Below are 144179 nucleotides of genomic sequence, written 5' to 3' on the forward strand. Positions count from 1 at the left end.
TTCAGTCTCTCAGTAGGAAAGAACAGGGTTCTAATAATAAGGGATAGTAATAAAATACAATGCCAGGCGGTGGTGGCACACGCCTTTAATCCCAGCACTCAGGAGGCAGAGGCAGGCGGATCTCTGTGAGTTCAAGGCCAGCTACAGAGTGAGTTTCAGGAAAGGCACCAAAACTACACAGAGAAACCCTGTCTTGAAAAACCAAAAATAAAATAAAGTAAAATATGATAAAATAAAATGTAAATAAGATAAAACAAAAACTGTCATATCTGAGTTGAACAAGACAAACAGAAGGAAAAGAGCCCAAGAGAAGGCACAAGGATCAGAGACCCACTCATTCACACTCAGGAATCGCATAAAAACACTAACCTGGAAGACATAATATGTATGCGGAGGACCTGTGCAGAGCTGTGCATGCTGCCTTGGGTTCTGTAAATCCATATGTGCATCAATCCTGCTGATTTACAGCACCCCATTTCCTTGGTGTCCCCCATCTCCTCTGGCTCTTACACTCTTTCTGCCACCTCTTCCACAAGGTTCCCTGAAGCCCTGGGGGAGGGATTCAATGAAGACATCAAATTTAGGGTTAAGTTCCAATGTCTTTATTCTCTGCACATTGCCTGGCTCTGGGTCTCTGTGTTTGTTCCTATCTGCTACAGGAGGAAACCTCTCTGATGGCTGAGCAAGGAATGATCTAAGAATATAATAGGTCATTAGGAGTGATTTTGTCAGTATTTTTTTTTTTTTTTACATCAACAGTATTTGGTTTTACCCTCGGTCCCTGGGCTATCTAGTCTCTGGTTCTGTCACCCAAGCAGTGTCAGGTATGGGTTCTGTCTTGTGGAGTGGGCTTAAGTCACGTCAGACAATTGGTTGGTGACTCCCATGAGCTTTGTGCCACCATTGCCCTAGCATATCTTGGAGGCAGGTCACCATTGCAGATAAAGGGTTTGTGATTGGTTTGGTGTTCATGTTTCTCCTTTGATAGCATGCAGAGTACCTTCCTGTACCAACGACTCTAGAACATGAACATGGGTGTGAAGGCTCTGTGGAGACACCAGCTCAACTTCTCCATGTTCAATGAGTTGTGTGGGTGTTGTCTTCAGCAAAGGGGCCTTGATGTTGGTTTGTGGGGAGCAACCTATTGTCTTGACAATGGCCTGGTGGGTTGTTTAGGGATTCCCACGAGACCCCTCTGGCCAACAACTTTATTAGGTGTAACCCACTACTGGTACTGGAAGTTTGATTTGGTGAGAAGAGACGGCCAGTTGGGATCTCTCCCCCCCACTGTGTGGCGGTTACATTTAGATCACCTTCATGTATGTATGTATTTTAGGAAGCTTCTAATCATTATGTATTAGGTTTCCACTACCCCTCAAATGGCCCTTAATTTTAGATGTCTGTTCTCCCTGGTATTCCCTCCCCTATTCTTCTGTCTCCTTCCCCGACTTGATCTTCCTGTTCCAGCCCCCACAATCCATCCACAACTATTTGTTAGAACAAATAGTCCTAACAATATATATCTGTTCTCCCTAGCATCTTCCTCTATACCTACCCTGTGGTTCTATGGATTGTAACATGGTTCTCATTGATTTAACAGCTAATATTCACATAGAAGGGAATACATACCATATTTGTCTTTCTGGGTCTGGGATACCACTCAGGACGATTTTTTTCTAGTTCTATCCATTTACCTGAAAACTTCATGGTGTCATTTTTTTTTTTTTAAATGGCTGAGTGATATTTCATTGTGTAAATGTGCCACATTTCTTTATCCAGTCTTCTGTTGAGGGACATCTAGGTTGTTTCCATTTTCTGAATATTATCATAGAGCAGTAATGAGTATGGATGAGCAAGTGTCCCTGTGGTAGGATGAAGCATCCTTCGGGTACATGCCCAAGAGTGGTATAGCTGGGTCTTGAGGTAGATCAATCCCCATCTTCCTGAAGAATAGCCACAGTGATTTCCAAGTGGCTGTACAAGTTTGCACTCCCACCAGGAATGGATGAATGTGGAGAGAAATAATCTTAAGGTGCATGCTATTTCACTTACCTATTTGTTTGTGTGTGCACTGTGTGAGTGTATGTACACACATATATGGGTGAGTGTGTATGTGGAGGCCAGAAGTTGACTTCCAGTGTGTTCGGCTTCTCTCCAGGTGAGCCTGGATCTTGATGATGCTGCCAGACTGCCTGGCCAACAAGTTCTTGGGACTGTCCTGTCTCTGCCTCCCTGACATCGGGATTATGGTTGAGCTGCTGTGCTGTTTTTTTTTCCCCTCCTGGGAGCTGGGGATCTGAACTCAGGTCCCCATGCTTGTGTGGCAAACACTTTACCAACTGAGCCATCTCCCCAGACCTTATGGTTTATATGTTTGTATGCTGTTACTTGCTTAGAGAGCTACAGTTTCCTATTTTTTGGTTTCAGTCTTTATAAGTATTTTTAAAGTTAATTTTTAGCTAGTAATATTCCTGTATCTACTTAATGTATAGTAGTTCTTTTTGTCTTTCTTTCTGGTTTCTTTTTTATATATAAAACTTTACTTTCTATTGCTATCATATGCGCATGGGTGCCTTTCCTGCATGATTGTGTGTACCACATGCTTACATTGGGTCTCCTGGAACTAAGCTGCCATGGGTGGGTGCTGGGAGCCCAGCTGGGGTCCCAAGCCAGCTAAGTGGCAAGTGCTTATAGTCCCAGCATTGGGGTGGTAGAGGCAGGAACATCCTTGGGATTTGCAGCCAGCCAGCCTAGCCCAGTAGGAAAGTTCTGGACCAGTAATAGACCCTGTCTTAAAAAAAAAAAGTAGGCAGCATCCAAGAAATGATACTTGTGGTTGTCTTCTGACTCCTACATGCTCCCGCATGTGCATATGCACACACATGTGCAAACACACACATGTGTGAACACACACACACACTTCTTTGCTGAGCTAGTAATCTTTGTTCCTCTGGGACATGAGTTTAATTCTATCCTTAAATTACATGAGACAATACTGATTCCTTATAAAAGGGAAAAATCAGTAGCCATCTTGAGAGGCGCTTCCCCCTCCCCTCCTCCAAAGTTATTGCTGACCAGCAGTTTTAGAAGTGACCAGAAGTTGAACTTATAAGGCTGGGACAATAAATCTATGTATCCTGGACTTGGCAAAACAAGATATGGGGAGTAATGGGCTCAACTGACCAAAAGTTGACCTCAGAGGAGAGTAGGGCTGGAACAATAAATCTGAATGTATATATCCTGGGTTCAACAAAAGCAGGACATAGGGAGTAAAAATTTATGTCTCTGTAGATACCCTGAATCCTGTTAGCCATCAGTAACCTCATGCTTATAGTTCAGCCAGTAACTTCAAAGAACTGCCTCACCCCTAGGCTCCTCATCCAATCCCAAGCGGCATGTAAACCTTTCCTATATAAACCCCTTCAAGTGAGTGCTCGGGCCGTCCTCCTCCACCCGCTGTGTCTGTGTGGATGTTGGGTGGTGGACCAAGCTTGCTTGTTTTGTTATTAAAAACCTCTGTGTGCTTGCATCGGATACTGGCTCTGTGGTGGTCTTGCTTGGGGTTCTTGTGACCTGGGCACAACACTTATGCCTATGACAGTCCTTTAGTATTTGAAAACACAATCTTCACCCCAGAGTTCTCCTCTTTAGCAGCTAAATAGCCCCAGTTCTCTACTACTTTGTGAATTTCGTCTTTAGCCTTGCGATTACCCTTTTCTGAGTTATTTTGCTTGTTTATGCCACATTTAAAAATTGACATGCAGAACTGACTGATTAGTCCGGGGCAGGAAGAGGTACTATGTATGGCCTTGCTCCCGAGGTCAGTGCTGTCCAGTAGAACTTCTGTGGTGGTGCCAGTATCTACATCATAACTGCCCAGAATGGCAGCTACTGCCCACATGTGCTTATCAGACATTGATCAGGGTTAAGAGAATGAACAACTGAATTTCAAATGTATTTGCTTTCAATTATTTCACTCTTAATTAGCTGCCCATGGCTGTTTCCATATGTAGTTGGTTGTTTTCACTCTTTGGGGGCTGCCACCCAGCTCCAAAATAAACACACACAAGAAATCTTATTACTTATGAATGCCCTGCCTTAGCTTGGCTTGTTTCTAACCAGCTTTTCTTAAATTATTCCATCTCTCTTTTGCTTCTGGTCTTTTACCTTCTGGTCTTTTACCTTTCTCTGTTTCTGTATACCTTTCTTTACTTCTTTCTCTGTGGCTTGCTGGCTCGCTGGGTGGCCGGGTGGCCGGGTGGCCGGCCCCTGGAGTTCTCCTTTCCTCCTCTTTCTCCTAGATCCTCTCTTGCTTTTTCCCCTTTATTTATTCTCTCTGCCTGCCAGCCCCACCCATCCTTTCTCCTGCCTTGCTATTGGCCATTCAGCTCCTTATTAGACCAATCAGGTGTTTTAAACAGGCACAGTAACACAGCTTCACATAGTTAACCAAATGCAACATAAAAGAATGCATCACATCTTTGCATCATTAAAGCAAATGTTCCACAGCATAAACAAATGCAACACATCTTAAAATAATATGCCACAACATCCACATCTGTTTTCCTGGCTCTTTTAAATGGCAGGGCCAGGTAATGATGGTCTTTACATAATTCTGTATATAAGATAGTGCCAGTGTTACTGGAATGCTGACATTTGAAAAACATAGACTTCAACTCTCATCCAGGCCAAGGAGAACGAGTAAAGATATGGAGTTGGCTGGGCCTCATGGTGTATGCCTGTCATCCTAACTGCTTGGGAGGCAGAGGAGGACCTCAATTTCAAAGTCTGCCTAGACTACAGAGTGAGTTCAAGGCCAGCCTGGATAATGTAATGAGACCCCTTCTCAAAGTAAAACAGTTAAAAAAAAAAAAAAAAAGAGGGGGCTATGGATGAGGCTCAGGGGAAGAGAGATTGCTTAGCGTGCGTGACACGGTAGACTCAAACTCTAAAACTCCACAGAGAAAACCAGACACTGAAGAACGGCCATGGGCCCCCAGCACTCGAGAGCAGGTGACTCGGTCATAGTCACACAAATGTGAAAATGGGAACTGGCAGAAACTGACTCCCCCCATCCCCACTCCCTCCTTCTTTCTTTTATTCCTTCCTTCTGTCTTTCTTCTTCTGAGCCAAGGTCTTGCTTTATAGCTCAGGTTGACTGGTACTTAGAACCCTCCCATTCCAGCCACAGGTGCCGGGTTTACAGACCTGCATGTGACTAGGCTTGCCTCAGAGCTCATTTTGTGACACCATTGTCACCAGAGTCAGAGTTTGTGTCTTCTGTAGATAGAACAGGTCTGGGGTGGAAAGTATCGTGGTGTCATAGGGTGGAGACATTTTTCATGATTTTCCCAGTCTTCTTAACCTGGTCAAGGGTCCCCTATGAGCCTTTTGATAGACACACAGCTATTTCCCTCTGGGAAGGGAAGGCCCTGCGTAAGCCACGGTAGTATTCAAGTTGGCTTGACAGTCCATGAAATTATGCTCAAAGATTGTAATGCAAATTCTCAATTAGTTTCATGTGCATTTGCTCAGAATGAATTACTCCCTTGAGGCCAAATGGCCCTGGTTCAGGGAAATCATTAGATTCTGGTACACGAAGAGCTGAAGACCAGACTCCTGGCCCATGTCATGCTCCCCAGAGAGGAGGTGGACAGGGAGAGCAGCCTGTGCTATGTTCAGGGAAGGAGCCTGGGGCCATCTCTGTCCCGTTCTCTGGGAAGCCTGGGGGGGAACAGCCAACTGCAGAAGACCTGATTTGCAGCGTTTTGTTCTTGCAGACATCTTAGATAAAAATCAAAGTATCTACAGACATAAGTCACTGGCGGAAGTTGTTGGTTTAGAACAAAGGAAATGTTGGTGTCATTTCAATTAGAAATGTAAAGCTGGTCTGGGGGTGGGGGTGGGGATGAGTCAATGGATAAGACACCCGCAGGGCAGATGTGAGGACTGGTTTGGGTCCCTAGAATGCCTGTAAAAGCAGGAGGCATGGCAGTCACATGGAACCTCAGGAAGAGACAGGGATCCCCAGGGCAAGCTGATTAGCAAGACCCACTGGAACTGGCAATTTCTGGGTTCAGTAACTAAAGTGGAGAGCCACTGAAGTCAGCTGACATTAACTTCAGCCCCCATCCCCCACCCATTGCCAACCCCCCTAACTTCAGGCCCCCTCACACACACTGCCAACCCCCCCCAACCAAACATAAAGAAAAATAAAGTGGGTAAATGTGTGCTCATAGCTAAAAATTTATCTATTAAGTTATAGGATATTTTGGGTCTAATCTAAACTATAAAGGTGATTTTTTAAAAAGAGCCTTTAAAGGCTTGTGTTAATTATCTTAGTTTTTTAAAAACAGACTTTACTGTCAATGATAGATTAGTTTTTAAAAATTGCTTAATTATAATCAAAGCACTGTATTTTAATTTTTTTTCAGATGTATCAAACTATAATATGGTATCATGGTGGGATCATATAACCACATAAACCATCATTGTTTTGTTGCTTACTGGCAATAACGAGTTAGAAGTTCTTAAAGGGAAGAATTTCATTTCCCAAAACAGACAACAGCTCAGAGAATGAAAAATGACATGAGCCCAGAACACCTGACGATAATCCTAGCGAGATACGATGGGACCTGTAAGACGACCTGCTAAATGGTCTTATTAATAAAAACAAAAAACCTGGATCCAGATATTGGGGTAAAAAGTGAAAGATCAGAGGAATAAGACAAGCCACAGCCAACCTCACCTCACCAACTCCTCAGCTTCCAAAGAGACCTACTTCCTGTACACCCACGCCTATATGCCTCTCTGTCCCTGCCCTCTTACCTCCTCTCTCTGCCCAACTACATCACTTCCTTTTTCCACCCAGCTCTATCACTTCCTGTCTGTCTGTACAGACCTCCAGACCTCTATGGTTAACTAGTGCTGGGAATTAAAGGCATGTGCCACCATGCCTGGCTCTGTTCCCAGTGTGGCCCTGAACTCACAGAGATCCAGATGAATCTCTACCTTCTGAATGCTAGGGTTAAGGTGTGTGCCACTACTGCCTGACCTCTATGTTTAATATAGTGGCTGGCTTTTTCCCCTGATCCTCAAATAAGCTTTATTGGGGTGCACAACTAAAATATCACCACAGGGACCTATGAGAATAAGTTGGAAACTTTAATTTCTACAGGGGTTTTGCTCCTGTTTCTGTTGCTCCTATTTCTGGGTAGTATTTCAGCTTCTCTGACATCAGCTACCCTTGTACAGTATCAAGCCTGTACTGCAGCTATGACCAAAGCTAAGATAAATCCAAAGGCCCATCCCCTTACCAATCCCACCTCAGCAAGAAACTGTTGGATCTTGTTCAGTCACAGTGTAACCACAAGCAGCCTCGGAGAACAGCCAGGGAGGCGGCCAGACCCTCACTAGGGACATCTCTGAGCTCACTGTGATGGCAGCAGATGCTGAAGCCTTGGAGATCATCCTGCATGTCCCACTGCTGTGTAAGGACCAGAATGTCCCCGGTATGTTGGGGCCCAGCCCAGTGTTGGAGTCCAGCCCTGACCTAAGGTTCCCTTGAAGCGGGGAGTGAGGAGTTGGGAGACGCTAGGCAGGAATAAAGAAGTAGAGGAAGAAAAAAGAAACACAGGATAACTTCAGGAGGGCCCTGGGTCAATACTCAGCAGCCTTGAGTTTATTTCTAAGGGGCCTTTTATACACTAGCAAGGGGAGAGGCAAAAGACCTCCCTCTTTCAAGATCAAAGCACAACGTACAACTAAGTGTAGACCTTTCAAAACACCTGGTAACCACGCCCCACGGCAAAGCATCTTGCGATTAGGCCTTGAAGTATAAGACACTGGTGACCATGCCTTTGCACCCTATTATGTACCTTGGAGAGCAACAAACTCTGACTCTCTGACCTTGAGTTAAACCACAAGTCTGTGGGCTCCCACACTTTTGTGTTCGAGTGATCCAAGCAGGCCCTGGAGCAGGCTGCTGGGGTCTCCAGGGCTGTCCCATCACTCTCAAAGAAGACAGAAGCATCAGGTCTGGTCCGTTTTGCATCCATTAAAGGACTCCTGGGAGGGTAGGGTAGCCTGCTTGATGGGGGGTGTACTTGGCATGAACACAATTCCAGGTTTGGTTGGTCTCCAACACAAAATAAACTGGCTCTGTAATACAGTACTCAAGGGGTGGAGACAGGAGGATCAGAAGTTCAAGTTAATGTTTGGTATTATGTGGGGAGTTCAAGGCCAGCCTGGCTACTGAAAGCCACAAACAAATAAACAAGCAAGCAAACACACCAATTTCTCCAAGGCTAGTTAGCTTGGAGCATGCCTGTAACCTCAGCAGTCAGGAGGCAGGAGCCACGAGATCCCACAGCCCGGAGAACTTAGCAAGATGGTGTATCAAACCATCTTTTTTTTTTTTTTTTTTTATGTTGGAGAATGTAGAGAATGACCATCAAGAAGATCATTTGGGGAGTGGGGTGTCTTTACCACTAAGCAATTCAGTGAGTAAAAAAAGGCACTTGCCGCCGAGCCTGATGACCTGAGTTTGGATCCCTGGCACCCACTTAAAAAGGCAGATGCTGTTGTGACCCCAGTACTCAGAAGTACCTGGAAGCTCACAGGTCAGCCAGCTTGGAATACCTAGCAGAGCGGCAGAAACAAGAGAGACGCTGCTTCAGAGTCAAATGGATGGTGAGGACTGATTCCACACAGGGGCCACACGACAGAGGCATGCAGACACCAGTGCTCACAGAAATGTCATCCCCCATCCCCCATCATACACCACCCCCCTACACATGCCATCATACACCTCCTCCCCACACACTGTCATACAACCCCCCCAACACACACACACACACACACACACACACACACACACACACACACACACACTTACAGAGGCAGTTCTTTTTAAAAGCTCATTTGTAGGCCTATGGTGTGATGTCAGAGCTCCAGCTCCTAAAATATTCAAGTGTGTGGTTAAAAAAATGACTCAAGCAAAGCAGCAAAATTCACACAAAATATTCATACATTTTCCATTCATTAGCCGTCTCACATCTGGAACATTGTCCTAAAACATTACCAGAAATGAAAGGATTTGGAAGGTAGCTGCTGTAATAGTATTCATAATAATGGAGATCCAGAGTACTTATGCTCCCCAAATAGAAACGTGATTAAATTGTAGTCCATCTCCACAGCAGAAGCTTCTGAGTAAAAAGGAAACAAATTTTAATGGGCTGAGAATTAAATCCAAGGCCTTGCACATGCTAGGCAAGCTCTCTGTTGCTGAGCTCATCCCAGCCCTAACATGACCTTCTTGAAGAATATTTAATAACCTAAGAAACTATTGTTAGTGAACATCTTGCAGTAGTTTCTTTTTCTTCCTTCCTTCCTTCCTTCCTTCCTTCCTTCCTTCCTTCCTTCCTTCCTTCCTTCCTTCCTTCCCTCCCTCCCTCCCTCCCTCTTTCTTTCTTCTTTCTTTCTTTCTTTCTTTCTTTCTTTCTTTCTTTCTTTCTTTCTTTCTTTCTTTCTTTCTTTCTTTCTTTCTTTCTTTTTCTCTCTCTCTCTCTCTTTCTTTTCCTTCCTTCCTTCCTTCCTTCCTTCCTTCCTTCCTTCCTTCCTTCCTTCCTTCCTTCCTTCCTTCCTTCCTTCCTTCTTTCTTTCTTTCTTTCTTTCTTTCTTTCTTTCTTTCTTTCTTTTTTGAGACAGGGTTTCTCTGTGTAGCCCTGGCTGTCCTGGAACTCACTCTGTAAACCAGGCTAGCCCCGAACTCACAGAGATCTGCCTGCCTCTGTCTGGGTGCTGGAACTTAAGGCGTGTGCCGCCACTGTCTGGCTCAGGGACTTTCTAATAGTGTGTCTGACATATCAGAAGTGAGATAAGGTTCACTTTAGCTCACAATGTGAGTGTGTATGATCCGCCATGGTGTGGACGGCATGGCAGAATTCACTTGGTGGGAATGTGGGATATTCCCCATAACTTGACAGGCCAGGAAGAAAGGTACATTCAGGCTGCTCTCCCCTTCAACGCTGTTTATTCAGTGAGAGGTACCAGACCATGAGATGGCGCTGCCCACAGCCAGGGGCCATCTTCCCTCCTCAGTCAGACCACTCTGCAGACAGCGTCCCGGTCACTCCCTGACATCTCTCCTGCTTAAACTCAGTCAAGCTGACAATGAAAACTAGTCATCACAGATGTGTATTAACTTGCTGGACCTGCCGTAACAAAATATCACAGATTGAGTGGCTCAAATCATGGAAACATTTTCTCACAGATCTGGAGGTTCAAAGGTCAAGATGGAGGTGTTGGTAGTGTGTCTGGTTTCTTCTAAGGCTTCTGTCCTTGCCTTGTAGATGTCCTGTGCTTTCACATGGTGTTTCATGGCCTCTCTGTATGTCTTAGCTGCTTGTATTTATTTATACAGACATCAATCTTACTGTACTATGGGCTACCTCAAGAATCCCTTTTTAACTTAGCTCTTCCAAGGCCTTCCCTTCAAATGCTTTCACAACCTAAAGTACTGGGGAACTGACTTCCAACATATGAATTTGCGGTGTGTGGACACACAATCAAGTCTGTAAAAGTAGGAGTCTGTTTTTGTGTCAGTGTCCAGAGAGCTGGCAGTGTACACTTGCAGTCCTAACACTGGCCAGGCAGGGGTTCTGGGAAAGCTTTTGAGGGTACCCTCAGCAACATCTTGAGGCCACCTGATCTACAAGAGACCCTGTTTGGAAAAAAATAGTAAATAAAAAGTAAATATGCCCAGAAAAGAAAAAAGACTGGGAGGAAGCACAGTGGTCTTATGGGTTTATAGTACCCCCGAGGGTTCATATTATGCAGCAATTGGTAGATAGGTGTGTTTACTGATTACAGATTTGAGAACAGGACCTTTGAAGATGGCCTGCAGCCGAGTTGCTATTTAATAATCGGTTCCAGCTGTCCTCTCCACCCTCATCTTTTGCTTTTGAAGATGTTCTGTAGCCCAGGCTGGTCTCCTGCCCACGGGCCTCCTACCTCCTCCACCTTAGGCTGCTGAGGTTAAGGGGTTCACCACTATGTTCCGTTACAGCACCTGTATCTTTGCAGGGCCCACCCCCAATAGTGTCTCATGTATCCCAGGCTGACCTTGAACTTCTAGTGTACCTGAGGATGACCTCCAACACCATTATCCCCCCTTTGTGCAGTGTTAAGGATTGAACCAGGGCTTAACTGAGCTACAATCTCAACCCATCAGGCTTCTTCATGTTTATCTCATTAATTTGAATACAGCAATTTTAATTTGGAATCAAGCGTCAACTTTTGTAGTGATACTACACTCATTTATAGGGTATGTACATTACTAGGCTATTTACAAAATGACTTCTGTATTTCACATGAATACATAATCATTTTTTAAAAGGTTAAATGATACACACACAAAATGGTTGGGCGATCATGGTACATGCCTTTAATGCCAGTACTAGGGAGGCAGAGGCAGGAGGATCTCTGTGAGTTTGAGGTCAGCCTGGTCTACAGAGCAAATTCCAGGACAGCTGGGCTGGCTATACAGAGAAACCCTGTCTCGAAACAACAACAACAGGTTAAATGAAGACACTTGAGTGGCTCTGCAATAAACCAGTTTACCCCGAGTGCTCTTTACGTTATCTGCTGTAACAGACTGGGTCACTTTTGTAGCTATAAAACAAACATTCTGCTCTGTGTAGTAAGCACTTGGAAGGCAGAGATGGGCAGATCTCTGCGAGTTTGACACCATCCTGTTCTACAGATGAGGACTGCAAAGTGTGACCCTGTCTCAAAGCAAAGCAAAGCAAAACAGAACAAAACACACATGTTGTTGAAACCTGTTGAGAATATTCCATCTGAAAATGTGGATTGGCTTCAGTTTTATAAAAATTTGGATATATTATCTTTATATATACATTTCTCTCTCTCTTTTTTGTCTTGTTTTGTTTGAGCCAGGGTCTCTCTATGTAGCCCTGGCTGTCCTGGAACTTGCTAAGTAGACCAGGGTGACCTTTAACTCACAGAGATCTACCTGCCTTTGCCTCCCAAGTGTTGGGATTAAAGGCGTGTGCTGCCATGTTTGGTATTCATTTCTTTTTTAATACTAGGGGAAGAATCCAGAGACTGGCAATCCTAGACATGTACATCACCATTGATCTACATTCCAGCTGAATTTTGACGTTCTTCAAGTTATTCTTGAATTCCATTCAGTTTGTTTGATCACATAATTGTTGAGGGTTTACATTTTTAAAGTTTTCAAGAACTGAAAATTCCCGTTCTTGTTAAAGGAACTGAATACCATTCTAATAACAGAAGGCTTCTATAAAACAAAATATGGAAGCCTAGAAGAAAGGGTCCATGAAGTCTTGCGAGGGGTGAATTCCATTTTAAAGTTACACTTCCAAGATGAGGATTTCACTATTTAAGTCAGGTTTGATGGTGTAGGCCTGTAATCTCATCTTCTTGGGAATTGGAGGCAAAAGAATTCAAAGTCCAAAGTTACTTTGGGAAAGTTATTGTGGTTTGAAGTGAGAATGGCCCTCATAGTCTCATAGATTTTAATTCGTGGGCACCAGGAAGTGGCACTACTTGAGAGGAATTAGGAGGTGTGGTCTAGTTGGAGTGGGTGTGGCCTTGCTGGGGGAAGTGTGTCAGGGGAGGTAGGGGGGTGTTGGGGTTTCAAAAGCTCAGGCCAGGCCCAGTGTCTCTCTTTCTGCTGACTGCAGATCTAGAGGTAGAACGTTCATCTCCTTCTCCAGCAGCGTGTCCACCTGCATGGCTCTGTGCTCACTGCCATGATGACAATGGACTAAACCTCTGAAACTGTAAGCAAGCCCCAGTGAAATGCTTTCCTTTATAAGAGTTGTGGTGATCATGGTGTCTCTTCACAGCACCAGAACACTGACCAAGACACTTACCAAGACCCTGCTTCAAAATAGAAAAGGGGTCTTTAAGAAGGCTGGGGACACAGCTTAGTACCTGCCTAGAATATGTGAAGCTCTAGGTTCAACCCTCACATTGGAAAAAAAAAAGTTGCATCATTCAGAAAAAGAGGAAAGGAAGCAACTTTATTATTTTATACTGCTATAAAAGCATATTTAGTTGAAAAGAACAGAAATTTATTTATAGAGTTGGAAGTCGGGAAGACCAAGACTCTGAGGAGCCAGCATCTAGTGTGAATCTTCTTGCCCTTTCATCACAAGGCAGAGGGCAGAAGGGCAAGACAGCACAAGTTATCCATCCTTGCATTGCCTGAGAGATGGGGAGGGGAGGGGCATGAGTCATCCTGTTATCAGGAATCCTCCCCCACAATAGGCATGAACCCTCTGGTTAAGGCTGAGCCGTCATGATCTAATCACCTCTTGAAGGTCCCACCTCTCTGCATTCTTGAACTGAGGATGATGTTTATAACATTAACTTTGGGAGTCTCCCCCAAACCATAGCATGGGGTCATTTTAGAAACAGGGTCTTCAGGAAGGCTTGGAGGTGTTTATACAGGGCCTGAAGTGAGGAGCAAGCCTTCAGGATGGAGAAGAGGGTTTGAGGGGGTACAGGATGGAGGATGGGTTGGTGGGGCCCCAGTTTGTTGGCAGCATGGCTGGTTAGGAGAGCATGATGGTCCACAAGAAAAGGATTCATCAGGAGCCAGCTTCTAGAATGGAGAGCAAGGGGTTAATTAAATCGGTCTTCTAGAGCTAGGATCGACAGGAATGTATTTGGGAGAGGCAGCCAAGAGGTATATGAAGGAGGGGTCTCAACCGATTAGTTTGGACTTTGGGAAGCTGAGGAAGGTACTAGAAGATGGGCAGGTTGAGGGGACTTTGGAAGAGATCAAGGAAGGAGAAACCAGAGTTAACTCAGTCTTGTGTCTGAAATAAGGATTTTTTTTTTGTACAAAATATCACATTTTATCCTTTGTGCAAATCAGTATTCAAGAACTCTGTGCATTTTTGTTGTTGTTGTTGTTGTTTCGCTTGAGCCCAGGGCTTCACACAAGCAAAGCCCATACTCTACACACCCAGCCCTTCTGTGGACTTGTTTTTTTTGTACTTCTTTTTTTCTTGTCTGTTTGTTCTAGAGACTGAACACAGGGCCTCACATATGCTAGGCAGGTGCTCGCCAACTCAGCTGTAGCCCCAGCCCCAGCCCCATGCATGTTTTAATTAATTAATCAACCAATTAATTTTAAGGCAGGGTTTCTCTACATAGCTCTGGCTGGCTGTCCTGGAAACTCACTATGTAGACCAGGCTGGCTTCAAACTTAGAGATCTGTCTGCCTCTGTTTCTGAAATACTGGGATCAAAGGTGTAAGCCACCACACATGGCCTTCACGCAGGTGTTTTTAATCAATTGTTCACTATAAGGCTTCTAGGTAGTGTGTTTGTGTGTGTCTCTCTGTGTAAATTCTATTACTTCACAGACGTTCAGGAGCACTCCTACCAAATAATCACCATTATAGTGCTATTCTGATTTAATGATTTGCAGAGTGCATCACGGAAAGATTATGTTTTAGAAATTTCTCCCTAGCCGCTGAAGTAGATCAAAGCTACATTTGGCTGTTTGATTTAAAATGGTTATTAAAATGGCACCAAAGCAGCCTGTTTTGTTCAACATACCTGGAAACTGCACCTCTATGTAGCACAGTTGGACTCTCATGACCACATAGTCAGCACTTCAGTACGTGGTATGTTCAATTTATTTATTTTTAAGTTTATTTTTTAGACATTTACTTGATTTTTTCCCCTGTATCTGAGTGTTTTGCCTACCTGTCTGTACATTCATCAGAAGGTTTTGGGTCCCCTGGAATGGGTGGTTGTGAGCCACTGCTTGGGTACTGGGAACTGAGCTCAGGTCCTCTGGAATAACAACAAGTACTCTTACCAACTGAGTCATCTATCCAGTCCTCTGTATATTGAACTTAATTCACATACTTAATGAGCACCTGTGATGGACTAGATTTATAGGAGAAAAATTAGAAGGATGAAAATGAGCTAATATTTAGCTAAAAAGTGATACTTTTAAAGAGGAAAGGCTGGAATTTCTGAATGGTCAATTAAAGATATTTTTGTCAATAAATAATAAATTTAATATAAACTACAGATAAAGAAAACCCATGAACCAGGTATGGTGGCTCATGCCTCTAGTCCCAGCATTTGGGAGGATGAGGCAAAGGACTTTCACAAGTTTGAGGCTGCAGAGTAAGTTCTAGGACAGCCTGGGCTATAATGTGAGATCTGGTCTCACAAAAACAAATAAAACAACAACAAAGCCAGATGTGTTGGCACATGCCTACACTTCCAGCACTCAGAAATCATGGATATTTATTTATAGTTAAGCTATACTCCACATATATATCCTGATTTGGTTAGTTTCTGGGCATGCCTGTGAGGGAATCATCTAGATTAATTGTGGTGGGAAGACCCCTCTTCTCTCCAAAACAGTGGGGCAGCACCATCCCTACATCTGGGTTCCACGTCGAATCAAAAGGTCAGAGTTATCCGAGTAAAGCTTGATGGAGTATTCTTTGCTTCCTAACTGTGGCTGCAACCTGGGCAGTCTCAAAGTCCTGCCTCTAGAATGTCTACCCTGATAAACATAACTAAAGGGTTTATAGTCTGTTTAATCCATTCTCCATATATATATAGAGCTGGAATTATACCTAACTGGAGGTACATTTTGCTTTCAATTTCCTTATTTTCAACAATATTGTTATAATGTCCTGCACACTCTTTGTGTGAACTGGTGTGATTCACTCTTTGTGTGAACTGGGAACTGGTGTGACGATTCCTTAATTTACTTTTTCTTTGATACAGGGTCTCCTGTGGCCCAGGGTCATCTCAGACTTGCAAAGCTGTTATGGATGCCCTCAAAGTACTGATCTTTCTGTTTCTACCTCCAAGTGTTGGGATATGGGTGTGCAATACCACACCTGGCTCTCGGTTTACTATTTATGTTAGTCAGCTTTCTGTTATAGTAGCGAATACCTAAGATAATCAAGTTTAAAAGGAGAAAGGTTTATGTGGTCACAGTTCTATAAATGTCAGTTTGTGGTTGGATGGCTGCAGTGTTTTTGTGTCTGTGGCAAGGTAGTGTACTATAATGGGTGCACGTGGCAGAGGAACTCCATCTGCTTTATGGCTCTGAATGAACTAGAGAAGGGAAGAGACCAGACACTCACAGTCTTCTCAGGTCAAGTCTTTAGTTACCCAAGACCTCCCACTAGTCCTGTTCTAGTTTGCTTTCTATTATGTGATAAACACAGTTGACCAAAAGCAACTTAGGGAGGAAAGAGTGTATTTCACCTTACAGCTTACCTTCATCATGAAGGGAAATCAAGGAAGGAACTCAAGGCAGGAACCTGGAGGCAGAGGCCATGAAGGAATGCTGCTCCCTGGCTTGCTCTTGATGGCTGGCTCAGCCTGCTTTCATATATCATGCAGGATCACCGGCCCAGGGTGGTCCCACCCACAGAGGCCTAGGCCCTCCCACATCAACTATTAGTAAAGAAAATGCTCCACAGATTTGCCTACATGCTAATATGATGGAAGCATTTTCTCTATTGAAATTCCCGGGCTGGAGAGATGGCTCAGGGGTTAAGAGCACTGACTGCTCTTCCAGAGGTCCTGAGTTCAATTCCCAGCAACCACATGGTAGCTCACAACCATCTGTAATGAGATCTGGTGCCCTCTTCTGGCATGTAGGCAGAACACCGTATACATAATAAATAAATCTTTTAAAAAAAAAAAAAAAAAAAAAAAAAGAAATTCCCTTTCCCAGATGACCCTGGTTTGTGACAAGTTGACCAAATAACCAGCACATGGCTCCACCTTTTAACATTTCTACCACTTCCCAATAGCATCACTAATTCTTAGAGTGAGGATTAAACACTTACCAATGTGAGGATTTGAATAAGAATGGCACCCTAGGCTCGTTGAATGCTTGGTCTGGGGAGTAAACGTTTGAAAGGATTAGATGGATTAGGAGATGAGGCTTCGTTGGAGGAAGTGTGCCATTGGGGGTGGCTTTGTGGTTTCAGAAGCCAGTGCCAGGCCCAGACTCTCTTTCTGGACCTGCTGATCAGGATGTAGCTCTCAGCTACTGCTCCAGCACCATGTTGTCCCTATGCTCCCTGCCTTTTGAACTGTACACAAGCCCCCAATTAAATGCTTCTGTAAGAGTTGCCTTGGTCATGGTGTCTCTTCACAGCAACAGAACAGTGACTGAGACACCCACCCAAGATGGGCTTTTGGGGATATTGCATATACAAGCTATTGCACCATTTTAACTTTAATATCTAAAGCACCCCACATGTGGGTTATATTCCCAGATTCCTCATGAATACTCCACTTTTCTTCATCTTCTCTCTCTCTCTCTCTCTCTCTCTCTCTCTCTCTCTCTCTCTCTCTCTCTCTCTCTCTCTTCTTCCTGGCTGGAATGCTCTTTGCTTGTCCTTGTCCATTGAAATCATGTGGCTAATCCAGAGCCCAGTTCAAACTTATTTTCTATAGACATTATTCTTTAGTGTTTTGAAGAACAGTTATGTTGTTGGTTTTTTTTTTTTTTTTTGCTCTTTTGGGGGGCCTGCCATCCAGCTCCCAAATAAATCACACATGGTGGCTTATTCTTAATTATGAATGCCCGGCCTTAGCTTGGCTTGGTTCCTGCCAGCTTTCACTAACTTTAAATTATCCCATCTACCTTTTGCCTCTGAACTTTTCCCATTCTCTTCTGTAAATCTTACTGTTACTCCCTGGCTTGCTGTGTAGCTGGGTGGCTGGGTAGCTGGGTGGCTGGCGCCTGGAGTCCTCCTCCTTCTCTGGCTACTTCTTTTTTTTTTCTTCCTCCTCCCAGATTTCTCCTTCTATATATTCTCTCTGCCTGCCAGCCCCGCCTATCCTTTCTCCTGTCTTGCTATTGGCTGTTTGGCTCTTTATTAGACCAGCAGGTGTTCTAGACAGGCACAGTAACACAGCTTCACAGAGTTAAACAAATGCAACATAAACAAAAGCAACACACGTTGAAAGAATATTCTACAACACAGTTAATGGTCCTGTTCCACTTGTGATGCCCCTGTATTTTAACACCACTGAACCTCACTTTGTATTTCAGGACCACGTTTACTTACTAATTTAGGATCGAGAGAAGTGCATACGTGATTGTCACAGTTACTGTGTATCCCACCACATCGGTAGGTGCCTAAGTAACTAGCATATTTTGGTTTTGTTTGGAGTGATGAATATAAATATCAGAGAAATTAAGAAGATATCTTGGCATGCCATGTTTCAGGGGGCCAGAGGAGCTGAATATAAGTGCCAGTTCCTTTTTTTTTTAAGTGTGAGAACAGCTTGTGTGGTTGAAAAGTATTGCTTTCTAGCTGCCTGTCAAAAATGTTTGTTAGCTGAAAAATTTAGACTCACAGTCTGTTTTCCAAAGTGAGCATCTTCCATGTGCCAAGTATTCAAAACAAACTGTGTTTTCACGAAGGAGAACGGAACTTAGCAATTAAACAAGGCGTCTGATTCTCGAATTGCCTTTTAAGTAGGCATGCAGTATAAGGAATCTTCTGTATTATAATTAGCACAAAAAGGACAAGGAACATAAAAATCTAGTGAGTGTCAACTGTGACTCCGTTCCAGGGATGCTAAAGACCCGGGGCGGCCGATCGATGACCCTCGCAGCCCACACGTAGGAGGAGACGCTCCCCAGAACTTCTAAGGTTAATAATACTGAGAGGAGGTGACCTAAGCCTGGTGATAGACACCGGGTAGCTAATCTGACCTCCTCAAGCGCGCGCGCGCAGGCTCTGGACGAGGCGGGCTGGGCCACGGGGGCGGAGCCTCCGCTCTCCGCGGTCCAATCACCTGCGGGCTCAGGGGGCAGGGCCCTCTGCTGGCCACGCCCCTAGCCGACGCGGGAGGGGCGCTTTTAAGAAGCGGCCGCAGGCGGCCCACTCTGTCAGGTGTGTGGGGCCGCCGTGTGCGCCGCTCGCCCGCTCGCCCGCTCGCCCGCCCGCAGGTCCGCCTGCCCGCGGCTCCAGCGCCCTCACCTCGGCCTCCCTCGTCCGTCCGCCCGGCTCTCGCAGCCTCCGCGGGCCACCCCGGACCTTGCACCCGCGAGCTCTCGGGCGCCCGACGGGGCCGCCTCCGGCCATGGTACCGTCCCAGGAGGATCCCGCGGCCGCCGCCGCCGCCGCCCGGGAGACGAGCGAGGCGCAGCCGCCGGGGCCCGCGCCCTCGGATGACGCTCCGCTGCCCGGCCCGGGACCCTCGGATGGCTCCGACGTGGCCGCAGAGAAGGTGGAGGTGGAGCTGTCGAGGTCAACGGGCGACGAGCCCCCCGTCCCCCCCGAGGGCGGCTGGGGCTGGGTGGTGATGCTGGCGGCCATGTGGTGCAACGGATCTGTGTTTGGCATCCAAAATGCCTACGGGGTGCTCTTCGTGTCCATGCAGGACACCTTCGGGGCCAAGGACAGTGACAACATGGCCTTCAAGACAGGTGGGGCGTTGCGGCGGGCCGAGGGGACAGGCGGGGTGGGAACACACACCGCGGGAGCTTGGTGCGTCCTCTGGTGCTGGGAGGGTATGAGCGGTGGGTCTGACCCGTCGTACTTGCAGCTTGGGGCTTCCGTGTGCCGGTCTTTGTACGGAATCTGCCAGGATCGTGCGTTTGGAAGCAAGTTGCAGAGTTGTGCCAGCCCTAGGCTTCTTTCGGCAGAGTGGGCGCCAAGAATCCGCAGTACTTTCCTCTAAGTGTTGGAAAGCAAACGGAACGGTCCTGCACAAACAACATTGCACTGTCTTTCTTAAAGTCTGTGTGTGTGTGTGTGTGTGTGTGTGTGTGTGTGTGTGTGTGTGTGTGTGTGTGTGTGTGTGTGTGTGTGTGACCGCCACGGTTATCCGCTTGCTGTGCTGCAGAACGATGTGTGTGTGTGTGTTTGGGTGGGTGCGGTGCAGCCAGGCGCGGGTGATTGGCAAGATGGAAAAGTGGATCCCAAGGTCACAGGGAGCCCCAAAAGGCAGCTCATCAAAAGTGGTAGTCTGATGTCTCTCTGCACTCTACTAAATATAGAAAGCATAGGAGGCAGCCACGTGGGAAGAGGAAGATAAGGGCTTGCACCTCCTGTTGTGTTGACATTTTTTTTTTCCACCTTGCGGAAATAAAATGCAAAACGTGCAGACTCCGCATTTTTATGAAGTGCTTTTGCCTGACTTCTTGACGGATTATGCAATACTCAAGTCTAGGCTCTTCTGCATACCATTTTTTTTTTATTATTTCATCTCACGCTGCAAGGCAGTTGCTGTCAGCTCTGTTTGGGTGAGAAAACTGAAAGTCAGTGAAAAGAAGTGTCTTGGTGAGGAACAGAATAAAGATAGAACTCATCACCTGATTTCAAGACTGAGTGATTCTCATTGCTAAATCAGGCTACCACTGCCTTTTGGGAAACTTCATAAGATCAATAATTTCTGTGTTTCTCTCTGCTCAGCCTGGCCTTGAACTCAAGATCCTCTTGCCTCAGTTGGGATTACAAGAACATTCTGCACCATACTGGGCAATAAATAGTCTTTTAAAACAACAATAGGTTCTCACTATGTAGTCCTGGCTGGCCTAGAACTTAACACATAGGCCAGGCTGTCCTCAGACTCACAGAGATCCACTTGCCTCTGCCTCCCAAGTGATGAGATTACAGGAATGTACTACCACAGCCTCACACGATAGTCTTTTTTTAACCTTTAGTTTCTGCTTTTAGAGTGCATATTGCTTAGATTTTTGTTGTGCACACAGAGCAAATAAACAGGATGGTCATTACAAATTGTAAGGGAAGGTGGTTGAAATCCTGCTCCCAGCTGAAATCCTTGTGAGCCCAAACTTCCACGTCTGAAAAGGGAGCCCAACCCATGGAGTTGCCGGAAGATGAAAGAAGAAATAGGGTACGTGGTGTACTTAGACACAGAAGTGTCAAGAATCATGCAAAATAATCCGTGTTTGCTATTGTGTCTTCATATCTATCCTGCTGCAGTGTACAAGGGTTACCTTCCTTCAGTTAAAACTGAAGGATTTTAAAATTACCTTTCCTTTCCTTCTTTAGTGTTGGGTGGGAACGGGCTCTGGGCATGCTAGTCAAAGGCTGTGCTGCTTCTCTAAATTTCACATGATTTTCATTACACGGATATGTTGTACTCTATGCACTCTCCCCTTAAGAGACATTTAGATTGCTTTCAAACTTATAAAAATACTTTATAAAAAGCTCATGCACCGATGTATCACTGTGTGAATAATGATGTATCATATTTAATGGGGAATTTCTGTTCCTTAAGTGGCTGTTGAAGTTGCTGTGTTGGGCAGGGTCAAAGACTTAGGTACAGTGTGTTAAAAATGTTCTCAGTTTTAACTGAAGGAAGGTAACCCTTGTACACTGCAGCAGGATAGACATGAAGACGCAATAGCAAACACGGATTATTTTGCACGATTCTTGACACTTCTGTGTCTAAGTACACCACGTACCCTATTTCTTCTTTCATCTTCCGGCAACTCCATGGGTCGGGCTCCCTTTTCAGACGTGGAAGTTTGGGCTCACAAGGATTTCAGCTGGGAGCAGGATTTCAACCTCATGTTTGTTGGACTTCCGGACCTAGGTTTTTAATCGCTGATCATACTGCACTGGCTGGCTAGATCACTCTGCACATCCGGTATTTTCATGTTCCTACAGTGCTTCTGGGGTTAAACATCTGAAAGGCTAGGGATTTAGCTCAGTTGGTGGAGTAGTACTCACACACAGTACTACAACACTTTATAAAGACAGGCCTGGTGGCATATGCCTGGAGTCCCAGCACTCTGGAGGACAGGCAGGACGATCAGGAGTTCAAGGTCATATGACCTTCAGCTTCAAGCAAGTTTGAGGCCTCCATGGTTTACAAGAGACCCTGTCTTAAAAAAAAAAATTCAACTAGTAAACAATGACTGCTGTTTATGTCTTGTCAAATGATTTTTGAAATGTAGAGACTTCCACAGGGAAAAAAAAATCTACTTTTTAAAGGGCATTCATGCAAAATTCTGGTTAGAGTAGGGAAGCCCTGCCTGGCAGTGCCAAGAGGAGATTTTGTAGCTAGAGTTTTCCTGCCTTGCCCACAGTCAGGACAAATCTCTGCCACCAGCCAGTCCCACAGCCGCTCAGACCCAACCAAGTAAACACAGAGACTTATATTGCTTACAAACTGTATGGCCATGGCAGGCTTCTTGCTAACTGTTCTTATAGCTTCAATTAATCCATTTCCATAAATCTATACCTTGCCACATGGCTCATGGCTTACCGGCATCTTCACATGCTGCTTGTCATGCTTCCCAGAATTCTCCTCTCTCCTTGTTCCTCCTATACTTCCTGCCGGGCCACTGGCCAATCAGTGTTTTATTTATACAGAAGGACATCCACAGCAAGATTTCCTTGGGGTTCTTCTCCCTAAGAGTATCTTGTTTGGTTTGTGTTTTTGAGAAAGGATCTCGCCACCTCTTCAAGACTATCTTAATTCTTTTTTGTTCGTTTTTTCCCCCTGAGACAGGATTTCTCTGTGTAGTTTTGGGTGCCTGTCCTGGAACTTACTCAGTAGCCCAGGCTGGCTTCAAACTCACAGAGATCCCCCTGCTTCTGCCTCCCGGGTGCTGGGATTAAAGGTGTGTGTCCCCACGCCTGGCTCTTCATTCTTAATGTATAACCTAGCCAAAGTTCTCATGCAAGGGTCTGATGAGATTTACTCCCACTAATTTATAAGTGAGTTTCACTCCTGTTTGGTTGTGAAACCAAACACTCCCGCCCTCCGCCCTCCCCTTTGAGACAAGGTCTGTTATACAGTCTTGGCTCGCTAGAATCACTGTGTAGACTAGGCTGGCCTTGAACTCCACCCATATCTGTCTCCTAAGTGCTGGGATTAAAGGCGTGTGCCCCATGCTCACCCCGCCCCCTCTTCTTACGTACAAATGCTTGCTCTTTTGGAGCTGGTGACACAGGAAGTTTAAACAATGCCAGCGCCTCTCGGAGTTTAGGGTCTGTATAGGAGTACACCAGGGAAAGTGTCGGATTTCTCCCCTGAGACACACACACTAGAAAGATCCTCAACCCTGTTCTAAAAGACTGAAATTCTAAGTGGTGGGAACTGGGAGAGGCCACTGATAGCCTTTCTCTCTGGTTATAAAAATCTCGGTGATATTGAGGTGTTGGAGTGGGGATGCTAGCTGAACTCCAAGTTGGGCAGTAAAATGCCTAAAGCATACAGCGTGAAAGACACCCCCCCCTTCCCGCTGTGATGCCCAGGTGCTGATGACAAGACAGCGTCCCACAGCGTGACATGTCGGAAGTGGCGTAGGTAGGACTAACAGAGCTTGAGTTGTCTTTTCCATGACAGTTTTACCCATTACATTCCATGGGTGGAAGGGAATCAGTCTGGAAAAGAAAGAAAATGGGTACATTTAACTGGAGCATTGTTTTCTGCTAGAATCTACAACGTTGTTTTAACTGCTGAACCCTGAAAAACCATGGCACTGCTAAGTCTAGTACTCTCTGTCTTCTCATTCAGTGCCATGGGCCAGTCTTTGGGACCAAGCAAGGGTATTAACCTTATCTGCTGTTTTCTTCCTGGGGAAAGACGAATATTTTTTTTTCCCAAGGTTTATTTATTTATTATGTATACAGTGTTCTGTCTGCAGGCCAGAAGAGGGCACCAGATCTCATTACAGACAGTTCTGAGCCACCATGTGGTTGCTGGGAATTGATCTCAGGACCTCTAGAAGAATAGCCAGTGCTCTTAAACTCTGAGCCATCTCTCCAGCCCCCCAAAGACAAATATTTTAATGGTGTGTTTGATTGCTTTTTAAAACTATCTATTAAAGACAGGTATGTTTTTAGAATTTGTATTTAGGTTAGAACTAATGCTAATCTTTTGAAGAAATTACTGTTTTTGAACCAAAGGCTTGGCTTCTTTCAGTAATTCTCCCAGTATGTTATTTTTGTAAAAAGTATTTTTGTGAATGTGTGTGTGTGTGTGTGCCTGCGTGTGCATGTGCATGTTTGTGTGAGGGTGTGTTCATACCATGTTATGTCTGTGGAGGTTGGAGGGTGTGTGTGTGTGTGTGTGTGTGTGTGTGTGTGTGTGTGTGTGTATGAGTATGTGTTCATTTCATAGTATGTCTGTGGAGGTTAGATGATGTGTGCATGCATGCATGCGTGTGTGTGCGTATGTCTACGTGTGTCTGGAGGTAGGAAGATGTGTGTATTGTGTGTATGTACATGTGTGTGTGTGAGTGTGCGTGCATTCATGTCAAGGTGTGTCTGGAGGTAGGAAGATGTGTGTATTGTGTGTATGTACGTGTGTGAGTGTGCGTGCATTCATGTCAAGGTGTGTCTGGAGGTTGGAGGACAACCCTGGGTGTTGGTTCTCACCATCAGCTTTTGTGTAGGTCTTGGGCTTGAGCAACAAGGGCTTTTGCCCACGGAGCCATTTCCCTAGCCTCCAACATGCTCTTCAGTGGCCTTTCTTGAGAGTGGAGGTCTGGGAACCACCACACATTATATTCTTCTCTCTGGGGTATTTAAAATGCAAGTCGACATTCAGTTATTTAAAAACATCTGTCAAAAAGATGTAGAAAGAGAGGCTCTTTGTCCACATCCTTTAATGTTACCGCCCCTTCCCTTGATGGAAAAGGCATATTCTTTAGACAGTTCTCCCACTGAGTAGGAACTGGGTAGCATGTAGAGGTGGAAGCGTGGTGCATCATCTCATTACCCTCATTAGCCCCTGAGACTTCAAGCCAGTCAGGTGCCAACCCCGAGTTTTCACATTTAGCACTTAAAGTGATATTGGCTCTAGAGTCTATACCTTCCCCTTCAGACTTCATTGAACTGGCAGCACCCAGATCAGCCAGAGAAAAGCACATTTATTTGGTTATAGTTTCATGTGATGTGGAAGTCTTCAGATTGCCACCCAAAGTTAACTGTCCACTTCACTCTTAGGATGGACGGAGCTTGGTCAACTGTGTACAGATACTAGTGAACAAAAAGGAGACGGTCAGTCTAGCGGCGGAAAGGGAAACCCACAAGGCTTGTCTGGCCAAAGTGTCCTTCCTCCCTTTTCCAATTGTACTGTCAGGGTCCAAACATGGCAGGTCGGAGTTTCTCTGCAGAGAGCTCTTACATAGAACCTGCTTAGCATGTCGTGGGGGTTACTAGAGGATTTTTGTTTGTTTTTTTTCTGAGACAGGGTTTCTCTGTAGCTTTGCGCCTTTCCTGGAACTCACTCTGTAGACCAGGCTGGCCTCAAACTCACAGAGATCCGCCTGGCTCTGCCTCCCGAGTGCTGGGGTTAAAGGTGTGCACCACCACCGCCTGGCTGAAGATTATTTTTAGCTTTTGTGGCTGGCTTTGAAGAAAAGGGCTTTAATGGTTATTACCCACCTGGGGATGGGAGGGTGAGGATTCAAGATGTAATGCTTAGCCTTAGGGGGGGAGAGTGAGTGAGGGAGACAGGAAGGCCAGAGAGGACCTGGGGGAAACTGCCTTTGAGCTTACCTTGGGCTAGTTTTCGAGGCCCCAGAACCACAAATATAGTTTGGTGTTACACCTTAATTACTGGGGATTTACCCCGTCAAAGCCTTTGACTGAGGAAGTCAGAGTTAATCTTGCTGCTGTGGCTTGCTTCATTGAGCTTCAAGAGGTTTGGTTGGTGAGGAAAGCTGCCTGTATAACCAGCCACCCGAGCTGCTGCTGTCTCAGTGAAGTAAGTAAGAGCTGCTTAGGTGAGCGGATTACAATAAAACAGCGGCCTGCTTCGGGTTCCTCTACGTCTTTTGCTGTACTCGCAGTACCCAGTTCCTGCCTTCACTGGCGGTCGAAGAGCTAAGCTGAGAAGATTTACCTGTGGCAACACCTCATCTGAGCTACTAGCTCCTAAGTCAGTAGATAGAGCACAAAAGGGATTCATGACATTGGAAAATAAAGAGATGACGCCGTACACCTGTAATCCTGGTGCGTGGGAGGTAGAGGCAGAAGGCAGGCAGGCAGGTTTACGGTCAGCCCAGCCTATGGAGTGAGACCCTTCCGTAAAAGAAAAAGAATATGGTATGGTCATAGTTATTTTCATTTAATTTCCTTCCATTTTGACTGCCAAATCAACCCAAACCGAAAGCATATCTGACTGACTTTAGGAGAGGGTTTGAGATATCCTTTAGCATACATTGTGTCCTCCGCTGCTTCAGTACGGGAGGTGAAACCCCGGGCTGCACGCAGGCTCGGCAAAGGCTCTGCAGCCGCTGCCGCACTTCCGGCTCCGGTTCTCAGCTCTCCACGTGATTTGCTGTGTCTTGACGCTTGCCTCTGTTGAGCCCACACTGCAGTCCCTTCAGGGTAAGCCCATGGCTGCGGGCTTCCCTTTCCCTGCCTACCTGGCTGTTTCACAAACCCGTGGCTCCAGTTACATTTCTAAAGTTAAGAAGACTATTTATGCCGGGCGGTGGTGGCGCACGCCTTTAATCCCAGCACTTGGGAGGCAGAGCCAGGCGGATCTCTGTGAGTTCGAGGCCAGCCTGGGCTACCAAGTGAGTTCCAGGAGAGGCGCAAAGCTACACAGAGAAACCCTGTCTCAAAAAACCTAAAAAAAAAAAAAAAAAAAAAAAAGAAGACTATTTACAACTTCTGGACAGTTCCATTTGGGTACAAAGGCACATCATACTCCGCTACAGTAAATTTGCCTTTTAGCCAGCCCAGGAACCTTCCCCCATCACCAGAAACACCAGCGCTCTTGCAGTCAGACATGGCTTTCCCGAGTTCTCGTGGTGTAGAGTACTTTTGGTTCCTTAACTCAGACATACACGGTGTGATGGTGTTCCTCAGATCATGAGGGCTCTGGCATAATTGATGATTAATCCCTGATAGATATAGACAATGTTATGGCATAATTGGGAGGTGGTAAAAAAAGGTGTCGGGTCCTATGGGGTAATAGGTCACTAGGAATATGTCCTTGAGGGCGATCGATTCCTGGTCCTCCCTCCTTCCTCTATCCCCCTTTCTCTGTTTCCTGGTCGCTGTGATGTAAGCGGCTCTGCTCCACCATACTCTCGACCATGGGTTAACACCTCTATAACCAGGAGCCAAACCAACCCTCCTGTAAGTTCTTTTTCTCAGGGGTTTGGTCACGCACCGTGACACAAAAATCTAACTAATACATCCAGAATTCATGCATTTACCCCTTCCACTGTATCTGCATCCTTCCTCCTTTCTAAATTATTCCCCCTTCTCCTTCAGCCCCATGCCTTGATCCCTTTGGGCCTCTATTGCCAGAATGGCATTATGGATTGTATAAGTGTTCCTGCTTAAATGCCATCCGTGGCACACTTTGCCTGCAGGCAAACACCAGACTCCTGAGTCCCGAGGTCTGCAAGTTGTGGCCCTTGCCTGGCCCTCGACCCTTGCCTGCCTGCCTCCCTCCCTCTCTTTCTTGTTGATATTTTTGAGGAAGCGTCCCCTGTGTGCCCTGTCTGGCTTAGAACTCACTGTAGAGCTGGCTGCTCTCAAATGCACAGAGGCCCACCTGCCTCTGCCCCCATGCCTGGCTCACCCCTCTGTTCTTGTTCTCTGTGTTCCAGCCAAGCTGGAAGTCCTGTGCATACCCCGATTCATCACGTTTCCTTTGTTTCTGTCCCCTTAGGTGTCCTGCTCCTCTCTTAGTGGGGTGGGAAGTCCTTGGAGGATGCCAGTGACATGGTTCGTTCATTCTTTATGCACAACCCTGGAACTCTGTGCCACTGTGGTTACATTTTAAGCACCTGGGATGGTGAGGGCTACTGCATTTTGGAGATGTGAGGCTAAATTCAAGTGAATTATGAGTTAAGCTTGAAGTAGAAGACAGAGTTCAGAAAGCCAGTTTCAACTTATTCTAAGTTAACTAGCAATCTGTAAAAGGAATTAAATTAATTAATAATTTGTTTTTAAAAAAGGCCTTGTGTTCTGCCTCTGACTCCTGAGTGGCAGGATTACAGCCATGTATCACCATGCTTAAAGTATGAAAGGCATTTTAAAGGTAGTCCATATTTATTTAAGTGATAATTTGTATGGTCCTTTGCCATAAAGATAAGGTGTTCGTGTGTTACCTTATTTTCCATTTTCACTTATTTTGTGACGGGATCTTGTGGTGTTGCCCAGGCTGATCTCAACCTCCTGACCAAATGATCCTTCTGCCTCAGTTTCTTTCATATCTAAGCCGTTCACACGTGTTAGCATGCCTGGATTATTTTCTTGGAATAGACTTCTCCTGTGTCAATAGATAAGGGAACTGCAGCTGGCAGAGGTTTGGGTTGGGCAGCATGACAACAGTGTTCACATCTGCTAAGTTGGACTTAAGAATATCTCTTTAACTAGGGGCATCTTTTTGTACTTACATAGTCCCCCCCCAAAGTAAAACACCCTACCCTTTTCAATACTGTTTTCTACACCTTTACTTGTATTTTTATCAAAATCCTCAATAGTGTTTTCTGCTTAAACATCAGAAGCCCTGTGAAGTCATTTTTGGAAGAGAATTCCACTTCGAGTCATGATAGCTCTCACCCCCCCCCCCCAAAGCAAAACAAAACAAAAAACCTGACCTCATATTCAAATTAAACAAATCTCAACAAAAACAAACTAAGCCCCAAACATAACTGGAAAAGTCAGCTCGCCAAAGCTCCAGGCACCTGCCTAGCCTGGTACCACCCACGCAGGAACTCTGGGTGTTTTATTTGGCAAAGAGTCATAATGGGCAACTCCAGTACACACACCTGAGCACTGTGCAGACCTACCACACAGAAGGAACGGCCTGTCAGAGCCTGCAGTGATGGAAAAGGGAGCCCCAGACTCTGGCTGAATGTGCGTGGTCACACAGTGTCTTCACTAACAGCGAACGGCATTTCTCCCTTGCATGGAGAAACCAGAGCTAAGGAACCGAGGCAGTGATTATCTTATTCCCAAGTCAAAAGTCTTTTTCATTTCACTGTTTTTTTGTTTTTTTTTAATCACAGGCGTATTTGTGAGCTACAGATTTAAAATAATGTGTGTGGACCAAAGCCATGTTTCCATCCAACCTCCTTACTCCTTTTAGTAAACATAAACATCTCATGCTCACCTTCAAAGGGAGTTTACCTTCGTCATGAGTGAGCATCTCCAGGACTCAGAAGTTGAAGCGTGCCTCTGCATTATTCACCAGGCAAAGTTTTAGTTGTTATGGAAATACTCAGGGTTCTCCTTTCATTTCTCTGTAATTACAAAGTTTTAAGATTGAATATACTTTTTGTGCCCCTCTGCAATTTTGATTGAGAATCATAAAGTGGAGTTCAACAAAACGGACAGGGTTGGGAATGCAGCTCAGTAACATCCTATAGCATTTGTCTAGCGTGTGGGAGGTCCTGGCACTCTGGATTCCACCTCCAGCACTGCAGCAGCAACAGCAAATTAGTAAAAACTGTCAAGGTATGCCTTAGATAGTTAAGTTGAAGCAAAAGATAATTAGCTGAGTTAATGTAAAAAGTCATGGAAATGAATCAGGCCTGACGGTTTACACCGTTAATCCCAGCACCCAGGAGACAGAAGCAGGTTAGTTTGAATTTGAGGCTAGCCTGTCTATATAGGAAGTTCGGGTTAGCCTGATCTACATAGCAAATTCAGGGCTACATCATGAGGCTCTGCCTCTTTCCCATTCTGAAAAGTTCCAGGAAATGTTCTAATGTGATCACATTTCAGCTAGTACCTCCCTTTCCTCCCACCCTCAAGAAAATTACTTCAGTAATGTTCAACAGTTCAGAAAGCTGAAATTTATTTCTGTTATACACGTAGATTGGGTTTAAACTCCAATTCTGTTATAGCTTATAAAATCAGAAAACCAGGGCCTGGAGTGATGGCTCAGAGGTTAAGAGCACTTGTTTCTGGCAGAGGATCAGAGCTGCTTTCCTGGTACTTACATGACTGTTCACAACCATCGAATCTCCAGTCCCGGGGAAGATCCCCTCCCTCTCTGGTCTCTGCAGGTACTACATGCACACGGTGCACAGGAAAGATACCCATACACTTAAAATAAAAGTAACAATTTAAAACAGGAACCTATGACAGATGTGGTTGGCTGGAGCCTATAATCCCAACACTCTAGGGTTTGGGGTAGAAGAGGTGCTACAAGTTCGAGGCCTACCTGGTCTGTATAGTGAATCTTGGGCCAGCCAGGGTTATGTGGCACGACTTTGTCTCAAAATAAGAAAAGAAAAAAAGAACAAAACCCAGAAAACCCCAGGCCGGGCGGTGGTGGCGCACACCTTTAATCCCAGCACTTGGGAGGCAGAGGCAGGCGGATCTCTGAGTTCAAGGCCATCCTGGTCTACAGAGTGAGTTCTAGCCAAGACTACACAAAGAAACCCTGTCAGAAAGAAAAGAAAACCACTCATTAATACTGAGTTCTCTGACTAGATAAGTATTAATGCCTCGCTGAGTCAGTCTGGTGGCTTTTCTCTTCATTGTGTGGAGTGTGCTTCCAGCTCCCATCTCCACCACTGAGCTGTCTGCCTTCAGCCCCAGGCAATGGTTTTTAACAGTAAAAACCTTTTCATCTGCTGTATTATTGTGATTTAGTTTTGGCTTTTATTTAAACTTCCTGTAGGATTTCTAATGACAGACATGGAAGGCGTCACGATCGTCAGTGATTGTGTAAACAAGGATGGCCCACAGAGTTAATTGTTTTTGTACGAGTGGTGTAGGAAGTTGCTGTTGTCCTCCGGGCCCTGTGGTTGTTACCGACAGTAAGCTGGCTCTAAGGGACCGCTGTGTCGTAGGACTGCATAAATGATAAATCCACGGAACTTTAATAAGACATTGAAGTGCTATGTTTTGTCTCTTTCTAGAGGATCGTTCCTTGTGCAATAGGTTGGCACTGGGTAAAGGGACTAATTTGATCGATTTAGTTAGTTTTATATGTTTTGTTTTTTGTTTGTTTGTTTTTTGAGACAGGGTCTTTCTATTTAGTCCTTGCTGTCTTGGAACTCTCTGTAGACCAGGCTGTCCTGGAACTCACAGAGTTCCATCTGCCTCTGCCTCCTGAACGCTGGGATTAATGGAGTTGGCCACCATACCCAGCTCTTTTTTTTTTTTTTAAACCAGAATTTCATGTAGCCCAGGCTGGCCTCAAACTCTGTGTAGCTGTGAGTGCTGGGAACTGAACCCAGGTCCTCTGCAAGAACAGTAAGTTCTTAATCACTGAGCTACCTTTCCAGCACCAGCCATTTGTAGAAAATTTGAGTTTAGAATTTGAAAATTGTAGATGATAAATTATACATTTAGTTCCCTTATGGGTTTCCTTGCTTCCTTCCCTCCGTCCCTCCCTTCCTTATTTCCCCCCCCCTCTCTCTCATGTGTGATCCCCCCACTTTGGTGCTGGGGTCCAAGCCTACTGCCCATGTTTACTAGACTTTACTTTAGCTTTGAGCTAAATCCCCAATCCCAGAATTATAGATTTAAAAAGGAGAACATATTTACAAGAAAGAAACTGTTGGTTTATATGAGTATTTGCTTTCTTTTTTATTGTTGATGAGCACGTTTCACTTAGGTAGCTATTTCTCTGTCCCAGAGGTTACCTACTTAACAGTTTCATTCAGTGTGGCATCCCCAGTGGTCTACTCTAGGTTACTAAACCAGGCCCCTGGGGTTGTTTGAGTTGCAGGCAATGTTGAACAGCGTTCTTGTTCTCTTTCCTCGGCTCTGTCTGCCTGGACGCATTGACCAAGGTCTTCCTAGGAGCTGAGGGTAGGGAGGAAAGTTAACCATCTGGAGACTTGGTCCTGATGTCTATGGTTCTTCCAGAAGACGTCTTGTCCTTGAGAAGCTCAAGTCTGCAAGAGCCGCTGTGTCTCAGCTTCCCCTGGACCCAGGCTGATCCTGTGGAAAATACCTTCAATCAGTTAGTTGTGTCGAGTGCGTCTTGAATAATTTTTTGCTCTTACCGATTTGAAAGAGCAGAGAAATGAATTGTTGAGCAGATGCTGTGCTGTGTCCTCGTGCCGTGCAGAACAGAAGTAAATGTGATGGATTCCAGGCTTTGGAGAAGTGATCAGAGGAAGGAGAGCAACTATGCTGCTCATGCTAAGAACAAAGCAAGGCACAGGGTTTTCTGGGCTGACTAGAGAAGGCTTCGTGAAGGTGTCACTGTAAGTGGCTAAAGATTTGTGGGCCATGAATGTATGAAAGTAGCTTTTGAGTTAGGCTGTAAGAATCGGTAGACTTTCTTCAACAGAGTTAACAGATGAGGATTCAGAGGCCAGCCTAGTTTAGATGTTCCATCAGGCCTGGGAGCCTCTGGATTTCTTTTTCTTGTTCTTTCTCTCTTTTTTCTTCTTTCCTTTCTTCCCTCTTCCCTCCTCCTTTTTTTTTTTTTTTTTTTTTTTTTTTTGGACAGGGTCTCCCTATGTAGACTGTCTTGGAACTTGCTATGTAGATCAGACTAGCTTCAAACTCAGAAAGATCTGCCTTTCTGCCTCCAGAGTGCTGGGGTAAAAGTTATGTACCATCACGCCTGGCTAGGATACATGACTTTAAACTTGACCACACAGGGGGTTATTAACTTTGTATCTTTGGGTTTGGTTGGGCTACAAAGCAGGACACATAGTGGAGTCATAGAACCGAAGCTGGTAAGAGAAAACGTTATAGCTGGAGCGTGAAGATTGGAATGCCAAGGTAAGAAGTTTGAGTATGGATGATAGACGGACATTGAGAGACAGCAAGGGCTTCTCTAGAGTTTCTGAAGTTCTCTGAGAAGATGACTGGAGGCCGGCGAGATGGCTCAGCCGCTAACACTGACAACCTGAGTCTGATCCAGGCGACCTCACACGGTGGAAGGAGAGGACCAACTACCGCAAGCGACACACACACCATGCACAAACACACGCACAGAGACACACTTGTAGAGAGATGGCTTGGGTTTCAGAAGAAGGAAGTGGGAGGGGCCCTAAGTTTACCACAGCCATGACTGAAGGAAAAATGGTTGAGATTTTAGGGAAGCAGTGGAGACGGGAAAAGTAGAATAGTTACTCGGCATTTCTTAGAACAGACTGAGGGGAGTCTGGGAAATGATGTGTGGAGTGTGATGAAGAGCTAGAGAAGTGTAGGGTTATTGAGATGACTCACCGGCTAAGAGCGTTTGCCGTGTAAGCCGACGGCCTGAGCTATATCCCCAGGACCTGTATAAGGAGCAGGTGCGGTGGCTCCATGTGTAATCCTAGCACTTCTGTGGCCAAGATAAATGGAGACAGAACTGTCCAGAAGCCTGTGGGCCAGCTAGTCTTGAAGGGACAGCATGGCTGAAACAACAAGAAAGACCATGCTGCAACAGGGTAGGAGGAAATGAACCTCTGACCTCTGCATGTGTGCTCTGGCGCACATATACCTGCACACACACACACACACACACACACACACACACACACACACACACACACGCACACACAGCTAAAGTTTTAATACATTGTGTGCATGTGGGAAATAATCAAAGAATAAGAATATTATGCAAAAAAAAAAAACCCAAACACTTAACTTAGCCAACTAGAGTGTTAGGCTGGGGATTTAGCTTACTGATAGAATACTTGCTAACACGAGTGAGACCTTGGTATTCAATTTCTGGTACCACAGACAAAAGACCATTTTCTTCCTGCTCCAAACCAGCTCAAACCTAAAACCAAACCAGCTGGGAGTTTAGAACATAGTTTGGTGGTCTCTAGATTAGACAGTGGCTATAGTCTGTTGAAAAGGTATAGTGCTATAAAATCTAAGATTTCTGTGTATGTGATTTTTTTTTGAGATTTTATTTTTAAGTGTGTGTGTGTGTGTATCTGTGTGTGGATATATGGATGTGAGCGCAGGTTACCTTGGAGGTCAAAGGCATGTGATCCTCTTGGAGCTGGAGTTATGGGAAGTTGTGAGCCCCCCAACATGAGTACTGGGGACTCAGCTCAGGTCCTCTGCAATAGTATACTTGCTGTTAGCCACTGACCCATTTCTCTAGCTCCATATGCATATGTCTTTACAAAAAATTAGCTGGGCATGGTGGTGTGTACCTGTAATCCCAGTAGTTGTGAAGCAGATGCAGTTTGATGTCTATGAGTTCAGGGCCAGCTTGATCTACATAGTTTACGCTATATAGTGAGAGCCTTTTTCAAAAACATTTTTTAAGAGAATTGTAAATGTTATGTATAGAACTGTGGCTGAGTAATTTTTGAACAGGATCCCACAATTATTCTGTATTGAGATCCCTAGATCATGTCAGCAGGACTAGAGGAACATTAGTGGGACTAGGAGCACCGGGGGAATGAGGAGGAGCAGTTGCCAGGGAAAGGCTGCCTTGGATTTGTTTTCTTTTCTTTTCTTTTTTTTTTTGGAGACAGGGTTTATCTATGTAACAGCCCTGAATGTCCTAGAACTTGCTTTTTAAATCAGGCTAGACTTGAACTCACAGAGCTCTGCCCGCCTCTGCCTCCCTTTTCTGTGCCACCATGCCTGGCACTGGCTTGAATTTTTTGCCATGTGGAATACTATTAAAGGGCAGAGGGATGTAAGGAGGAAATGTCACAGATAATTGTAAATGAGGCTGGGCATGGTGCTTAAGGCCCTAATCCTAAAACCCTGAGGCTGAGGCGGGGGATTGTAAGTAAGAGGATCATAAATTTGCAGTATCTTAAAACTACAACAGCAACCTGAGATGGCTGGAAACGTAACTTTGGAGCTGGAGAGTAAAGCTGAGGCCCGCAGTAGAGCTTTGGGACGAGTGCATGTCTTCCAGGGAGTACCGCACAACAGAGATCAGAAATTCTATTTTAGGTAGACCTGGGAGTGCTCTTGTCTTAAAAACAAAAACAAAAACCAAAGCCAAAAACCAAAACCCAACCAACCAAAACAACCCCCAAACAAACAATCAAACAAACTGAAATATCAAACACAATTTGCTTCTGCACATGCAAGACCGAAATTTGACCGGGACAAGGGGTAATTTTGTGGCACTCATTGGCTGGGAATGGAGCAGTCCTAATTGAGATAATAACTGGTTGCTTGGCTACATTCAAGTCCGTTTTGCCTTCGTTTCCTGTCAGACAGTGAACAGGGAGGCAAAGCAGATACAGACTCAGCTCTTAGAGATGCTCGAAGAGATGCCCACCACTTCTGTTACCGAGCACGCTGGCCTGGCGCCTGTCCCTGGGTGCAGTGTGTTGACGCGTGTTGTGTTGCAATCTCTTGGACTCGGGTCCCGAGCTGCTCTCTTGCGGCTGCAGCTGAACTGAAGGTGCTGGAGGTGCGGTGACCCTGGAGGAAGAGCCAGTCAAAGCAGGGGGTGGATGGAAGGGAACTGGAAGTTGTGCAACCTGGGCATCTGCCTTTTTTTTTTTTTTAATTAAATTTATTCTCTTTGTGTCTATGTGTGGGTGTGCACATGCCACCTTGTGTACGTGGAGGGCAGAGGACAACCTGTGGGAGTTGGGTCTCTCCTTCTACTCTGAGGGTTCCAGGGACCAAACCCAGGTCATCAGGTCTAGCCATTACCCACAAAGCTGTCTCACTATTTACCCTGTCCCCATTTTGTAATTATCTTTCCATATGATTTTCCATCAGTCACTAAGTCCGTATGAAGGCAAATATTGGCATATGGCAGGATTTATGTTCCTCTGCTCTTAATCTTTCTGGGAGGAACTAAGATGTGGTTTTCTGACTAGCAAATATAAAGTCTAGTGCTTATGGAAGTGCGGATAGGGAGGAACAGGTTAGAGCAGCCTTCCTCTGGAGAGCTGGAGAGACAGAAGGGCTGTGGCCTTCCTTTTTTTGCAGAGAGATAGCAAAGGCCAGCAGCTAAGATGAGCAGCATTGAGCTTTTAGTGTTAGTTGTTATGTGAATGCTATCATAATTAGTTCGTTATGTGGTGGATTTTTTTTTTCTTTTTTTTTCTTTTTTTTTTTTTACATCTTGAGTGGGAAACAAATACTGAGCTATTTAAAATGCGGACTAATTTTGGAAAAAAAGATCTGGTAAAAAGTAATCTTTAATCAAATTAGTATGTCCTTTTCCTCCTTTTCCTCTTAATTCATCATGATGGCTTTGGGTGTCTGGTGGCAACAGAGAATGGATAATGGAAAAATGTCAAAGCGATGTAATCCCCATTATTTATGGTCACTTAAGAGGATAAATTAATCATTGGCCACTAATCCTGGATACTTACTCCACTGACCTGGAAGTATTTCTCCTTTTTTTTTTTTGGAAAGCAAGTCAGTGAGCCAGTAGGGCTGTCAGAATTGGTCAGCTTTTCCAAGTCTAACAGTAAGTGACTAGAGACCATTTCCCCTTAAGCGTCCCTTCCTGCTTCATAACATGGCCATTCCTTTACTCTGGAAACTGTGGAGTGTGAGGAGGGCATTAATAGGCGAGCTTGTGGGCTTAGCCAGAGTTCAGAGACTTACCTCTAGTTGAGGGCTAACAAAGCTGCTCCCAAGGTGCAGGCTGCACACCTTACTTTTGTTTTAGAGACAGCATCTCACTCTGTGGCTTTTACTGACCTGGAACTCAGTGTGTAATCCAGGTAGGGCTCAAATTCTTGTTAATCGTCCTGCCTTAGCTTCCCAAGTGCTGAGATTATAAGCCTCTGCCACCCTGCCCAGATCCATGCTTGCATTTTTTGATGGATAGAATTAGGCATGACTGGGCATGGTGGCCCATATGTAATCCCAGGAGGAAGCAGAGTCTACAAGATTATAAATTCCATTCCATACCAGACTGGACTACTTACTGAGTCTAGCCAGCTTGGATCACAGTGAGACACTATCAAGAAAGAAAGGAAGGAAAGAAGGAAGAAAGGAAAAAAGAAATAAATTAGGAAAGTTAATAACATTATGAAATTGATTTAGCTATAGATTAAAAGTTTTATGGCAGTAATTCTGCTTATTTGTACATTATTTTTAGGAGTCATTTTTGTTTAAATACTATGTTTATTTATACCAGGGCCAGAGTGGGAATAAAGGAAAGAATACCATTTAGTCATAAAGGAATTGAGGACAAAGTCCTTGTCTCAGTCTTCCCCTGGGGCACAGCACCCCAAAAGAAGACCAGCATCCTTTAGGATGTGAGGTCTCCATTCAAGGGGATCCTACAAACTCTCATTTTAAAACTACTTAAAAATACATGTATTCATTTCATATTGTGTATGAGTGTTTTGCCTGCATGCACGTTCTATGTACCACATGTGTGCTTGGTACCCGTGAAAGTCAGAAGAAGGAAGCAGACCCCAGGGACTGGAGTTACAGATGGTTGTTCGCTATGATATGGATGCTGGAGATTGAAGCCAGGTCCTCTGCAATGGCAAATGCTGAGACATCTCTCCAGCCCCTTAAAACCCTTGGTATTGGAGAGTACATAAAATTGCCTTGCAAGTAGAATTACAGACACACTCACACAATCACAATCAAAATACCATTTTGATAATAATTTATCTGCCTATGTGTGCTTTGATAAGTATTCAGGAATTTAGAGGGGTTAGAGACATGGTTCAGCAGATCGAGCATGTACTGCTCACGCAGAGGACCAGAGCTTGGCCACCTACTTCAGGTGGCTCACAGCTGCCTATAACTCTATCTCCAGAGGATCAAACATCCTTTTCTGGACTTTAAGGGTACCTACCTGCATCCACACATGCTCATATCCACACACACAGACACACACAGACACAGACACACACACAGACACACGTAATTAAAGATAAATCTTAACAAAATTTCCCAGGATTTAGTTATTGTATCCTGATACTAGGAAACTGTATCATGAGAAATCTAATACTATTTATGGAATGAATCCACCTTGCAATAAAAACATAAATTAAGATTTAGAAAAGGAACGTAGATAAAATCTTAACTAAGACTCATTTTAGAAGGCTTAGCTTAAGTTTTAAAGGCCAGCTTTATTGAGGGATGATTTATGTTAAATCAGCCACTGATTTTTAAGTGTTCAGTTTGAGTTCTGGGAGGTGTGGTTTTGTCTCATAATCATAGAGCCATCTCTAATTTTCCAGAATGTCCCCTGTCTTCCTTTGCAGTCTTCTTCCCTTGTCCCTGACTCACAGTGGAAACCACTGTGTTTCTTGTCACTATAATGTCTGTCTTTTTGGAATGTCTATGCCTAGATGAGTGTATCATCCAGTGCGTGTTCCTTTGTGTTTGATTTTTCACTCAACGTGATGCTCTTGAGAGTCTTCCGAGTTTTGTGGGTATTAGCAGGTCATATTTATTTATTACTGAGTACCGTTACATTGTATGCCCACATATATTGCCTACACATGAACATTTCGATTGTTTCTAGTTCTTGCCTCTCATGAATAGTGCGATACAGACATGGATCTTCAAGTCTTTGAGTGGATGTTTTTGTTTTATTTTGTATTTATCAATATTTTAAATATCACAAGAGGATAGTACTGTATTTTAAAAATCTATTAAACATAATTGTGGGCACTGGGGATATAGCTTGGTGGTAGAATGCTTGCCTAGCATGTGCAGGGCCCTGGCTGGGTTCAGTCTCTGGCAAACAAGAAAGAATTATGACTGAATAAGGAGGTAAAAAAATTGGGCATAGAGGATCTCTGGAAAGACTTTAAAAGTTTTGTTTTGTTTTTTTTTGGTAGGATTGGGTGAATAGTGGTGCTACCACTCAAAAGTTAACTATGGCTAAGATTTCAAATCTTTAATTAAAAAGTTTTTCCTGTTTGAGAATTTAATACATGCAGATAATGTTCTGATCAAATCCATCCTTATTTCCTCTCCTCAAATTCCTTCTTCTCCTGTCACTTTTTCCTCCCAGCTTCACACGTTCACAGTTGAGTAAGTCTGTTTGTGACTTTTTCCCTGGAAGTTTGCGTAGAATTTTTCAGCACTATGAAAATAGCCAGGAAGGATGTGAGTTTCATTCTGAACCACTTTGATTTCTCCATGATCCGACTCAGTATGTGGTGTCTGCAGCAATAGGGTCTTATCACCAAGCTCTGGAAGATAAGAACAGCGGTGTCTTACTTTCCCATTGTAGTGACAAGACACCAGGACCATGGCAACTTGTAAATGAAAGCATTTAATTGGGCTTGCAGTGTAAGAGTTCATGATGATAGAGTGAAGGCGTGGTGGCAGGAACAAGCTGAGAGCTCACATCTTGATCTGCAAGCAGGAAAAGAGAGACACACCAGGAATGGCATGAGTCTTTTGAACTTCAAAGCCCATCCCACAGTAACACAACTCCTTCAACAAGGTCACACCTCCTAATCCTTCCCAAACAGTTCCACCAACTGGGGACCAAGTAGTCAAGCATGTGAGCCCATGAGAACCATTCTTACTCAAGCCTCCTTGGCTGGCAATGGCTTGTAATGTTTGGGGTGGTCAATGGGACCCCACTGACCAACAACAGAGAGGTAAACCCATACTAGCCACAGGCTTTTTATTTGACAGCCTATGTCTGGGAGAGAGGTACTGTTTCTTCTGTTCTAGGGTAACTCCCTTTCCCCGCCCATGTGTGTTTATATATTTTAGGAAGCTACAGTAGTAGGTTTCCATATGGCATTTTCAGAGGTCTTAGTGTTTATCTTTTTCCATGTTCACTGCTCTACCCTACCCTCCTATTCCCAACCCCATTAGCTCTTTCTGTTCCATTATTCCTCTGCCCCTCCATGCCTTCTGTGTTTTGGCCCTCTTCCCTTGAAATACACTCCATGGCTCCTTACTGGATCCTCAGTTTCACATAAACATGTAAAGAGTCAAAGATAAAATTTAAAGTTTGTTTTATTTATTTATTTATTTATTTATTTATTTATTTATTTATTTATTTATTTATTTATTTATTGTGTGTGTATGCATACTCAAGTGTACACACATGTCTGTGTGAGCTCACACATATGTCATGATGCATGTGAGGAGGCCAGAGAACAACTTTCAGGAGTTAGTTCTTTCCATTAGATGGATCCAGGCATTGGATTTAGGTTGTCAGTCTTGGTAGCCTTTACCCACTGAGCTTTCTCACTGGCCCCAGAGTTCATATTTTTATTTTTATTTTTTATTTTGAGACAGAGTCTCTCTACATAGCCCTGACTGTGTAGGCCAGACTGGCTTGAGCTCACAGAGATCTACCTGTGCTTGTCTCCTGAGTGCTGGGATTAGAGATTTGTGCCACCACACCTGGCATAGATTTTATATTTTCTAACAGACCTAAGATCTGGAGTTCGTAATACAGGTCTATAATCCCAGCTACTTGGGAAGTTGAGGCAGGAGGATTGAAAGTTCAAGGCTACATAGCAAGACTCTGTCTAAAAATAACAGAAAACAAACAAAAGAATTCATAGGCTCAAGGAGAAGGAACATACAGAGAGGACATGAGGGTATTTAATAGAATACGGTTTGTTAGGCTAGTGGACTAAGGTTTGAGATTAGGGAGTCTAGAATACATCTGAGTATTTATAAGAGGGACTTAAGCAGGAGAAAGAACTTGAGCAAATGTATGTAGGTTTCCTGAGGACCAGGATGCTGATAGGTGGAGGTCTTTAAATTTGATTGAATTATTTGGTGTTTTGCTGTTTAGTTTCTTGAGTTCTTTATATATTTTGGATATCTGTCAGATGTGGGGTTTGTGAAGATCTTTTCCCATTCTGTAGGCTGTTTTGTCTTATTTACTGTGTTTTTTGCCTTACAGAAGCTTCTCAGTTTCAGGAGGTCCCATTTATTAATTGTCACTCTCAGTGTCTATATTACTGGTATTATATTTAGGAAGTGGTCTCCTGTGCCAATGCATTCTAGGCTACTTCCTACTTTCTTCTCTATCAGGTTCAGTGTAGATGAATTTATATTGAGGACTTTGATCCACTTGGATTTGAGTTTTGTGCATGGCGATAGATATGGATCTATTTGCAGTCTTTTACATGTTGCCATCCAGTTATGCCAGCACTATTTGTTGAAGATGCTTTCTGTTTTCCATTGTACAGTTTTGGCTGCTTTGTTGAAAATCCGGTGTTCATAGGTGTGTGGATTAATGTCAGGATCTTTAACTCAATTCCATTGGTCCACATAATCTGTTTTTATGCCAATACCAAGCTGTTTTTATTACTATGGCTCTATAGTAGAGCTTGAGGTCAGGGATGGTGATGCCGCCAGAAGTTGCTTTATTGTAAAAGATTGTTTTAGCTATCCTAGGTTTTTTGTTCTTCCAAATAAAGTTGAGTATTGTTCTTTTGAGGTCTGTGAAGAATTGTGTTGGGATTTTGATGGGGATTGCATTGAATCTGTAGAGTGCTTTTGGTAAGATTGTCATTTTTATTATGTTGGTTCTACCTATCCATGAGCATGGGAGATCTTTCCATTTTCTGATATCTTCTTCAATTTCTTTCTTCAAAGACTTAAAGTTCTTATCATACAGGTCTTTCACTTGTTTGGTTAGAGTTACCCCAAGGCACTTTATATTATTTGTGGCTATTGTGAGGGTGATGTTTCTCTGATTTCTTCCTCAGCCCATTTATCATTTGTGTATAGGAAGACTACTGATTTTTTTGAGTTAATCTTGTATCCTGCCACATTACTGAAGGTGTTTATAAGTTGTAAGAAAATAGGGTATAGATCTAAACAGAATTCTCAACAGAAGATCTCAATGACTGAAAGACATTTAAGGAATTGCTCAACATCCTTAGTCATCAAGGAAATGCAAATTAAAACAACTCTGAGATACCATCTCACACTTGTCAGAATGGCAAGGATCAAAAACATTGACAGCTTATGTTGGAGAGGATGTGGAGTAAGGGGAACACTCCTCCACTGTTGGTGGGAGTGCAAACTTGTACAGCCACTTTGGAAATCAGTATGGCAACTTCTTAGAAAAGTGAGAATCAATTTACCTCAAGACCAAAGTATACCACTCTTGTTCATATACCCAAGGGATGCTCAATCATACCACAAGGACACTTGCTCAACTATGTTCATAGCAGTATTGTTTGTAATAGCCAGAACCTGGAAACAACCTAGATGCCCTTCAACTGAAGACTGGATAAAGAAAATGTGGTACAGATACACAATGGAGTATTACTCAGCTGTAAAACACAATGACATGATGAAATTTGCAGGCAAATGGATGCAACTAGAAAATATCCTGAATGAGGTAACCCAGACTCAGAAAGACAAACATGGTATGTACTCACTCACAAGTGGTTACTAGATGTAAAGCAAAGGATAATCAGACTATAACCTAAAAGCTCCAGAGAAGCTAGGAAACAAGGAGGACCCTAAGAGGGATGCATGTATCACCTTGGGAAAGGGAAACAGATGAGATTTCCATGAATGAACTGGGGATAAGGAGGGGCAATAGAGGGGAAGGGATGGGGGATGAGAACATGAGGGAACAGGATGGTTGAGCTGGGGGAGGGACGGAGTGGGAGAGCAATGAAAGGGGTATCTTGATGGAGTCATTATGAGGTTAGGGAGAAACCTGGTGCTAGGGAAATTCCCAGGAACCCACAAGGATGACCCCAGATTAGACTACTAGCAATAGTAGAGAGGGTGCCTGAACTGGCCTACCCTGGTAATCAGACTGGTGAATACCTTAACTGTCATCATGGCGCCTTTCTCCAGTAACTGATGGAAGCAGATGCAGAGATCCACAGCCAAGCACCAGGCCAAACCCTGGGAGTCCAATTGAAGAGAGGGAAGAGGGATTATATGAGCAAGTGGAGTTAAGATCATGATGGGGAAATCTTCAGAGATAAGCTCATAAGAACTCACGAACTTTAGACTGACAGCTGTGGAATCTGCATGGGACCGGACTAGACCCTCTGCATACGGGAGACAGTTATGTAGCTGGGTCTTTTTGAGGGGCCCCTGGCAGTGTGATCAGGATCTATCCATGTGCATGAGCTGACTTTCTGGATCCCATTACCTATGGTCGGACACCTTGCACAGCCTTAATGCAGGGGGAGGGGCTTGGTCCTACCTCAACTGAATATACCAGGTTTTGCTGTCCCCTCCCCATGGGAGGACTTACTTTTTTGGAGGAGGGGATGGGGATGAGTGGGAGGAGGGATGAGAGAGGGATCTATGGTTGGTATGTAAAATGAATAAAAAGGGTTCTTTTTTAAAAAATAAATTTGGTTATGGAGTTGAATAGCAGAGTGATAAGAAAAAGTGTTGGGAACCCAAACACAATTAGATCCATGCATTTGCAGTAAAACCAGTTCCTGGATTGTGCCTTCTCTTAAGCTGTGCTCTGAGAGTTGATCTGACAGTGTGAGATGTACAGTTGATATAAGGTTAAAAGAGCCATTTCATATCTGTTTTCATCTCTGTGAATGGCTTCTTCTCTCTACCTCTACACTAGCATTGGAGACTTGGAATATATTGGTATGTTTTAAATTTTGGGTAACTAAACATGCAAAACCTTACATTTTTTTAATTTGGGTTAGTATACATCATAAAACCTGCCTGTTGAGTCATTTTAAGTGGCATTAAGTCCATTCACAATGTGTGCACCCATCCCCATCGCCCTTAGTGTTAGTGAGAGTGTAACTGAGTCATGTCTCATTCGCCCTTTGCATCACTCCCATCCACAAGTGCGACGGGTTTCTCTACTCAGTGTGATTTGAAACAGAGGCATCGGCAATAGTGTATATTAAGCTTAAGTTCAACAGGTACTGTGCAAACTATAGATGCTTATGCCATTGGGTGTATGGCTATTACATTGCGGCAGTGACTTCACCACTGTGGAGATGTGACTTCTGTCGCTGTCTTTTCCGTAGCTGTGGAAGGTCTACAAGTGCGGAAGCGCTTATTTATATACAGCGTTTACGATGATGCCTTTACTGTGTAACACAGGGCTTGACATGCGCTAGGCATTCATTGATGCTGCTTTGGTGCTGGTGTGTGTATACATGTGTATGCACATAGAGCCCAGAGGACAACCTTGTGTTTCCCCAGGAGCAATCCACCTTGTGTGGGTGTTTAAAATATACTAATTTTAATTTATTTTTTGAGAATTTTATTCGTGTGTACAATAATTTTGATCATGTTCAACCCCATGCCTCAAACCCCAACTTCTCTGGATCTCACCCATCTCTTTCCTATTCTCACGTTTCTCTCTCTCTCTTTTAAAAATAACTGAGTCCAGTTAGTGCTGCCTGTGTGTGCCTGAGTGTGGGGCCATGCACTAGAGCTTGGTCAGCCTACCAAGGGTCATACCCCGAAGAAAACTGACTCCCCTCCTCTAGCAGCCATCCGTGGCCAGTACACTGCAATTGGAGGTGGGTCCTCATGGGGGGCCTCCTGGGCTCTTCCTCCATCCATGCTGGAGAGTGGATTGGCTTGGTTATGTGCAGGTTTTGGGTAGGCAGTTACAGCTGTTGTGAGTTTATGAATGCAAAGGTCCTGTCAAGTCCAGAAGACACTGTCTTGCAGCAGCCCTCCTCATATAATCACACTAACAATTGAGAATGCCTCATAAAATATTATGTATTTTCTTAAAATATGTGAAACAAGGGCTGAGAGAATGTAGCTCAGTTGGTAGATGTTTTGCTTAGAGTGGCACAAAGCTATGAATTTGATCCATGATACTACATAAAAGTAGGTGTGGTGGCACATGCTTGTAATCCTAGTACTTAGAAGGTAGTGACAGGAGGGTCAGAAGTTCAAAGTCATCCTCAGCTACATAGCAAGTTTGAGGACAGGCTGAGATACAGAGACTGTGTCTGAAATAAAATAATTAAAAAATGATGCAGTTAAAAAACTGTTCTGCCACATTTCAAAGACTGTAGAAGGCTACCGACACTAAGATGCTGTTTTATGTGCACTGATAAAGGGGGAAGACTAACAGACTGGGATATGACACTTGTTGTATGTTGTAAAATGGACCCACATTTTAGTGATGCTGTAATATGAAAAGTATGCATTTTACAGCGGAGGTAAGTGTATTACTGGTACATTGGAATAAAAGCATAGACTCATGCATAAAAAATGGTATTTAGCCAATTCAAAATGTGGTTAGCTTGATGAAGGGAGAAGGGGGAATAGTGGACAGGGCTGTGCAAAGGACTTTATATTTTGTAAGGCATTTAAAGCAAACATGACCAGGAAAAGATTGGACAGCCAGCCAGTTGGTCAGTTGGTGAATGCTTATATATGGTGAATCCTGTATGTAGCACAATGAAAAGCATATTTAAAAAGGTGCATAGAAAGTGAGACGTGGTGGCATGTGCTTGTAGTCCTTGTCACAACCTATACATAGTAGTGGACTCCCCCCCCCTTTTGTGGAAAGGTAGGCAGAATGCCTACATTTTTTGTTTATAAATTAAAGGAAGCACCATATATTACCTTAGTAAGGCTAACAAGCGGGGGAGAGTTGATTTTGAAGGCATTTCTTGATGTTAATAAACATGTTTATTAAAAAAAAGTTTCCTTTTTTTTTTGAAGCCAATTTTTCTGGCTATTCTTTTATTCTCTCTTAGACATGTGATATCTAGAGAGGCTCAGGTTATGGAGTACCTTACTGAAATGTATTTATTATACAAGGTGAAGAAAACCCAGAATCATGCCTAGAATCTATAAAGAAGCATTTATTTATTTTCAAACCCAGAGCCTTGAGCACACGACGTGAGTTCTGTGTACGTATCCCACCACTGAGTCACACTCCCTACCCAGGAGACTTATTTATTTATTTATTTATTTATTTATTTATTTGGTTTTTCGAGACAGGGTTTCTCTGTGTAGCTTTGCGCCTTTCCTGGAGCTCACTTGGTAGCCCAGGCTGGCCTCGAACTCACAGAGATCCACCTGGCTCTGCCTCCCGAGTGCTGGGATTAAAGGCGTGCGCCACCACCGCCCGGCTCGAGACATCTTTAAAACAGTTAATAAGTGAACAAGTCCTACAGCTTCCTCCCCCAACCTGGCTCTTCATATAGACAGGGCTGACCTCAAGCTCCATCTCCTGCCTCGGTTTCCACTGTGCTGAGATTCTTGACATGCCGTCATGTCCAGCACACATCTTTCTTTGATGCCTTATGGAAACCTACAGAGGTCTGCAGGACCAGCTGAGGGGTGCAGGGGAATGTTTGATGTACTCCCCCAAGCAGTGAGGAATTAAGGAACCGGGAAGGGGTGTTTGTTCATTGGTACTTTACGGACCCTCACCTTCCACACCCATGAAAAAGGAATGTTTTGTATAGTCTCATAATATCCTTCTAGCTTTCACACTTAGGTATTTAGTAGATATGGTTTACATATTATTGTTATTTTATATGTATGGGTGCACAGAGTAAGTCCAGTGCTCATGGAGACCAGAAGAGGCTGTTGGGTCCCCTGGAGCTGGAGTTATGGGTGCCATGTGGGGGCTGGGCACTGAACCCAGGTCCTCTGGGTGAGCAGCCAGTTCTCTTAACAGTGGAGTCACCTCTTTGTTATTGTTTTAAAGATAGTTCCTTCTCTGTAGCCCAGGCTAGCCTGGAACTTATGTAGCCCAAACTAGCCTTAAAGGCAGGCATATCAGTCTTCTTGTCTCAGCCTCCCAAATGCTGAATATAGTCATGAACCCCCACAGCTTGCTTAATAGTACTTATTATTAATTAAAATGCTTGACAAGATCTATTTTTAAAATAACAAATGTAGTCACATCATTAGGTCCAGAATCTTGCTTCCTAATGAAATGAGAAAGAAAAGGCTAACCACTGCCTAAAGATGTTCATAATTCCATTACTAAAAAAGTAAAACTCTTTACATGCCTGCAAATACAGAGCTGGTTAAATCAGTGCAGACCTTCTTTATGTACTGTGTTGTAACTGTAGATGACAATAGTTGCTATGTAATACCATAGCAACACCAGATGGTGAAAGAGCAGACTGGACCACATGACTCAAATTCTAAAAATGTGCATGAAAAGGGACTATGGAAAAATTTTAAATAGTATATTGAGATGAAGGATTTCCCTTCTCACTATTTTTTTAAAAAGATTATATTTAGTTTTTTTGGGGAGCCAGCTCTTTCAAGATAAATGAGAATTTTTCCTTTTGAAAATGGCAGTTGGTAGAGTAGAGGGGACTGGAAAACTAAGTGACCCCTTTGAAGTCAAAATGAAAGCAGTTTTAAGCCAGAATTGCTTTATTTAGCAATACCCACACTGACTATTTAATTTTGTCCTTTAGAAGGGAGTTGGCCTCACACAATTGCTGGGAAGTTAGAATATTGAAGAGGATTGGTAAAAAAAGTGGGAGGATCAAAGCCAATGTGATTGGCTTATTCTTCTGCATTACCAAATAAAGCAAGCTTTTGAACTGGATCTACTTTAGTCAATATTTGGGTATTTGCTTTGAAGCTATTTGTTTGCGATAATGCCATTATCATCCTCAACAGAGCCAAAGTCTGACCCTGAGATGGCAGAATCTTAACTAATTTTGTCATTTTTTATAGAAAGTGAACCCTCTGAGGACATGGAGTACCATTTCTCAAAACTTCCTGTTTTGATTTTGGGTTCAGTGCTGCTCTGTGACGATCAGAACCTATACACCCCACACTTCATGTTGTCACCATACCACCACAGCCGGAGTGGGAGCTGGTCATGAGTCAGGGAGACCAGGAAAAGACAAACGGCCGGAAGAGTTGCAGACCTCTGCCGCCTACTGCCCAATCCAGCTCTTCCCTTAATGGGGCTCATTAGTGTCTTAGAACTCCAGTTGTACTTCCTCCTGCTGCACTGTCAGGAGAGCGGGAAGGAACAGGAGGTCACAGCCACATGGCTTGAACCTTAGGGCCATTGTTTTCAGGTGCCGTTAGAAAGTTACGTTATAGAGACTACCACCCCAAACAAAAGTAGACAGAAGACACGCGCAAGCAGAAGCAGTTCCCCGAAGAAGAGACATAACAAATGAGTTATGTGTAGTAGAATGGACTAGAAATAAGAAAACACATCTATTGTAAAGGTAAAGCATTTGCCTGTGGGTTTTAGTTTTCTGACTTCTGGCCTTGTCAGGCCTTTTCTTAATGGTCTACTGTAGTTCTAGTAAATGTAAGAGGAAAAAGAGACAAAGCATAGCTTTCAGTAGCATCTGCGACTTTATCCCCCCCCCCTTTCTCTCTATTTCTCACCCATGCACTATTTTCAAGTAGCATTTATGAGATCATCCGATCTCGGATCGCGTGTGAGAAAGGCAGTGTTCAGGTAGCTCTCAACAGCGTATTTTCCTTTCCTGTTCCAGAAAAGCTGACTCACATCTGATAGGGGAAGGGTCCCCGTGCCTGTTCAGAAGGTGCTGTGGGAATGGAGAGGTGACTCAGCACTTCGGAGTATTTGTTGCTCTTGCAGAGAGGACCAGGTTTGGATCCTAGGACCCACATAGTAGCTCACCACCATCTGCAGTCCCAGTTCCAGGAGAGCCAACAGGGACGCACGTGGTGCACATACCTACACGTATGCAAAACATCCACCCACTCAAACTAAAAGGAAAGTCTAGTGTTTCCTTTTTTAAAAACAGAAGCTACTTGAGGGTCCCCAAGAAGGCAAACCCGGCAGTAAGAAGAGGGCAGGCTGGAAAGACTTTCAGTAGGCCCGAAAGCGCACGTGGTTACTGGAGAGTGTCAAGCTGAGGAGACAGAGATGGAGCTTCAGCGTGAAGCGTGTCCTGTGCGTGAAGGTCGAGACTGGGTTACCTGTCCATGGCAACCGTAGAGTTGGATCTGCAGGTCCATGTGGCTAAGCCTTGCTCACCAGGAAGGTGCTTTTAGGAGGTGATGGGACCTGTAAGGTCTTCAGATCTTTGGAGACCTGCCTGAGAGGGTTGTTGTGGGACCCTGACTTCACCTCTCCCTCTTACTTGGTTCCTGGCCATCATGTAAGAGGTCTGGCTTTGCCTTGCACTCCCGCCAGGACATGCCACCTCATCCCGCTAGCTTCTGCCCTTCCCCAGGTCTGTCTTCTGCTTTATGTCACACACACACACACACACACACACACACACACACACACACACACACACATGGTGCTTCCTCTTCCCCCACCCACCCCTACTCACATACATGTGCAGGTACAGATAGATACACATGTGCATGAACATATGCACATACACAAAGATATGTTCATACATGCATTCACATGAACATATGCACACACACAAACATGCTCACACATACATTCACATGCACATATGCACACACAAGCACATAAAATATATGTTGATAAAAAATATGTATAAATGGCTTCATGTATCTATAAAATTCAGTATTCACACATGAGAAAAAAAATGTTAGATTTGCCTTTCTGAGTCTGCTTTATTTTGCTTAGTATCATAATCTCTAGTTGCAAACAACAGAAGAAAATCTCTTTCTTCAAACAACAAACATAATTTTGTTCTTAGTGGCAGACTAAACCTCTATTGTGTTTATATACCACATTTTCTTGATCCAGTCCACCTTAATGAGTGTCATCTGATGGGGCCAAGATGGAATTTCAGTGTAGTTTAAACTTGTGTTTACCCAGGAGCTAAGGATGGCAGACATTTTTTTTCCCACATGAATATTGGCCATTTCTACTTCATCTTTGAGAACTGGATGTTCATTCATAAGTTCTCTTACTGATTGGGTAGTTTGAATTTTGGTATTTAGTTTTTTGAGTTCTTCATATATTCTGGATATTAGCCTTTTGTCAAATGTATAGGTAGCAGAGGTTTTCTCCCACCCTGTAGGCTGTTTCTTCATGGGATTGTTCCTTTTGCTTTGCAGAAGTTCCTCACTTGATGAAAGTCTTTGGGCACTGTTTCCTGAGCCGTTAGGACTTTCACAGTCCTTCCCTGTGTTTATACCTTGAAGCGTTTTTCATAGGCTTTTTTCTAACAGTTTCGGTTTCAGGTCTAGCAAGATGCAGCAGTGCCTGCCTTTAACCTGGTTCTTGGGAGAGTACTGGGACCCTCTCTTCTGCCTCCTTGCTCACTCGAGTTCTCAGCCGAGCAGCCCTCTCCTCTGCTATATCCCATGAGCAGGCCTGGCTTAACATTCTGTTGTCAACATCGTGAAAAAGCTTTTTTTTTTTTTTTTTTTTAGGTTATTTTATTTTTTATATGTATGAGTGTTTTACCTGCATGTATGTTTGTGTACCATGTGTGAGCCTGGTGCCTGAGGGGTGATAGGCACAGAGAGGGTGATAGATCCACATAGGACTGGTGTTAGAGTATACGAGCCACTATGTAGGTGCTGGGAATTGAACCTGTGTCCTGGAAGAGCAGCCAGTGCTCTTTAACCACTGAATGATCTCTCTGGCTTCTTGGCAATTCTTAATCCTTATTTTATTTATTTATTTATTTATTTATTTATTTATTTATTTATTTATTTATTTATTTATGTGTGTGAGAGAGAGAGACAGAGACAGAGAGACAGAGAGACAGAGACGGGAGGGGGAGAGAGGGAGGGAGGGAGGGAGGGAGGAGAGAGAGTCTGGGGCAGGGTGGGGGTGCAGCAGTGACAGTGGTGTGGAGAGCATGGGTTCAGGAGTGGACTTTTCCCTTCTACCATGTAGGTCTTGGGGACTGAACTCTGGTCATCAGCCTTAGTGGCAGACACCTTTATCCATTGAAACATCTTGCTTGCCTCAACATCTTGACTTTTTGTTTGTGATAGGGTCTGGTTCGGCACCCACTATGCAGACCAGCCTGGCCTTGATCTCAGAGATCCACATGCCTCTGCTTCTCAGGAGGTGGGATCAAAGGCATGCACCACCATGCCTAATGATTATTAACTTTAAATTTGATCCTGGTGTGTGGTAAAGCCCCTGGGGAGGGGGGGGAGGGAGGGGGGAGGGAGGGGGGGGAGACAGTGGAGCCTGGACTGGTGGGTTTGGACCATTTGCTGCTCCACCTTAGGAAGGACTTTTGGTGTTGGTTTCATATTTCACAACACCCCAGATCCCATCTGGCTACTGTTTCCTGGCTTCCACATCATGTCTGCTGTGTTCTTCCACATGGGGTGATGAGTCGCCCGAGGGAGAGGAAGGAGTTAGTGTTCTGTTGACACCTTCCTCCTTCCTCTGGGGCCTGGGTGCCAAGGATGCTAGAAGCTCTTGGTCTTGTGGGGAGTGTGAGTGGACAACTCCACCTCTGGCAGTTGTGTTTGGGCATTTGGTGGGCGGCTGACTGGGGGTCTGGGACACTGAACTCACGCCTATCCAGGGACTCAACAGTCTCAACACGGAGGTTGACAGCTCCTTGGCATACTTGTTTGCCATGGAATGCAGAGGTCGTCTGGCGGGCTGAGTCTGTCGGTTGCCTGAGCATGTACTTGTTGGGCAGCTGTGGTACTGATGCGTCCTCCCGGCTCCAGTTTGTGTTTTTAACTCTTTGGGGGCCCGCCACCCACCTCCCAAATAAATACTTAGAGACTTATTCTTACTTAAGGTTGCCTGGCCTTAGCTTGGCTTGTTTCTAGCCAGCTTATCTTAAATTATCCAACCTACCTTTTGCCTCAGGGCTTTTACTTCTCTCTATTCTATACACCTCTCTGTCCTTCTTACTCCATGGCTGGCTATGTAGCTGGTCCCTGACATCCTCCTCTCCTTCTCTTGCTCCTCTCCCTGAAAAAAGGGCCGTCCTTCCGCTCAACCCCTTCTAAAGAACTCTCACTACACTTCCTCCCTACCACTTCCTGTCAGCTATTTGCTGACTCAGCCTCTTGACCCCAGGTTGATTTTACTTAATCAAACAAATGTAACACAGTGGAAGCAAATGTAACACACCTTTACCCAGTTAAAATAATATTCCACACCACTCCAGTGAGGAGCTGCACTTTTCTTAGGAACAGCCTTGCATTCAAAGGCATGCACAGCTGAATCATTGGCTGTAACTCAGAAGTGTCTTCTCTATCTCCTTCCAACTTTCTAGTCCAACTGAATGTTTTCCTACCAGATGGTTTGAACCACACACTCTGAGCTGTCAAATATATATAGTCTGTAATTTCAGTGATCATATGTATAAATGGTCTTATAGTGGCATATAAAATTGCTTGCACAGCACAAAGGAAGTGGTGGAATTTATGCCAATAATTAACATTTTATATGTTTGTGACCCTGCACAGTATTGGTGGCCACTGTGTTGATGTGTTTCAAAGTGATTCATAAACTCCCTTAATAGTTAGGTCATGAAAAGATGCATGAAATCTGATATATGATAAATGGATTGTGTGCAAATTTTGGCCAGATGAGTAAAGATGAGTGATACCACCAGATGCACCGCATTTCCAGCACATATGGTATATTTCTGGTGTAAGTGGTATTTTCTTCTAGAACTGCTTTAGTCTAAGCACGCTATTTTCAAGTGAGCACATAACACTAGAATTCATTTCTAACCAGAGCTTAGTGTCTCTCCTATCCTTGTGACTTTGGGCTTCTTTGTTTCTCACTTTGGGAGTCTGTGAACCTTTTATTGTTTTTGTTTTGAGACAGGGTCTCACTATGTAGTTCCAGCTGTTCTGGAACTTAAAGAGATCAGCCTGCCTCTGCCTCCGGAGTGCTGGGATTAAAGGTGCACACCATTAGCCATTACGCCAGCCTCTCCCCTGCTTCCTCTCTCAACCATTAAAAACCCACCCTATTGTTTGCTTTGGGCATTTGCCTTAGTTTCTTTTCTGGTTGCTGTGATAAAACGCCCTGACCAAAGCAGCTTACAGGGAAGGGAGTTTCTTACAGTTCAGCACAGCAGGGAAGTCATAGCTGCCAGAGCTGGAGGGAGTTGGTTACATGACACCCATAGTCAGGACCTGAGAGCGGCGATTATGTATGCTGTGCTTGCTCAGTTGACTCCTCTGTCTTTATTCAGTCCTGGACCCAGCCCATGAAGTGGTGCCACCCACATTCAGATGAGTCCTCCACTTAATTAGCTCAGTTCAGAAAATCCCCCACAGGCATATCCACAGGCTAATTTGCTCTGGACAGGTTTTTTAATTGTGATTCTCGATTGTGTCAAGTTGACAATGAAAACCGCCATCAAAGCCCTCTTGGGTAATAGCTCTTCTTCTCCTCCCTCTCGTCGGCAGCCTTGGTGTTCTGCCCTCACACGTCTTGAACGCTATTAGCTTTTAGTCTACGTCTTGGCGTTCCTTGGAGCCCACCCTTAGCTGCTGTCCTGGACAGTTTTGTGTCACCTTGACACAAACTAAAGTCATCTGAAATGTCTCCATGAGATCAGGCTGTAGGCAAGCTTGTAAGGCATTTCCTTAATTAGTGATTGATGGCGAGGGCCCGGCCCACTGTGGGTAGTGCCACCCCTGGGATGCTGGTCCTGGATTCTCTAAGGAAGCAGGCTGAGCAAGCTATGAGGAATGAGCCAGTAAGAAACATTCCTCCATGGCTTCTGCATCAGCCTCTCCTCCGGGCTCCTGCCCTGTTTGAGTTCCTGTCCTGACTTCCTGTGATGTGAACAGTGATATGAAAGCATAAGTCAAACCCTTGCCTCCCCAATTTGCTCTTTGGTCATGGTGTTTCATTGCCACGGTAGAAACCCTAGCTAAGACAGCCGCGTAGTCAAAGACTGATAAGCTTTGGGATTTTAAAGATGGAACCTAGAGCCAGGGACACAGCTCAGTGGTAAAGCACTTACCATGGGTCCAATCTCCAGTACTGCAAAACCAAGATGGTGGCTGGTGAGAGGGCCCAGCAGCCTGCCGCCAGACCTGATGAGCTTGAGTTCAGTTCCCAGAACCCACACGGTGGCAGGAGAGAATGACTCTTGCGAGTTGTCCTCTGACTTCCTCACCTGTGCCCCGGCATGAACCCTCCTTCAAACAAACAAACAAATGTAAAAGTAAATAAGTGAACTAAGATGGACGTACTGGTGACCGTTATTTTGAAAGGAATTCTGACCGTGGCTGGGGCTGGGTCATGGATTTTTTCCAGACATGAGAAGCTTTAAAATGCTTGGTCTGCTTGTGAGACTGCCGTTTTCTCCACGGTGGGCTGGCAAGGGAGCAATCCTGACTTTTAAAGGTGCCGGGGTGTGAGATCCTCTTGCTGCGGCCCTTGTATGCACACCGTCACCTGGTTCAGGTGAGGGCTCATGTTCTTACCGCGCTCACCTCCTGCCTCCTGCTTCCCCACGGAGAACTGGTGGCTTCTGTTTCAGGCGCTTCCACGTAGACGGAGTTTACCCTCAGTTGCCAGTTTCTCCCATCCCTGGGAGAGGTGCGCAGCACAATCACTGGACACTGTTGCTGGTATTTGCTCTCCATTTGTCCTCATTACTAAGAACCATCTCATCTCGACAGCAAACACCGCCCTTCCCGTTCAGTGTGATGTCTTCACACGTGTCTTGCATGCTGCATTATTAACTTTCATTTTAGAAAGATCAGCTTGATCTTGGAGCCAAGTGTGATCTGGATCTCATGACTTCCTGTGTGTGCTTTTCTGACACTCTCCCGTTCTGCCCGTCTGTCATCATCCCCTCAGGCCGATGGCTGCCGTGTCCATTAGGAACTTCGCTTTTGGAGCGGTTGCTTTTCCCTCTTACCATCCTGCCTTCTCTGTCAAGAATAATTCTCTCCTGTTTAACTGGGCACGGTAATCCTAACAGCAAGGCTGCCTCCAGGCTTGAAGAAGTCCAGTGTCGTGTAAAAGGATCCTTTCCCTGTCAACTGCTCAGTGCTCTCCGGATCAATTATTTATTACTTGTGTAACTCGCATCCCCGCCAAAGTGTGTATCAGCATGACGCTACACTTGCTGCCTTCAGGGGCCTTGTTCTCATATCGGCTGCCTTCTTCAGAGTCTAATTGTTATGGGACTGGCCTGTTACTGAGCCTCTTAGCCACAGCTGTCCGACTTTGTGTCCACTCCACTGACGCCCAGTTAAAGCTCTGAGGACGCTGCGGAAGGGCCAGCAGAAGTCTGCGGTGAGCCTTAGCGGAGGCCCTTCCTTGGGTGCATTGTTCTCCTTCTCACCGACTCTCCAGCCTCTGCTCAGCCCTTTCTAACCTAAATGTCCTTCGGAGGGAAGTGCTGAGGGGTTGTGTGATGATACATCAGGACAGCGCTAGGTGTAATTCCTCCCTTAGTCATTTCCAGGAAGCCCCAGATGGGAGGGCTAGTCCTGGAAGGAGTGGGAAAGCCAGCGTCACAGGCAGGGTGGGGGCTGGGAGCAGGTGTCGTACTTCTGGACTTGCTGAGTGGTGGGTGTAGAGCACATCAACCTTCTGAAGGCCTGAGAAGGTAGCTGGGAATCCAGGGTGGTTTTGTGATATCAGATGAGGGGTTCCTGATGATAGTGGGCTTTGCATTGGCTTGAAATAACTCAGGTTTGGGTGATGGGACAGGCCCTGTATTTTCAGCCTTTACTGAGCACAGAGGAATACTTCTGCTTTATGAAGTCCTTACGACATTATCTGGCTTAGGTTATTGAGTAGGAATGACAGGGAACAATAATTGTTGGTGTAACCTTTAAAAAGATATTTTACTCTGTTGAGACAAAGTCTTGCTGTGTAGCCCTGTCTGGCCTGGACCTCCCTGTGTAGGCCAAACTGTGCTCAAACTACATTGCTTCTGACAGCAATCTTTTTGGTGCTGGGGAATCAAACCCAGTGCTTCCTGAATGCTAAGCAAGCACTTTACACTGACCACTTTTATTTCTTATGAGCTAGGCTTGCTGTGTAGCTCAGGCTAGCCCCGAATCCTTGCTCTTCTTGCCTCAGCCTCCTGAGCAGTGGTGTACCTTCTCAGATGGTCTTTAGTATGATAAAAGTAAGTCTCTAAAGACATGAAAGTAGAACATGTTCTTTACAGGGAAGGCGAATGTCTATAAATTCTGCTTCTCAGCTGTTCGTTATTCCTTCATCCATTAATGGCTGTCAGAGTTCAGTCCACTGTACAGTGTCTGTTGATTAGTAAGACTTTGAATCAGGTGTTCGTGGCTGAACAGCACATCTTTAGATGTGGTTTACTTCAACCTCAGTAAGTTGTGGTGGGAATGTAAAGTTCAGTTGGGAAAATAATTTAGTCAGGAAAGGATTTTAGTAAAATATCTTAAATTTTATCAATAAAATACATTTTAATTGCAAGTCTATTTTTTGGTTCCAGTGACATTTTCATACATGAAATCTGTTAAGAAACTTATTTTAACCTGAAGCTTTTTCTTCTCTTGTCCTTAACCATAGCCAACCTTATGTAGTTTTGGTGCCTGTCCTGGATCTTGCGCTGTAGACCAGACTGGCCTCAAACTCACAGAGATCCACCTGGATCTGCCTCCTGAGTGCTGGGAATAAAGGCGTTTGCCACCCAGCCTGGTGGGGATAAACCTCTTTAGAAGTGGTAGCAGGTTTTAATAAATGTGTGTTGGTGTGGAGAGGTCATCATTCACCACCTGGTGCAACTTGCAGGAAAAATGACGTATTTACTGCTATATTATGAACCAAGGTAACTTCAGTGGAAAACTCATTGAGCTGGATTCATTCTCCAGCAGGCAGTTCTGTGAGTCTCTCATCATAGCGTCCTTAAGATCCCGTCAACTTGAGGTTTTTCTAGACATTAAGAATAAGGGGATGCAATTGCCTTAACATTTATGATGCTAAATAAGTGTCTTTTACAACTTTCCATATTCTTGAATATCAATTATTATTTATGCCAAGTATTTGTTAGAATTGATTCAGTCATTTTTTAAAAAGGAAGTCTTTGTACTTTCTCCTGCTAGTTTATCTTTTATGATATTAAAGTCATTATTTTCTGTAGACACGAAGAAACTGAGGTTCAGATTGACTAGATGAGACAGATTTCTAGGAAAGTTAGGAGACAGATCTAGCTCTTCAGCTCCATGTGGTCCTGCCTTCTCCTGTGCTGGTGCTGATCTGCTGTGCTTGTCTTATGCTCTCAGAGGAGAGAGGCCTAGCAGTGAGATGCGTACGTGCTGGGGACCTTACTCGGACACAGATGTATTCCATGCTGGGTGCTTATGTGTTTGAGGTGTTCGTCATGAATGTCAGCATCAGAATCACCAGCGCATCACCTTAGATTTGCAGCCGGGAACCAATTTTCTGTTTCACTGATGGTGAATCCTTAGAATGAAGGATTTAAGATTTTGAAGACTGTACAAGTGATGAGTGAGGAACAAGCAGGCTGATGTATACTTGTAAGGGTGAGGTTGACTTTACCATAGTGAGTATTCATAGGTGGTGTGTGTGTGTGTGTGTGTGTGTGTGTGTGTGTGTGTGTGTGTGTTGGGGGATTGAGGAGAGAACTTGCTGTGTAGCCCAGATGAGCCTCAATGCTCTCAATCCTTTTGCCCCAGGCTTGAGTGCCAAGAACAGACATGGACCACCACCATGTCTAGCTTTGTGTGTATGTGTGTATATGTGCTGGGAATGGAAATGTACCACCATGTCTAGTTTTGTGTGTGTGTGAGGGTGTGTGTGTGCAAGGAATAGACATGTACCACCACCATGTCTAGCTTTGTGTGTGTGTTGGGGGCAGTACTTGTGGTCTCTGGCCTCCTCCTAGTCCTCATCTTCCTCTTCCTTTTCCTTCTCTTTACAGGGTCTTACAATGTAGCTCTGGGTGTCGTCCTGAATTCACTGCGTAGGCCAAGCTGGCCTCAAACACACAGAGCTTCGCCTGCCTCTGCCTTTCTAGTGCTGTAAAGACATGCGCTGCCATGCTTGATGGGGCTTCTTTTCAATGGATGCTGATCCATTGGTTGATTGCTCCTTATACTTTGGACTTACACAGTTGCAGCTGAAGGGTAGGCGGTAAGAATACACATTAACTTAGGCTGAAATATATCTAGGAGTGTCAGATTAATGCCATTACTGCTCTGTGTGCCAGAGATGAAGCATGAGATAATTTTGTTGATTACCACATTTCTTCTTGACCTACTTAGATTCATGTTAGGCAGTCTGTGGCTATTTTAGGATGTTGTAATACATCTGCATAGCACTTTCCAATTTGTTTTTACATATTTGCTTCTCATAATAAACCTGTTGAGTGAGATGACATGGTTGTTTTTGTATCACATGAGGAAATCAAACTAAGAGGTAGTATAACACTGTGGCTAGGAATACATGTTACATTTTATAGGAATTAAATGAATCAGACTGTAAGACCAGCTCTGCCAAGTTTTTTTTTATTTTGTTTTGCTTTTATGAGACACAGGGTCTCATGTAACTCAGGCAAGCCTCAAACTTGCCGTGCAGTTAAGGCCCACCTTGACCTCTGATTCTCCTGGCTCCACCTCCTGAGTGCAGGGGGGCTACAGGTGTGCCCTACTCTCCCCAGTCCAGCTCTACCAGTTACTAGCAGAGTAGCACTGTAGCTGTTTTATCTAAGCTCTGTGTGCATGCGTGTGCATGTCTGTGCCGTAGCACATGTGTGAAAGTCAGAAGACAGCTCAGAGGCGTCACTTCTCTCCACCACGTGGGCCCTGTGGATTGCATTCTGGCGTGGTGCAAGCATCTTTCCTTGCTGAGGCATCTTGCTGGCTTATAACTTGTTTATTTTTTTTTAATGTATGTGTACCGTGGTGTGTGTGTGTGTGTGTGTGTGTGTGTGTGTGTGTGTGTGTGTGTGTGTTGCATACAGAGGCCAGAAGAACTGGAATTGGAATTATGGATGGTGGAAAGCCTCAATGTGGTGCTGGGAACCAAACCTGGGTCCTCTGCAAGAGCAACAAGTGTTCTTGACTGCTGAGCCGTCTCTGCAGTCCCACCCCACCCTGTTTTGTGAGAAGGGTCTGTCATTGGAGCCCAGGGCTTGCTCTTTAGTCTAGGCTGGTTGGCCAGTGGATTCCATGGGTCTGCTTCTTTCTGCGTCCCCAGTGCTGAGATTACAAGTACCTGCCGCCGTGCCCAGTCCTGCCACGGTGCCCAGGTCTCGTGTCTATAGGGCAGGCACTTTATTTATCAACTGAGCTGTCCTTCCAGTCCTGGGATTGCTGGGCACTTTAAACAATAGTGAAGAATAAAGTGTATTTAAAATGGTGGAAACAGGACTTATGAAATGGCTCAGCAGTTAAGAGTACTGGGTACTCTTCAATAAAACCAGGGTTTGATCCCAGCACCCACATGGTGGCTCACAAGCATTTGTAAGTCCAGTTCTAGGGGATATGACACTTACATCTGACTTCCACAAGCACAGGGCGTGTTCATGGTGCACAGACGTACGTGCAGACCAGACACTCATCAAAAATAGTGGAAGCATGTAATGGGCACCCAACAAAGCATTTGGCAGTCCTAACCTCTTAAGAGGTCAGCGCTCGTTTTATTTATTTAACGCAACAAAAATTCAGAACTCCTATTGCTAGACATCAGGAGCACACAGTGGTCTTGCATCTGAGCTGAGGAGTTTGAGACTGTGCACACTGGTGATGTGTGACGTGATGGCATGTTCTATGTGAAGTGCACAGGCATGTTCAAAACCAAGACTGCAAGTAACATGGGAAGCTCTTCCCCAAACACCTGGGATTTGTTAAGCATTTGATTTTGAACTGACTTTTGGTCATCATTTTGTACTCAAAACCCTTTTTATTGGCTCTCCCTCCCCCCGGCCAACAACTTCTACGTTTAATTGTGTATCCCTGAGAGATTTCGAACTACAGTTCAAGAAGCTGTGCTCTGATGGAATTCCGTTTCAGTGGTAGAAATGGTAATTGAGTTGCTAAGAATTTCGTAGAGTGGAGAATGATTGCCAATCAAGACATCATTTCACAAGAAGCGACACTTTGTCTGAGACCTGAGTGACCATATAACTACCTGACCATTGTCACTGTGGTCTGTCATGGAGAGGTGTAGAGACCAGATGGTGTGGGGCTTGTAGGCTATAATAGAAAGCCCAGCTTTCTACTACACGATCATTTTGAACAGGGCAGTGATGTGTTCAAGTTGAGCAGACACTAGGCCAGGAGCAGTGAAGGAAACAAATGGACAGCAGGCATGTCTCTCTTGCTGTCATTTAGAGCCATCTGTGTGTGGCAGGTCAGCCATTAGCTCAGGACTCAGCATTCCTGCTTGCCTGCTAGTGCTCCAATCTGCTAACCAGTGACGCTTATCACGAGGCTCTTTGTTCTAACTGCATAAGGGCCTAGGGTAGGGAGGTAAACTGACATCTGAACCTTTGTTCTAACTGCAGAAAGTGGCCTAGGGTAGGGAGGTAAATTGACATCTGAACCTTTGTTCTAACTGCAGAAAGTGGCCTAGGGTAGGGAGGTAAACTGACAAACGTCTGAGCCTTGGTTACAAAATAGAGATTGGGTAGTGGGGAGTGGAAGGGAAAAGTAAGGTCCCCTAGTATGTGGAGATAGGGGTCGCCGGTAACAAGGCTCCTTCTAGTTGCTCAAGGCCAGTGGCAGCTGGACCGTGCACGTCTCTCCCTGACCACCAGGTGAACAGAAGCAGGGCTGCCCTGCTGCTGCTGCTGCTGCTGCTTTTACTCTGGGGGCATCTCCTCTCCATCAAAGGTGGAAAGAAAGGACAGTGACACCCGTGAGCTCTCTCTGCAAGTTTGCTTCTTTGAATCATACTGTTAAGTTTAGATATTAGAATTGATCGATTCACTTTGCAATAATATGTATAATTATTACAGTAGCAAGAACTTACGAGCACTTCCTAAGAGCTAGTTCCAAGATCTCGTACCTCATTATCCTCTCATCCATTCCCATTTAACAGTAAAGAAAACGAGTTCCAGAGAGGTTAATCTTTCTTAGGTCTGACAGTTGGTCAGTGATAGCAGCCTTCCAAACCACGTTTAACCATCCATTAGAGGCTGTGTGCTTAATCGTTTCTTCACAATCATATGTTCAATCATTTTTATTGGTTACTTAATGTTCTGATAAGGAGGAATGGTGCTCTTCCTTGTGGAGAAGGAAGCCTTGTCATGCAGTAACAACTGGTTTATTTAAGGAAATATCTACCAGCCATGCTAGTGTGCTCCAGCTTTTAATCCCAGAACTTGGGAGGTGGGTGAGGGAAGATCAGGAGTTCAGGGTCATCCTGGGCTCCAGAGTGAGTTTGTAGCCAGTCTGGGTTACATGAGGACATGGGACCATCTTAAAATGATGATGATGATGATGGCTGGTGAGATGGTTTAGCACATGAATAAAGCTTCATGAAATGAGTGTGATCCCTAGAAGTAGAGAACTGACTGGAGATTTGTCCTCTGATCTCCACACGCCTGCCATGCCATGCTTGTTCTCACACCCACACCTCCACAATAATAATAAATAACATTTAAACTGTGAGGAAGTACTCATTTTTATTTTATGTATGAGTGTTTTGCCTGCATGTATAATAAGTGTATGGCATATGTGCCAGGTACGCAAGAAGGCTAGAAGAGGGAGCTTGATCTTCTGGAATGGGGTTATGGATGGTTATAAACTGCCAGAGTTGCTGGGAACTGAGCCTCTTGCAAGAACATTCAGTGTTCTTTACAGTGCCATAACTCTAACCCCATATAATATTTTTGAATCAATAAATAGAAGAAATATAGAAGTCAATTCTGTAGCAACATACTGTATGCTTATGTTCTGAAGAGCTGTGTGTAGGCCACAGAACAAAAATCCATTAAAGGAAGCTGTCCTTTTCTTCAAATAAGTGTGCTGTCTGTTGTGGTAGGGACTTTAAGATGACAAACTGTGGTTACCACAGCAGTAAATCTGTAAATCAAGAAAAACCTTTACCATGACATTCTAAATACTCATTTCCAGTTCTTTTGTTTGTGTGCATATAATTTATAAATGGTCAGGAGATAGCTACTCGTTTTCCATTTAGTATTTTTTAAGATGACAGACTTTGGAGTTAAGCAGTCTCCAGTGAAGAGGAAGAGACTGGGCTATGCAAAGGTTACAAGGCATTAATAATTGATCGGGGTGATGCTTACCAGGCAGCCCACGTCAGTTTTGGACCTGGCCTTGGAAGGAGCAGCTGTGTATTTGGACGTTGGAAAGTTCATCTTTCCAGACAGTCTGTCAGGCTTCCAAGAAAGCCAGAGGGAAATGGAAAAACACAGTGATTGAGAGCTCATGTGGGGCTAACAGGCTGGTGGGTCTGACAGAGAAGAGGAAGCGATCCCCCCGTAGCGTGTTTTAATTGTGGTTAAACTTTAACAGTCAGTGGTGCCGCACAGCTCGTCACAATTATCAGCAGTTGGGTCTTTTCAATGGCTTATGTTTACTAATTTTATCAGGGCTCAAGAACAAAATACTGACAAAGACTGTTTTTGTGCTCAAACTGTTACTCTGTATGTGAATTTAGGTTAACTAAGGGTGAGTTTAAAGTTTCAAACGGATTGTCTACTGGCCATAAAGCTTCCAAATGCTTCCATGATATAACCCTTGGGATGAAATCCTACTGCCATTGATAGCTTCCCTTATCTGAATTGTCTTTAAGTTTTTTGTTTTTAATTTTAAAAGTGTGTGTTTGTGTGTGGCATGAACACATGCATGTGAACGTATGGTATGGCACTCTGCTTCTTCTCTGTGGGCCCTGGGGTTGAACTCAGTGGTCGGACTTGGCTAATGCCTTTATCTGATGAGCCATTTTGCCTGTTTTTTTTTTTTTTGTTTGTTTTGTTTTTTCTCTTGGGACTTTGCATGTGACAAGATAACGTCAGTGAAAAGCAGGAAGAAAGTAAAATATCTTGTTAATTCTGTACAACACCAGTAACAGTCAGGGTGTGTGTATGTATGTATGTGTATGTATGTGTGTGTGTGTGTGTGTGTGTGTGTGTGTGTGTGTGTGTGTGTGGTGTTAGGGATTACCCACAGCCTCATGCATGCCAGGCAATGTTCTACTACATCTGCAGACTTCAAACAATTGTAGTATTCAAAGCAAATGTAGTAATTGTGGAAGTGGCCTCTGGAAGACAGCTGAGTCGTCTTCAGTGAATCTGTCCTGTGCCATTTCCATTTTTTTGGGGGTTTGTGTGTAAAAATGCTTGGGAGGGGATGGGGATGACCTGGATGTTTTTGGGGAGCTCCAGTTGAAGGACCACTATTGTATTCTCAGTACTGGGTCTCCTTTGGTCATGTGTAGAGCAGCTGCCTTGCAGTCTGAGGTACTCATCTGACCTGGGGAAGGCTGCAGATTTACCACACAGAAAGGCCCCTCACCTTCAGTGTTGCTGCTTACCAGTGCATACAGACCACTCTCTGCCTTAGATCTGGTTCCATTTAGCTCCATTCATCTGGCATTTTTTCCTCGAAACAGATCTGCTATGATAACTGACTAACCTTTTCCCGCAGTGAATACGTGTGATGTGAACACCACACTTGTACATGGACCCCAGCGGAGGATGTCAGGTGTCCTGCTCTATTGCTCTTCACCTTGTTCCTCGGAGACAGGGTCTCTCACTGAACCTGGATTCCCAGTGGTCCTCCTGGCCCCATTCCCCCTACCCCAAAGCCGAGTTTACAGGTATGCCTGTGGTTATACCTGGCTTTTGACATGGATTTGAGTGAGGGATTTGAATGCAGGTCCTCCCTCATGTCTGCACAGCCACCCCAATTCCAGCTCAAGGATACAGAATAGATAGTCAGGATGTAAGTGGTTAAGAACACTAAGAACGTGATCTAGATTATGGCTGTCTCGGCGTCCTGACAGGGTTGTTTATCAGTGGTGAAATCTGGAGCAAGTTACTTCCTCTCAGCACCTTGGTTCCTTTAGGCGAAGAAGGATATTGATAATGCTATTTCAAGGATTTATATTTACAAAGACCACCTGCCTTATGGCAAAGCATAAGATAAGCCAGATGTCTTTTTTAATAACAATAAAAGTAATACATTGTTAAATATGTATAGAATTCAGAGAATTGTTGTTAGCAAGAATTGGAATGAATAAATGGTTGCCTTTGGGAGGATGGCAGGGGGTTATCCTGAACCTCTAATTTGGTTGTTTTGTTCACCAGGATGCTTGGCTTCGAAGAAAGTTCTTTTTAAATTCTTAGATCATTCCTCTGCCACTGATAAATCAATACATTTGGTCCATTGGTGAGTGGATCTCCAGAGAACTGGCTGTGCCTGGTTCACTCCTCACTAGCTCCGTGGCCACTGGAGAATCATTTAATCTTTGTGAACCTTGCCTATCTCGCCAGTAAAGTGTAGTTACTGCTCCTTGTTTTGCAGGATTGATGCAAAGATTTCATGACATCTGTATATGCAAAGCTGGTGGCTGTGTGCCTGGCTCTTGGGGTGCTTTTTTGGGATATCTTTTTTTGTTGAGTCTATTTTTTTTTCTTTGAGACAGCGTTTCTCTGTGTAGTTTTGGTGCCTGTCCTGGATCTCACTCTGTAGACCAGGCTGGCCTCAAACTCACAGAGATCCACCTGGTTCTGCCTCCCGAGTGCTGGGATTAAAGGCGTGCACCACCGTCCCTGGCTTTTGGGGTGTTTTTTTGGATGTCTTTTTTTGTTGGTTCTCTTTAAGATCTGGCAACACTGGAATTACATTCCCCCTCCTCTCCCTTTCATGTTGCCTCAGGGAAGGAAATCCAGGAGCTTTACTGGGCTTGCCACAAATCTCTGAAAAGCCACATGTAAGCAAAGCGAGCGTTTCTGCTGGGCTTGGTCACAGGCATGCCTGCCCATAACAACCTCAGCCCATGGGAGTTGAGGCAGGAGGACTTCTCAGAAAACAAACAAACAAACAGTAAAGCGGAGTGAGACACTGATTCTCCTCCCCCCCTTCACAGCAAGCTTAGGGGCTGTTAATGGTGTCTGTCGGGCTCACAAGCGATGGTACTCTGACATGCTTTTTGTCATTTTACTGTGTGTGCAGGGGATGATTATGAACATCTTTCTCCAGAAGATGCTGGGGGGCCAGAGAGACGGTTCAGGCGTTACGAGCCTGAGCTGTCTTTGAGGAGAGCGCATACAGCTCTGCAATAGTGCTTGGTACACAAGAAGCACTGAATGAATGTCACTGGGCTCTGTGCCGGGGTCCTGAAGGACAGTGGCTTGAGATTAACAGAGACTTTACCTTGGAATTTGTCCTAGACTGACTTCAACTACTTGTACCCAGGCAAACCCCTTTGAAAGTAATCACCAGCTCTCGCCAGCCTCTTGAAGGGGAGAAGAGTGTAACACTCTAACAACCTCGTTATTACTTGCTCTGAGCTGTAAGGTGTAATAGTCCTTTTGAAATTTTAAGCAACACATGCTGTTATGAAGGAACAGCCAGATAGCTTTAAAGCAGTCTATTATTATGGTCAGGCTCTTTCTCTGCAGTTTCCTGTGCTACTAGTTTAGCCTTGCAAATACCCTCATTACTACAGGAGTAATGCCTTTTGGCTTTCAAGGGTTCTGGCCAGTTAGTAATTAAACTGTGATTGTGGCTAAGACAGACCAGTTATGAGCATGAAACTTTTGTTGCCTCCCACGTCTGCTCCGGCCTGGGGAACCTATGGTCTGACTTGCCTTAGGGAATCTGCCTGTATCTTGTATACTTGATCTACAAATTCAATCTGCGCCTAGGAATTTTGATCATGGTTTCTGATCTTGAGACAGATTTTTTTTTTTTTTTTGGTTTTTCGAGACAGGGTTTCTCTGTGTAGCTTTGCGCCTTTTCCTGGAACTAACTCGGTAACCCAGGCTGGCCTTGAACTCACAGAGATCTGCCTGGCTCTGCCTCCCGAGTGCTGGGATTACAGGCGTGCGCCACCACCGCCCGGCTGAGACAGATTTTTATGGCCCTTAGCAGTAGCGTTCTCCATGCGCTATTTGCTAGCTAGTTACTGCTATGTTCATGTGATATTAAAGACGTGGTCATACACCTTGATTGGTTTCATTAACATTGGTGTCAGTTTTCCTTATAAAATTAATTTTTATTTTGTGTGAGTGCATGCACGTGTGTGTGTGTGTGTGTGTGTGTGTGTGTGTGTGTGTGTGTGTGTGTGTGTACATGCTCATACTCATGGAATCCAGAAGGTAGGGTTGGATCCCTGGAGCTGGAGGTATTTGAGAACCACCCAGTGTGGGTGCTGACTTGTAAATCTCGTCCTTCGATAGAGCATTAAGTGCTCTTAGCCACTTAGCCATCCCTCCTGCCTGCTAAGCTTCATTTTTATGATTATTGAGTGTATATACCTTTACTACAAAGGATCAGATTTCTAGAGAGCGTATGGAAAACATTTATCTGAATGTTTTATATTTTTGGTTGTGAGCCTAGCCTTTAATGGCTGAGCCATCTCTCCAGCCCTGTATGAATGTTTTAAAATCTTAGTTGCTAAGTTTCACCAACTGGACAGGTAGAATGCTTAATGCTATGGTTTGGAGTTATTCCTTCAAAGTTCTTCTATTAGATTCTTTTGGGGTTTTGAGGCACCACGGTCTCTCTAGTATGTGGCCCTGGAAGCTAGTCCATGTTATTCTGTTATTGGAGCACACAACAGGCTAAGGGACTTAATAGGAAGCCTCTAGACTCTATCTGACATAGTGTTTTAAACAAATTCCAATTGTCATCACCAACATCATCTGTGGACATCAGTATCTCCCACTTCATCCTATGGAAGAGACTGGTTAGCTGGCCAGCTGCCAACCTTTCCTCCAGGGCTTGCCTGGTATGCTTATGGGATGGATAACAACAGAATTTGGACACCCCCCCTCCCCGCCCCCCAGGACAGGCCACTGTGAAAGACAAGAGAAGCCTATGGGACTGGTTAAGCAGATTCAGCTTCCTCTACCAAAGGCACCAGCAAGTCAGGTCCCTGAGTCAGGTCCCTGCATTGGCTCTGATGGGAAGTCCCTGACTGGGTCAGAGGCCAATGAATGACGGAGGTTCCGTGTTACAAATCTCTACTTGCACAATATCAGGATAGTTGTTCTGTGGGCTCATATTTGTGCTTTCCACAGCACAGTAACTTACTGTGCTGCTTTTTAAAATTTATAACATCCAACACTATAAATGTGAAGTATCTTTTTCAAGAAAATGATCTGTGTTACATTTCTCTACTCCTTTGAAAGGAGTTCCTTCCTACAAGTAGTGGCCAAATCCAGCAACACTTTGAGATTTTTTTCTGGCTGACTTCTGCCCAAATTTGTTCAAAATAGAGAAATTCTCTGGGCATGGTGACCACATCCGTAATTCTAGCATTTGCAAGGCAGAGGCAGGGGATCGGCACAAGTTTAAGGCCACTCTGGTCTACATAGTGACTTCCAGGCCAGCAGAGGCTACACTGTGAGACCTTGTCTCAAAACAAAACAAGGGGCTAGAGAGATGGCTGAGTGGTTAAGAGCATTGGCTGCTCTTCCAGAGGACCCAGGTTCAATTCCCAATACACACAAGGCAGCTCACAGCTGTTCATAACTCAAGTTTCAGGGGATCTGATTCCCTTTTCTAGTCTCTATGGGTACCAGGCACAGACATGGTACACAGACATACACAAAGACAAAACACCCATATACATCAAATAAATAAGGAATTAAAAACAGAACACCCCCCAAACCAAACCTAGCCAAACGATAACAAACACTCAAAATATAGAAATTCATAAAATTCTCCATGAGGTAAAAAACTTTAAAGGGCTGGATAGATGGCACTGTGGTAAGTACACAGTAAGAGTACTTAGTGCTCTTGCAGAGAACCCGGGTACAGTTCCTGACACCCATGTGGTGGCTCACAACGATCCATAACTCCAGTTCCAGAGAATCTAACACTCTCTGGCCCCTCTAGTCACTTGCATGGTGGACAGACATACGTGGAGCACAGGATACATACAAGCAAAACACCTTCACATACAAGAAAGTTTTAAAAATTAAAAATCAGGAATTCGAAAGTGTGTGTGTATGTGTGTGTATGTGTGTATGCGTGCGTGTTATATGTAACTCCAGCTATTATTCCTTAGGGCTTTGTCTTGTTTGGAGCCTGCAGCTCACCTACTAGACTAGGCTGGGTGGCCAGTGAACCCCAGGGAGCCGTCTGTGTCCACCTCTTTAGTACTGAGATTCCATCTACCTTTTTTACATTGGTCTGGGGATCCAACTCTGGTACTTTACCAACTAAAGATCTCTTTAGCGTTAAAATTATTTTATTTATGTATGTGTTTATGTTCTCTCTCTCTCTCTCTCTCTCTCTCTCTCTCTCTCTCTCTCTCTCTCTCTCGCTGTCCGTCTGTCGTCTGTGTCTCTGGGCATATGGGAACTAGATAGAGGAGGCTATCCAGTGTCTGTCCTTTGTCTATAATTCTCTGCTGTATCCCTGAGACAATCTTTTACTGAACCTGTGGCTAGGCTAGCAGCCGGCAAGCTCCAGATAGCCGATCCTCATGTCTCTGCCCCTCCCCTGCCCTACTCTGCCCCCCCCCCCACGCTGCCCATCATACTGGGGTTCCAGGTGTGCGTGACCATTCCTGGCTGTCTATATATGGTGGGGATTCGAGGCAAGTACTCATGTTTGTGCAGCAAAGGCCCTTACTCACAGAGCCTGCTCCCAGCACCTGCGAATCTTGCTCTGAGCTACAGATTTAGAGAGAGATATCTGCTTTATATTTCAGGATACTGAGTAAGTTGCTTTCATTTTTCAAGCAAATTACTATCTTTCCTTTACCCCATTCCTGGATCTGTCTGTTTCCTTTGTTCTTAGACTCTGCCTCTCACTGCCCATTGTCTCTTTCCCAGACCCTTTATTAAAAGAAACGGCTCTTACCTGTTTCCGTCTAGTGAGTCTTCAAATCTGTTGATTCTCTTACATCCACCATGTCCATGCTCTTGGTACCTTACTGCTTCTGAATTTGGATCATTGACATTTATGAATGACTTGATGTAGTCTTCTGATTTCCTCCCAGTTTTCCATATGAAAGACTCCATATTTTGGAGTCTTTTCTCCAAAACCAGAGTGAAATTTCCAATATACCATTTGATCATGTCATTCCCAGGTTAACCAGGCGTAGCTTTGCTCTGATTCTGACCATGTCCTAAAGGGACCACTTGAGGCATTCATTTTGCATGTGCTGCTTGTATACATGGCATGCTCCTGCCTCTTCTCTCCACTTTTTGCCCAAGAAAGCCTGTTTATTCTTCAAGACAGTTTGGATGGTACCCAGAGGAAAGAGTGTCTGACTTCTCTTGTCCTCCCACATCTGGGCTGTGCCCCTCCCTAAGCGGTCCCATAGCACACAATTATCACTGCTCACTGCCCTCTTCCTGCTTGCTCTTCTTGAATAGAGCTGCATGAGATTAAGTGTTTAAGACCCCAGTGCCCAGCAGGGCCTGTGGCTCAAATGTTTCTCATGTGACCAGCACTCTGTATATTCCTTTCCCATTTATACTGTCTTTTGAGTTTACTGAATTCTAAACGTAATGATCTAGTTTTTCACTTTTGAAGTTTATCTATTTAATTAATTTCGGCCTCCTGTTTACAATGGGGTTTGGGGTCTACTTTTGCCAACCATGATATCATTTTTATTCTTAGCTTTTGTCCCTCTATAGAATGGCACCTCTTTGTGGGCAAAGATTGGCATCTGTGTTATCCCCTCCATCCTCTGAGATCTAGACGTTGGCTGGCATACACGCTGTAGCACTTGCCGAGTGAATGAATGTGTTGGCTAAAAATCTGGCGAGTGGAACTTTCGTTATTTTTCAGCTCTTGTCCTTGGCTCCATTGCATCCAACATTTTTATAATTTAGAAATTTTTCATCACTGCATATGACTTTATATTTACAAAGCAGAACAAAGCTATATTGAAAAGTTCAAGGAAAACTTATGTGGAACCAAGGCTGTTTCATTGTATTCGAATTTCTAATGGTTGATACCTTGCTGTAAGTGTTTTCAGTTTTATGTGTAAGAACTCGTGTGTGTGTGTGGGGGGGGCAGGACACTGATGGTAGGTGTTGGAGTAGGCTGGTTCTGATGTATTCCTTCGCAGAAAGGTGCTGTAAGCAGCTTTGTTGGGTCCTAACTAGCTAGTTGAAAGAGTTACTAAGTTGATCTCGCACGTTTAAAGAAAGTAACTTTTCTTTTTAAAAAATTTAATTACATTTTTATCTATTTATGTGTGTGCGTACCTGTGCAGGCATGCACATGAAGCCTGATGAGCCAAGGTGTGCATGTGGAGGTCAGAGGACAACTTGCAGGCATTGGTTCTCTCCATCCATCCACCACAGGAGACTTGGGGATGGAACTCGGGGCCAGGCTTGACAGCAGGCACCTTTCTTTACCACTGAGCCATCTCACTGTCCCAGAAGCTATTTTTCTTGATGTTTGAGGATTCAAAATATGTCTTAGCTTCTAAAACGTGACAAAGAAATTAACATTTGGGTGAAGAACAATCGACTATTTCTTTGCTGTTTTGGAGAATATTTTTCAATATCCTATGTAAAAACTTAGTTGAAATTTTCCCCATTAACCATTTTCCCACACTCAGTCATCAATCCTGCTGTAACTTCAAGGACTAAAGAGCTATATCAAAAGGATTACGTGTGTATTTATTTATCCTGCTCTAGAGTTGTCAGCTCGGGTGTGCTGACCAGGAGTGGGGTTGTTTATAAGGAGTGATGGAATGAATGCCCAGGCAGGGCTTTGGGCCAGGCGCTAAATCTAGAGGCTTCTGCTTACATTGTAGAGCACGCTTAGGCTAACTGCTTAATCACCGAGCAGTGGGTACTGCCTGGGGGGCTGCTGAGGACCGAGTGTAGTGCCCACATGGCGTCTGCCTGGAGGCAGGAGCTCACTTCATGTTGGTTTTTGCTTTCCTTACAGAGATGTGTGCTCTGAGTGTGTTTGCAGTCTCTGATCACTATTGGTTATGGTTTTCATTCTGGATTTAGACACCGTCTCGTGGCAGTGGGTCCTGCAGTCACCACAGGAAGAGGAGGTGCACAGGACTTCAGGGAGTGGTTTTTCTTGAGAGTAGAGAATTCAAAATAAGTCTTAGAGGATTCTGCAGAAATGTCCAGGTGAAGAACAGTTTCTGGTTTGAAGAATATTTTCAAGGCTTTATAAGAGCTCAGTAAAATTTTATATTTCCCACTCACTGTAAGGCCATCAATCCAGTTAGTATTTCAAAACTGAAATATCTATAGTAATAAGACTATATGTGTATTCATCTATGTTACCTCATTCCACAGGGATTTGAGGTGGTTATCAGTATCAGAAAACACAACCCAAAACAATTTAAAAAAACAAATTCTGGAATGTGAAGTTCAACCCAGGTGGAAACCGCCTTTAGTGCAGACATCATAGCCGCGTGGTTACTGTAAAGCAAGGACAGAAAAAACGTAATAGGGAGCAGCCGAGAGGAGGAGTACCGAGGTACCAGCGTTCGGAAACGGCTACAGGCGAGGCCCCCGTTTCTCGAGGGAAGTGAAGTGCTGAGTAATGACTGGACTTGCACACTGTCCTCGCGGTAGAAGCAGCGGGAGTTCATCTGGCAGCTCCTCTACCGCCTGTCGATAAAGCAGAGGCAGCAGCAGCCCCAGGAGCCGGCTCAGCAGTCTGTGAGGGCCGCCGATCACAGGACCCGAGTGCACAGGACACAGGACCCGAGTGCACAGGCTTCCCGGCGCCTAGAGGAAGGGCACCAGGCCAAAAGTACGCAAGCAACTCAGACCATGTCTGTGCAATTTTTCAGTTTCCAAGTAGATTTATATATTTCATTTTATGTGAGAGTGTCAAGCATGCATGTGCATATGTGTATCACGTGCATGCTTGGTTCCCAGGAAGGTTAGAAGAGGGAGTATGAGTCCCTGGAACTGAAGTTACAGGTAATTGAGGGCCACCTGCCATGTGAGTGCTGGGAACTGAACCCAGGTCCTCTGCAAGAGCAGCCAGTGCCCTTAACTGTTGAACCATCTCTCTAGTACACTTAAAAATCATCGTGAAAGTTTTAAAAATTCATTTTTGTTTATGTGTGTGTGTGTGTGTGCCTGCTGTACGGTACCACATATGTGCAATGACTCAAGAGGCCAGAAGGAGTCATAGGTGCTTGTGAGCTGCCCCAGTGAGGGTGCTGGGAACTGAATGTAGGCTCTCTGCGAGAGCAGCAAGTGCTCTTTTTTTTTTTTTTTTTTTTTTTTTTTTTTTTTTTTTTTTTTTTTTGGTTTTTCGAGACAGGGTTTCTCTGTGTAGCTTTGCGCCTTTCCTGGGACTCACTTGGTAGTCCAGGCTGGCCTCGAACTCACAGAGATCCACCTGGCTCTGCCTCCCGAGTGCTGGGATTAAAGGCGTGCGCCACCACCGCCCGGCTGCAGCAAGTGCTCTTAACTGCGGAGACGTATCCCCAGCCCCTTAAAAACTATCTTCAAATATCATTGTTTTCAGTGGGACTTTTTTTTTTTTTTTTAAGAGGCAACATACATAAAATTATTGTTGTACCTAAGAAGGAGACGACAGTGCAGGAGCGACACACTGATAGTGTGAGCCTCTTGACAGACTGGTGTTTTTGGTTTTTGAGACAGGGTTTCTCTGTGTAGTTTTGGTGCCTGTCCTGGATCTCACTCTGTAGCCCAGGCTGGCCTCGAACTCACAGAGATCCACCTGCCTCTGCCTCCCGAGTGCTGGGATTAAAGGCGTGCGCCACCACCGCCCGGCTTGCCTGACTTTTGGATAGCACTGTCCAGGAGACTTAGGTCCACGTTGTGAATAGTCCGTTGTTGAGTTACACTGGCTCCGTCTCTACTAGAATGAAGTGGGCATATTGTGAGGGTGGCGTCCTGCAGTGGGGACCTAATCATGACATCACACCGCTGTTGTGGAAGTGCACCGAGGTTCTCTCGCTGCTGCTGTGAACTAATGAGGTTAGACCATTTATTACTCTTAGAGGGATAAATCTTAATCAATAAATGAGATTGGCAGAGTCAGAATTGTAGCTCCAGATCAGAAGTGAAAGGAATTTGTATACGGCCGTTAATTCCACAGCTGAGAGATGAGCCCTGGAGGCTTGGGGGTTGGTGGAGGTTGGATGTAGTGTGATTTCTCTTTTTAAAATCCCAAACCTTGTTATTTTCAATTTTTTTTTTAGGGCAATATGTGATATCTAAGTTCAGAAATCTATACTTAGAGCGATGTTGCTCTGGTCTAGCACCTTCATGTGATGTGAATGGTTATAGGCTAGCAGAAATGTTAGCCCTTCTGCACTGGGACCTCCTCAGGCAAGTCTCTGAGCCATCATCTCCAGCCGCGACCAGTCTCACCCATTTTACCTCAGTGGACTCTATAAGTGTTATTTGTGTATGTGTGTAAGCCGTGACCCAAAACCGTTGCCAATTAAAACTTTAGTTCATTCTAAGGCTGACCGTGCTCCACATACCGCAATCCCAGCTACTGGAGAGGGGTTGTGAACGTGAGGCCTTTCTGGCCTATATTGCAAGTTTAGGGCCAGCGTGGCAATTTAGCAAGATCCTGTTTCAAAATGCAAAAGTGGCAAAGGCCTGAGGCTGTAGCTTGGTGAGTCTCTCACTTGCCGAGGTGGCACGAGACCCCGGGTCCCCCACCACCACCACAGCAGCAATGGCGGTTGAGGTGTCAGTGGGGTCAGTATTGCTTTGAAGCTCAGTGCTGACAGTCTTGATATTCTGGACAAAACAGTGTAGTTACTTATCGCAACACCTAAGTCATGTTTTACTTTTATAATTCCCTGCCATTCTCCTTCCCTCGATCCCTCCTTCATCTTTTACTTTACCTTTTTTTGTTGTTGTTGTTTTGTTTTTTTGAGACAAGGTCTTGTGGTATAGGTCTGGATTGGCATCAAATTTACTGGCCCTTGAATTTACATGCTTCTGCTCAGCCTCCTGATTTCTGGGATTTCACACCTAGCATTACTTTCCTAACTTTCTGAGATGAAAGTATATTTCTGATGACGCCTAGAACAAGTCCTGCGATAATGGAGTTAGAGACACCAATGTTAATTTAAGGTTGACTTAATGTAGATCCTGATGGTTACAGATAGATGCACAGAAGCTTGGTTGAACGCTACATGCCTGTAATTCCAGCTACTTGGGAAACTGAGGCAGAAGGATTATGAATCTGAGGCCAGTCTAGGAAGAACCCTGCCTTTAAAACGTAAATAAATAAACAAAAAACCCAAATTATATAAGTGGGGGCTGTGTCAAAGACTGACAGAGTCAAATGAAAGACTCCTCAAAAAGCTTCCAGTAGCCAACAAGATTTGAAAATAACCAAAACCATATAATAACTGTGAGCCTGTTATGTCTGCAGAAATGAATGTGAGATCACGCGAATACACTGATCTCCCATGCAGAAGAATTCCAGACAGTTTATGTAGGCAGACACTTTGCTCTCAAGGTGAAGCTTAATTCTCACTCCTGCAGTGTGAGCTTTACCTAGTGGCATCCTTCCAAGAGCGCAGTATAAAATGGGGAAGAAGGCAGCTCCACAGTAGAGGACCCTGAAAACCCCACCCAGCTAGGTGGGCAAGGGAATAAGTCAGGTTGACTCTGCGCCCTCGCTGTGATTTGCTAACGTGCCACTTTATGACGCTCACAGCCCCACAACAGCCACATCGGGGACGTTCTACAATATACCTGATAAATACTCGGTGCTGCCAAGGTTAGCAAATACCAGGGAAGTCAGGCAGACCGTCAGAGTCAGGAAGCCGAAGCAGACGTGTCCTAGACTGGGTCCCAGAGTGAAAAAGGACATTAGGTAAGTCTAAGAAGTCTGAATAAAGGACACAATATCAATATTGGTTCCTTATTAAAAAATACCTTACTAATTGAAGATATTTAAAAAAAAAAAAAAGAGGAACGGGATAGGGATAGGATGTGTGGTTACTGTTTTTACCATCCTCATTTTTGTGTAAATCTGAAACTTCTCTCTCTCTCTCTCTCTCTCTCTCTCTCTCTCTCTCTCTCTCTCTCTCTCTTTCTCTCTCTCTCTCTCTCTCTCTCACACACACACACACACACACACACACACACACACACACACACACACACACACAGTTTTGAGACAGGATCTTATAGTCCTGGCTGGCCTACAACTTGTTATGGAGGCTAGGATGTCCTTGCATTCACAGAGATCCATCTGCCTCTGCCTCCTAAGTGCAGAGATCAGCAGCATATATCCACCCACCCTGCCCCCCAACTTCTTCTTTTTTTTTCTTTTCATTTTTCTTTATTAAGAAATTTTCTACTTACTTCACATACCGCCCACAGATCCCCTTCTCCCTCCCTCCACCCCCCAGCCCTATCTCCCAAGCCATCCCCACATCCCCCAAATCAAGGTCTCCCCTGGGGAGTCAGCAGAGCCCAGCACACTGAGCCTAGGCAGGTCCAAGCCCCTTCCCACTGCACCAAGGCTGTGCAAGGTGTCACACCACAGGCACCAGGCTCCCCAAAGCCCGCCCATACACCAGGGACAGATCCCGATCCCCCTGCCCGGGTGTCCCCCAAACAGTTCGAGCCAAACAACCGTCTTCTGTATCCAGAGGGCCTAGTCCAGTCCCGTGGGGGCTCCACAGCCACCAGTCCACAGTTCATGGGCTTCCACTAGTGTGGCCGGTCATCTCTGCACGTCCTCCCATCACGATCTCAACGTCCCTCGCCTTCAGAATCCTTTCTCTCTTGAGACAGTGTTTCTCTGTGTAGCTTTACGCCTTTCCTGGAACTCACTCTGTAGCCCAGGCTGGCCTCGAACTCACAGAGATCCGCCTGGCTCTGCCTCCCGAGTGTTGGGATTAAAGGCGTGCGCCACCACCGCCCGGCCGACCCCCTAAACTTCTTAAATGAAGATTTATCTTTAAGAAGCTTGGGAAGGAGGTTAGCTATGGCAACTGTACCTCTGCAGTTCCAGCAGGGGAGGCTGAGGCAGGAAGCTGGAGAGCTCCAGGGCTTCCACATCCTGTCTGCAACCAACCACATTGTCCCGAAACGTGTAAGCATCCTCATGTTGATGTGGTCCTTCAGGTGGGCTGTGGGGTTATTTCATCCGAGTGACTGTAGTTGGCGTTTTATTGGCACGAGGCCAGCTCAGGTTTGGGATCATCCTGAGTGGGGCTGCATTGTCTGGTTTGACTCTTATATATAAGATAAGATTTTTGCTCTCTTCCATCTAGCACTCTGAATGTCCAGTTGAGAACTCTGGCTTTGGAGTTTCATAGACCCAGCTACACAAGCAGCATGGAATTCTTGTCTGAATCCTGCTGTGCCTGTTAGGAACATAGCCCCCGCACCTAGGCCCTGGGCCTCCAGCCTCCTTTCACAGGCATAGAAGAGGTGAAGCTCAGGCCTCTGTGGCCCTCCACCACTGTCTCCCAGGGAGCATCACTGCCAGTGCCTGCATCTAGACCTGGACCCTTCCAGGTGGGCAAGCTCGTTGGTTTGGGTGGGCAACTTGTATTTTTATTTTTTTGATCGTATATCCGAATTGTTATGTCCCGCTTGGAATGGAGGGTGATGCGTGGAAAGGTGACCCACTGTGTCTGGACTTCACTTTACTTAAGCTGGATAATGAGCGTCTTCGGAGTAGGTAGGGTAGGGAAGACATAGCGATGCCGTCAGACACGCGCCTTTTGTGCATGTCTGTTTATTTCTGCTAACAACTAGAGTGTTTGGTTCGAATCCTACAAACTTGCAGAACTCCCTCAAGTTTCTTAATAGCTCTAATATCTTTCTGCTATTAAAAAATGAAGATGATACTTGATAGGTTTGCCTGAAGGTCACATGACAAGTTCGTTCTAGGTCCTTTGTATAGATGACAGTGCTCCAGGAATGTCAGCCGCTCCTCCTCTGTCCCCATCCACCCTGATCAGTGCTAACAACTCCCCATAACAACTTCCTGCAGCTGCTGTCTGGTACGGGGTTCAGGTGGTCGGTGCTGTTGTTCGGACTGCTATATTTATTTACTTTTATGTGCCTGGGGGTTTGCCTGTGTGCAGTGCCCACAGAGGCCAGAGAGGGTGTCAAGTTCCCCGAGACTGGAGTTACAGTCAGGTTTGAGTCCTTGATTGTAGAAGTGCCTGTATCCCAGAATGGATGATAGTGTTCTATTCTGCTAGGTTTTAATAGTGTAGTGTTTCTTTTGTTGCTGTTGTTCGCTTTATCTATCCATCCATCCATCCATCCATCCATCTATTTATTTATTTATTTATTTTGAGGCATTATCTCACTATGTAGCCCTGGCTGTCTTAGAACTCATTATGTAGATCAGGCTAGCCTCAAACTCATAGAGATCCTCTTGCTTCAGCCTCCTGAGAGCTGAAATTAAAGGTGAGCATCATTATACCTAGCCCAGGAAATCATTTCTTAAGCATGGATTACTAAGATTTTTTTTGAATGGGATTAAATTATTACTGATGAGTAATTTTTTTTATTTTTAAAGACAGCATCTATGTAGCTCAGTCTGGACTTGAACTCACAACAACAGTCCTACTACTTCAGCCACCCAAGTATTAGAATTATGAGTGAGCCACCATGCCTAGCAAATACCTTTTATTTTAAACCATAAATAATTAGCAGGTGGCCATGATTACCCATGTTTCATTAAAATCACATAAAATCTAGGTAAAAATCACAGATTTTTGCTCCAGGAAAACCATGAAAAATTCAAATATGTTCTGTAAAAATACCACAGTATGTACAAGACTAAAACTTTAAAGTACATATATGGAATGCTGAATCAGCATTATATACGGCTTACAACATTAAATCAACATTTATTTTACTTAAGGATGATGGAAATTTCCAAAAAAAAAAAAAAAAAAAGAATGACTCAGAGAGAATGTATGTATGGGTAATCCAATTAGTAGAGTCTTATAAAAATTAGTATTCACGAACTATTTAGTAAAAATAGCTTTGAAAAGTTGCCCTCGAGTTTCCACAGAGCTCACTCTCCCATGCTGTCTGCAGACTGAGTTTTCTGTCTCTTCAGCTCCGCTCTCACCCTTCCCGATGATGCCAATGCCTGCTCTCCAGTCAGCCGTTTCCCCCCTCCAGAGCCTCCGCCAATGTTCGTTCTGGGTTCATTCTTAGCAGATGTTTTTCTTGGTTTAGGCTTCGGTTTGGATGGAGCAGGTACCCTGACTGTCTGGCAGACTATCCTGTGGTGTCCTATTTAGTTAATTTGGGTCCACGTTGCTCTTTGTATTCACTGGAGATGTTCTCTTCAGCATAGTGCTGATGTTAGTGCTGAGAAAATAAAGCAGCAGACTGGAGAGATGTCTGTGCTCTTGCAGAAGACTGGGTTTGGTCCCAGCACACACAGTGGTTCAGGATTACAGTCTTCTTTCTGATAAAGGAAGAAAATTAGAATCATGGCTATTTTAGTATATTATGTACATAGTTTAAGCGTAACTTAAAGTGCAAGAAATAAATGTGAAGTTATCAATATGGTCAAACTTCATTTAGACCTAGCACTAAGAAAGGGTCTTTGCACAGGACTTGGTCTTCGTGCCTCTGTTAAGAAGGCAGAGAAACACAGGTAGAGATTTTCAGAGCCTGGTGGAGTTAGAGATCACCTACATTCTTTTTCTCTCTCATACATTACATCTCTACCTCAATTTCCCCTCCCTCCACTCCTCCTAGTCCTTCCCCAAACCTCTTCTCTCCCCCAGATCCACTCCTCCTCCATTTCCCTTAAAAAAAAAAACCAAAACCAAAACAAAACAAAACAGGCCTCCCAAGGCTATCATCCACTGAACACAGCCTAATAAGTTACAATAAGACTAGGCACAAACCCTCATATCAAGGGTGAACGAGGCAACCCAGTAGGAGGAAAGGGCCAGAGACACCCTCATTCCCACTGTTGGGAGACCCACAAGAACACCAAGCTCCACAGCCGTAAGGTGTATGCAGAGGACCTAGCTCAGACCCATGCAGGCTGTGATTACCGCTTCAGTCTCTGTGAGCCCCTATGAGCCCTGCTTAGTTGATTCTGTGGGCCATGTTCTTGGGATCACCTACATTCTTACCATTATCAGAGCTATAAATTAGGAAGTGTGGTGCCTGGGCACAGAGATTCACTTACACTTTTCCCAATCCTCAGGAATTCTGGGAAGGTATATGTCTAATCCATTTCTAAGATATTTAAACCAACTCAGAAGGGAAGTGGCCTCTCAGAGACAACTTTATTATAGGGCTTGTTGTACAGCCACATCATGTAGGCCCTATTAGCTTATTTTTAGAGGAACTTTCAGGCTTGATGACAAATCATTCAGTTCTTTGAAATGCTGTTATGATTATTTGTACCTAACGCTTTCTGGGTTTGTTTTGGATTTTATAGAATCAGAAGAAAATAACGTACCTGCAGAGAAGAAAATAGAATAGCATAGTTCTATAAATAATGGTAAACAAATACCCTGTAGTTATTGTCCAGGTCAGAAATAATCTACTATGTATAAGTCATTCTCTTTAGGACAAAAACCAAAAACCAAGCCCAGACACTATACAGATGATCACTCCTTAACTATTTGTTCCAAAGGACAGTAATCTTTGCTCTACTTGAGTTCATCACAGCTGACATGGTGGCTCACATCTGTAGTTCTAGGAGTCTGGAAGGCTAGTTGAGACAGGAGAGTTGGTAAGTTTGAGGCTGATTAGGGCAACATAATGAGTTCTAGGCCAGCGGGGGCTACAGAGTGAGACCCTGTCTTCAAAAAATCTAACATTCTAAAGCAAAGAATCACTATCCTGATTTCAGTGGTCATTTCTTTGTATTCTGACCTCCCCAGTACAAATTCCTAAACTAAATTTGTGCATGTATGTGTCTGTATATGTGTGTGTCTGTGTATTTTTGGGGGTCTTACTATGTCACCCAAGCTGATTCAACTCATTCTTCTTCTGTTGTAGCTTCCTGAGTGCTGGGACCATAGGTGTGCTCTACCAAGACCAACTTTCTTTTTAATTTTCAATTTTTTTATTTAATGAAATTTGTCTCAGATTAGAAATTGCTTACAGCCATAGATATCAATTAGACAGGGCCATAGAAGAATGTTTAGTTAATTGAAAAGCACAGACTTTCGAGAATTCACTTACATTCCATTGCTATAGGAATCACTACTGGCCAAGCACTTGAGGTGTTCAGACCGCTGCCATCTTGCTACAGCGTTCCCTCTGGTTGTCCGCGTGCGGCAGGGCCGTTCCTCGCCGTGGGTTAGCCACTTTCCAGATGGACTGGGGGGTGGGGTGGGGGTCAGGGCTGTTCCTCGCCGTGGGTTAGCCACTTTCCAGGTGGACTGGGGGGCAGCAGGACTGTTCCTCGCCGTGGGTTAGCCACTTTCCAGGTGGACTGGGTGGGGGGGTGGCAGGGCTGTTCCTCGCCGTGGGTTAGCCACTTTCCAGGTGGACTGGGTGGGGGGGGTGGCAGGGCTGTTCCTCGCCGTGGGTTAGCCACTTTCCAGATGGACTGGGGGGGGGGGCAGGCAGGGCAGTGTGCGACGTCGTGACGCCCTCTCTTCTTTTCCAGCGTGGGTAGGCTCGCTGTCCATGGGCATGATCTTCTTCTGCTGCCCCATCGTCAGCGTCTTCACGGACATGTTCGGCTGCCGGAAAACAGCTGTGTTGGGCGCTGCCGTGGGCTTCATCGGACTCATGTCCAGTTCTTTCATAAGGTAAGGATGTGGCCGCTTCACATTGCTCCCGCAGAGCTGTTCAACACCTTCCAGAGTCTTTGCGGCTTACAAGGAAAATCCCCTGAAAACCACAACTCTCTGGAGATCTCCATTGTCGCTCACAGCAGCACACCCGAGGTCGAACATCGGAACACATTTGCTCACCGTGGCCAGTTTTAGATGTCAGGATGCAAGTGTTCACCGGAGCCAAGAAAAACGTTTTTCCTTTTGTTTTAATCTATCTCCACAAAACTCCTAAAGGAATCAAATTATATCTATGAGTTATCTAAAGCTGTGGTTTCTGTTTGAGTCACTGCCACCTTAGATCTCGAAGGTTCATAAGGGGTATTTTTAAGTTTGATAGGAAAAATATTTTTATTCATGAGAATAAGATCTTCTAAACCAGTGCCAACCTAGGTAGAGATTTCCAATCTATGCTTTAAAAAATAATAAAAAATAAAAAGAAGATATTAGAATATTTAAATACCATGACATGATAGAGTGGTTAAAATACACTTAATGTCATATACTGCATCTATTAGAAGAAAAGATGCAGGCCTCCAAGACACCGAGGCCAAAGGACAGGTTACAGGATGAAGCAGCCGTGGACCCCAGTTCTTGGTGGTTCTGAGAACTCGGTTAGAGGAGCCCGGTGTCCCCGCGGCACTGGGAGCAGGAGGCAGTTAGCAAGGAGAAGCCTGAAGACCATCTCCAGCTAGTGCTTGTCTTCCTTCCCATCTCTCTTCCCCGCCTACCCTCATGTTCCCTTAGTTGAAAACCACGACTTCGTCATGGGTGGGGCTGAGAAGGGATTGGGCTTGCAATATTGGCCCTGCTTATTTTAAGTTTTTTCATACTTAGTCAGCAGAATCCTTAGCTTTTCTCACTTCACTTCCTATTACACACATGCACACACCCCTTCCTCAATCTAAAGTAGGCAAAAGTTAGCTTTTGTACTTCTCAACTTAAAATTCTATTCAAGTTCTTTAAAACTATGCTTCTTAGAAGAAAGCAGGTCTTCTTTTTTTTTTTTTTGTTTTTTTTTTGTTTTTTTTTTTTTTGTTTTTTGAGACAGGGTTTCTCTGCATAGCTTTGCGCCTTTTCTGGAGCTCACTTGGTAGCCCAGGCTGGCCTCGAACTCACAGAGATCCGCCTGGCTCTGCCTCCTGAGTGCTGGGATTAAAGGCGTGCGCCACCACCGCCCGGCTGCAGGTCTTCATTTTTAAAGAGTTTTTCTGATTGCTTCTAAACATTTCATTTCAAAAGAAAAGAAGTTGGTTTGGAATTCTCCAGGTACTGGTTAGCTCCCCTGGCTCTGCCCCTTGCTGAGGGTATGGAGAGCACTTGAGAGCTGGAAGAGCCTGTTCTGCATTTCACTAGGAAAGCGCGCGCACGCGCACACACACACACACACACACACACACACACACACACACACACCCCAAGCATTCATTTTTCAGACCTTTCGGGCTAGTGAAACAGTTTTATGTTGTAATCCAGTTTGCCCTCTCTTCCTCCCATCGCCACATCTTAATGTCTAGGAGAAGCAATTCTTCAGGCCACGTTGACCTTAATATATGTAATATCCTCACATGACTCAGTTTCATTCACCTGCTAGTCAAAGGCTGTCAGAACAACATAGCATGTCACGGAGAAAGCTGGTGTAAGTTACCAGCGGGAGGTGGCAGGCCCGATTTTCTAGGGATTCCATTTCTGTCTTCTTAGGAAGCCTTCTCTAGCACGCTGGGTCACATCAGTGCCCTGGCTCTGAATCCTGTGCCCATGATTAGAATTCTATAATCTTAATGACTTGCACTGCAGTTAGATGTCACCACTGAAGCCCGCTGTTCGTAGTGAGGACAGACCCAAGTGACAGAAGTTCTGTGAGGACAGTGACACAAAGGGACAGGGAAAGATGTGAAGAAGCCCTCTCACTAGGTACATGAGATTTCAAATTCTTGTCTCGACATTGTGGAGTAACTGTAGCACTTAATGTTTGTGATAATGGTGTTATCAATACTGTTTTTAAGAGATATTTTGAGGGAGGCAGAGAAATGTATATAAATTTGACATTTTTTTTTCTTTAAAATTTTGAGAATTTAAGAACTTGCAATTATTTGGAAAACTGCTTATGTGGAGAATTTGGTACAGAATGAAGCATCGTGAACTCAAGGTTAATCTCTGCTACGTAGTGAGAGACCTAAAACACAAACAACACCCCCCCCCCCCCCCCCCCCCCCCCCCCCCCCCCCCCCGCCAAAAAAGAATGAAGCATGGCTGGAGAGATGGCCCGGGGATCAAGCACTGGCTGCTCTTACAGAGCGTTCAGTTCCAGCACCTACGAGGTAGCTCACAACTGTCTACAACTCCAGTCCCAGAGGCTTCAAGGCACTCTTCTGGCCTCTGTGAGCACCAGGCACACACATGGTGCACAGGTGTACATTCAGGCAAAGCCCCCATACACATAAAATAATAAGAATTAAAACAATTGTGAAAGGAAGCATTATTTGTTCTATGTGATTCTTACTGGGGATAGGAATAGAAGTATTGCTTTATGCGGACTGCGAATACAAACTTGAAGATATACTTTTCAATCTTTCCCACCAAGTTTCTGTTTAATGTGAATCAAGAGTGGAAATTTGAGCAGGATGTGGTGGTGCATGCTTTAAATCCCAGCAGTCGGGAGGCAGAGGCAGGTGGATCTCAGTGTTCAAGGCCAGCCTGGTCTACAGAGTGAGTTACAGGACAGCCAGGGCTAGAAACCTTGTCTTGAAAGAGCAAAACCAACACAGAAACAGAAGAGGGGAGATTTGGTAACTAGTGATCAGAATGAAGTGAGACACTGATCTGGAAGGCCTAGCGGTAACGGGAAGGTGGACGGGAAGGTGGTACTAGATGTGGGTTAGTCCAAGGGGAAGTGCTCTCTCTCAGAGGATTGCCAACGTGCCTTAGTTTGATCAGATTGGAGTTCCTTGTGAGTCCCTCAGCATATTGGTAGGTGAGCATTATTATCCAAAATGTAATTATTAACCAGCTTTATCTACTGATAAATAGCCTTTTGAATTGGACTTTGAAAAAAAAGAAAGAAAAAGAAGACAAATTTGAACTTGTTTTCTTCTAGTCCTTACCTTGACTGTTTCCAAGCACAGACTTTACCTTTCCAAGAGATGTATGGTTATTTGATTAAATTAAAAATTCTTGTATTCTTTTGAGACCAGTAATGAGTTACTTCAAAAGCTTGCAGACTGGAATCACTGCTGAGCACACTTTAATTCAGCCTTAATGCAATCTGAATATGATTTCTTCTTATCTTGCACAATGCTGGCAACAGCGCAATCCAGGGCGAAGGTTGGTTGACAGCTGGGGTGGCGGGGGCGGCGCACAACTGCTTCCCCATGCACATATTCTCGATACGACGCCGAGGAGACAATGCCAGACAGTCTTTTCTCTGACTATATTGCTTAGTAAGCACCTGGGAAAAGGCCATAAAAATAATGTGTGTGCATAGTTAAATTGTAATTTAAAAGCACTATTGAACAAGATTTTATTGTCCCTTCCTGGCAGCTCTCGTTATTTCTAAGCTGTGGAGAACATAGTCCTTACCCAATGCTGTGTATGGTTCACCAGAAATCCTTGGCAGGCAAAGGGGAGCAGATTCACTGGTGACCTTAATGGTCTTTTTTCACTCATTCAGATTAAATTAAAATATTTTACTGCTGTAGTCTTGATTTATTAAGCCTTTCCACATTTTTTTATTTTCAGAAAACATGTTGACAAGATCTGTTTTTACTAAGGGAATTCCTTTCAAGAATTATTTATTTAATTTTATTTCATGTGTATGGATGTTTAATTCCACATGTGTGCATGCCTCGTGCCCACAGAGACCAGAAGAGGCCACCAGATCCCCTGGGGCTGGAGTTACAGTGGTTGTGAACTGCCATGGGGGTGCCGGGAACAGAGTCCAGGTCCTCTGCTCTAACTGCCGAGCCGTCTCTCCAGCCTCCTATAGAAGGTGTTATTCTGCTCAGCACCATGAAAAAGATTAAAGCCGCTCTCTGTCTCTCTCATCTTTATGCAGCTCCATCGAGCCTCTGTACCTTACCTATGGAATCATATTTGCCTGCGGCTGCTCCTTTGCCTACCAGCCTTCACTGGTTATCTTGGGACACTACTTCAAGAAGCGCCTCGGACTAGTTAACGGCATCGTCACGGCCGGCAGCAGCGTCTTCACAATTTTGCTCCCTCTGCTTTTAGGGAATCTGACCAAGAGCGTGGGCCTCTTGCACACCCTGAGAGTCCTCTGCATCTTCATGTTCGTTCTCTTTCTGGCTGGCTTCACTTACCGACCTCTTGTTTCCAGTGCCAAAGAGAAAGAGAGCGAGAGCAGCCGATTCTCCCTCTTTTCCAGGAGAAAGTTTAGTCCTCCAAAAAAATTTTTCAATTTTGCCATCTTCAAGGTGACAGCTTATGCAGTGTGGGCTGCTGGAATACCACTTGCACTTTTTGGATACTTTGTGCCTTATGTCCACTTGGTGAGTATGCATCTTTGGCTCTGTTCGTAGTAAGTATCATCAGGTCACAGGGCGATCCAGAAGAGCAAGACAGGTCAGGCTGAAGTCGGCCTCAGACATTGGCCTGGTTGTGACCCCAGACTCCGGGAATTAAAGAGTCTTTCAAACAATAACAGTTCCCCCACCAGACTATTAAACAATGAGTCTGATGGTATGTGTCAGCAATTTTTAAAAGGGCGACTAAAATTTTGGAATGAATTATACCAAGGTAAGATATTTGATATGGGTAAGAAGGCTCAGTGGAGAAAGGCCCTTGCCCCCAAATCTGACAACCTGAGTTTGATGTCCGGAGCCACATGATGGAAGGAGAGACTCATCTGACCTCCAGTGCAGCAACTGTGAACCCATTCACCAAAATAAATGTAATAAAAAAGATCCGACAGGCCACTTCTCAAAGCAGCCTGCTGATCTTCTTCAGGGATAAAGCTAGTGTAGTGACCTTGTTACTGTTAATAATTTTCAACAGATGAATGCAGAAATTAAGTGGTTAACAAAATTGCCAGTGACTGACACAAAGAGACAGTCCATCTATTTGTGGGATACTTCTGGAAAAACAGGAGTTCTCTTCAGAAAAGAATTTGAGAAATGATAGGGAAGTTTTACATTAGAGAAGAACCTTAAAGTTCTAGGGAAATTAGGATTTCAAGTGCTCAAGCAGTTCATATTGTTAAAATTCAGCCTATTTATATGGGAAACGAGAGTAAGGATGTCAGGGGATTGGCCCTTAGCAAAATGTTCTCAAAGGTGATCTCTGTCTCCTCCTCCTCCTCCTCCTCCTCCTCCTCTTTTTCCCCTTCCTTCCTGTGTGTGGTGGAAAATAAATGCAGTTCAGTGATAACAAAATGACATTTGCTTCAGTTTTTCTTTTGTGTATGTACCAACTACACGTGTGGACTTGGAGGGTTTTTTTTAAACCTTATAGTCTATGTAGGGATAGCTACAATTTTTCTTTAGTTAAAAGTTTTGGCTCAGAAAATTACTGGGCCTAGAGGGTCAGCTAATAACTACAAAAGTCCTCTGTGGACTCCTATGCACGGTTCAGAAAGTAACCGAGCTACGAATGGTGATGAGGTGGGGAGCATGTCTGGGTGTAAGAATGATTTTGATTTCTGAATGCTCCGTGTTGTCCCCTCGCCAGGACAGTTGAGGAAGCAGCTGGGCTGGAGATGAGATGTACGGGGAAGGACTGGGGAGAGTCATCTGAGTCATGTGGCAGTCATGGTAGAAAAGAACTGATCTGACAGTCCTTTTCATTCCTTCAGTTGTCTAAAAGCACTGAAATAGTTTCTGTTGGAATATGGGTCATTGAGAGCGAGTCGGCTTTACCAACCTACCGTCTTAAGAGACTAAGGTCAAGGACACATTTACCGTGTACCCACCTCCTCCCTGCTCTGAGACAGTCTGTAGCTCAGGCCAGCTGTTGTAAAGCTTGCTTCCTTCCTTCCTTGGCTCCTAGTTACAGATGTGTGTCACCAAGCCCAGCTTTTCTTATGTTTTTTTTCTAATTCTCTTTGGTACTAAAAGATGAAAATACTCAGAGACATGGATAGCTCAGCTTTCCTAATGCTTGCCATTTACCAAAGGAAAGTTTGTGGATTTCTGGTTATAAGGTTGGCAATATATCAATTAATTTTGCATATTACTCCATTTGGCCCTCACAATAAAGCTGTAAAGTAGGTAAAATAAATCATGTTAACCCTTGGTTCACAGATTTGCAGGAGAAAGACAAGTTCTGCTTAGAGAAGTAGAGGAAATGTTGACGCTTGGCCCTGAGTGAGAAGTGTTATGTTAGAACTGGAGCTTTGAGCAACTCGGTTGAATTTTTCAATTTGCTTTTCTTTAAACTTCAGAAGCATAATGTGTGTTCTCATAGCTCTGTCTGTGAAAAAGCATATATATGCTTATTCTCAAAGCAAGTTTGGAAATTTCATTTTATTTTTTTGCATTTGACGTGTGTGTGTGTGTGTGTGTGTGTGTGTGTGTGTGTGTGTGTGTGTGTTTGTGTTTTCAGGTCCATACCACCATGACTGCTTGCAGTTGACTTTTTAAAAAGGAAGAGTCAGTAACCTCCCTTTTTTTAAGCCTATTCACTCACAGTCCCAGTATTATGGACACAAATCTCATGGATCAGATAGGTGACATGTTAATGTCTAAGTGACCAGTTTTCATGGCCTGCCCTCTTTGGTTGAGAGCTGTTTTCTTGGTTAGCTTCACATAGTCTCCTAATATTCCCCATCACTTCCCATCTTGCCATTTCAAAGTTTCTTTGCTGGGCCCCTCCCTGCCCCACCGCTAACATGAGCATGTCCCAAGTCTTATTCTTTGGTCCTTTTGATCTGTGTTCACTGGGAGTTTCATCCAGTTTCCCGAGTTCAAACAATACACGACTCTGGTATCTCTAGCCCAGAGATAACTTTCACTGAATTTTCACCAGGGCTGTATGTCAAATACTTGCTTAAATGTCTCCATTCGCACGACCACTGGCTGTTTCCGACATAACATCAATGTGAAGTCCTGATCTCACTCCCCCGCACTTGCTCTGTCCCTCATGTCCTCATCTTGGGAGACAGCAATTCTGTCCTTCCAGAGAGTCAGGCCTCAAACCTCCAGTGTTCCTTAGCTCCTCCTCCTTGTACATCACACCCCCGATGGCAGAGGCAGGGGATCCTGGTGGCTGACCTTTCAGAGTAATGCCGGAATCTGATCACTCCTCACTATCATCAATGTCAACACTCTCGACCCGGCCGCCTTTGTGTAGAGGTCGAAGGACAACTTGGATTCCCGAGATTGAACTCACCCTGTCTTCCTTGGCTGTAAGCACCTTGACTGCTGAGCCATCTTGATGGCCCGTAATTCCACTTATTTCATTTGTATTTTCACCCACTTGTTGAGTTGCTATATGACGCACAGATTGTTCTTACACTTTTATTGTTTTTTAAACTGTATGGTCTGTTACATAGGTCCCAAAAATGTTTTAATTCTCTGTCATGGTTGCCAAATTAATTAAGTTTGTGTAAGACAATAAGCTGCCACTAATTCCTTGTCTTATAGGCACTGGATTATATTTGTGTGTTGATATTAGCATGGCTGTGCTTTTCATAACAGATTGCTAATAGCAGCTTGGAGAATGGATCTTGGGTGTTTATTATAGGAGAATTAACAAGTGCTTTCAATGCCCACGAGGGCAGCCGTTGCAAGATTAACATTCTCATCCACTGCATACTACAGTCAAGGGCTCTTGTTAATATGTTGTACTTCCTACTTTGCAGAGTTAACTCTAGAGAGAATTTATAAGATGTTAATTCTCATGCAGTGGTTTAAATGAGGGATTTTTGATCAAAATTCCTTTTAGCATTTTACCACCAAGGGATAGTTTTAGTATGCCTACAATTTACTCACTTAGTTTTCCTTTTTTGATTAAAAATATATGCCATATGTAATCCTAAAAGGAATAAAAAAATCCAATGACCTTAAAGTGGCTTTCAAGGTCCTTCATGGTCTGGCTTTGCCTGCCGCTGGGGTCTCTCCTGCCCTGCCTGCCAGGCTCACTGAGTTCCTGCATCCACTGCCTTCCTACTTACATGTCCATAGGGCAGTAAAGCACCTTGATGTTATTTTAACCTGGCCACGGTGAAGATTTCTCCCCTACCCAGCATTCCCAATTCCTCACACCTACCCACTCTTCTTTTTTTAAATAGCACTTAATAGTTTCTGAACTGTTTTAATTTATTTTTATAATTATGCATCTATATATTTTGCTGAAATGTAAGCCCTATGAAGTGAGGGTCTTTCTCTGTTTTGTTTGATGATAGACTTCAGAGCAAATAGCACAGTGTCTAGCACACAGTAGGTGCTCAAATATCGGCTAAATGATGAGATATATTATGTGCGAGTTCAAAGCGATACATGTAGTGTTTAAAGTCATACTCTTTTGGTCTTCAAACTCCTCTACATTCATGTCATAGTGATATTCATTCAGTACTTACTGAATGAGCTCAAACTCAGAATACTGAAGTAACTACCAGTGTTGCCAGTTCCTGGGAGGGAGGGAGAGGTGATCACGCCTATTGCTCTGACCCTCACTATATGTCTATGCTGAAACTACAAGATAACTCAAGACATTTCTGTCCCTAAAGGAGCTGTGTCTTCAGACCGGCTGACACTCTCACAGAGCCAGAGATGGTGTCTGTAAGAACAGATCTTGGGTGTGGAATTGTAGCGTGACCACAAATCAGCATGACTTGGGCTGTGTCAGTCTGATGACTCTTAACATGTCTAAAAAGGACAGTGATTTGGTAACTTTCCTTGCTGGTATGAAGTAGTCCATCCTGAGTATGAAGATGACAATTTACTTTCAATTGCTGTCCTCTTCTCTCATTTCTCCTCACTTTGAAACCCAGCAAGTTTGACCCTAAAACATGGTCATTGGGTTGAGTTGTTTTTAGGCTTTAAACTCACAAAAATCTTTATCAACATGATTGACTTGTATGTAGAAAATCTGTAATATATCGTTCATTAGCTATATTACAAAATGTTTTGAGAAAAGATATTACTGTGTAGCCCAGGCTGGTTTCAGGTGGTTTTATTTGTTTGTTTGAGGCAAGGTCTCTCTACAGAGCCTTGGCTGTTCTGGAATTCACACTGTAGACCAAGTAGGTCTCCAACTCACAGAGATCTACCTGTCTCTGCCTTCTGCATGTTGGGATTAAATTTGTATGCCACCATGCCAGACTTGGTTTCAAATTCTTTTTTTTTTTTTTTTTTTTTTTTTTTTAGTTTTTCGAGACAGGGTTTCTCTGTGTAGCTTTGCGCCTTTCCTGGAGCTCACTTGGTAGCCCAGGCTGGCCTTGAACTCACAGAGATCCGCCTGCCTCTGCCTCCCGAGTGCTGGGACTAAAGGCATGTGCCACCAACGCCCTGCTCAAATTCTTAATCTTCCTAGTTCATCCTTCCAAACACAGGGCTTACAGGCATACATTGTGGACAGCCAGCATTAGTCTTTTTTTTTTTTTAAAGAAAAATGTGTGTTAATATATGTTAATATATAAATGGGTTGGTTTTGTGGCAGATAGTTCCAACAGAAACTTTGACCTGGTAGAGATATCCCACTAACGTGCTGTAAGATTAATGGTAGATCATTTGCCTGCTTACAGGGTAATTAAGTGGATTCCCAAGTCCACTTGTAATTGGGAATAAACAAGTTGTACTTTCCAACTAGAACCAACTTTCAAGGCAAACAAGCCCATCAATGGGACATGAGGTTCTTCAAAAGATAACTTTCTGATTCAGATAGTGCCAGATGCTACCAGGGTGTGTCATGGGTATTGCATGACAGGGAGACTTGAGTAACCCATGAGTTCTGTCTACTCAGCTCCTGCCAGATCATGTGGTGCAGAGCCGTGTAAGCAGAAGAAACAATCTTGAATCTTTCGTGGCTTTCCTAAAGGGTGATTCAGGTCACAAAAAATGGATTGTATTGAACATTTTCCTAAAACATATAACAAGCACAATGCATGCAGCCAAGTAGCATAGAGCCGAGGAAGCTGTACTTCTTTGGGGGACATTCACTGAGTTTACACCAGTTGAACCTTATCTCCCACGTTACAGGACAAATTTTTTGAGAGTCTCTTGCAACCAGCAGTCACTAACTCTAAGGAGTACAGAACAAGGGAAAAGAGCCTTCCTCTGGATCTGAGCCGAGGGGAATCTTTGACACCCACAGAGAATTTAACCCCAGCTGTCCATTTCCCATTGTTCCATCCTATCCTGCCCTCCTTGGCAGCTCACTTAAGCAGGAACTTTACATTCTCTCATAACACACTGGAAAAGAGCTCAATTTGGAGGCGTAAATTTGAAACATGGACAGTTATGCAATCCAGCTATGTGCAGCCACGTCAGTTCAAGGGATTCTTGGCATAACATGGCAAGAACAGCTGCGGCATCTAGGCTTCAGAGCACAATTGAGTTAATTATGCATGTCTGTTCTCAGAGCCATGCAAGGATCTGCTTTAAGCCAATGGTCTCTTTAAACAAACGGAACATTGATTGATACTGTTTTTCCACATTTCCTTTTTAAGCCCCTGTTTTTATTAACATTTGGTTTCCACCCTGTTGAAATGTGCACACAGCGTCAGGGCCTGCACTGGGCCAGAGGAGCACTGGGTTGGTTAGGGATGTTCTCCGGGTTGCCACGCTGGTGCAAGCCAAGAATTAAGCTAGGTACTCTGAAGTGTGCGGCATTTAAATGAACTATTTAAATGCTTGTCAGAAATACCTAACAGTGATATGCGAGTGACAGGGATTATACAGGCCACGTCACTGTACGCCGCTGCCGCTGCTGTGTAAGGCAGGAAAGGGAACAGAGGGACAGAAAGCTAAACTACTTGCCAAAAGTCTCATAAAAGTAATGGATCCAAGTGTGATTTTTTTTTTAAATCTATGGGTTAAAATAGAACTTGTTATAGCCTGAAATGTAAGTGTGCATGGTGTGGAAATGGGAGTGAAGTTTACATTCATCCTGCCCCGGTCAGCACAGTCAGAGGGTCCAGTTCTTCAGTGTAGCCAGTAACAGTTGCCTTCTTCTTCTCTCCTGGGTATATTCAGAACTCAGGTTGCTGTGTGGTCGATCTTTCCAGAGAACGCAGGCTCACAGTGGACCTTCTGTTTCAGCTGTTCGTTCTTCATGGTGTGCGTGTGTTGCACGCTCTCAACATGCACTGCAGGCCAAAGGACAACTTCTGGGAGTTGGCTTTACTCTTTCCACCTTGGGTTCTGGGGACCAAACTCTGGTCATGATGCAAGCACTTTTTAACCACTGAGCCATCTTGCTGACCTAGCAGGACCATTTTAGACTAATGGTCACTCTATACCAGAAACGACTGAATTGCAGCTTCTCGTTCTCCGATTCTTTCTTTTTTCTTCTTCTTTCTTTTTCTTTCCTTCCTTCTGCTTCTCTCTCTGTCTCTCTGTCTCTGTCTCTGTCTCTCTCTCCTTTTGTTTTGCTTTTAGAGACAGAGTTTCTCTATGAATTCCTGACTGTCCTGCAACTGTCCTGTGTAGCTGAGGCTAGCCTCCAACTCACAGAGATCCCCATGCCTCCCTCCAACTACTGGGATTAAAGTTGTGTGCTGCCATGCCTGGCTGTGCATCCACTTCCTGACTCCGCCCGGGTAGTAGTAGCCTTTCTGGGGGTAGAACGCTACCCCTGCTTCTCTCACTAGTGATGAGGCACAGAGACGTTTCCCTGTGCTCACAGGTTGCCAAGTTCTGTTCTACACTAGAAACGGTTTCCAAACAGGCTTAGAGTGGGTTTCCATTCCTGGGGTCATTTGTCTTCGGGGCCTGTGACTTGTTTTTAATCACGATTTGGTTAAACTGATTCAAGCACTCATGCGTTGGACAAACACAGAGTGCCTGCCGTGTGCCGTGAGCATTCCGGGTGTGGGGGTTTGAGCGTGAATGGATGCGGCGTCTCTAATGGAGGTAGCTTTAGTGTTGCTCAGAGACATCTCTTGAGGTGACAGCAAGCACATCTGTGTGTGGTGTTAGCATTTGGAGGACTTGGGAAGCCTAGGACATAGAATGTCTGTTGTCTGTCTTTAAAACCAGCCAATAGTCAAAAACTTTTATCCAACTTAATTTTTTCTGGTGTATTATATTAAAAACCTGAATGTTGAAATTTGAAAATCCTGCTTACATTAGCTCCAGGATCCAGTCATTGTGTTTTTCTCCATGTATACGAACTCTCTAAAAACACTGTAGTTTTGCCCATTTCTTGTTGGCTGTTACATGGACGGTCTCTTGCTCTGTTCCTGCAGTTTTCCATGCTGTCTGTACCTTCTTTGCTTTTCTAACCTTGCATTTATTTCCCTTCAGATCTCAACATCTGCCGCAGTTTGACTTTTCAGGTTAGTGCCACTTTGCACATTTTTTTTTTTTAGTTTAATGACACAGGCAGTATTCGCCAGCACTCTCCTACTTGGGCAGAGTAAGAGTCTTTACTCCTCTGGCCATTGTGATTTATTAATGGTGAAGTTATATGTTCACAAAACACTTAGGAAACAAGGTAGGCTTGGGATTTTTCAAAAGAATATTTCGGCTGGGCGTGGTGGCGCACACCTTTAATCCTGGCACTTGGGAAGCAGAGGCAGGTGGATCTCTGTGAGTTCCGGATCAGCCTGGTCTACAAAGCGAAATCTAGGACATCGAGGGCTGTTATACAGAGAAACTCTGTCTTGAAAACCAAATAAGCAAACAAATAAAAAAGAGTATTTTGGAAAATAAAATAATGCACAGAAAAGGAAATTGGTAGGAAGGGAAGGCATGATTAACAAACAAGGAATCTAGAAAACATATTACTTACAAATAGATTAAAGCAGACCTGTTAGCAGGTGTGGTTGAGCATGCCTGTTATCCCAGCACTTGGGGGTGGAAGCAGAGACCAGGACACTTAGGGACTCACTGTGTAAACCAGAACTTACTTGGTAACTCATTTCTTTGTTACACGGAAAAACCCAGTCTTGAAAAACTAAAATAAACAGACAAACAAACAAATGTTGCCATATAGCCAGATGTGTTGGCAAACACCTGCAATTCCAGTACTCAAGAGGTAATGATGGGGGGTCATGAGTTCAAGGTCACATAGTAAACCATTATCTTTAAGAAAACCTAACCCCGCCCCCAATGACAGAATGCTACTATGCATTAATGATTGAATTTGTATTCAATGTATTAGCTTCAGGATAAATCCAGGGCTCCGACCGATCTATTTTCTGTTTGTGTGAGCACATGGCTGTCCTTCCAAAGCTGCTGCTTTCGGGCCTTTTCACAAGCCCTGGCTTTGTCCTTCTGAGCTTTCCTCAGGAGAACTGTTAGCTTCCTGTGGCTGCCTTAAGCTTAACTGTGTTTCTCAGTGTCTCCTCTCTCCACTCTTCAGCCCAGGGCCTTCTCTGAACCCAGGATTAGAATTGCTCAGGATGAGGAATCACACAGTGCCTGGTCCCTCCCCCTTCTTCCAGAGACACTGTCTAAGCTGTGCATGACGTTCATCTTCACAGCAAGCCTGTGGTGCACCCAGGCTAGACCTGCTTCTGCCCTTTCTCTTCCCAATGAATCGCCTTTCCACATACCGCACGGTTTTCATGTCAGTGTTGAGACAAGGTCTCCTGTATCTCGACCTGGTCGGTGACTGTGTAGCAGGAGATGCCCTCCAACACCCAACCTTCCTGTCTCTCTGCGTCCTGAGTGCTGAGGTTACAGGTGCTGGGAATGGAGCCCAGGGCCTCAAGCAGGCCAGGCAAGTGCTCTACCAAATGAGTTACACTCCCAGGCCCTATACAAGGTTAAAATAAAAAAGTTGAACCTCTAACATCAGAGAAAACTAAAAAAGAAAAGAAGGTAATGTTTGGTTATATGCTGCAACATTCATGAAGCTTGATGATGTCATGCTCAGAGAAATAAGCCAGACACAGAAGGACAAAGGCTGTCTATCCATCTAGATGAAGTCTCTAGAGCAGTCAAATCATAGATGGGAGACAGAAATGCTAATTTCCAGAGCAGGGCAGTGGGAGATGGGAAGGGGAGGAGAGGTAGCATTCCAGATGCTTTCCTAGAAAGCAGTTAATGATGGCACATGTCTGTAGTCTCAGCACCTGGGACGCTGAGGCAGGAGGATCACAAAGTCAAAGCCAGCCTTGGATACATAGTGAGACCCCAAACAAACCAATCAAACCAAACCAACAACAACAACAAAAAAGGAAAAAGTCAGCTCACCCAATGAGAACTAATTTCCTGTTTCTTCATTTTTCTCAGTCAGGAAAGCCTAACTAAGCAATATTTTAATAAACTAATAGTATTATGAATCTTGTGTTGTTCAAGGAGAGAGAGAACTAATTTCGAGGATTTATAAGATAATCCATCTTATTTATGTCATTGCCAGGATCATCAAATACGTAAAGTTATTGTTACTCTAAATCCTAGGGACTTGGATGATGAGTTCTGATTTTATCCATTTTACGGTCAAGTCTATCTTAACTTCTAAAATCTAAGCTCATCGGACCAGTTTTGTTGCACTTGTTCACTTTGGAACAATTTTTTTTCCAAATTGGTGTGATTCTGCTACTGATTAAAGGTGCCATAACCCAGACCTATTGATTCACTTAGTCTCTCCCCTCTTAATGTGGACCGTGGAAACATGAGATGCCCCCAGAGAGCCTGGATCACCACCACCAGATCCCTGTCTACAAAGTCTTTGCAGCTGTTTCCTGTTCTTGGAGTACTCCTTATGCCTGGCTGTCCTCTGTGGCCGAGACTGCTGCCATCCTGACACTCTCCGCAGAGGCAGGCCACTTCTTTCACAGATTAATTCTGTCTTAATTCGCCCGCCACTGTATTCGTGTGCACTAGCTGGGAACTGGGAATCCACGGGTCTGAATCTGATGCGTTGAGAATGGGCCCCAAGAAAGAAGCTTTAGAATCAAAATCAGAGCTGGGTGGGATCGATGACATTCTGTAGATCAGTAGATTCAACACCCCTCAGTATTCACCAAGCTGGAAGTTGTGTGGGGTTTCCCTCTCAGATGGGCTGGCCGCATACCCCGGGGTGAGCTACTGTTTTACATCCCACTGCCTCCGCCTTGGGGCACAGGGCTATAGTGTGAGCGACCACACTCAGCCTAGAGTTCTTACTCATTTGTTTTTGGTAACTTCCAAAATACATGGCATAAATCTTGACAGAGTAAACAATTCCAAATTACTCAAAATTCCCAGTCTATTTTCTATTTTAAGATGAAATCTTTAAAATTGCAAAATTCAAGATGACTTAAATCCAAGGGTGTTTATTATTGCCTGCAGCGCTGGGGAGGGGCCCTTGAACATTTGAATGCTAAGCAAGTGGTCTTCGATGAGCTAGCTATATCCTCATTAAATTAAATTAAAGGCTAACTAACATCTAAATCCAAAGTGGTTTCCGTTAGTAGTTCAACCAGAAATTTTACTAAATCTTGATCTTATCTAAGTGATGCTAAGAAGTGTGTGTGTGTGTATGTGTATGTATGTATATATATATATATATACATATATATATGCAAATATATGTATATATATTCTTTTTTTAACCCACAGGAAATTATTTTTGAACACTATCAGGGGAAAAATAGCGAATGCTTTTGTAAGAATTTTTAGTTAGAAGATGTTTTCAAAATTAGACTTAAAAGGAAAAAAAACCCTCTTCTTTTTTTACCCATTGGTGGCTATTAAGTAATCTTTACTCCAGAAGGGTTTGTTTTTCCCCAGTTGTTTTTCCTGCCTTGATGGTGCTGTGTCATTATCAATACCATGGAAACCCATCTTAATGAAATGGAAAGAGTGGTTGTTTGAAAAAACCAAACAGAATCATCAGTGATGCCTCCTCGAGTCCGGTAGGCCAAAGGTCGGCTTGCATCCCAGCCAGCTGCTGAGGAGGCAGTAGGTACTGCGAATCTGAAAACACCTCCTGGACAACCTAAAGATGTCAGTCCTTACGCATGCTAGCGAGCAGACACAGTTTTCCAAAGTATAGCTGATCTGACTTAACAGACCCCGAAATGACATTTTGGGACTTATCAGACCCGTGGCTCTATTCTGTCCGTAATGTTCTAGTTCCGTGTTCTGGTATAAAAGGCTTAATTTTATCATCAGACTTCTGCAGTTAACTGAGTTCCACCTTTGTAACCACTTGGCTCGCCACGCTTCCTTTTAATTTTGCTTTTTAAAAAAGCAAAGCCAGAGGTAGAGAAAACAGGTTTGTAAAAAGCAACACCCAGCGTATTCCATCCAGATTTCTGATAATCCAGCTCTGAAGTCAAAGGTAGCGTGAAGTTGTGCTTTGTGACTAATTCTGAGATTAACTATTAACAACTCTAGCAGGCTTTCTACTCCCTTTCAAAGGTACACGTTTTGTTTTGTTTTGTTTTTTAAAGGGGCCAGGCTCTCTCTTTGGCTTTGCCTGTTAAAGAAGTGGTGTACGCTATAATCATGGAAATTGGGAGGCAGAAGAATTCAAGTTTGAGGATGGCTTGGACCACATAGTAGAAACCTGCCTCCCCTCCCTCCAAAATTCAGTTAAAAAGAAAATACATTTAAACCGAATGGTCTTCTAGAGTTTTGGGATAGCTTTTTAACATTTTGGATGGAGATCAACAAACTTACGATATTTTTTTTTTAGTTTAAAATTTATTTATCTATTTGTTAGATTCACTTATTTTATGTGTATGAGTGTTTTTTTCTTGTACATATGTTATGCACCACTTGTATACCTGGTACTTGAGAGGTCAGAAAAGGGAGTCAGATCCCCTGGGACTGGCGTTACTGATGGGTGTGAGCCGTCACGTGGGTGCTGGGGACTGAACCCAGGTCCTCTGCAAGAGCAGCAAACGCTCTTAACCCCTGAGCCCTCTCTCCAGTCCCTCATTCTAAGTTTTTAATGCAAGGACTCTATCCAAAGCTGGCCTTGAGATGGAGGCCGTTCTCCTGCCTCAGTCTCTCCAGAGTGCCGAGATGAGGGCACATGCCACCATGCCCAGCAGGATGAGTCTATTTTCAGAAACCACTCTCAACAGCATGCAAAGAAGCAGTGGCAGGCACATGCTGCTGCTCTCTGGTGTGGATGGCAGTGAGGAGAAATAGGTAGGATCCCTTTTAGGAAAGAGGGAGTCAAAGTCAGTTTGAATTCCAGCATCATTATTAGCCGAGTTTTAATGTCATACCAACTACACATACGTGTCCTCTCCCTGCAAAGAATTTACTCTGGAAATTAAGCTAGCGTGCATGCTTACCTGGTCTTTCCAGTCTGATGGTGCAGATCTCAGGAGCCAGGGCAGATAGATGGCCAAGGTATGTGCCACAGTGCCACAAACCTGACAGAAGGTGACAGGTGACCAAAGTCTTTTTTATCATTCCAGACAGCACAGTGAGAGGCAGCAGCTGTCGATGGTAGAGTTGGAGGGTTTGTGTTTTTATCCTGTTGTGTTCTCCGAGGATAGTTCTTTCACTCTCGCAGCCTGCCGCCGATCCGCACTGAGCTTTGCTTATGTCCCCTTACCTCCCACTTCACAGCGAGCCAGTCAGTGGTTGCCTCCAGTCCACTGTCCAAGTTGTTTTTTCTGTTTTGAAGGTCTCCAGGCATCCCCTCCTTCTTCAACATGTATAGTCTAAATTTTATACACTACAATTCTTTTATCACATTCTTTGCGTGACATGTTATATAATCACTATACGGAAGATTAGAGGCAAAAGGCATTTAAGCCCTTAAATGTGCATTTGTGCGTGTGAAGGAGTCAGTGGTAGCTGGTGATCTTGTTCCATAGCTAACAAAAGAGGAAACGTCTGAGCTTTTTGACCCATGGCGTTTGTGTTTGCAGGTGTGCGCAGCCACTGCATTTCACTGTAGCACCCCTCGGGTGGACAATGGTTCTCCACTTGGTCTTTGTCCTTGACTGGATCTCTGAGTCAAAGCACTGTGCCATGTTTTCTCGGCGGAAGGCTCCTGGTCTCCATCTGTCTTACACTGTGACCCCCTTGCAGGAGAGGTGTAGGGGAAGGGTGCCAGAGCAGAGGCTACTCTAGTGAGATGAGGGATTTTCATAGGCTGCTGCCCTTGACCTTCAGAAAGAATGGGGTCTGTTTTGCCTTCAGCTGTCTGATGAGAACAATGTCATTGATTCTGAGATAAGTCCACCATTTAGTTAAGTTGAAGGTGGTTAGAAGAAGGGGAAATTGAAGAACTTGGTCCTGTTGACTCATGGATAGAATGAGCACATAGTCCAGGATGTGAGTTCTCTGTTATCTCTGGATATCAAACAGTAAGTTTCATACACTGGAAAAACAGCCTCCGTGGTCAGCAAAAGCTGTTGTTGCTTGAATGATGGAATAATGTTTATGAGCAGGTGATGTTCAAGATGTTTCCAGAGGTATTCAGTTCCAGCTTAAACTTGAGATCTCAATAAAAGATATGTTTCTGCCTGAAGATACTTATGCATTCTGATAAAGTCTAAAGCTAAAACCCAGGGTGGAGTCTGGGAGAGGGCTCAGCAGATGCAGGTACCTGCCACCAAGCCTGATGACCTGAATTCCATCCCCAGAGCCCACATGGTGGTAGGGGAGAACTGACATTGAAAGTGTCCTCTGACCTCCACACATATGCTGTGCTGTGTGTGCACCCTGTACACATTCATACAACCAACAAAGGTTTTTTATTTCTCAAGCCCAGTTTGGCCAACATAGCAGGACTGGAAATTTGAAACACCAGCCTGTGCCGCATAGGGAGACCCTTTCTCAAGAAGAGGGTTTACCTATTGGTGTTACAGATTAAGTCTGGTCTGTCATTGAACTTGTACCTCTTGCTCCCAATTAAGTTAATTTTAAACAGCTAATTTTTAGATTATTGTCCGAAAATAATATCCCCTGGGTAAATACCAGGCTCCAGTATAAGCTTTCTGTTTAATAAAATGACTTAGGTTAAATATGAAAGTATTTGTCCCAGTGTCCAGTCTCTGCCCGCATGAGTATTAGAAATACCAGTTTGGCCCCACGCCGTGCTTTGTGCTAAGCAGCACATGCCGGTATCCAGGGGGTGAGAGAGAGCAGAAATTCATAAGCCAGACAGCAGCCACAGCAGCCATGCTGGAGGCTAAGGCCAAACCTACTTGGTACTGCTGCCTCCGCGAGGAAGGACTCTGAGACCTGGCATCCACGGAGTGGGATCCCCTATCCTGCACACTTCAGTACCTAATAACCAAAAAGACTTTGTTTTGAAGTTTGGTGGAGCATGTAGAGAGGAAGTTTTAGAAGTTGATGTTCTTGCTTTCCTAAGTGGTAGTGACACAATTTTGATGTAGTAGTGTCCTTTATTATTAAAGAACTAAGTTTCCGATTAAGGCATAATTTTAATTTTACTGATTTATTTAAAAATCATTAGTCTATGATCCTTGTACAAAATAGTGGGTTTCGTCATGACATCATCATGAATGTATTTTGTGTATTTCTAGCATATTCACACTCATCACCTAGCCACTTTAAAAAAAACCCTCAAATATTTCACCTTATTATTTCTTATAAAGATTATAAAATAGATTGGGGGGACATATACGACTCAAAGAATGATAGAAATTTATTAGGCTAGTGTTTGTAGTTCCATCAAAAGAATAACTGGTGAACTCGGTCTTACAGGTGTTACAGGGTGTCTCTGAAAGCCATGGCAACAGCGGGCCATGTAGCCAGGTACAGCGCTTGCTTACCACACTGAGGCCCTGGCGTTGCTCCTCCCCATGGTGGAGAAGGTGGAGACCCACGGGGTGCCTTCTAACGCACCCCACCACAGCACGTCTAGCTTGCATCGGCCGCTTTCCTCCTGAATGCACTCTTTCAGCTTTATCTGCAGGTTCCTGGGCCCTTCAGCAGTGGCTGTCATGGGCTTGCCACTACCAGTGACTTCTTCAAGAAACACAACCCAAGTCACCTTGTACTTTAAACTAGGAAAGCTGGTTGGCTACAGTAAAAGAAAACATAAAAAAGAAATGAAATCAGTACTTAGCTAAGTACTGTTTTAACAGGCACGCAGTATCAGGCTGCTTGGTCTACCTTCCCCTCCCCTATGTCTTCTGGGTCTCTGCATGTTTGTCCTCATATTTGTCATATTTTGGTGTTCAGTTGCTCGTTACAGTGCAAGTCCATACAGTACGGTGTATCTCACGGGGCAGCTGGAGAGGAGGCACAGTAGCAAAGCACAAGTCATTGGCGACGAGGAGCTGGCACTTGACGTCTAAAGGCGACGAACTCTAACGGGGAAGGGAGCCTAGAAGGGAGCCAATTTTTTGTTTTGTTTTGTTTTTTGTTTTTCAAGACAGGGTTTCTCTGTGTAGCTTTGCGCCTTTCCTGGGTCTCACTCTGTAGCCCAGGCTGGCCTCCAACTCACAGTGATCCGCCTGGCTCTGCCTCCCAAGTGCTGGGATTAAAGGCGTGTGCCATCACCGGCCAATTTTTTTTTTTTTTTTTTTTTTTTTTTTTTTTTTTTTTTTGCTTTTCGAGACAGGGTCTCTCTGTGTAGCTTTGTGCCTTTCCTGGATCTCGCTCTGTAGAGAGCTGAGGACCGAACCCCGGGGCCTACTGAGCTAAATCACCAACCCAGGGAGCCAAACTTTTGAATTTAGGAGATTTAGGAGTATGGGGCTCAAACAAGAAGTATGTTAGAAGCTTGCTCTAGTGGTCCAGGTAAGGAGTGACAAGAATCTGGACACAGGCCAAAGGAAATAAGTATGAGTCACTTAGCCAGAAAATCATTACAAATTGCTGGCAATCTGATTTGAAGAGAGGAGCTGGAGTAATCTAAGATGGTTATTGGGTTTGTACTGCTGTAGGTGAGCCAAAGGTACTGTTAACCCAAATGCAGGAGGGCAAATTATAAGGGGCAGATGAATTCAGTATGAGCTGCGTTGACGTTGAGGTGCCTTTGAAATAGGCAAATGGGTAACGTCTAGTTTGACATGGAAGAGAGCGCCCAGAGAATTTAACAAGGCTGGGAAGGAACCCGTGCAAAACGGAAGTGCCCGTGCCGGTGTTAAGCAATAGCAAGAAGTTACAAAGCCTAAGAGGGCCCAGTGGAGGGGAGGGCACATTAGCATACACAGTCCACATTGAACACGGCTCCCTGCTGAGCTGGATGGGATTAAGACTGAGATCAAAGCTGGCATGTGTACAGCCATGTTCTGTTTGGCTTGTGTAGCATTGGATCACACGGGGTTCTAAATGCAAGTTAGGTGCCAACATTTCTGCACAAGATCCAGATTTCATATTTCTTCTAAATTTTAATTTTTTTTAAAAAAATAAAAGGGCTGGGAGTGGGGAATCAACAATATGGGTAGTGACGGTTCTCTAGATGTGTGTCTTTTCTCTACATGCATCTGCTTCACTTTTTACAGGCTCAGTAGACATTTGAATTTTCTACTTCAGAGCCAAGGATCAGTAGTTAATAAACATACAAAGATAGATTAGTGTCAGATTATGGAGAGCTTTAAATACCAGGCAGAGTATAAAATGCAGTAACAAGCAACTTTTGAAGGTAGGACTGGCGAGATTAAAGTCCTATTTAGGAAGATTATTCTGAAGCGGTGTGAAAACAGAAGTTAGAAAAACTACCGTTTTTAATTAAAAATTGTAATTATTGATATATGAATGGGTGTTTTGCCTACATGTATGTCTGTGCACTGTATGCATGCCTACAGAGGCCAGAAGAGGGTGTGACTCACCTGAGACTGAAGTTAGACACAGCAGCGTAAACTGCCTTGTTGGTGCTGGAAATCAAACCCAAGTCCTCTGCAAGAGCAGGCAGTGCCCTTAACTGCTGAGCCATCTCTCCAGCCCCAATGACCAATTTTTAATGAAGAGAGATGTGATGATATAAAAACTGGGTTAAAAAAAAGGAAAATAGAAAAAAGAAAGTTCAATGGAAGAGTTATAGGGAGGGACCTGCCATCTGAAAAGTCCCCCACTACCACATTCAGTATTTGAGTTTGTTGAGCTTGGTGAAAAATTTGCTTGTAGTCTCCTAGAACTCCAGTGGATGCTAGGGTCATCATGGGAAAGTCAAACAATGCTTGCTGGCTACCTGTGGCCCAGAGGTCACTGGAGACACTGTTTTCACTAGACTTTAAGTGGAGGCAAAGATCCTTTATTCCCTCCACCCCCATCTGCTCCTTCAGCACAGCCAGCATTCAAAGGGTCCCTTGTGAAAAGGATGGCCAACATTAGTATCTGATCATTAACTGCAAGCGAGTCATTCTGCTAAGGGGTGCTTGAACCTAGGGCTTCACACATGCTTGGCAGATGTTTTGGTATGCCACAGGGGTTGCTAGATTAGGACCAGTACTTGGATCTGGAGGTCTAAGAGATTTGACCACTGTAAACTGTGTATCTATGTCTGTTGGCATGCCACACAGGAACCTTACACTTCCATTCAGGAAGCTCTGGCAGAAGTTATCTGGAGGCAGGTAGTATTCCAGGCCTCCGTTCTTCTTTTGATGACTGGCTCATTGTTAGTGTGTGCTGATCTGTTTACTGAAAGAAAAATTATATGAAAAACTCCTTTTTAAAAAATTTTGGTTTTCTGAGTCAAGGTCTTGCTGTATGATCCAGGCTGCCCTGAACTGGGCCGCATAGCCCAGGCTGGCCCTGCATTCTCAACCCTGACCTAGTCTTTGAGGGCTGGAACTACAGCTGTGTGCCACCACACTCAGAAAACACATTCCTTTTATGCAAGCTAAATTATGATAGATTTTCTTTATATGCCCTCCTAGGAAGTTATCACAGGAGATGCTTTTAAATCTTATAATTTTAATCTTGAAGGCGGGTTGGAGTAACAGTGTAGAGAAGAAACACATTTGATGTTTAATGGTGCTTGTCTCAAACCTTGTGAGGTTTCCCTCCCATATTCAGTGTGGTGTCTTTTGTTTATTGACTTGCAGATGAACCATGTAAAGGAAAGATTCCAAGATGAAAAGAACAAGGAGGTGCTTTTTATGTGCATCGGCATCACTTCTGGAGTTGGACGCCTTCTCTTTGGCCGCATTGCAGACTATGTGCCCGGAATAAAGAAGGTTTACCTGCAGGTACTCTCACACTCTCCTTCCCCCAACAGCGTGACCTGTATTCTTCAGTCTCCCTCAGGCCATTGAAGGGCTTTTACGCAAGGGGCTGACATGAGCAGTGTTTTATAAAGATTAGTCTGGTATGGAGTAGAGAATGGAGCAAGAGTTGAGGTCGCTACAAAAGGCCCCATGTTGAATGCTTCCATTGACCTAAAATGTCGAGAGTAGGAAGATGACTAAAAAGGTAAATTAGCGGTTGTGGGGGGTTGGGGAAAGGTGATGGTTTCTTTTGGGGGCAGTGAGAGTGTTCTAAACTAAGAAAAGTGGTGGTCTACTAATACACATAAGATGGGTAGTTTACGGTACTCTTTAGAGGCAGTGCGAGGGTGCAGTGCTGCTGTTGGAAACTGCTGACATAGTTAATCTAGGCAGGAAAAACCAAGCAGAGACATTGGCACCAAACAGGAAATTAGCGGCACAGAGAGCAGGTGCTGGTGGGGCTGTTTGTGTCCCAGATTTGTCGCTTGGCTAACGGAGGAGGTGGCTTCATCAGCTCATGAGATCAGCAACGCAGTAAATCCCAGGAAGACAGCCTTTGTTTCTGCCCCGTTCATGCATGGTGCCTGTGGAACAGCTGGGTTGAGCGTGTGTAAAGCATTGTGGGACTTGGATGTTCTTGGACTGAAAGGAAACATCTGGGATGGGGTGCTTCTGGGACACCAGTGGGCAGCAGTGTCAGGAGCTAGTGAAGTGATTATAGTGGGAGGTATTGATGACTGCACAGATGACGAGCAAATGGGAGTGTAGACAGCTCTGTCCAAAGGACAGGAGGGCAAAGAGATCTGGAGATTAATCATGAGAGGCAGTGTGAGCGGTCTCATAAAAGATGTGAAATGTGGGAGCAGGAAACTACGTGGAACAGGTGTTTACTATAGACAAAGAAGCTTCCTTTAGTCGGCTATCAGTAATGACAAGCACCATTTGCTGAACGCTTGGAGGAGCCAGATGAAGACCTGAGTGCTCCACGTGCACCATTGCCAGTCCTTGCCTCAGCCCTTCAAGGATGGCATTGCTCTTTGTTTGCACTTACAGATGTGAACACTTGAGAACAGAGGCTGTGGGGTGCAGGCAGACAGTCACAGGCCAGAGCCTGTTCCACAGCAGAAGGAACAGCAACTGGTGTTCTTCTCGTCCTCCGCCAGTGCTGGGAGTAAATACGAGACCCTTGTTAATATTTATGTATTCTTTTATAAAATGTAGAGCCAAGCTAGGCATAGTGATACACTCCTTTAATCCCAATACTCGGGAGGCGGAGGCAGGCAGATGTCTGAGTTCAATGCCAGCCTGGTCTATATAGTGAACTCCAGGACAGCTAAGACTACACAGAGAAACCCTGTCTCAAAAAAATGAATGAATGAATGAATGAATGAATGAATGAATGAATGTAGGGCCTTAAAAATAGCTCACTGAGTAAGGCTGTGTGCCTCAAAAGCCTGATGCCCAGAATATATGGAAAGGCAGAAGGAAAGAACTGGACTCTAAGTTGTCCTCTGACCACCACCTGTGTTCTGTGGCATGTATTTTACACACACACACACACACACACACACACACACACACACACACACACACTCATGATCACCACTGGGCATGGTAGCTCACACCTGTAATCCAGTATTTATGAGGTAGGGTTGCCACAAGCATGAGGCCAACCTGGACTTCAGAGCAAGACCCTGTCTCAAATACAGCAATGGGAATATTTATTTAGTATATGATAATCATTCCACCCCTTATAATACCTTATAATACCTCATTGTAAATATATTTATCTAGCATGTAGCCGACTAGTTAGTTTCATCTTCTAATGTCAAGGTGCCCTCTTCTGGACATCTGCTGTATTGACGCCTGTCAGATTTCATGTTGTAAAAACAATTCTGAATACTCCTGTGCTCTAAGACATTGGCCCAGGGGGAGTGATACAAACAGGATAGACGGGGGTCCCTGCGTTCCCAGAGCAGGGTTGTGGCTGGGAAAATCTAGGTGTGTTTGGACCTAGACAAGAGAGACTGGCATGGAAGGAGCTGGAAAGCTGAGAGGGGCAGGTTATCCAGGTCTTCAGAGCTAAGAGATTTTCTGGGACTGCCGAATGGCCAATCTGGAGCACACTGTAGACTGAGGGTGGGAGAGATTGAAGAGAACCTGTCATGTATTACTGTGGACGTTTCTCCAAAAGGTGAATTGCTAGGGGAATGTATTCATGAGTTACATATATAATTAGAAAAAATAGAATGATGCCCATATCCCTCTTCATGTGTAAATGTTCTCTTCTGTTAAAAAAGACTGAACTGGTCAGTGTTACTTAGCTCTGTTTTTTATTCTACTTACTATTAAAATTTTACATGAAGGTATGAACTTTACCAAATATTTTAAAATGATATCCAAATACTTAACTATCCCCCAGCCTGAAAAGGGGATCAGAAGCCCCACAGTCTCATTTCGACTGGCACTGCTGTGTATGTGTGCAGTTCTGCGGAGAAAGTCAAATGCTCTCCCTTTCCTGTGAAGCGTTATAAGCCCTGCATGCTTCAAAGAAATCCAGCCCTTTGGTCACGTGGCCTCATCATTCATTTAACTAGTGCAGGGTGCGCCGGACTTAGCTGCTTTCTGCCCTCGGTGCCTGGCTGGAGGCTGTGAAAGTCTGTGGACATTATGTTAAATAAGCATATTGAGGGCAGCATTTGAATTTAACTGTGCCCAGTTATGTCTCTGCCTCCAAAAATGCCTTATGCTCACTCAGGTGTAGCTTAGCTTTCCACGTGAGTCCAATGTCTGGAGTAGGAGGTGCCTGTGTTGTCTCCCCAGAACTGCTTCGGGAAAAGAGAAAAAAAGATTGTGTGATGGAAAATTATTTCTCTTTCAAGCTGGGTTCTAGTATTGACAGATCAATATTTGATCTGTTTATCTGATATTTATTTGGAAGCGATGAGAAAGCAGTGGCCGTCCTATGTGGCCCAGTACATAAGGGACCCGTATTTAGTCCTCACAGCAGTTATGTTCTAACAAGCTGGGAGAAAAAGGTCCTGGGAAAGGGCCTTGTTTCCCATCATCGTGGTTACCACAAAGACTTTTCAAACACATTAGTAGAAACATTAGGCAGGTGGATTAAAGCAAAGTGAGGCAGTCAAGCTCCAGGCCTCGGGTGCTGAGGTGGCTCTTAGCCATTGGGTTGGTGGTATTGGTACACTGAAGAGCGTCTACCTAATGGCCGCAAATGTTAGCACACAGAAAGCACACAGGAAATGGCGACTGAAGGGCTAGAGATGGCCCCCGATAATTTAATTTGGCTCTGGACTTGTAACATTCTGAACTCTCCAACACTGTTGAAGTTCTAAGTCAGTTGGCCGTGAAGGTTCCGTGGGGGCAGCTTCTTCCTGAGAACTTTCCTTCAATACAAATAAGGTAAAAGAAAGTAGGTATTTTTCTGAAATGCTTAAGGAATAAGCTGTGTGTGAGTGACCTTAAGGAGTTCACTCCTCAAAGGAAAATTAAAAAACCTTTCTTTAGTTAAATGAATATTTTTTTTCACTTTATATGTATGAGTGTTTTCCCTGCATGCTTATCTGAGCACCACATACATACATGCCTGGTGCCTGCATAGACCAGAGAGGGTGTCAGATCCCTGGAACAGGAGGCACAGACCGCTGTGAGCTGCCATGTGGGGACTGGGAACAGAACCTAGGTCCTCTGGAAGAACAGTCAGTGATTTTAATCATTGAGCCATCTCTCTAGTTCCAAGTTAATAAGTCTTGTAGTGCATGTCTGTAATCTTACTAAAAATGCAAGGGCAAGGGGATTTTGAGTTTGAGGGCACCAGAACACATTGCTATACTATGTCTCAAAAGAGCAACAGTAATAAATCTTGGTCAAATAACAGAAAGAGAGAACGTAAGTTACTATAGTTTAAACTGAAAAGGGGCCGTGTGGTTAGGAAAAGATTGAGAAGTGCCCTAGGTGTACAGAGATACTTTAAGAAAACAAGCAAACAAACAAAAAACTGATCAAAAACAAAAAATGGAAGACGTAAAAAGTAGGAAACCAGAGAAACTGCCAAAATTAAAGTGCCTGGATCTCATTACATCACATTAATTGTTCCATGAAAATGTTTGTTATTAAGTAAAATTGAGTTTGTGCCAAATACCGAATGAGACTATCAGATGCCAAGTACGTATCAGTTGTCAGTGTGCTAAGTTGAAACCCCAGAGCTGGTTTTCTTGACAGAAATTAGTATTGAACAAAATAGGAAGAGAAATAAGGTGCATGTGTACGTGTGTCCTTTCTTTTATAATTATGGTGAGGTGGCTGGAAATCTGATTTTGAGTCAGGCGTGGTAGTTCTCATCTCTCACCCCTGGCACTCAGGAGATGAAAGCAGTAGGATTGTGAGTTCAAGACCAGCCTGAGGTATAAAGCATGATCTGAATCAGCCAAGCCAACACAAGAAGACAAGATTTAATTAGGATAGTTTCAATTTCCTGAAATCTGTTGATTGCAAATGTGTCTAAGGCTGTTCATGTTTATCTCCTTTCATAGTTTTGGACAGAACAGAAATAAACCTATGACTATGAATAGTAGGTTTTGTCTCTCCCAGCCCTTTACCTCTAGAGGTTTTATTTAGCTTGCTGTTGGGGGATGGGAAGTCCAAGGGTTGTAACGTTGGCTTCTGGTGTCCTTTCTGGGTACGTCTTAATATAGCAGAGGCATCACACGGTGACAGAGCCCGCTTAGCTTTTTGATTAAAAATAACCCCCTAACTCTTTGCCTACCTCTCAGACATTTTGATTTCCACATTTTGATTATATTTAGGCCTTTTTCTCTCAAGCCTCAGAATGTCTTTTGCTTGTTTAGGATCTCAGAGGGCTAGAGCCTGGTTATGTTGGTTGGTTGTATGTCAACTTGATCCAAGCTAGAGTCATTTAGGGAAAAGGATTCTCACTTGAGAAAATGCCTCTGTACATTGGCCTCTAGGCACATCTGTCAAGCATTCTCTTGATAAATGCTGTGGGAGGGTCCCTTCCACGTGGGCATCCTGGGTTGTATAAGAAAGCAGGCTGAGCAAACCACAGAAATAAGCCAGTAAGTGGCATTCCTCCATGGCCTCGAGTTCAGTTCCTGCTCTGACACTCTTTGATGACGAACTGTCATGTGGAACTGTAAGTTGAAATAAACCCTTTCCTCCCCAAGTTGCTTTTGGTCATCATGTTTTATCACAGCAATAGAAATTCCAACTAAGACAGTCCTAGTCTCCTCCTCCTTAGTACTGGTTCCTGTAAGCCCAATAATTACTCACTACTGTGAAATTACATGTGTGCTCTCATTGAAGTTGGATCAGAGAAAAAAAAAGATTTCCAGTTTTTTAAAAATGGGAAAATAGAATATTTTATTCCTTCAGAAAGTTAGTATGAAGCTAGGTGTGGTGGTACACTATAATCTCAGTCCTTTGGAGGTAGAGGTGGGAAGATGTGTGTTCAAGGCCAGAATATCTGTTCTCTCCCATTTAGGTACCCACTATACTTTAGATATACAACTATGGTAACATCAAGACTTCATAGTGGGACCTGCCACACTAACCCTCTTCCCCCAAATTTTAGTATGATGTGCCTGATTTATTTTTCAAATGGCTAGCTCATAGTTTTAAACCAATCATAATTTTACTATAAAGCCCTATTTTAGTACTGAAAACAAAAACAAAACAAACCCCTCAGATATATGATACAATGGTGTCAGAGAAGTAACCAACCTGGGTTGCGACCATTTTGCGTTTCTTGCTGCTATGTCCATGAACAACTTACGCTAAAGTTGAAAGCTGCATTCCCAAGGTCAATTTCAGGCGCCATGCTCCAGGAACTGTCCATGGTTCTGAGACAGCTGACCCTTCCACCTTGTCAGCACACAGCGCCAACCACCACACCAGTTCTTTTTATGTGGGTGCAAAGGGTCTGACTCAGGGCCTCGTGCTTGTATGGCCTTTAACCAACTGAGCTATCTCTCGGAAACTCCCATTCTTGAATCCCACCCCCACCTCTAATTATGCATCCTTAGGGCCCTAAGGTTGTGAGTAGCTTCTCTGACAGACACTACCAAGTTTGGTGTGATGATCGTTTTTTGTCAACTTGGCACAAACTAGAGTTGCCTGGGAAGAAGGACCTCAGCTGAAGTAGTCACCTTCATCAGATTGGCCTGTGGGCATGTCTGTGGGGGCATTTTCTTGATTAATGACTGATGTGATGGCCCCCACCCACCGTGGGAGTTACCATACCTAGGCAGGCTCTATTGGGTATTCCTATTCCTGAATAAGTAGCCAGGCAAGCTAGAGGGGAGCAAGCCAGTAAGCAGCATTCAGCTGTCCTCAGCTTTAGTTCCTGACTCCAGGTTCACGCTTGAGTTCCTGCTTGGCTTCCCTTACTAGAGGAAACAAGGCCCTCACTTTATAATAAATTCAAGAGGAGGCTAGTGGAAGTGAAGCCATTTTTAATATACCATTCTGCAGAAAGGGACACCATAGAGAAAAGCAAAAGTGGCTGGTGTGCCAGTTGGTGCCAGACAGTGTTTTAAAGTCTCTGAGCTTGAGAAATTCCTGTTCTCTTCCCCATCAGCTGGTACTTTAGAGACTCACAATCTCGCATTCTTCTAGCACAGCCCCTTTCCCAAATTCCCCATCCTATTGGTTCAGGACACAAAGTCTTAGCTAGTACAGATTGATTCCAGGGCTCAGTCACGTAGCAGACTGCCCGCAGCTTCCCAGTTCTGAGCGTTCTAAGACAAGCAGGCGGTACCTAGGGGTGAGAAGACCCAGTGCCTCTTGCTTTTCTGTAACTCTCGGATGAGCTTTAAACACGCCGCATACTGGGAATGATTCATTTCTCACATTGGTGTAACCTGGAGCGCAGGCCAAATGAACCCTTCCCCCCACCCCCCAGGTTGCTTTGGTCATGGTGTTTATCACGGCAACAGAGAAGCAAGTTAGGACCGTTGTGTCTGTAAGCATGCCAGTGGGGCCTGGGAAAAGAGACGAGACGGGACAGCGATCCCCATGGCGTCTGCTGTCTCCCATCTCTGCTGTGTTGTCCCGCTGTCACGGGAGGGCCCCCAACAGGGACATTCTTTCCACTCTGAGCTGCAGCACATATGGAGCACGAGTTGTAGGCTAGCTCCGTCTACATGCCTTAGATGTGTTCTTTAGCTTTCCCGGCACCACCGTCTGCGTGTAAAGCAGGGATAACTTTGCACAAGTGCACAGTTCTAAGCTCAGCAGTGGAGCAGCCCACCTGAAGTGACTGGAGTGGCGCCTGGAGCTTTGTAAACCCTATTGTACACACAAACTTTCTTCTGATAGTTCATCCCGGGTTTCCCAGGGCTGAAGACCACTTTCAGGAATAGGTCCTTTCACAGTAGGGTCCCGGTCCTGAAACTCGAGTTCTCAGCTTTGGGGCAGGAACTTGTACTCATTGAGCTGTCTCTCTGGCTCTTTGTTCTAGTTTAGAGACAGGCTCTCCCTAGATAGCCTAGGCTAGCCTTAAACCGCCAATTCTCCTGCCTCTGTTTCCTGGAATCATGGTTAACCCCCCTCCCCCCGACAGTTATCCCGCTTTAATTATTTCTTTAGAAGTTACTGACTGTCTGTTCTCTCTCCATTTTTTGTACCCACTATACTTTACACATATGACTATGGCATCCTCTAAAATGTTTCATTTTTCACTTTTTGTTTAAATATCCTTCTCTCCAGAACTAAGAGGAAGAATCATGTCTTATTCCTGTGTAAACCTCTATATAGCATAATACTTACTAAATGGCAGGCAAAATCAGCAGTTTGGCTGAATTAACTACCCTAACCTTAAGATGTTTGGTGGCCCAAAATAAATATTCTGAACCTTAATGTTTAGGTGCGCAGACATAATCTGTAATATTTACTTATAAAATATAATGGCTTCATGGATTAAAAAATAATCAAGTACTTGATGAATGAATGTGGGCTAACAGTATTGATCCAGGTGCGAGATCTCTAAACCTTGTAACGTCTAGTCCAAAGATATATGAACATATATAAATTCTGACTAAAGAATGTATAGGCTGGGAAGGAAAATTACTGTATAAAATGGTTACTTTCTTGTTCCCTAATGAAAATATTAAGAAAATGCAAGAGGCTCTTGGGGAAGTTGTTTCTATCTGATGGAGAGGAAGGGGAGGATCGGTGTCCTCTCGCGGTGTTGACCTGAAGTCCTCTGTCCTAGGTCCTCTCCTTTTTCTTCATCGGCCTGATGTCCATGATGATCCCCCTGTGCAACATCTTCGGGGCCCTCATTGCTGTCTGCCTGGTCATGGGTCTCTTCGATGGATGTTTCATTTCCATCATGGCCCCCATCGCCTTTGAACTAGTTGGTCCTCAGGATGCTTCCCAGGCAATTGGATTTCTGCTTGGATTCATGTCTATACCCATGACTGTAGGTCCTCCAGTTGCAGGTAAATAAAACAGTTCTATAGTACTTATACTAATTCATAGCATTTTCTACTTTGGTCCTAAACCTCATTTATTTGTGAAATATATTTAATGTATTAATCGTCCTTGTGTGCTTTCTCTCTCCCATTTTTAATAAGACTGTATGTTGATAGTAGGTTGGAAAGGATTGTTGAGGGAGCATTCTGCAAGTGTGTGTGTGTGTGTGTGTGTGTGTGTGTGTGTGTGTGTGTGTGTGTGTGTGTGTTTGTGTGTGCGTATGCATGCACATGTATGTATTAAGTCCAGAGCCTTGTACATGCTAAGCAAGTACTTACCACTGAGCTACATATTACTTGTTGGGGAGTGCTGAGCATTGAACGTAGGCATGGGATATCCTAAATACATACTCTTCCATTGAGCTATGCATTTATTTAGCCTCTACTTTTTCAGTTCTGTTAGTATGTGTTAGACAAATGGGAACATAAAAATGGAGATTCTGATAGATTTCTAAGCATATACTACTTTTGCATAAGAAGCATATCCCTGAGAAATGGTTAAAGAAAAATTATATTTAGTGGAAAGAACATGGCACACACCTGTAATCTCAATACTCAGGAGGCTGAGACAGGAGGAGAGTTGCAAGTTCAAGACCAACCTGGTCTACATAGTGAGTTCCAGGAGAGCTAGGGTTATATAATGAGATGACTCCAATCAGTCAATAACTAAAAAGTAAATAAAAACAAAAATATATCATCCATGCAATGGACAGGGATGAGTATTATTCAGCCATAAAAGTAAGGAGATAGTGACACTGATAAATGATAGGGACACTGATCCATGTCAGGGACCAGGTGAACAAACGTCATAAACATTATGCTAAGTGACCAAAGCCAAATATAAAAGGTCACATATTGCATAATTCTATTTGTATGAAGTATCTGACCTCTCCATTAGTGGTTGCCAGAGACTGAAGGGAAGGACTGGAGAGGGGCCACTCAATAGGGATGGAGTTTCTCTGTAGCATGATGAAAATGCTTTGGAAGTAGATATGGCTGTATAATGGCCATAGAGCATTGTGAGTTCAACTAAGTGCCACTCTGTTGCTCATTTTCAAGTGGCTACCTTTATGTTAAGTGAATTCTACCTTTAGAAACTTATAAATGATGGTGTGATGTCTTACTTGGGCACCAGTGTAAAGAGATCAGTTTTCAATACAGTTAGGAGAAAAATTCAATTATAAACAGTCTCCTGTGATTGATATAAGAAGCTCAGGGAAAAGTCCGCTTAATTCGTTCTTAGGTCTGAAACCACGTTGTTGGTCCAGAATCAAGGAAGCAGAGTTACTGTGGAGCAGGTGAAATACAGTCTAAGTTTTACTGGTGACTGTTCCCGGAGAGGAGGCCTCCATCCCATCCTCCTCTCTCACTCTGTTTGGGAGGTTTCAGATATGCAGGCGATTATGAAAAAGCGTTTTAGTGGGCATAATGTCGCTTTAGTTGGAATAGTAACCGCTCACAGACCAAGACGAGGGGGGGGGGGGCGTGGGGGAGTAGCAGGAAGTTTCTTCTGAAGTAGGAAGAATAACTACACAGAGAAAGTGACAGGAGAATTACCATCCCCTTCCCTCAGTGGTTCAGATGTCATTATTATATCACAGTAAAAACCTGTTTACTAGTATCCACGGGATGAAACATGAGACATTTGGATTCTGAAGACAGGACTCTTCATACTTAGAGAGGCTGTGTTTTTTTATGTTTAGATCCAAAATAACTGTCCATATTATTTATATGTACATATGTTGGTATGTCACTGGATACAGCCTTAACTATGCATTAAATGAAGTTGGATAGATGTTCAGTTCAATATGTTTCCTGGATATTTTAGATAATTTGACATTGTGCAGTAAAAGTTCAAACACTAAAAAAACTTAGAACTTGGAGTCCTGGATTTTTCAGGAAATTTAGAAGAAAAATATTTTCCAGAATCAGAGCCTTAGGATCCACCAAATACCAAACATACACTTTAGAGCTTTCTGTTTATTTTGAGACAGTGTCTTTCTAACTCTCTGTGCAGACTAGGCTAGCTTCAAACTCAGAGGTCCATATGTCTCTACCTTCCAAGTGCTGCGGTTAAAGTTATGTGTTGCTAGGCCTGGCCAAACACACATTTTTATACTTTCTTCCCAAGGATGGGCAAGCCTTTTTTCTCAAATGTACTTAAACATCTCTCTTTTGGGTTAGAGAGATGGCTCAGTAGTTAAGAGCCCTGACTGCTTTTCCAAAGGACCCTTTCCCCAGAACCCACATGGTGGGCAACCATCTCTAACTCCAGGTTCCTTCCTGCATGCCAGGCAGGCATTTGGTGCACAGACAAACATTTAGACAAAACCCATATACATTTTTTTTTTCTGAGACAAGATTTCTCTGTGTAGCTCTGGCTGTCCTGGAACTCACTCTACAGACCAGGCTGACTTTGAACTCACAGAGATCTACCTGCCTCTCTGTCTTCTGAGAGCTGGAATTAAAGGTGTGACCACCACGTGTGTGTGCGCACACACACACACACACACACACACACATTTATGAGTCTTTTTTTTTTTTTATCCCAGCTCTTGGATTTATAACTTTTCATGTTTCTGTATTACAACTTAAGGTAGTTTCTTATTGAAGTCAAATAAGATCAAACTGAGGTGTAGATATTGTAGAGACATTTGATCTGGATGCTTCCACCCACTTTCAGCTGAGACAAGGGCTGTTATATGATATATTTGCATATCCTAGGTGGCCTCTGAGAGGCTTTGGGAATGCCATTGCTAACCACAAGTGATATTTTGGTATGACCTGTATTCTGTAGTAAAATTTTAGGTTGATAATTTTTTTCCTTCCTTATTATCAGAAAAAGGTTTACATTTCAAATCTGTTGTCTGGGCGGGGCCTGCCATCAGTGTGACTGAGCTGGGGCCAAACCTGTTCTTTCCTTGTGACAGCTGCTGTCTCCCTTTCCAGGGTTACTTCATGACAAGCTGGGCTCCTATGATGTGGCCTTTTACCTTGCTGGAATCCCTCCCTTTATTGGAGGCATTGTGCTTTGTTTAATCCCGTGGATCCATAGTAAGAAGCAAAGAGAAATCAGTAAAAGCGCTGGAGGGGAGAAGACGGAGAAAATGCTGGAGAACCAGAGCTCTCTACTGTCAAGTTCCTCTGCTTTCTTCAAAAACCAATCTGACTCGATTATTTAAGGCCCTACATACCTCCACCTGACTGGATTCGCTTTTGAAGTTTTCCTTTTCTATGAACTGCAAATTTCTTATTTTTTTAAATCATTTTTGGAATAGCACAAATGGAAAACAGAACCTTTATTACTGCAGGAACCATTTTCTCTCCCCGAATAGCTTTGATATTTCCAGGGATCTGAGGGAAGAGACTGTTACAGGCAAACACCAAAGCTATCTCAGTGACAAGCAGCCTTGGATGCCCGCCGCGGGCGCTGTGTAGCTGGCACAGATGCACACAGTGTACTTGGAGCTACGCGGAAGGGTAGCAGTTTGGTTCATACCGGAAGTATTTTGTTGGTTGCTTCATATGGTGTTTTTAGTTCCAGTGTTTTAGTTTCTTCTGCATTTTGGAACTTTCTGCAAAAATTTAAGCCTGGATCCTAGATAATAACAGGCCAACCTAAGCCTCAAGTCTGTTAAATGATTTAAGCTATAATAAAGCTGGGCGATTCTGCCATGCTCCAGTGTCAAGGGACCTCCTAGGAGCAGAAGCTGATAAATACCCAGGATGGAGAAGAAGGAGTCCTCTCGTAGGCTGCAATCAGGCGTGTCCTCCCCTAGCCTTTGCCCCCTTTGGTTTGTAGTGTGTTTTACTCCAGTAGCCAGAAACACCCCAAATTTCTGATTTTATGTAAACAATAAAGTAAAATAGAATGTGTAAAAGATATCCTGGCAATTTTAACAGAATTCTTCTGACTTCTGGATTTATTAGCACTGTATTGTAAATGTCGTATTAAGCATGTTATCAGCTGGTGTAACGGGCACAGATTGGAGGTAGTGTAGAACTGCTTTACCCATTAGAAAAATATCTGATAGAAATAATTGCTCAAATTGACTTACGGAATTAGTGGTTCTAAAAGGTTAGATATACTTATAAAATGAAACAATTCCTAAATTTTCAAATTTTTTTTAGCAAAAATTTGCATTTGTGTGTACAGTCAGTCCCAGTGACAGGGACACATTGGGAACCTGACGCTCTCATTGTCTAGATAGACATCGTAGAGTTTACTTGCAGAAACTGAGAGATGCCATTGTAACCAATCGATGGACTCTTGTTGGTGCAGTATCACATATGTTCCTCTTCTTTGACTAGAAAATCAATGTTGTATTTAATCTGCCATGTGCTCCTTATTAACTTCCACCATTTCCCCCTCCCCCCCATTTATGTCTAGACTGTAGAAAGCAAGGTATTAGCTTTGAGGACCTAAAATTAAAATCAAAGTCAGGCCATGACCCATGACTCGTTTATGAAAACAGGAACACATTCCTCTGTCTTTGAAATTATATTTCAGACCTTTAAAGGTTAAAATGCAAAGTGTATTTAAATCATTAGCCTAGATGAATATTAAGTCACAGTTGAATGTAGCTTGTTTGTTCACGTGAAAAGTGTGTTATCTTCCCTAAGCACTTCCAGGATCCTTCTGTTTCTAAGTTATCTGGAAGGTGAGAAACAACTTTATCATCTCACTGCCTGGCTTTCCCCCTCTGTTGCTCTGAAAGGCCGTCCTTCCTCTTTCCATCCAGCTAGGGATGGGGCCACCTGGAGAGGACACAGACTTATGCTTGGAGGGCAGAGGGCAGAGGGCAGAGGGCAGCTATCACTGAAGGCTGGAAAATACAACAACTTTTCCCTTAATAGCAGCTTACTCACCTGGCATCGTGGAAGATAACAGCCTAAATGCTAAGTGTACAACTTATTTTAACGGGGGTTTGAATAACTGTAATTTATTTATTATTTATTTATTATGACATGGAATCTAAGTAGAACAGATTGGCCTTCAACTCTATTCTGTTGCTTCAGACTTGTGCAGGGATCGCAAGGGTGTGCCGCCATGTGTGGCAATAATTTTGATTTTGGAGGTATAGGCTTACTATGCTACACACACAGTTGTGTTCTTTTTAAGGCAAGGTCTCACTAAGGACCCCAAGCTGGCCTGGAACTCACTATGTAGCCCTGGCTGGCCTCGAACTCACAGAGTTCCTTTAGGTTTTTGGAAACAGTCTTGAGTGTGGGCCTGGAGGAACTGGAACTTGAGGTCCTCCTGCTCCAGCTTCCTAAGTGTCAGAATCACGGGTGTGTGCCACTGAGCCCAGCTTCAGCTTACTGTTGTCAGTTTTTTCTGTTTTAAATGGTCTTTGGCAATTTGTTTACAAAAGGTTCTCTTTCAGGAAACACACACACATACACACACACAGGTTTTTTGAGACAAGGTCTCTGTGTATCCCTGGCTGTCCTGAAACTCACTCTGTAGACCAGGCTGGCCTCAGACTCACAGAGATCCACTCGTTTCTGCCTCCCAAGTACTGAGATTACAGGTATGCACCACCACTGCCTGGCTCAGGAGGAAAATATTTTAACTGTATTGTCCTTTCTTGTTTTAGGTAAGATTTTACCATGTAGCCCTGGCTGGCCTGGAACTCACTGTGTAGACCAGCCTGGCCTTGAACTCACAAAGACCTGCCAGCCTCAGCCTCTTGAGTGCTGGGATTAAAGGGGTGCACCACCATGCCAGCTAACTTTCATGTTCTTATATTAAGCTTTTAGAAATAATGTAAGCATGATGATATAGGACATTATCAAGCCTTTCATTGCTTTCTCCTCAGTTGCCTGAAATTCTTCATCATTATCAGTACTTTTAAGAGCTAAGCTGCTGGAGAGTTGGCTCCACATTTCAGAGCCTTTACTGTTCTTAGAACCCGGGTAATCATGTGATGGCTCACAACTGCCTGGAACTCCGGTTCCAGGAGATCCAATACCCTCTTCCGAGCTCCTGCACACACGGTGCACATATGTACACTCAGGCATGTATATGCACACACACTTAACAAGGAATATTTAAAAGTTAATGAAAAACATACAACTAAGATAATTAAACCTGCCATGATGAAACATTCGGGTGGGGTTTGTTGTTTTGGGGTTTTCAAAGAACATTTCTAGGGCCTTATATAAGGGCGGCACTCTAAGCTAGATCCTCACCATAGGGGTTAACACAGACGTCTCTCTCTGCCTCTAATTTTACAGGAAAACTAAAGCTCTGAAATGGAAAGCTTACACTGTCAAGATTCTTTAAAAAAGTTTGCCTTTCAAACTCGGTTGCTGTTTTGTATTTGAAACAGGGTCTCACTATAGATCAGAGTGACCTGGAGCTTACAGTCCTCCTGTCTCTGTCTCCTCGGGTGGTCTCTGTTGTTGTTGCTTGTCTGCTTTGTTGTTGTTGTTGTTCTTTTTGTTTTTTATTTTTATTTTTTTTTAATTTTTTTTTGAGACAGTGTTTCTCCATGTAGCCCTGGCTGTCCTGTAGACCAGGCTAGCCTCAAACTCACAGAGATCATCTGCCTCTGACTCCCTACTGCTGGGTTTAGTGCTGTGCGCTGTAACTCGTGGCCTCTGTCTCCTTGAGCGTTGAGTTCAGGCACGTGGGGTTAACACATGGGGGAGAGGTGCTTGACAGAAACATGACATGAATTTGTCTCACTGGAGGTTTACAAAATACTTCCACCAAGTCTAACAATGGCATAGCTATTACCCGGAAGTCCCCAACCTAATTTCTGGGTTTCTAAACAAATCCAATTATAGGTATGTTTCAGTTTCAGTCAGTTCTGTAAGAAGATGCCTTGACCCAAGAGTCACAGCAGTTTGTACATGATAGGGACCCCAGTACAAAATAATGTCGAGAAGCCACGTTAGAGCTGAGAGACCACCGGGAGCCCGGGAACAGTGGTTACAGCATGCAACATTTTTCAGCATATCAGTAACTGTAGACAACTTGTTAAATTACCTTTAAAGATTCATTTTATGTATATATGTATGTGTTTGTACAGGTACCCACAGAGGCCAGAATGGGGCATCGTATCCCTTCGAGCTAGAGTTCCTGGTGTTGTGAGTATCTCAGTGTGGGTGCTGGGATCTGAACTCTAGTCCTCTGGTAGACTAGTGAATACTTCCCCCCCCCCCCCCTGCTTAGAGACAGGGTCTCCCTATGTAGCCCTAGCTGGCCTAGAATTCACTATGTAGAGCAGGCTGGCCTCTAGCTTGAGATGTCTGTTTGCATCTGCTTCCTCCTGCTGGGACTTCAGGTGTGTGTCACCACACCGAGCTGCTGTAACACTCAACTCCGGAGCTGTCTCTGAGTCCCCTGTTGAGTGTTTATATGAGTGTGAACACATATGCCGTCCTAAGATCTTCCGCACTGGGTGAATGTGACTTCCATAATATAGTCTGCACCACAATAGTGTCTGAGGGTCTAGGATTTGTTATTGTGTTACATTTTAACCCCTCACAATGCACAGAAGGACTGTAGCTGGTGCCTCTGCTAAAAATGAGATCAAGGTTGCTATTAAACTTCATATTCCTTTCAAAATGTGTGTTTTTTTTTAAAAAGATTTATTTTTTGTGTTTGGGGGCTTTGCCTGTCTGTGTGGTCCACATGTGTGCAGTGCTTGCAGAGGCCAGGAGAGGGCATCGTATCCTCCCAGAACTGGAGTTACAGGAGGTTGTGAGCCACCCTGTGAGTGTTGGGAGCAGAACTCAGGCCCTCTGCAAGAGCACCAAGTGCTCTTATCTTAGCTGTTGAGCCACTTCTCCAGCCCCAAAATAAATGTTTTCTTTTTTAAGTACATGTAAGACAATGGGAAATGTGTATAACCAACAAAAACCATACACATATTTCATACATACATCTAAGAAATTTTGCCTATGAAGCTATGACTGAGTTCAAATACATGGAAGTATCTGAGTTTTGTTAACACTTAATGATTTAAGTTTTATTCACAGGAAAATGATCACCAAACTAAGCCTTTGTCGTGAACATGGCCTCCCAAGAGAATAAATATCTTTAAAGAAAAATTCCTCCTCGGTGTTCCTAGCACAGATTGAGCTATTTCAAACTGCTTGTGGACTGGAGATATCACACAGTGGTAGGCTGCTTGCCCAGCATGCCCAAAACCCCCGACTCACATCAAGAAGTAAAAAGGAAAAGGAACAAAAGCATACAGTAGCATGTAATTGGATTTGATTAAGATTTTGAACATTTGAGTTATTTAGCTGTTTTTCAACCTAATCAGTTTTTTTTTTTTTGAGTCATTGGTTAAAAATTGGATAATGAGTTACTTGCTCAGCTTTGTTTTTGTTGTTGTTTTGTAATTTGAAAAAAAAAAAACAAACCTCACTGAAAGTATCGTGTGGTGACTGTAGAGACGGCTCAGCAGCTAAGAACACTGATTACCCTTCCAAAGGACCTGGGTTCAGTTCCTGGCACCCACATGGCAGCTCACAACTGTCTGTAACTCCAGTTCCAGGGGATCTGACACCCTCACACAGACATATGTGCAGGCAAAACACCAATGCACATAAACTAAAAATAAATAAATCATTTAACAAAAGAAAGAAAGAACCATTGTTTGTCTTTTAGCTACAACACAGACTAAAGCTGCACCTGGGCCAGTATCCACAAACCTCAGCACCATGCTGTGATCAACAGTGGCAGCTTCCTGCCGAGTGCTTGTGACAGTGTCAGACTCACTGAAAATGCCACCAAGAAGTGCATGGAGGTCTCAGTCCACCCACTTCTGTAAGCGGGGTTCAGATAACTGGGGGTCAGAGGGCTTGGTGGAGTCTGGCTTTCGCTCACAGACGTTGCCTCAACTATTTTATGAGAATGGGAAACTAACTCACTGGCACTCTTGTCTTTTTAACTAGAAAGACCACGCGCTCCTAGCTGAGTATGCTGGTTTTACTGTTAATTGTCATGAGTTACGTGTTCAAGGAAGGCTGGGGCCTTATTGATCATATTACAAAGTTCCTCCAACAACAGCTTCTGATGTCGCTATTAATCAGGGTAGTCAAAGAATCGACAGTCATAAACATACTCTACTGCGCTAAATGACTTGCATTTTATAAGCTTCTCATCAATTTATTTCGACTTGAAAGTTATAGCTATAACACATTAAACTGCAGTATTGAGAAAAAGCTTGTGTGTTTTAAGTATCTCGTGGCATCTGTTATTCTTCTTGTCTACTTATTTTATCTTAACGTTTATCTGAAAAATTTTAATTACTTTATATATTTTGGAAGTTCAAACCCTCTTAGCAAAACCAAATATTCCAAATGTACCCAGCGCTCCATGTGAGCATGGCTATCTGCTCCCTCCCCTCCTCTCCCTCCCCCTGCTCCCATTTCACTGTCAACCCTCCCCCCCTCCCCTCCCCTCCCCTCCCCCCCTCCCTCTTCTACAGAGGGTGCTAGCTTTCCTTGTGAGAAAGTGTCGTGCTGGGATTGACCAGCAAGGGTATTTTCCTAGTGTTGAGAAATTCTATTTCTTTTAAAATAGTATACTTTATAATTGATTTTTTTAAAAAATGTGATTTATATATTTAATATATAGATAACCAAAACCTTTTTAATGAAGAGTATTTTGTAATTTGGAGAATACAGTCATTTTACTGTGGAGAAATGTGACATTCTCAGTAAATGCAATAAAATTTTTAGCAAATTCCTGTAAGGCCTTCTGATTGTATTTATGGACTTCTGGGGGCAGGGGAGTTAACTGAGATGAGCAGTCTGTGTTTTATGCTGTGTGTTTTCCTAGTATGTTTGGGTATTGCCATTTCTCGGGGGAAGGGAGGTCTTGACCTGGTGTAAAAGTTCTAAGTGCTGAGGCGTTGCCCATGCTGATCAATGCTCTGCCCCGGCTGCACCAACCCCAGCAGTGATTTCAGTGAGCGGCATGTGGCCCTGTGGTTCAGTTCTTCACCTGTTCTGGAATCAGGCTTCCAGAACACCAAGCCGACCTGCTCCTCCTGGCTCCGGGCCACTCCTTTCCTGTATCCTAGTCATCTTCTGAGGACTGGGATTGCAGCAGGACCTCACTTTTGACACAGAGATCCCCTTGAGGTGGGGTTGCTATTTTTGAGACAGGTTCTCCCTGTGACGCTCATGGACTCTAGCTCTCAATCTCCTGTCTCAGCCTCCCCAGTACGAGGCTTACAAGCATGTGCCCCCATGCCCAGCCAGACACCTCTGTTTTGAACCCCTCCACACTCTCCTGGCCTCAGTTTCGGTGCTGACTAAGCCCCTCTTTCTCGACTCCCCCAGCCTTGTGTTTCCCAGTGTAACGACTCAATAGCAGGACTGCGAAGAACACATCAGTTTCAGCTCTGCCACACCGACTCTTAGGATTGTTTCTTTCAGTTCGTGGTGACTCGATGATGGTATGGACTAAAAGCACCACCTGCGCTAACAAACACCAGCGGGTCCTGTTGGCACTGTCCCTAACATAGCCAGGATTTCCCCCCTCCCCACAAGGAGACAAGTCATAATTTATGTGTTTTGCTTCTCTGTAGTCTGTTTGCTGTCCGGCAGCCAGAAAACAATGATAGCCAGGGAATAGTCAACCACTGAACTGCTTGAATTGGGATTTTTTTTTCAAGACAAGGTTTCTCTGTGTAGTTTGGGTGCCTGTCCTGGAACTCGCTTTGTAGCCCAGGCTGGCCTTGAACTCACAGAGATCCGCCTGGCTCTGCCTCCCGAGTGCTGGGATTAAAGGCGTGTACCACCACCGCCTGGCTTTAGGAAATATTTTTGAAGCAAGAAATAAGAGCCTCTCAGAGCCTGACCAACGAGGCTGTGACACATGGGGACAGGAAGAATCAGTCTGAGTGCTGTGGAGACAGAAAAACAGTAGTATAACTACCCATTCCTCCTCGAGACAAAGCTGCACAATTAGAGGTGACATGAGAGAAATCAGACTCCGATGAACTCGCTCATGTGAGCCATTACAGGGCATTTGGTTATTGACAGCTTACACCACCATGATTATTAGGGGCTGGAGGACATAGGGGAAAGGCAGGTTTTTTTCTGTCAAATGTGGCTAGCCTGCCAAGGACCAACATTCCATAAATATCCTCAACCTTATAGAATGTTCATGCAAAGGAGACCAAATCTTTCTCTCTCCCCGTCTTGGCAAAACTCTTGTTTATGCAAAGGCCCTTGCTGCATTCCGGATCTCAGTCGTAGCAGCCAATCTCTCCCCGTGTGCCTTAGGAGCTCTTTCCAAATTAGCCAGTCAGGAGCAGACTGTGAGGGTGAACCTCAGCCAATGAGAAACCGCCAAGCTCTTCAAAGGGATGCTTTAAGGCTTGTTTGCTTTGTTTGGTGCCCTCTTTACAAAAAGAAATTGCCTCGCCATTGTTTGCTTGGTTTCCTAATGTGATGCTGACAATATTCTTTTCTAATAACGGGAAATCCTCAGAGAAGTGGGCGTGGCAGAAGCAGCCTTGGATTCTCAGTTTACTGCCAGAGGAGATGGCTTACAGGGCAGGTAAGAAAGAAGTCGGCTCAGCAGAGACTTTGGGGCTGGTGTTAATCCCACTGGTCAAGAATAAGACTACCACAAAATTTTGAGCCAGATTTGAAGTAAACTTTAAATACTGGCCAGGATGATGGACTGTGGTCCATTCCTGGGTTCTCAGAAAATGGCAATGAATCACATTTTGCAGAGGCTTATAAAGCCATAAGGCTACATATTTCCCACCAGGTCCAATCAGGGGCAAGCATGTATCCTGATGTCTTTCCTGCCCGGGCACCTCCCACCTACATGTGTTCAATCACATCTGGTGCAGTTGGGTCAAACAAACTTGTTCAGGAGAGCAAAAACATGTGGCTTGTTGTCTTCTATAAACAATAGCCTCCAGCATTTCAGGAAGTATCTGTCCTTGAGCAAGGGCAAGAGGCTTACAGGTTAGAGGCATTTTGTTTCATGGATCTCTTAGGTACACACTAATGCTTGTTTAATAAGCTATTAAAGCTGCACCTCCAAGCGTTCATATACAAGAACACCTTGCTAGAAGCCAAATTGTACAATGTAAGAGTTACCCTGGTTGGTATTGGTTTTAAAGGCATGAGAGGATCATGGAGAAAAGCTAAGACTTGGCACTGTATGGCAGGGCTAGAGTTCCTAAGAGAGCCCAGTTGCAATGGGGAACGCTAGCAGTTTTGGAAATGCTGGTGCTATGTGATAGTGACTGAAAACACCAGCCACAGTGAAATGGAGTGAGCTAGGACCTAGATGACAAGATTGTGTATGCTGCTGAGGGTGGGGCCAGAGTGTTGACCAAAGCTTCCTGGGAAAACTCAAAAGGATTGTGAATGGATGCCATATGTTGAATCTTGAATTGTTTGTACTATTTCTACTTGGTTTTGCCTTGTGCAGATTGTAGTTGTGCCCTGTATCTTCCCTGTTGAAATAAGAAAGGTACTCTAGATATTGAAGCACACACTTGAGAGATTTTAAACTTCTTTAAAGGGAAATTTTGGAGTTTTACAAAATATTTAAATAAAAAAACTGGATATTTTTAAGAAACAGCTTTCAAAAATGTTTAAATTTACAAGGCTGTGTGACATTTTAAATTTATAAGATATTTTATTATGATGCCTTTATTAATATGTAATCTTAATAAATACATAAATAAAAGGCTAAAATTAGGGCCACAGCTATGAGCACCAAACACTTAACACCAGAAACTGGGATATTCCTATCTTATGATGCAGCAGGACAGTGGCCTAAGCAGTCTGGCAAAGAGTCTCTACTTAGATAAGGTCTGTTCAAGCCAACAGCGACTGATTTAAGACTGAATGTCTAACCTCCTGGTCATTACTTTTTAAGCTTTAGCTACTTTGATAAACTGAGTCATACAAGAAACTGATATTCTGTAATACACTATGAAAGGACCAAGAACATAAAGTTGCCAGTCTCCCTATGGACTGTAGTCATGATTTAAAGTTTTATTCTAATACTAAAAGAGCTTCAACTCAGAAATTGTTAGTTTTTTAAGGCTCAAACTTAACAGAGATAAAGCTGTAAAATCCTAATCTTATAAAAGCTATTAACTTATAAACTGTTAAAGATAATTAATAGTCAGTCACCTCATAAAGGACCAAATTCTTTAATATGTTCAGACCTATACTTGTAGTCATGCTAAGTACTAATGTAATTATTTACAGGAAAAAGCTTTATTTAGCCTCTTTTATATGTTTGCAAGGTTAAGCCAAAGCAAGTAACTAAAAACAAACTAAGTTTGTTTAGCTCAGATATATGTAATAGATAATGAATGGTCCTCAACCTTGTCAGAGATCTGCTGAATATGGCATTTAAAATGTTTAATGGAAAAAGCTTACTATGACAGAGACCCCTGTGGTGATATATTGTACCCTAATAAAATTTGCCTGAAGACCAGAGCATAGAACAAGCCACTAAACATAGATTCCAGGCAGTGATGGCACACACCTTTAATCCTAGCACTTAAGAGGCAGAGATCCATCTGGATCTCTGTGAGTTTAAAGCCACCCCAGATTACATGAGATTGACTCAGTCTAGGAGAGGAACAGAGCCAGGCAGTGGTGGCACACACCTTTAATCCCAGTACTTGGGAGTCACATGCCTTTAATCCCAGCACTTGAGGTCTCATGCCTTTGCTTGGGAAGCACACATGCCTTTAATCCCAGCACTTGAGGTCTCATGCCTTTGCTTGGGAAGCACACATGCCTTAAATCCCAGCACTAAGAAGGAAGCAATGGCTGGGTAGAGAAAGGTATAAAAGACATTAGGAAATGGGAACTGAAGCTTTTTCAGACTGAGGAGTCCTAGAGGTAGGACATGGCAGTGGCTTTGTCTTTCTGACCTTTCAGCATTTACCCCAATATCAGGCCTCAGGTTTTTTTTTTTAATTAAAAGACCATTTAGAATTTGTGTTACAGACCCTAGCTCTTAACACTGACTACCGGGTCTCCAAAGAAGATGATGGGGCATAACAACAACTCCACCTGGACTGTGGTGGTTATTTTCAGCATCCTCCTAGTTACTTCTGCGCATGTCATCAGCATTTAGGCAAAACGCTTACTCACCCCAGGGCCTTACATCCTAGTAATCTATGCACATGAGCAGCCACATGCACAACAGCGTGGCCATGTAATCTAAATGCATGCACATTCATGGTGTGTCTACTTAAGCCCCTATATGCATATGCTCAGCTACCTTTAAAGGCGATGTGCCTGCCCCATGCCCTCTCTCTGACACATTTCTTCCAGACAGGCCTGTGCACCTCCCTTTTCCCTTTCCCCACTCTACCAATAAAACTCTTAAAATGGGTCCTTGTGGTCTGTTCTCAAGCACGGTAAATAACAGTGGTAATGCTAACCACTGGGAACAAAAACTGCACCAATGCCTCGCTCACTGCCAAAACCCAGTCCAAACCATGGATAAGCAGGACACTGGAGAGTAGATTGCCCCATCTCCCTTAGATAAAGTAAGGTCCACCTCTCACAGGTCAAATAGACTCCAGAAAAGTATAGCCTAAGTTTCCCCACCTGTCTATTCCTGAGGATGGGATCTTCCTCTCTCCAGTCTTGAGACTCCTCCCCTCTCCCAACTACCAGGACTATGGGTCTGGAAGTTCCAAATGTAAGAGTTTCCTTTCAGTTCCTAAACTTTAACTTCTGTCCCTAGTCTCTGTCAGTAGATTTCCACTAGGCTGACAGATGCCATCCAGGAATCACCTGCAGACTGCTGAGCCCTGGATTTGCTGAAAGCTGATGTGAACCAGTCCAGCCAATGTGACTGCTCCCTGTCTCTTCAGCTAGGTCAGCTAAGCAGACATTTCTCATGAATGCCTCATTGCCCGAGTTCTCTCCAAGCCTTTGACTAACATTCCTTCCTGGACCCTGATGACAACATCCTGGTTTCAGCAAGAAATGTTACAGGAAGGAGTATGTCGCCCCTTATTTTCAAGAGGCTGGACTATTAAGTCCAAAGGAAATGTCATAGGGGATAAAGTGGCTACTTATACTGCCTATTGGCATATCAGGAAAGGTACCTTTTAGAACAAAATAAGCATATATTATATATGTATGTATATACATATACATATATATATATATATTAATAGATTCATTAGCTGAAGTAGTTCTACAATATGATAGGGCATTTGGTTTCCTCTATGTAGAACAAGAAGGCATTATATGACTTTAAGAGAAAATTGTTTCTATACAAACCACTTGGGAATAACTAGAGATGATTTGGCAGTACTCAAAGAAACATTGCAAAAAAGGGGACCTGAGATGAAATAAATAACTGGTCCCAAATATTCTCATTTCCAGACTCCTTCTAGATAGTGCCTCTGATGTCAGCCATCGAAGGGCCATTGACCCTTGTGTTTCTGCTAATTACTGTTGGCTCTTGCATCATTAATGACTTAACTAGATGATAATTCCTGTCTGGGTGACATTAACTGATGGCTAGTCAATCTCAATATAAATGGGTACCCATTGCAGAGTCAATGATTTAACTCAGGTTGCAACTCAAGTGGGGAATGTGAGCACCAAAGTTATGTTTTAACTACTGTTCCTAAGAGATCCATAAAACAAAATGCTTCTACCCTGTAAGCCCCTTGCCTAAGGACAGATAGTTTCTGAAATGCTGGATGTAGAAGGAATCTTAAAAGTTCTTATTAATAAAATCAAACCTGTGAACCAGGCATTGGGGTGAAGCTGGAAGATCAGAGATACAGAACAAGTCACAGCTACCTCACCTCGCCGGATCCTCAGCTGGTCTTGTCTCATCAGACTGGAAGCTTCTGTGTCCTCATCCCAATGGCTCTCAGCTGAACTGCTGCTCGAAAGCCTGAAGCTTAACCAGCCAAATGCTTAACCAGCCACATGCTTAACCAGCCAAAATGCTTCTAGTTTCTGGTCCTCACACCTTATATACCTTTCTGCTTTCTACCATCACTCCCTAGGATTAAAGGCTTGCTTTCTGAGATTAAAGGCATGAGTCACCATGCCTGGCTGTTTCCAATGTGGCCTTGAACTCACAGAGATCCCAGATGGATTTCTGCCCCTGGAATGCTAGGATTAAAGGCGTGTGCTATCACTGCCTAACTAGTGGCTTTTCTGTTGTCTGACCCCAGATAAGTTTATTAAGGTACACAATATTTTGGGGGACACAATACCACCACAGCTAGAGGCTGTTGTTTATGGAAGATAACAAGCCATATTTTTGCTCCTTTAAACAAGTTTGACCCAATTTCACTGCATGTACTTGATCACATGTATGTAGTCGAAAGTTTCTCGGGTCCCACCCAGCCCCACGCAGACAAATCTCTCTCACTCATGGTCCTGCAGCCACTTATAAAATAATCATTCAGAGGCTTATATTAATTATAACTGATAGGCCATTAGCTCAGGCTTATTACTGATTAGCTCTTAAACTTAAATTAACCCATAATTCTCTATTTATGTTTAGCCACATGGCTTGGTACCTTTTCTCAATTCTGCCTTGTCATCTTGCTCCCTCTGTGTCTGGCTGCTGACTCCTGACTCTGCCCTTCCTCTTCCCAGCATTCTCCTTGTCTGCTTGCCCCACCTATACTTCCTGCCTGGCTACTGGCCAATCAGTGTTTTATTAAACCAGTGTACAAGAGCATTATCCCACAGCACACGTAGGTGGGAGGTACACAGGCAGGGATATGTCAGGATGTATGCTTGCCTCTGATTGGATGTAGGCAGGAGGTACATCAGAATGTGGCTTGCCTCTGATTGGATGTAGGCAGGAGGTACATCAGAATGTGGCTTGCCCCTGATTGGATGTAGGCAGGAGGTAGGTAGGAAGGAAGTATGTCAGGATCTATGCTTGCCCTTGATTGAGGCTAATGGGAAATATGATAGCCTTATAGGTTTGCCTTTATAAGCCACTGCAAAATCAGGCTCATCACCATTTTCTGGGAACTGAGGAGAGACATTTCTGAGGTAAATTAGGAAGAAATGAATGCCAAATGGACGAGGCTGGAAAAGTGAGGTACACAAAATGAAGAGGCTAACATTCTCACACTGAAAGCCTACAGGCAGAGGAGAATGGGAAGATAAAATTATAGATTAGATGTTTTTCAAGAAAAAGGTGTTTGGTATTTTTTTCCCTTTTGTAAACTGAAAAGAAATGAACCAATAGCTTTAAATGGCATGTGGATATTTCCCCCCAAGAAGTGAGAAATGATGGTGTGTGTGTGTGTGTGTGTGTGTGTGTGTGTGTGTGTGTGTGTGTGTGTTTTCATGGAAATGTGTCACTTGAGAGAAGAAAACAGACAATTAATACCCAACTGTGAGTCCACCATGCTCCAAATGATAGTTCCAAAGCTGTGGTCACACAGAGTCCGGTTAAAGACAGTGGGTTACAACACCAAACTAAAGGACACAAATGTGGGGAAAGGGACGCGGGGTGTGTGTGTGCCAAAGACAGGAGGAACATGGGGGTCGTGAGAGTAAACATAACAATTCCCTATTCTGCACTATACACATGTGTGAATTGTCAGAGGGCAAATTTAATCATTTTTAAACAGAAGGTTAAGGAGCTAGAGTTATTTAATTGTGAGATAAAACCACCACTGTGTAAGCTTACCACTGAGACAGTTTGAGGAGGGGCCCCAAAGTCTACATTAACTTTAGTGAGGGAGGGAACAGAGATGGAGAGAGCTGACAGACTGGGAGAGGAGATGGGGGAAATGGAGTCACAAAAGGATGATTCCAATATCAAAGAGCAGGTATAATGGAAATGGTGAAGAGGGAGGGATGGGAAATTGTAGCAAGAAATGGGAATGCTGGATTTCAAGATTTCTAAGTAAAGACATTTCCAGAGTGCTGGTGGATGTCTTTCTGTACACTGTGAATATATGTTGTCCCCATTGGTTAATAAATAAGCTGATTTGGACTATGGCAAGGCAGCTTAGGGGCAGGCAGGAAATCCAAGGAGAGAGACAGGATAGAAAGGCGAAGTAAAGAGAGATGCCACCCTGCTGCCCAAGAAGCAACATGCCAGCAGATCAGTAGAGCCATGGAACACGTGGCAAAACATAGATTAATAGAAATGGGTTAATTTAAAATATAAGAGCTAGCTAGCAAGAGGCCTGCCATAGGCCATACAGTTTGTGAATAATATTAAGCTTCTGGGTGATTATTTTATAAGTGGTTGAGGGACCTTGGAGCCAAGTAGAGGAACTCGGGACTGGAGAAAACTTCCGACTACACCAGTGATGATGTTTTGAGCGTTGGTGTTAAGCCTGTAGAAACAGAGTTGTGTGGCGTGAACACTGAATCTTAGACCAAATCCACTGGCCAGAGTGCCTGACGGATGTCCAGGAGTGATCTGGGAGGTCCACAGCTGTGACATGCATAGGCAGAAGATGGTAGAAATTCCCAGCTGTGGAGTGGATGGCAGGACAGTGGAGTGTGAGGGGGGAGTGCCTGTCTTTGGATTAAAAAAGACAGCTGACTCTGAATTAGGGATTTTTGAAAACCTGAATTTTAAGTTTTATGTTTATAAGAGACTGAGAACTTTCAATCTGACACTATGAATCATAATTCTCAAGTATGGTTTTATGAGTAAGTTAGAATTTGTCTGTTTTCCCCTAAAAATACTTTTATCCTGTGTAGGATCAGTAACAGTTGGTTGTAATTTTTCTTCTCCTGATTTCCTCAATGGCCTGCATGGCCAGCATAATCCGGTATGTAAATATTTATTGGATGCAATGACACCACAGATTACAAAATTTCCTGGTTTTGGTGTCATTAAACATTATAATGATTTGTTCTGTAGTTAGGATTCAGCAAATAGAAGTCAGCAAGTGGGTAATCTACAGGAATAAGGGTTTTTGCTGTGTTTTGTTTTTGTAACAAAATCAAGAAAACCTTCTGGTGTGGGTCTTGACCAACAACCTTATGAAACGATGTTTTCTCAGTGTAAGTAATCAGTGACGTAGAGAACGAGGAGGTTTTCCGGTGGATAGGACAGATTTTAGACAGATGATAAACACATCACATCGTCGGCTTGAGGGAAGCAAATGGAACAAAGCTGCCGCCCGATAACGGCACAACCTCTCTCAGATCACATGACTTTACTCAGCAATCGTGACAATCAAAGCCAGGCTCCAGTCATGTGCGGGAATCCGGGCTGATGGACGTTTGAAACCGCAGTTTTGAACCCACACGTGTGCCTTGAGCTATTTGGCTGTTGACTAGGCCAGTGATTGCTGACCGACCTTGGGCGCGCTCTCTAGACACCTGGCTAAGGTGACAGCAGAGGATGGTGAGGGTTGCCAGGGCTCCGGGAGCCTGTTCCAGAGCTTCAGCAAGTGTCCTTGGCCTGAAAGCTGAATAACAGACCGGGAGAGAAGGCAGGCGTACCTGCGGGCTGTAAGGACGACCTCCCCTCCGGGTTCCCTCAAGCTTAGCAGCACAGGCTTTTGAGCGGCTGTTGCCAGGCTTCAGTTGCAGCTCAAACTCGCGCGGCTTTCGGTTTCCTCGGCAACCACCACGCCTTCCGGTCCGACTCTGGCTCCTGGTTGGCCAGAGGCCCGATTCCCTCACGCGGCCGCAGGCGATTCTGGAAGATGGAGAGAGAAGGTTCTCAGCCGCCCGCCGGGGCCAGGGTCGAAGTCCAGCCGCCGGAGGTCCTGAGTCGGGACGGTCCCCGGGGGAAGGTGGTGCCGGGAGGGACCTCGGAGCCTGGAGGAGCCGGAGCGCAGAGCCCCGGAGCGTCCGCCCGCAGCAAGAGCTCCCCGCAGGCGCCGAGCTGGAGCTGGACCTGAAGACCGGGAGCGCCGGGCCGGCGGCTGCCGCACAGCGGCTCCACCAGGCGGAGACCCCGATGGAGAGCGAGCCGGCCACGGCGGCCTCCCGGCGGAGGGGCCGGGCCAGGAGCGCGCTGCGCTGGTTCTCCACCGCGGTCCTGAATGCCGCCTTCCTGGGGCTGGTGAGAGCTGAGGCTGCACCCTTCCTGCATGCGACCTGCCCTGCCCAGCTGGACTTTCACCTTCCCTCCCTGCACCTTGGGCACTTTAGTTAGACCCCCCAGGGCTTCGCTTTCATCGGCTAACACAATTCTAATCTTGGAGGGTCGCCGTCAAGAGCGCGGTTGATTTAACCTAACATGTTTCCCCCACACAGCCTATCTTTGTAGGGCTCCCCTGAGTACTGGGGAGACAGAAAGCAGGCTGGCTGCCCAGGTCTGTAGCCACAGCTGTCTAAACCTTAGTTATTATACAGAAAAAAACTACTTTGGGGGGATCTTCTCTTTCTGGTGGCTTGACTAAATTACACTAATCGGTTGAATTTACGGATGGGGAAATAATGGCAAGAGGAAAACAAATCGTTTTTCTGGACCGTATGGCTGGCTGGTTTAGTGGCAGAGCTGAGAACACCTCTTAATAGGCCAACAACCCTCTTCAAATCAACTCCTCCATTGCATAAGTGATTTTCATGGAGCAAAGTGCAAGGCTTGAGTGCTTTTTGCAAACCCTTGAGCTACCTACCCATCAATTCAGTATTTGTGGCCAACCACCCCCATCCCCATCACTTCAGGATTGTGATCCAGGGGAGTTGGGAGGCCGAGTCCTCTGAGGAGTCCTTCTCTCTCTCCTAGACTCTGAGGCACAGTCATTTCTTAGATTGTACTGTTGGGGCTGGAGAAAGAAACCCCTGCGTGTGCTTTCCTGAGCACTCGCTGGGCGGTGTGAGTCCTTGGAGACAGGAAGTGCTTTTCCTCTTCTTGTATCAGCTACTTGCTGTGCACCTGGGCTCACGCTGAGCCTTAGTCCTGGGCCAATGCCGCCTGGGTAAGAGCAGAGTGGTGCATTTAGAACCAACAGTTCTTGAAATGTTGTTCGGGATATTTAATCGTACTGTGCCACTCTGAGACTCTTAATATAGTAACCTTGAATCAGGGGGCAGAGTCAACGACTAGCTGACTGGAGTTTGCCATAGAGATTTTTGGAGGACCCAGGCTACAAAACACTAGAGAGGCACAGGAAAGAGTAGGAGTGGCTTAGAAAGATTTCCGACCATTTGATCTGGGAAGTGTGGAGAGAGAGAGTCAGCTGTTGGTTCCTCCAATGCTTTCTTGATCTTCAGGTTTTTACCCCAATATCTGACTCCTGAGTTTTTATTAATAATAGAACCATTTAGATAAATGTTGGTTATTTTTTGGCTCTTTTGGGGGGGCCACTACATAACTCCCAAATAAATCACAGAAGGCTTATTCTTAGTTATAAATGCCTGGCCTTATCTCGGCTTGTTTCTAGGGAGGTTTTCTTAACCTAAATTATCCCATCTAGCTTTTACCTTTCTCTATTTTTGTGTAGTTTTTTTTTTTTCACTCCATGTCTGGCTGTGTGGCTGGGTGGCTAGGCCCTAATGTGCTCCTCCTTTTCTGGCTCCTTGATCTTTCCTCCCAGAGTTCTCCTTCCATTTATTCTCTCTATCTGACAGCCCTGCCTCTTTCTCTCTTCTGCCTCACTATTGGCCGTTCAGCTCTTTATTAGACCATCAGGTGCTTTAGACAGGCACAGTAACACAGCTTCATAGAGTTAAACAAATGCAACATAAACAAAAGTAACACACCTTCAAATAATATTCTACTACAGATAAACACTTCAAAATGTAAATGAATCAGAATTTATGAATTTATAAGTGAATTATAAATTTATTTAAGAGTCCAAAGATTTATTTCTAAAAAAGAACTCTTTAGCCTTTAGGTCTTGTTATACCTACTAAAAAGAAGAGCCTGGAAAGTCTGTTTTTGCACGTTCTTTGTACAAAGAGAAGCTGCAGGAACTTCTGTCTGTGTCAGTATCTGTAGGCAGAACAAAACGTCACGTGCAGGAGGAGCATTTTTACTGTAGCTCATGTACGACCTTTGCCCATTTCTGGGCATTGGCAGTTCTATGAACAGAGTGCCTGTCTGCTCAGGCTCTTCCAGAATATTCTCTCAGCTTGCAGTTTGTTGACATGTTAAGGTAGGTTACTGTGTCCTAACCAAGGAGGTAGCTTTAGGCACTTTCTGTTATCACATGAATTTCTATTTTGTCCATTTGTGTAATTCAAATGTCAATGACCGGTTAGTTTTCTAATTCTTTCAGCTTTCTTCATGTTTTGTTACATAAGTTCCTATGGGTCTATGAAACTATTCATGGGTCTTGAGGCGATACAGTGGACCAGGGAGTCACTAGGAGGATAGTGCCGAGAAACTGAAAAGGATACAGTTCATGTAACAGGTGCTCAATAAAATCCAACTCCCATTGGTCTTGATTAGTAGGATGGTGATTAAGCCCAAGTAAGATTGCCTGATGTAGCCAAATGGCACACACCTTTAATCTCAGCACTCGGGAAGCAAGGCAGGTGGAACTTTGTGAGTTAGAGGCCAGCCTGGTCTACAAAGCTACTTTCAGGACAGCCAGGGCTACACAGAGAATCACAGTCTCGAAAACCAAAAAGAAAAAAGAAAAGAAATAAAAATATGTAAAAAAAAAAAAAAATTAACAGATACTCAACTGATTCCTTGAAATTAACAATGTGACAAAAATTTCCCAGAATTTTATAAAATGGTTCTTTAGTTTTAAGTTTATCATCTATAGAGAGAAAAACTTATAAATTGACTTGTTTGTTCTTTGTGGTGCCTTGATGATCAAAGAAAATTCTAAACAATTTATGTTTCATGTTTCCTGCCTTAATAAAAAGCTAAAAGAAAATTCCTTCCTTCCTTCCTTTCCACTGCCTTCTCTTCCCTATTCCTTCTTTTTGTCAAAATCTCTATACCAGGCTGGTCCTGAACTAATTCTGTAACTGATAATGACCTTGAACTCCTGAGGTGCGGGGATAATAGCTGTGTGCCAGCGTGCTCAGTTTGTGAAGAACTGTGGATGAGGCCAGGCCTTTACGAAAGCTAGGCAAGTGCTCTGCCGATTGAACTATATACCCATCCCCAAAGCTAAAAACTTCCAAACCAAGAACTAATACGCTAACCAAGAGCTATCACCTTTGACGTGTAGGTCTTCCAAACCTTCCCGAAAAGCATGACGAGGAAGCTGTTCACGGGTGTTCCCCTGCAGACGTTGCTGAGATTTGTGCAATGATACCGCCCGCCTCCTCTCCCAGAACTTGTGCAATGATACAGCCTCCTCTTCCAGAAGTTTCAATTAACTCAATTTTTTTCATTTCAGGATCCCCTAAAGATGCCTTTGCCCCTAAACAGCAGGAGTAATTTTAAGAACATGATGCCCACATTCCCAAAATGTTGTTTGGGTGGTTTTTGGTCTTTCTATTGGTTTTGGATAATTGTCATTGTTTAGGATGATTGGTTGCAAGTTGATATTGTTAGTGGTCAGGAAAAAGCCTAAAAAAAGGAGATTAGGCTGGGCGGTGGTGGCACACGCCTTTAATCTCAGCACTCGGGAGGAAGAGGCAGGTGGATCTCTGTGAGTTTGAGGCCAGCCTTGGCTACAGAGTGGGTTCCAGGACAGGCTCCAAAGCTACACAGAGAAATCTTGTCTCGAAAAACCAAGGAGAGAGAGAGAGAGAGAGAGAGAGAGAGAGAGAGAGAGAGAGAGAGAGAGAGAGAGAGAGAGAGAGAGAGAAGAGAGAGAGAGAGAGAAAGAGAGAGAGAGAGTAGATATAAGGTTATTGTTTAAAAAAAGAAAAACAAGGATATAAATAAGAGGTAGATTATTGAATCTATTCTGAAAAAAAAAAGAAATAGAAATGAAAGAATAGGGGTTGGGGATTTAGCTCAGTGGTAGAGGGCTTGCCTAGCAAGCACAAGGCCCTAGGTTCGGTCCTCAGCTCTGGAGGAAAAAAAAAAAGAATAAAGGGTAGATTATTGAATCTGCTCTGAAAAGAAAAAAGGGAGGATATAGTTATGATACAGATAAAAAGTAGATTACTGAATCTATTTTTAGAAGGCAACTACTAGTTTTAAATATTTTACATTGGATTGTATTTTTGTATTTCATATACAAATTATATATATTGATATCAATTTGAGATTGATTTTGTTAGAATATATTGTACATATATTTCTATTCTTGTTCAAGGTATTGTACCTTTACAGTTCATTTAACAATGTAATGCAGTTTGCTAATCCTTGAAAGTTATTTTTTTTATGAAGGTTCACCAAAGTCATTTAATCTGTCAGTTTCTCATTCATTTTTATGTCTTAATAATATTCTATTGTATGAATAAGCCACATTTTATTTCTCTCCAGTATTTGATAGCTATTTGAATTGTTTTAACTTTTTTACTATTAGCAACACACTGCTGTAAACCTTCATGTACATGTTTCATAGGTGCACATTTTCAGTAGTTTGAGGTTATATTCCTAAGGGTAGAATTGTTGAGTAACAGAGTAACAATGTTTTGCATTTTGACCAACCACCAAACTGTTTTGCCAAAGTGGCACACCATTTTACAATCTCACCAAATCCTTGTTTTTAAGGCTCTGATTTTTGTACAAAAGCATTCAATCATTCTGTCAGACCAAACCAGGAAAAGTAAGCTATAGTTCAGAGCTGTTCTATTCCATTTACTATGCAAAGCCATTCTTGGCGTTTGCAACTCTCAGCCCTTTTGAGTATTCTTGCAATGTTCACCTTTTCCTCCACCACTTTTTTTTTCTTCTTTCTTTCTGGTTTATTTCTATCTATTACAAATGTATAAAAAATCCTCCATCAATGCTGCTGTTAGCAGCAGAACTTTGAGAAATATACCTTTGGTTTGCCTCAGAAAAGGAACACATATTGCACTATAAAGTTTATAAAATTGGCGCAAAACATTGTGATAATGTTACAATACCAGTTTTAAGAGTTCAGTGACTAATGGGGAGCCGATGGGATACATGCAGAACTGTGAAAGCGATCTCACTTAGCCAGCTGTACACGTAGACTGTAAATCTACATTCAGATCATTTCTGAACTAAGACTATCATCTCAGTTTATCTGTTGAGGTCAACCAGGAAACCTAGAATATACCTTGATTTTTGCAAAAAACAAAATAGGGGGAGGGGTCTCTTCAGCATTTCAGTCCACGAGTAACAGTATCCTAACAGGCAAAGTGTTCTCTCACTGTCAACATAGAATGAACTGCTGCTGGAGGTCAACTTGGGTTTTAATTTGCATTAGCACTTACATGCATAGTAGTCCAAGTTGTTGACCTCATGACTTTAAAAAGTAACTCTAAAACAGTAAAATGGTCCTTCTTGGAAGACTAAAGAAAGACATCCAGCCACAGTTGTAAAAAGTCTCATCAAAACAATATACCCTTTTATGAATTACGCCTCAATTAAAAAAAAAAAACGAGCCCCAAATAAGAAGCAGCTCTGAAAAAGAAAATATAACTTAAGATATTTGAAAAAATACTTGCAGCTTGATCTGCACTGACAATGATTGTCGAAGCCTAGAATTCAACATTTACAAATTCTCATTCACACACACAAAACACACTATTATCACACAACTTGTGTCTTGAGAGAATCTTTTGCTTTTTAAATCTTTGGCCTCCCAGTCAATCCCAAGTTCAACCAACTTTAACTAAAACTTCACTCAGAATTTCACCCACACATTAATGCTTGTCGTATCTTTCATCAACTGTCAAAATCTGAAGCCTGCTCAGAGATCGCCAGGTAAAAGAAAATAAATGAAATACACAGAGGTTATTTCAAAACAGAACATGACCATCATCCAAAAAAAAAAAAAAAAAAAAAAAAAAGTCACGATTCCCGATTGGGATCATCTTTTGTTTCCCACGTTGGACTATTTCACACTCCGGCATTGGCCAAAGGACCAGAGAGCTGGTTCTGGAGCATACAGTTTCTCACACAGTTGTCCCCAGAGGAACACCAGAGACAAAGTCACGTGAGGCCTCTCCCGTACAGAGACTGTCTCACAGGGGCAGTGAGGGAGGACACCCACTAGTTTGTGGAGATCCCTGAGAAAGTATGATTCTTAAAATCTGGACTGTACATAATTCACATCAGCCCTGTTCAGGTACTTACTGGAAGAAAGATGCAGCTGTTTGCCAGAACTCAGCACTCCACTCTAGATCTCTGCTGCCTTAGTCTCCGTCGCGGATTTCCGAGTTCTGGTAGTTACCTGGACCACTGAGGCATTGCCACAAGACTTCTTCTCTTTTGAAACATCCTTTTTCTCTAGATATTAGGATAGCTACACCAGCTTGTTTCTTAGGTCCATTTGCTTGGAAAGCCTTTTCCCAGCCCTTTACTCGGAGGTAGTGTCTATCTTTGAAGTTAAGGTGTGTTTCTTGTATGCAGCAGATGGATGGGTTCTGTTTTCTTATCCATTCTGTTACCTATGTCTTTTTATAGGTGAGTTGAGACTATTGATATTGATGGATATTAATGACCAGTGATTGTTAATTCCTGTTATTTTTTGTGGTTGTGTTGTGTTGTCCTTCTGTGGTGTATGTTGGTGTGGGATTATCTATTGCTTGATTTTTCATGGATGTGTTTAGCTTCTTTGGGTTGAATTTTCCCTTCTAGTACTTTCTGTAGGGCTGGGCTTGTAGACAGGTATTGATTAAATCTGGTTTTATCTTGGAATATTTTGTTTACTCCGCCTATGGTGATTAAGAGTTTTGCTGGGTATAATAGTCTGGGTTGGCATCCGTGGTCTCTTAGTGTCTGCATGAGGTTTGTCCATGATCTTCTAGCTTTCATAGTCTCTATTGAGTAGTCTGGTGTTAATCTGATGGGTTTACCTTTATATGTTACTTGGTCTTTTTCCTTTGCGGCTCTTAATATTTTTTCTTTGTTCTGTGAGTTTAGTGTTTTGATTATTATGTGGCGAGGGGACTTTTTTTTTGGATCCAGCCTATTCGGTGTTCTGTAAGCTTCTTGTATCTTCATAGGTATTTCTTTCTTTAGGTTAGGAAAGTTTTCTTCTATGATTTTGTTGAATATATTTTCTGTGCCTTTGAGTTGGTATTCTTCTCCTTCTTCTATCCCTATTATTCTTAGGTTTGGTCTTTTCATGGTGTCCCAAATTTCCTGGACGTTTTGTGTTACGACTTTTTTGTCTTTACTGTTTTCTTTGACTGATGAATCTATTTTCTCTATCGTGTCTTCAGTATCAGAGATTCTCTGTTCCATCTCTTGCAATTGGTTGGTTATGCTTGTTTCTGTAGTTCCTGTTCTTTTTGTCAGGATTTCTATTTCCAGCATTCCCTCAGCATGTGTTTTCTTTATTGTCTCAAATTCATTTTTCAGATCTTGGAATGTTTCTTTCATCTGTTTAATTGCTTTTTCTTGGCTTGATTTGATTTCTTCCCATTTTTTGTTCGTTTTTTCTTCCATTTCTTTAAGGGAGTTTTTTATTTCCTCTTTAAAGGAGTTTTTCATTTCCTCTTTAAGGGAAGTTTTTATTTCCTCTTTAAGAGAGTTTTTCATTTCCTCTTTAAGGAAAGTTTTTATTTCCTCTTTAACGTAGTTTTTCATTTCCTCTTTAAGGAAAGTTTTTATTTCCTCATTGAGGAAATGTTTTATTTCTTCTTTAAGGGCCTCTATCATCTTCTTAAAGTCATTTTTAGGGTTGATTTCTTCTGTTTCTTCTGTCATGGTATGTTTAGGTCTTGCAGGTGTAGAATCACTAGGTTCTGATGTTGCCATATAGGTCTTTATGTTATTGCCTGTATTTTTGCGCTGGCGTCTACTCATCTTTTCCTCTGTGCAGTGCAGGTGGTGTCTGTGTCTGAGAGTGCCTCTCTTGTTCTAATTTTTAGTCTTGGTTTAGTAGGGGTTCTTGGTTAAATTGGTGCTATTGGGCTGTTTCTTCAGGGACAGCTGATTTCAGTCGGTGAATTATATACTTATGATTCTGGTGATCTGGTTTAGTGGCTGGGTAGTGCCTTCTTCTGTGTTCCCAGGTCACGTTTTGTTCATTTGTCAACTCCTCGGCTGATCTTGTTTCTTCAGACTTCAAACTGGAGGCATCTGAATCCTCTCCCAGATGGGTTTCAGCTGAGCAGGGTAGTCTCACCAACACCTCCAAGTTGTTGGGTTTCACAGGATCAGCAGTTGGGCCCTGGGTTGTCCCCAGACAGAGTGCCCAGACTGGCCCTGGTTCCGACCCACGGAGATAGCCTCTTCCCCAGGTGTTGGGGCCAGGGGCATCCCAGCTCCAAGCTGTGTCCGCCCCTCTCCGTCCCCGGGCCTGTCCACCCCAGCAGCCTGCCGCCACAGGCCCACCTGCGTCCACTTGTCTCAACTGCCGGGCCTGTATGTCCCTGTCAGCTTCCGCTGGGTCTGTCTGCCTCTGCGGGCTGCCACGAGCCTGTATGTCTCTGCCGGCTGCCACCACGGGCCTACCCACCTCTGCTTGTCACTGCTGCTGGGCCCATCCAGCTCTGCGGGCTGCCACTGGGCCTGTATATCTCCACCGGCTGCCACCGGGCCTGTATGTCTCTGCCGGTTGCCGCTGGACCTGTATGTCCCTGTCGGCTGCTGCCACTGGGCCCGTCCACCTCCGCAGGTCGCCGACCTGCGTCAGCCTGTCTCTGCCGTGTGGCCTGTCCACCTCTGTGGGCCGCCGCCAGGCCTGAATGTCTCTGTCGGCCGCCACCACCAGGCCTGTCCACCTCCGTCTGCTTATCTCTGCCGCAGGGCCTGTCCACCTCTGTGGGCCTCCGCTGGGCCTGAATGTCTCTGCCAGCTGCCGCTGGGCCTGAATGTCCCCGTTGGCCGCCGCCGGGCCCGTGTACCTCCGCGGGCCACCACCACAGGCCTACCTGCGTCTGCTTGTCTCCGCCATCTTGAATCTCTTTGAAAGTTATTATTATCAACTATTAGGATATAAAGAAATAAAAATTAGTAGTTAGTCATTGCAGTTGAACTTGTAGTCATATTAGGTATGTTTTTGAGGTCAAGCAGAGATATATTTTAGATAGACAGGTCATCTTCAAACCCTTCAGAGATCTACGGAATATGGCATTTAAGATGTTTTGATAACAGATTTTTTTCTTCTTTTAATGACAATGAGACATGTCTGCTCCTGGCAGCACCAATCTACTTCAGAGAAAATGATGGGCATTGAAGAAACTACACATGGAGTTTACTTTCACTGTTGCAAAATTAGCCACTGGGCAAGAAAATGCCCTCAAATCACCTGCTGACAGCATGCTGTCCAAAATGGACAAGCAGGACACAAAAGAAAGGACTGCCAATCCTTGCCAAGACAAGGTAGGAAAGCTCTTTAGAAAATCCTGCTTCACAGATGAGTCTGTCAGATATGCTAAACATGTAGGCCAAAGATGATGCCTCAACATTGCAGAGAAACCTTGGGTAAGTGTCCAGGCAGCTGACTGTTTCTGTCATAACTCACATTTTTTTAGAAGTGGCTTGTTTACACTTCCTGTTTTACTAGGTAATATTATTTCCTTCTCGGGTCTCTGAGGGAATTGAAGATTAGATAATTATAGTTTTTCTTGTTAACAATTCAGAAAAGTAACTCACTAAAGAGGTGTAAAGTGTATAAAATTGAAAGACATCATAAGATAATTTTCTGTTGGTAATGAAAGTTAGGATAGAAAGTGAATTAGGTACATTTTGGACTTACCAAAATAGGATAAATTATGTAATATTTTCTATGAATTTGTCAAATCAAATGGATTAGATATTGTTGATGTATTTATTGCTTGTATATATTATATATAGTTATTGTACTTATTGTATATAGTTTTTCTTATATTAGTTATAATTTTTTTTTACTTTTTATTAGACAAAAAGAAGGGGAAATATGGTGATGTTTTATCTGTGTCTCCCAATAAAGTTTATTTGAGGATCAGAGGAAAAAGCCAGCCACTATATTAAACATAGAAGCCAGGCCTTTAATCCTGTCATCACTTGGGAGGCAGGGATCTGTCTGGATCTCTGTGATTTTAAGGCCACAATGGGAACAGAGCCAGGCGTGGTGGCACAATACTAGTTAACCTTAAAGGTCTGTGTAACAAAAAGGGGCTGGCTAAAGAAACCCACCCTGACCCTGGAGCCTAGAACTAAGGCAGAAAGAAACACAGCTTGGCTCAGTCAGATCAGAGCCATCTCTGCCCCTGGCCAACTGACTTGTGAAACCAACCAATCACAGAGCAGGACAGTAGAACCCTGAGCCCAGGGTTGACTCCACCCCCAAGACTTGCTGTGTAAACTGCTCTGCCTAGCCAGTTAGAAAGAAGGCTGTTCTCTCCACCCTGGTAGAGGAAGCTACTCTCCTGGACTCCTCCTTCCCAAATAAATCTCTTTCTCAAAAGAGTTTTTTGGGTGTTAAGATCTGCATTCACTGGCATAGAGAGGATCCTTGCTGAGACGTCCCCCAGTGAACAGAGCTGAAGAGAGAACTAAAAAGTAACACTTTTCTCGGAGCCGATTTCTCCTAGGGATACCTCACCCTCCAGGGTAGAACGGTCTCCTTGCACTTCAGCCATCCAAGCTGTGCTACACAGCCCAACTTGTACCTTGGTGTCCCTCGGTAGTCGGGACACCAAACCAACAGAGTTGCAAAACTCGTATTCTGCAACCAATTTACCTACATTTTTGGTGCCAAAACCCAGGACATCAAACCCAGAGTTTTTGCAATCAGTTTACTAATGTTTTTGGTGCTGAAACCCAGGGCACCAAATCCACAGAGTTGCAAAACTCACATTTTGCAAGCAGTTTACTAACAGTCTGGAGGTCTGTATAGACAGGAAGTAACAGAGCTGGGCAGGAAGAGGAAGTGATATAGCTGGGCAGAGAGAGGAAATGAGATGCAGAACAGAAAGGCGTATAGGCGTGGGTATACAGGAAGTAGCTCTCTTTGGTGAAGGATCTCTAAGCAGGTTAGAATATGGCTGACTTTTTTGATCACTCAGGTTTTAACCCCAATATCTGGCTCCCGGTTTTTTATTTATAAGACCTTTTAAGATTTGTGTTACAGGAGTGGATGCAGTTGTTATCAGTTGGTAACACCTGGGGCTGCACCCTCCAGCTGGTTCACGCGTGTGCCCAAATGCCACTGTGCAGAGAAACAAACACTGCTGTTTCTGGAGAGCTCTCTGTGAGTGCTGCACGGGAAAGCATCCTTTTCTTCTGGGGCAGGCTGCCATGTAGCCCAGGCTGGCCTCACACCCACTGTGTAGCCAACAATGACATTCAGTTTTTGGTCCTCCTACCTCCTCCTCCCAGATGCTAAGATTCCAGGCCTGTATTGTCATACCCAGGTTATGAAAATTAAATTCCCTAATTATCACAGCACATAGCTCCAGCCTTTCTGTATGGAAAAAGCTCATACTGGAAATAACCTCTGCGGGCATCAGGTGAAGGAATCCACCCACGAGGGTTTAAAGCATGCAGCTTCTGGTAACATATCACTTAAAGCTTTTATTGTGTCAACCAAACTTAAGGGTTTGACAAACCAAACATTGGTTAGGAGCCTCCTTTCCTATCCATCCACGGATGCTTGGTTATGTTCTGGGTCATTTCAGCTCTGCACGGTGAGTCTTAGAGATCAGAGCTTTCGCTGTTACAAGCTTTAAAGACAGCGAGCACCAGGCAGACATGCCAAGCGCACGACTGGCCATGGATTTCCACCCCTTAAACACCAGTTTTGCTCTCCCACTTCAGGTGCCTAGAATTGTTCATTAAATAGATTATGGAAGATCATTAAACTTGGATCAATCTTGTGGAGCTCATTCAAACCACATAGCTTAATAATTTCACCACTGGCTACTTAGCATGAAAATCTGCAAGTCATTTCCTTGGTACTTAATTCTTATTGTGTTTGCTGCTGGGTTAAACATCAGCTTGATGTTTATGAGCCACTGGTTTCTTCATTAGAAGTCTGAGAATTCCTACCCAGCCCAATGGAATGA

The 144179-nt window shown here is 44.0% G+C and overlaps 1 protein-coding gene and 1 long non-coding RNA gene across 2 annotated transcripts; both read left to right on the top strand.

Annotated features, from left to right (window-relative positions):
• Positions 1 to 18957: 18957 nt before the first annotated feature.
• Slc16a10 (solute carrier family 16 member 10) lies at positions 18958 to 116118 on the top strand. Its single transcript, XM_006982792.4, has 6 exons — positions 18958 to 19497; positions 80354 to 80498; positions 84577 to 85030; positions 103564 to 103707; positions 111974 to 112202; positions 115185 to 116118. The coding sequence occupies exons 1-6, from the start codon at positions 19152 to 19154 to the stop codon at positions 115415 to 115417; spliced, it is 1551 nt and encodes a 516-aa protein (XP_006982854.3). The 5' UTR covers positions 18958 to 19151; the 3' UTR covers positions 115418 to 116118.
• On the top strand, positions 80506 to 81937 carry LOC143268852 (uncharacterized). The gene is made up of 2 exons (XR_013044981.1): positions 80506 to 81513; positions 81711 to 81937. It is a non-coding gene; the product is annotated as an uncharacterized LOC143268852 (long non-coding RNA).
• Positions 116119 to 144179: the final 28061 nt, after the last annotated feature.

This window comes from Peromyscus maniculatus, chromosome 16, assembly GCF_049852395.1.
Source record: "Peromyscus maniculatus bairdii isolate BWxNUB_F1_BW_parent chromosome 16, HU_Pman_BW_mat_3.1, whole genome shotgun sequence".
In the NCBI taxonomy this organism is placed as follows: Eukaryota; Metazoa; Chordata; class Mammalia; order Rodentia; family Cricetidae; genus Peromyscus; species Peromyscus maniculatus.

What these genes read in the sequence shown, in the direction of transcription:
- Slc16a10 (XM_006982792.4), top strand. Translation starts at nt 19,152, where the DNA reads ATGGTACCGTCCCAGGAGGATCCCGCGGCCGCCGCCGCCGCCGCCCGG. An exon ending in CAACATGGCCTTCAAGACAG is followed by an intron (nt 19,498 to 80,353) that starts GTGGGGCGTTGC and finishes CTTCTTTTCCAG; the next exon opens with CGTGGGTAGGCTCGCTGTCC. An exon ending in ATGTCCAGTTCTTTCATAAG is followed by an intron (nt 80,499 to 84,576) that starts GTAAGGATGTGG and finishes ATCTTTATGCAG; the next exon opens with CTCCATCGAGCCTCTGTACC.